A 136,200-nucleotide genomic window follows, 5' to 3' on the forward strand; every position below is an offset into this window, starting at 1 on the left:
CACATTCTAGTGAGAGATCCAGAGAGTCCCTTTTCCTGAGACCATCATTAAAGCACCACATTCTAGTGAGAGATCCAGAGAGTCCCTTTTCCTGAGACCATCATTAAAGCACCACATTCTAGTGAGAGATCCAGAGAGTCCCTTTTCCTGAGACCATCATTAAACCACCACATTCTAGTAAGAGATCCAGAGAGTCCCTTTTCCTGAGACCATCCTTAAACCACCACATTCTAGTGAGAGATCCAGAGAGTCCCTTTTCCTGAGACCATCCTTAAAGCACCATATTCTAGTGAGAGATCCAGAGAGTCCCTTTTCCTGAGACCATCCTTAAAGCACCACATTCTAGTGAGAGATCCAGAGAGTCCCTTTTCCTGAGACCATCCTTAAAGCACCACATTCTAGTGAGAGATCCAGAGAGTCCCTTTTCCTGAGACCATCCTTAAAGCACCATATTCTAGTAAGAGATCCAGAGAGTCCCTTTTACTGAGACCATCCTTAAAGCACCACATTCTAGTGAGAGATCCAGAGAGTCCCTTTTCCTGAGACCATCATTAAAGCACCACATTCTAGTGAGAGATCCAGAGAGTCCCTTTTCCTGAGACCATCATTAAAGCACCACATTCTAGTGAGAGATCCAGAGAGTCCCTTTTCCTGAGACCATCCTTAAAGCACCATATTCTAGTAAGAGATCCAGAGAGTCCCTTTTCCTGAGACCATCCTTAAAGCACCACATTCTAGTGAGAGATCCAGAGAGTCCCTTTTACTGAGACCATCCTTAAATCACCACATTCTAGTGAGAGATCCAGAGAGTCCCTTTTACTGAGACCGTCCTTAAAGCACCACATTCTAGTGAGAGATCCAGAGAGTCCCTTTTCCTGAGACCATCATTAAACCACCACATTCTAGTGAGAGATCCAGAGAGTCCCTTTTCCTGAGACCATCCTTAAAGCACCACATTCTAGTGAGAGATCTAGAGAGTCCCTTTTCCTGAGACCATCATTAAACCACCATATTCTAGTAAGAGATCCAGAGAGTCCCTTTTCCTGAGACCATCCTTAAAGCACCACATTCTTGTGAGAGATCCAGAGAGTCCCTTTTACTGAGACCATCCTTAAATCACCACATTCTAGTGAGAGATCCAGAGAGTCCCTTTTACTGAGACCGTCCTTAAAGCACCACATTCTAGTGAGAGATCCAGAGAGTCCCTTTTCCTGAGACCATCATTAAACCACCACATTCTAGTGAGAGATCCAGAGAGTCCCTTTTCCTGAGACCATCCTTAAACCACCACATTCTAGTGAGAGATCCAGAGAGTCCCTTTTCCTGAGACCATCATTAAACCACCACATTCTAGTGAGAGATCCAGAGAGTCCCTTTTCCTGAGACCATCCTTAAACCACCACATTCTAGTGAGAGATCCAGAGAGTCCCTTTTCCTGAGACCATCCTTAAAGCACCATATTCTAGTGAGAGATCCAGAGAGTCCCTTTTCCTGAGACCATCCTTAAACCACCACATTCTAGTGAGAGATCCAGAGAGTCCCTTTTCCTGAGACCATCATTAAACCACCACATTCTAGTGAGAGATCCAGAGAGTCCCTTTTCCTGAGACCATCATTAAAGCACCATATTCTAGTGAGAGATCCAGAGAGTCCCTTTTCCTGAGACCATCATTAAACCACCACATTCTAGTGAGAGATCCAGAGAGTCCCTTTTACTGAGACCATCCTTAAAGCATCACATTCTAGTGAGAGATCCAGAGAGTCCCTTTTACTGAGACCATCCTTAAAGCATCACATTCTAGTGAGAGATCCAGAGAGTCCCTTTTCCTGAGACCATCATTAAAGCATCACATTCTAGTGAGAGATCCAGAGAGTCCCTTTTCCTGAGAACATCATTAAAGCACCACATTCTAGTGAGAGATCCAGAGAGTCCCTTTTCCTGAGACCATCATTAAACCACCACATTCTAGTGAGAGATCCAGAGAGTCCCTTTTCCTGAGACCATCATTAAAGCACCATATTCTAGTGAGAGATCCAGAGAGTCCCTTTTACTGAGACCATCCTTAAAGCATCACATTCTAGTGAGAGATCCAGAGAGTCCCTTTTCCTGAGAACATCATTAAAGCACCACATTCTAGTGAGAGATCCAGAGAGTCCCTCTTCCTGAGACCATCATTAAACCACCACATTCTAGTGAGAGATCCAGAGAGTCCCTTTTCCTGAGACCATCATTAAAGCACCACATTCTAGTGAGAGATCCAGAGAGTCCCTTTTCCTGAGACCATCCTTAAAGCACCATATTCTAGTAAGAGATCCAGAGAGTCCCTTTTACTGAGACCATCCTTAAAGCACCACATTCTAGTGAGAGATCCAGAGAGTCCCTTTTCCTGAGACCATCATTAAACCACCACATTCTAGTGAGAGATCCAAAGAGTCCCTTTTACTGAGACCATCCTTAAAGCACCACATTCTAGTGAGAGATCCAAAGAGTCCCTTTTGCTGAGACTGTCATTAAACCACCACATTCTTGTGAGAGATCCAGAGAGTCCCTTTTACTGAGACCATCCTTAAAGCACCACATTCAAGTGAGAGATCCAGAGAGTCCCTTTTACTGAGACCATCCTTAAAGCATCACATTCTTGTGAGAGATCCAGAGAGTCCCTTTTCCTGAGACCGTCATTAAACCACCACATTCTAGTGAGAGATCCAGAGAGTCCCTTTTCCTGAGACCATCATTAAAGCACCACATTCTAGTGAGAGATCCAGAGAGTCCCTTTTCCTGAGACCATCATTAAACCACCACATTCTAGTGAGAGATCCAGAGAGTCCCTTTTACTGAGACCATCCTTAAACCACCACATTCTAGTGAGAGATCCAGAGAGTCCCTTTTCCTGAGACCATCATTAAAGCACCACATTCTAGTGAGAGATCCAGAGAGTCCCTTTTCCTGAGACCATCATTAAAGCACCACATTCTAGTGAGAGATCCAGAGAGTCCCTTTTACTGAGACCATCCTTAAAGCACCACATTCTTGTGAGAGATCCAGAGAGTCCCTTTTACTGAGACCATCCTTAAAGCACCACATTCTTGTGAGAGATCCAGAGAGTCCCTTTTACTGAGACCATCCTTAAAGCACCACATTCTTGTGAGAGATCCAGAGAGTCCCTTTTACTGAGACCATCCTTAAACCACCACATTCTAGTGAGAGATCCAGAGAGTCCCTTTTACTGAGACCATCCTTAAAGCACCACATTCTTGTGAGAGATCCAGAGAGTCCCTTTTCCTGAGACCATCCTTAAAGCATCACATTCTTGTGAGAGATCCAGAGAGTCCCTTTTACTGAGACCATCCTTAAAGCATCACATTCTTGTGAGAGATCCAGAGAGTCCCTTTTACTGAGACCATCCTTAAAGCACCACATTCTAGTGAGAGATCCAGAGAGTCCCTTTTACTGAGACCATCCTTAAAGCACCACATTCTTGTGAGAGATCCAGAGTTTCCTGAGACCATCCTTAAAGCACCACATTATAGCGAGAGATCCAGAGAGTCCCTTTTACTGAGACCATCCTTAAAGCACCACATTCTAGTGAGAGATCCAGAGAGTCCCTTTTCCTGAGACCATCCTTAAAGCACCACATTCTAGTGAGAGATCCAGAGAGTCCCTTTTCCTGAGACCATCCTTAAAGCACCACATTATAGCGAGAGATCCAGAGAGTCCCTTTTCCTGAGACCATCCTTAAAGCACCACATTCTCGTGAGAGATCCAGAGAGTCCCTTTTACTGAGACCATCCTTAAAGCACCACATTCTAGTGAGAGATCCAGAGAGTCCCTTTTCCTGAGACCATCCTTAAAGCACCACATTATAGCGAGAGATCCAGAGAGTCCCTTTTCCTGAGACCATCCTTAAAGCACCACATTCTCGTGAGAGATCCAGAGAGTCCCTTTTCCTGAGACCATCCTTAAAGCACCACATTCTAGTGAGAGATCCAGAGAGTCCCTTTTACTGAGACCATCCTTAAAGCACCACATTCTAGTGAGAGATCCAGAGAGTCCCTTTTGCTGAGACCATCCTTAAAGCACCACATTCTAGTGAGAGATCCAAAGAGTCCCTTTTACTGGGAATGTCATTAAAGCTCCACATTTTAAATTGTAGTTGGTGTGAGTATGCAGGTTTAAGTACGTATGTGTAATCCTACACAAGGACATTATACTTTTTTTTCCTCAGGCTGGTTGGTGAGCAATGAGCAGCAGCTCTCCTGGGAGACGCAAAGCTGTGCTACGATCTCTGCAGATGGGGTGAGGGATGCTCACCTTGTCAACACAAACCTACTTTTATGGTGTTTCCACTTGAATTTTAACCACCTTGTGGTTCTTTACTGGAATAGAACATATTAATTTTTCAAACATTCATTTGCAAGCATAGCACAATCCGTGCGAAATACAAATAGACAATCGTTGCCATGGAAACAGTAATTTTGTACCTATCTAGTGTTGTACATGATGGAATGTTGTGCATGACGAGTTTGGTTGATGAATTTTCTAATTGCTGTCTAACAGGTGTTTTGCATGTTTTGGATGGCATTGACCTTGACCTTTGACTAATTTTGAACAGATTTTGTCCACATATACTACACATGCGTACAAAATAAAAATTCTTGAGGTTTGGCAATCATAAAATCACAAAAATATCCCATTTGATTATAATGGGGGTGAAATTGTTGTCACGAACACCGTTTTCTCTCTGCCACGTGAGATTTCCCCCACCCTCCACCCCCCAATCCCCGACCTAATTAGGGTTAAGCTCTGAATGGTCAAGGGTCCAAGCTGTCTAATCTAAATGATTTAAATGGTGTTGAGGTCTAAGCGGTCTAAAGGGACTTAAGGGGTGTGAAGATCTCGTGCTTCTCGGGGTCTAAACGGTGAAGGTATCTAAAGGTGTTGAAAATATGTTAATGGAAAAAGGAGTCGTAAAGATCTTGGGGTCGTAAGAGTCTAACGGGCCTTTAGGGTATTTAGGGGTCTTGAGGGTCTTAAAAGTCTTCAACGGTCTTTCAGGTTTTGGGGGTCTTACTGGGTCCGAGTGGGTCTTCAGGTCTTTCAGGGTTTTTAGGGTCTTAGAGGTCTTGGGTGTCGAAAAGGGTCTTCAAAGGTCTAGGGATTCTAAAGGGCCAAAAGGTACATTCCAATAGTACGTAATTAATAGACATAATTGTAGTCAGGACGCAACTGACATTCAAACACAATGTAATTAATAGACATATAGTCAAACGGCTTCACCGACAGATGGACAGACAACCTCCCTTTTTAGTTGGAGTACGGTAGTACTCCATATAGAGGGATGATATGGAGGACAAATGTGCGCGGCCTAAAATGTGTACAAAGTGATATTGAAGGAGTCCGGACTCCAGCAGAATACGGATAAAAGGATGGCAAGGCACAAACTCGTCCGAGAAGATGTTTATTCGTAAAACCAACTCGGGAACACTAAAAAGCCCGTTTATCGGGCTGCCTTATAAAGCAAAACCGAAACCGAAACCGAAAGCCACGCCTCTCAAGCGAGGCGTGCTTCGGTGGTCACGTGATCCACAGGTGTAGCTCATTATACCCGCACGCGCGGCACGCTTTGGCGGTCACGTGACCAGCCACTCTGGCGCCGTGGATCCCCGACGGTGACGTCACCGGCTGGAGCAAGGAGATTCTGATGCCGGTCTTGCTTGGGGGACCCATGGGTCGCTACAATATGCTGAGAAGATAATCTAGTGAGGATGTAAGCATTTTAAAAGCCATAACTTTTATTCTTGAGCGTTTTCTGAAGTACCAAGACTTAAAAACATGCCAGAATACATCGTTAAAGCACCACATTTAGACGATAGGGCATGTGGTCCTAAGAGCTTGTCTTGTGGTCTCCATCTCCCGACTAAATAAAACTTATTTTATAATTAAGTTAAATATTTTTTATGAATTATCGTTCATATTCCCGCGTCATCGGTTGGAGCATTTTGTCGAATTTTAGGTTAGAATAACTAATATTTCGTCGGTAAAATAATTATCACGATCTCGATATTTATCCAATCAAATTGTACGTTTCATTTATCAACGTTGCTGCGATTTTTCATTTATGCGATTGGTCCGGAAAATATCAACATGGGCCTCATATAGCAAAAGGAGCCAATCAGCAACATCGTACGAGAGTGCTGCGGTACGGCGAATAGCGGGTCACGTGTGTAAACAGATGCTGTTTGGTGAAAAGTATCGGTGAAAATGGCATCAGTCGGTGTCAAATTTGGTGTAAAAAATAGGTGTTATGCACATGTTCCAGGTGCCGGTGGTGATATTGTGCCATTTACCGAAAAAAGGTGGAGAACATTCTTGAGTGCTGTAGATATTTGGAGCGATTTGGTGGGAAACCAGGCCGATTTAGCGAGGTCTTTCGTCCGCGATCATGGTCTACACTGCAGCGCATGTGAAAGTGCATTGCCGGTCCCTGAAACTGGGGGTTGCCACGCAGTGTGTTACCGGTATTTCACTGATTCTACCAAGCAAAAACGTGCCCAAACTGCTAAACAGAAGCATCAGAATGTCACCCAATCATCCGGTAAGTTTAAAAGTAGCCTACAAATACATCACGAATGAGAAAATTGCATGTACAATCACGTAGGGAGGCCTATGAAATTGGGTCAGGTCAGTCCCAAATGTTGTGATTTGTGTAGTCTACATGAATCGTAAAATGTGGGACTTTTGTTTTTACATGTAGTAGATCGATTCCATATATCTTCGGACTTTTTCAATATTCTGCCATAACCCTGCCCTACAAAAGGTCGATGCCTACCATAGATATCCATGTTGGAGGATTTATAACACGGGAGTCTAGGGAGCCAACCTGCACCCTGCAAGACCCCGCAAAATGTTTGCTACATGACTTGATAGAAGACCTTTCCAAATATATTCTACCAACTTAATCATTAATCATAATCATTTTTTCCTCCCTTGTGAATGATTGTTTAAAATTCATCAGTTTTGATGTAATTTAGAATGTGCAATTTCTAACAGAAAAAAAAAAATGTGTGCAGTTTCGAATGTTGAAATTTAGGTTGGTATTCCTTTACATACAAATAAGAGTCAGTTGGGGGAGGGCAAGCAAATGTTTTGAATTTTTTTGTTTTTTTGTTTTTGCCTAACATGTGCACTGTATTTATCTGGTAGTCCATGTTAGTGCAGTAATTATAACTGCAGCAAAACTTGACAATTAAACAAAAATCTCAACAGTAGAGATACTAATACCAAAGAGAAAGTTCGATTTAGAGAAGAAATATATTTCAGTAGGTTGCCACATACACTTTTTGATTAGTTTTTAAAGGAAAGTACAGCATTTTGGGGTTTGAAAATCTAGTTATTTCATTTAAAAAATACAGAGGAAAAATCTTCCAAGTAGCCATTTGCTTTAGAAAATTAGTTTCTTTTTAAATCCTTTATAGTGCTGCACAAACTTATATTTTCCCCAATTTAACCTATTTTATAATTGAATTGACCATTAATGATTTGATCGTAATTTGTTTTAGGTTGTGAGTGGGCTACATCCTTGAAAATTGGCACAATTGTTGATTGTTTTATGTACTGTGATCTAATGAGAGCATTTGTGGAAAATATATTTAGTTCAGAATTTATGGTAGTCCGAATAGTTCATCAGCAAGAAAAAATCACAAAATTTGGCAAACCGTTGCCATGGCAACATGCAAAATATTTTTTCAAAAAACTCTCCATTAGATCACAGCTTGCTAACCTATAAACAACTTGGTGATGTTACAGCATGATCTGATATTTGTAAATGTGTACAAAATTATGAACAAATTTTTAATTTTACCTTAGCCCAAATTTAAGGTCATTGACATTTGACCTCGGGTCACTAACAAGATTGACCTTGACTTGCGCTAATTAATGTATTTCTTAAAACTAGACACTTATATGATTATGTTGATACCAAACATGGCATCATTTGTCAAAACATTGGCAAGATAATACCTCTTGAATGTAGTCAGGTCTTTTTGACCCATAGTACCCCCTTAAAAAACATTACTTGTTTGACGCATTATTTTTAGGCGGGAATTACTAATTAATGCTCCACTTTTGAGCGTGGGAACAAAGGGGATATTGATAAGACATGCAATACCTATATTTTAAGACATAATATATGTAGTTCCAATGTGGAGACCACAAAAAGCACTTTCTGAAGGGATTTTGACTACATGCCCTATAGTCTAATTGGGAGAACGCTAAATCGCCAATTTGTACATCTTCATCTTCTTCATGTTCTTCATTTTCTTCTTCATCTTCTTCCCCTTAAAAAACAAGGTTTTTTTTTTTGGTTTTTTAAATACTTGGGATACACAACAACACAACATGCATTTTAAAGGCCATTTTCCCTGCTAGAGCGGGGGTTAGCCTTGCGGGCCCCATAACAATCTTCTCCATTTTGCCCTATTTTCTGCATCTCTCCTTGTTAACCCCCTTGCCCGCATTTCTTCTTCCATCATCTTTAGCCAAGTCTTTCTCGGTCTTCCCCGTCTTCTACTTCCTTCTACATTCATTTCCATCACTCTTCTCAACCAGTCACTTTCATCCTTCCTCAACACATGACCAAACCATCTCAACCTGTTCCTCTTCACAGCATCAATCACAGGCTCTATTCCCATCATCTTTCGCAATTCATCATTTGTCTTCCTCTCTCTCAACGATACTCCGCACATCCGTCGAACCATTCGCATTTCCACCCTTTCCAACCTTCGTTGCTGCTCTACGTTCATTACCCATGTCTCGCTCCCATAAATCATAACACTTCTCACACATGCAGCATACACCTTTCCCTTCAGCTTCAACGACACTCCCCTCATCATCAGCACGCCACTCAATTCCCGAAACTTCTTCCATGCACATCTCACTCGAGCAACCGTTGCCGAGTCTGATCCACCTTCTCCATTCAGCATGTCTCCGAGGTAGCAAAATGTTTTCACACCTTCCAGCTTCACGCCGTCTCCAAGATCCAACTCAACATTTCCTCCATCTGCAGCTCCCTCTGTGCACACCTTACATTTGAATGTAGCTGCCACACTGGTTAATGACCCTCTCAGACCACTACATTTTTGATGAACCCACTCAGCGCACATTGTACACTGAATGGAGTTCACTCCGACACCCTTCCTACACACAGCACAGGGCCACTTCCCAGTTCTTTCCACCTCACCACATGCTTTACCACTTGCCATCACCTTCGTCTTTCCGATATTCACCTTCAGACCTTTTGTCTCCATACATTCCTTCCACGTGTTCATCTTTTCCTTCAGTCCATCCATACTTTCTGCAATCAACACCAGATCATCTGCATACAACAACTCCCATGGTAAACCCTCCTTTACGTTCTGAGCCAGCACCTCCATCACAGCTACAAATAGTAGCTTGGGATAAGGCTTGGGCTCGTACTTGGGATAAGGCTCGTAATAGAGCAGACACACACACACACACACACACACACACACACATGTACACACGTACACACGCACACAGTCACACACACACACATGTGCACACAGACATACTGATGAGACAAACACTTAACACAACCACTGAGTTTGGGGGAAGTGACGTCACTAACCTCACTTCCCGGGATACTCTGGGTACCAGCGACGTCATAACAATGGCGCCGCTTTTCTCACCACGCTCCTCAGCGGGGCATTTCCTCAAGAGGAATTTACTCCTCCCAATGGATGCCAACCAATGGGGGTTATCCATGCTCTTTCCTTTTCAAGCAAGGAAGCAGCACGTACCATTTTAAAAGTCTTTTGTATGACTTGAACCGGTTCAAACCGGATGGGTGGTTTTTACGAGACACCATCTCATTACTGGATGGCCGTTGGCTCCCTATGGGAGCTCATCCGCACTTTGCCTGGTGTTGTTTTTGGTCCTGGCAGGGTGTCAGTTACCCTCCCCAATAGCAAAGCCAGTGAGGGGTGTCAGTTTAGTCGCCGACAACCCAACCATGCGACAGGTAGCACTGGGTTACATGTTACCAGTAGCAGTCCCAAAAGACTGACCTGACCCTAAATGTTAAATTGTTGCCCAACCTAACACAGTAACTGCTGAATTGATCAAGGTGGTTGCAACTCGAGGAAGTTACTTTGCTTCTGGCATATTGCATGCAACCCTAAATTTAAATATTGTTGCGGATTCGGGGGTCGGCTCTCCCCTTATCAAGGGGGGATTAATCCCCTTGTCCGTGACTGACCGACCCGAGTCCGTAGAAATTATAACGCTCCTTCCGGTCGGTATTAGCTAGGGTCATTGGTCAATGAAGTCCCAAGTACCTACTTACTAACCCGACCATAAAGCAGGGAAATAACTCCTGCTCGAACCACGGACGTGATGGTAAATTTTTTTTTTTGTATACTGAATCGAGGCTCGTGAAAGAGCTAACATTTATTTCACAAACAAATCAACCAGACAAACAAAATATATAAAAAGAGGGAGCGGAAAGACAAGATGGGGAGAGAAGGGGAAGCACACAAACACAACATTTGAGAGCAGGGAGATGTGTGGGAGGGAGAGGGCTTGGGGGGAGGAGGCGTGGGAAGGGGGGGGGGGGGTTGGTGGGAGAACTATAAAACACAAGGACACCAAGGACTTCCAGGACAGAAGTTGGTATTTCAAAAAAGTGGATTTGGGGTGAAATTGTCGGGGGGTAGAAAAGATCAAGGTTTTGGATGGGGGAAGATAAGAGATGGTGGTGAACAGCTGTTTTAAAGACCTGGAGGGTGGAGTAGGATTGAAGAGAGTGAGGGAGTTTGTTCCAGAGGCGGGAGAAAAGAGGATTGAAGGAGTGAAGGTGAGCAGAGAGTCTTGATTTTGGCAGTTTAACCATAAGAGGGTTGCAAGCAGATCTTGTGCGACCTGTGGGAATATTTGGGGGACAGAGCCCAGAGAGAGCTGGGGGGGCATGGCCAGAGAGGAGTCGGTAGAAGACGGAAAGACCACCAACCTGCCTGCGGTGAATGAGTGAAAGGCCCTTGGAGTTAGCTTCATCGCGGGAGATTCCAATGATTCTGAACGCTTTGGTTTCAACAGCGTGAAGACGAGCTAGGTGTTTGGCAGGAGCACCAGCCCAGAGGGGAGAGCAGTATTCCATTGAGCTGCGGATGAAAGCCTTGTAAGTGTTGAGGAGCTCAGGTGTGCCAAGGAAGGACTTCGCACGACGGAGTATGCCCAGTCGGCGACTGGCTTTGGAGGCCAGATTTGAAATGTGGTTTTCCCAGGAAAGATCATGGCAGATAGTGAGACCCAAAAGCTTAAGTGACAGAACTTCGTGGAGAGGATTATTCAGAAAGTGAATGGGAGGGTTGTCCAGTCGGTCTTTTCGGAGAGACATCGTAAGAGTGTGAGATTTGTCAGGATTGAAAGACATGTTCCACTTGTTTGCCCAGTCTGTGATTTTGTCCAGGTCTGCAGAGAGTGAGGAGGCTGCAGACTGCCGATCTGAGGGATGAGGAATGGAGCGACAGAGAGTAGAGTCATCAGCAGAGAGATAGAGAGGATTTTCAAGAGAGTCAGAGAGATCATTGATGAAGACCAGAAAAAGCACAGGGCCCAGAACACTGCCTTGGGGAACTCCAGCCTGAGCAGGAAGAGGAGATGAGAGAAACCCATTCAGGGCCACACGTTGACTACGACTAGAGAGGAAGTCCGCCAGCCATGCGTGGAGATTTCCATGGATACCAAAGGAGGAGAGTTTGGTGAGCAGAGCGGGGTGCCTGACCGTATCGAAGGCACGTGATATGTCAAGGGAGACAGCTCTAATATCCTGTTTGGCATTGAGGACCTCCATCCATTGTTGAGAAAGCAGAAGCAGCATGTCCAGAGTAGAATGACCAGGTCTGAAACCAAATTGATGATCAGAGATCAAGCCATTGGAGAAGAGGAAAGATTTCATATCTGAAGCAATGATGGATTCCATGACTTTGCTGATAATTGGGAAAAGGCTGATTGGTCTGTCGTTGCTAGGATCTGTTTTTGCAACTTTTTTGTGCAAAGCGGTGATGTTGGCTGATTTATGCCGAGCGGTTAGCAATCCGCAGTCCGAGCCGTTAACAAATGACTAAACCCGATTCTGAGCGGTTTCCAAATCGTGCCACAGGTACTCAATTGAGAAAAGACGAAAGCGATCGAATAATAGGAAACCCAGAAAATAGGAAGAACAAAGAGTGGGTTTATTAATTATTTACAAGAAAAAGAAAAGGAAACGAAAGGAATATACAGGAGGAAGAAGAAGAAGCAGGACACAGGGCAGGCTTACCTATACAGCCTTAACTTAACGACCCCAGGACAAACATACACACTCACACGGGATGGTAGCTGGTAGGGGAGGAAGGTCCAAGCAGATGTCCAAGTTCCTCGTCCGGTCCCGACTCGTGCCGTGGTGGTGAGGGAAGCGGACCGGCAGTGCGTCGTTGTCATTGACCGCGAGCGGACCTTACAGATATCGGGGGAACTGGGATGCGGCGTACGTAATACGTATTTTGTGCCAAAGCTCTCTCTCTCCCGATCAATGTTCTTATCAAAGGCAGTTCGTATCAAAGGCAGTTCGTTTCAAACGAGCTCCCTCACGCAGTTCCTCAAGTCCCCAAGTCTGTGATAATCGAGCTCTCTCCGCGCAGTCCTTCAAAGGGCTTGGCGCGTGCACTTATATAATGCGCTCACAGATCAATGCGCGCTTCATCAAACCACGCCGGCCAGTGAGCTCACCTCAGCCCTGGTTGGTTGGCGAGGGCTCACCGGCTCTGCCCTTGATGGTGAGTTGACGTGGCCACACCTCGTTCTTGTGTCCCGCCCCATTTTTCCTCGGCCTAAGACCGCATGTTCAATGGCGTTTGGAGCGAGCGCTAAGGCGACGAAGGCTCAATGCAGCGAACGCTGCTAATCAAACCACGTGACAATTTGGGGAGAGACAAGCCCCGACTGTAGGGGCGCATAATGGCGTAGCTTGGAGAGAGCGGCTGCAAAATGAAGGGAAGGGCCTATTCTTATTTAATTGATGCAACGTAGATTCAACTATTGGGAACACGGCCTAATCTGACACATAATAAGGAAATAACTAAAGTTCCTATGGTGGCCTACGTGTTGCATATGGACTAACTAAGGGTGCCACCTTTAACCTTTTAAATGATGGGATATTTACAAGAACTATTTACAAAGTGAGGGTTCTAAAAACCGCAACAATATATATGAAACATTTACCGTTTTATTCTGAAAATAAATAGAACGTAAATGTTGACTCAATGAATACTAGCCAATATTATGGGGGGCAGGGGGAGGGTAATAGAACCATTAGCCACCACAATATGACACCACAATACCATACCTCACTACAACACCACACCATACCACACTATGACACCACAATGCGACACCACAATACGACACTACAATACCACACCACACTACGACACCACAATGCAACACCACAATACAACACTACAATACCATACCACACTATGACACCACAATGCGACACTACAATACCATACCACACTATGACACCACAATGCGACACTACAATACCACTCCACACTATGACACCACAATGCGACACCACAATGCGACACCACAATGCGACACCACAATGCAACACCACAATGCGACACCACAATGCAACACCACAATGCGACACCACAATGCAACACCACAATGCGACACCACAATGCAACACCACAATATGACACGACAATACCATACCACACTATGACACCACAATGCGACACTACAATACCATACCACACTATGACACCACAATGCGACACTACAATACCATACCACACTATGGCACCACAATGCGACACTACGACACCACAATGCAACAGCACAATACGACACTACAATACCATACCACACTATGACACCACAATGCGACACTACAATACCATACCGCACTGTGACTTCACAATGCGACACTACAATACCATACCACACTATGACACCACAATGCGACACTACAATACCACACCACACTATGACACCACAATGCAACACCACAATATGACACCACAATGCAACACCACAATACGACACTACAATACCATACCACTATGACACCACAATGCGACACTACAACACCATACCGCACTGTGACACCACAATGCGACACTACAATACCATACCACACTATGACACCACAATGCGACACTACAATACCATACCACACTATGACACCACAATGCGACACTACAATACCATACCACACTATGGCACCATAATGCGACACTACGACACCACAATGCAACACCACAATACGACACTACAATACCATACCACACTATGACACCACAATGCGACACTATAATACCATAACGCACTGTGACACCACAATGCGACACTACAATACCATACCACACTATGACACCACAATGCAACACTACAATACCACACCACACTATGACACCACAATGCAACACCACAATACGACACTACAATACCATACCACGCTATGGCACCATAATACGACATTACAATACCATACCACACTATGTCACCACAATACAACACTACAATACCATACAATACCATACAACACTACGACAACACAATGCAACACCACAATATGACACTACAATACCACACCATACTATGACACCACAATGCAACACCACACTATGATACCACAATGCAACACCACAATACAACACCACAATGCTCTTATAGATTTAATATTTCCATCACGACATCTTTTGACATTGTTCCCTCACAATCCCACAACAAAAGTCAAAATATGTCGTAATGGTAATCCATAAAAGCATTGTAGTGTCACATTGTCGTGTTGCATTGTGGTGTCATTCGTACCTTGTTTGGTTGTTTTCTTGAGATTTCATCCCTCTGTGTTTTTACTTTTTTAATGTTTTTTTTTGTATAGATAGACAGACGGTAAATGTCAAGTGAATCGGATAAAAATTGACGATTGATGTGACCGTGACCTTTTGACCTCAAAAACAACAGGCTTCCAGCTTTGCATGCTTGTAAATGCGGTGTTTGAAATTGCTGTGGTGGTAAATGCCATGTATGAAATTGCCGTAATGGTAAATGCGGTGTATGAAATTGCTGTGGTGGTAAATGCGGTGTATGAAATTGCTGTGGTGGTAAATGTGGTGTATGAAATTGCTGTGGTGGCAAATGTGGTGTGTGTGTATGATGCTGATTATATTTAATAAATTGACGCCATGTGAGCCTGACAAATCTGGACATGGAGAAAGTGAAAAGGAAATTGATTCATTTACATTGATAAGAAAGGAACTGTTGAACGTCTTGCAGACAATGCAATTGTATAGAAATACAGAAATGTACATAAATCATAAAAAGATGTAAGAGGGGATTTTAAATGCTTCACGTGATACAGTAAATGTATCAATGGTGATAATGGTAAAAAGGTCATTTAGCATGAGTGACAGGCTAAGTGACCCACCACATCTGATACCTGCTGAAATGAGTACAAAACCCCAAACCATCTTCAATATCTGAACTCTTCCTTCCACAGGAAAACACCGCATTGTTCTCATTTCTGTTTACCATTGAAGCGTGCTTCACAGAGAGTGAAGGTGAGTTTTTGGCTGCGCATCATAAGTTGTGGTGCGTGTTGTATCCAGGGATAAATCTTTGTGACTCGTGCTTGCAATATGATACAAAACAAATAAGAAAGAGCAATCACAGATTGCAGACCCTCACCAGGACGTGTTATTTGTGGTTTTTAAGGCTTTTGTGTTAAAACAAATATGGCGGCCAAACCACGTGACCGATGACCTCATCCTTACTTTTTTTTTCTCCACCAATTTTCCCTTAGATTATGCTCAAGAAATTTAATCTTGATCGGATTAAGTTTTGTACTCGTCGAATTATAACGTCATAATGGAGGAACCTATGACATTATCATTAACATATGCCATTCCCCATGGAGAGTTCTTTACAATGAGCCTTGTCTCAATTTATTCTGTGCAGCGCTTTTGGAGATATACAGGTGCAAAGTTTTTCGGTTTTTCCAAGATGGCGCCCATACCACGTGACGCACGACGTCATTATTATCACTAAAAAAAATTATACATGAGTTGCACCTGTGGTGAAAATTTCCTGTCAATCGGACCAACCGTTGCAGAGAAAATCATATTTATTCTGTGTGGACAAACAGACAAACAGACAGATGAAAAATCGGTCAGAGACGGAGGACTTGCCGGAATGGACTTTTTTATCAGCCATTTTGGACAAATATGGCGGTCTTGTTGTATGCAGATGATCTGGTGTTGATTGCAGAAAGTATGGATGGACTGAAAGAAAAGATGAACAAGTGGAAGGAATGGATGGAGACAAAAGGTCTGAAGGTGAATATAGGAAAGACGAAGGTGATGGCAAGTGGTAAAGCATGTGTTGAGGTGGAAAGAACTGGGAAGTGGCCCTGTGCTGTGTGCAAGAAGGGTGTCGGAGTGAATTCCATTCAATGTGCAATGTGCGCTGAGTGGGTTCATCAAAAATGTAGTGGTCTGAGAGGGTCATTAACCAGTGTGGCAGCTACATTCAAATGTAAGGTGTGCACAGAGGGAGCTGCAGATGGAGGAAATGTTGAGTTGGATTTTGGAGACGGCGTGAAGTTGGAAGGTGTGAAAACATTTTGCTACCTAGGAGACATGCTGAATGGAGAAGGTGGATTAGACTCGGCAACGGTTGCTCGAGTGAGATGTGCATGGAAGAAGTTTCGGGAACTGAGTGGCATGCTGATGAGGAGGGGAGTGTCGTTGAAGTTGAAGGGAAAGGTGTATGCTGCATGTGTGAGAAGTGTTATGATTTATGGGAGAGAGACATGGGTAATGAACGTAGAGCAGCAACGAAGGCTGGAAAGGGTGGAAATGCGAATGGTTCAGTGGATGTGTGGAGTATCGCTGAGAGAATATAATGAATGAATGAATGATTGTTTTAAGGCCATTTTCCCCACTAGAGTGGGGGTTAGCCTTGCGGGCCCCGTGACAATCATGGTTCCATGTTTGAGGCAATGTTTTATGGCCGGATGCCCTTCCTGACGCCAACCCTTGGTCACGCTCTTACGATGCGCAGGGATACGGTGTACCTATTCTAAATCGGGGTACACACCGTGATCATTCATCCCAGCAAGCTGGTACTCACTTTGCCGACCTCGGAAGGATGACAGGCTGAGTCAACCCCCCTGGCGTTAAATTCAGCGATCGACCGGGATTCGAACCCAGGATCCTAGGATCCCAAACCGGCACCCTAACCGCTAAGCCAACACCAGGCTGAGAGAGAGGAAGACAAATGATGAATTGTGAAAGATGAATGGGAATTGGCCTGTGATTGATGCTGTGAAGAGAAACAGGTTGAGATGGTTTGGTCATGTGTTGAGGAAGGATGAAAGTGACTGGTTGAGAAGAGTGATGGAAATGAATGTAGAAGGAAGTAGAGGACGGGGAAGACCGAGAAAGACTTGGCTGAAGATGGTGGAAGAAGAAATGCGGGCAAGGGGGTTAACAAGGAGAGATGCAGAAAATAGGGCAAAATGGAGAAGATTGTCATGGGGACCGGACCGCAATGCCAACCCCCGCTCTAGCAGGGAAAATGGCCTTAAAATGCATGTTGTTGTTGTTGTTGTTGTTGTTGTATGGCGGCCGAACCACGTGACCGATGACGTCATCATTATTTGTTTTCTAAACTAATTTATTCCATGATGATGCTCAAGAAATTTCATCTTGATCGGATGAAGTTTTGTACTTGTCGAATTATGACGTCATAATGGAGGCACCTATGACATCATCATTAACATATTTTATTCCCCATGGAGAGTTCTTTACAATGAGCCACGTGTCGATTTTTTCCATTCAGCACTTTCAGAGATCGAGGTGCAAAGTTTTTCTGTTTTTCTAAGATGGCAGCCGAACCACGTGACTGATGACATCATCATTAACATATTTTATTCCCCCTGGAGAGTTCTTTACAATGAGCCATGTCTCAATTTTTTCTATTCTGCACTTTCGGAGATATGGAGGTGCAAAGTTTTTCCCTTTTTCGATGATGGCGGCCGAACCACGTGACCGATGACATCATCATTAACATATTTTATTCCCCATGGCGAGTTCTTTACAATGAGCCATGTCTCAATTTTTGTCTATTCTGCACTTTCGGAGATATAGAGGTGCAAAGTTTTTCGGTTTTTCCAAGATGGCGGCCGAACCACGTGACCAATGACGTCATCAATTGGGCACAGTCTATTCCAGGGCAAGACAAATATGTTTGTAAAGTTTAGTGATTCTACGTGCAACGGTGTAGACGTAGTGCTGCGCACAGACAAACAGACAGACAGACGGACAAACCAACCGATCAACATACTTGCCGGAATCTTTTCCGGCAAGTAACAAACGGACTCAAATGCAATAACCTCTCCTCTGGCAAGGGAAACAAACATGCACAAGTGTGACATTTGTACAGCGTATGGACCTTCACGGACTCAGTCCCACTATGGACCCCCGCAAATCCGGACCCACCACAGACCCCTGTGGACTCGGTCTCACCGCGCACTCGGTCCTACCGCAGACCCGGTCCCACTATGGACCTAAACGGACTCGGTCCCACTATGGACCTTCACGGACTCGGGCCCACTATGGACCTCCGCAGACTCGGTCCCACCGCAGACCCGGTCCCACTATGGACTTCCATGGACTTGGACCCACCACATACCCCCGCGGACTCAGTCTCAGTGCAGACTCAATCCCACCACGGACTCGGTCTCACTGCAGACTCGGTCCCACCACGGACTCAGTCTCATGGCAGACTCGGTCCCACCACAGACCCAGTCCCACTATGGACGTCCGCGGACTTGGTTCCACTATGGACATCCGTGGACTCAGACCCATCACAGACCCACCCCTCGGACTCGGTCCTACTGCAGACCCTGTCCCAGTATAAGCCTCCATGGACCCGGTCCCACTATGGATTGGCTCATTAATAACCTTTAACTTCAGAGCCAAATGCATTATCATTTTGCATCAGTCATCCTGGTGATGAGAACAATCCACCATAATACAATTGTGCTGGGACAATTGAGAATGCTTCAAATTTCCTCAAGGTATTCTGCCCATCTCCCCAATCATTTCCACCCTTGGTGACTGACTGTTCCACACCTGAGACTTATTGAAGGTGGCTCTGCATTGGTACCCTTATCAGGTTTGTCAAAACATTCCAAGTGCAATTTGTTCTAACTGATTCTGCTTCCTTCAGGTTTTATCACCGACACTGCTTTGAATTTATTTTCTCATTTCTTCATGCCTCCCTCTTCATTCCTTTTCTCATTTCTTCATGCCTCCCTCTTCAATCCTTTTCTCATTTCGTCATGCCTCCCTCTTCATTCCTTTTCTCATTTATTCATGCCTCTGTCTTCATCCATTTTCTCATTTCTTCATGCCTCCCTCTTCAATCCTTTTCTCATTTCGTCATGCCTCCCTCTTCATTCCTTTTCTCATTTATTCATGCCTCTGTCTTCATCCATTTTCTCATTTATTTATGCCTCCCTCTTCATTCCTTTTCTCATTTATTCATGCCTCCCTCTTCATTCCTTTTCTCATTTATTCATGCCTCCGTCTTCATCCATTTTCTCATTTATTTATGCCATCTCTTCATTCCTTTTCTCATTTCTTCATTCCTCCGTCTTCATTCCTTTTCTCATTTCTTCATGCCTCTCTCTTCATTCCTTTTCTCATTTCTTCATTCCTCCCTCTTCATTTCTTTTCGCATTTATTCATGCCTCCCTCTTCATTCCTTTTCTCATTTCTTCATGCCTCCCTCTTCATTCCTTTTCTCATTTTTTCATGCCTCCCTCTTCATTCCTTTTCTCATTTCTTCATGCCTCCCTCTTCATTCCTTTTCTCATTTTTTCATTCCTCCCTCTTCATTCCTTTTCTCATTTATTCATGCCTCCCTCGTCATCCATTTTCTCATTTCTTCATGCCTCCCTCTTCATTCCTTTTCTCATTTTTTCATGCCTCCCTCTTCATTCCTTTTCTCATTTCTTCATGCCTCCCTCTTCATTCCTTTTCTCATTTCTTCATGCCTCCCTCTTCAATCCTTTTCTCATTTCTTCATGCCTCCCTCTTCATTCCTTTTCTTATTTCTTGATGCGTCTCTCTTCATTCCTTTTCTCATTTTTTCATTCCTCCCTCTTCATTCCTTTTCTCATTTATTCATGCCTCCCTCTTCATTCCTTTTCTCATTTATTCATGCCTCCGTCTTCATCCATTTTCTCATTTATTTATGCCTCCCTCTTCATCCATTTTCTCATTTATTTATGCCTCTCTCTTCATTCCTTTCCTCATTTCTTCATTCCTCCCTCTTCATTCCTTTTCTCATTTCTTCATGCCTCTCTTCATTCCTTTTCTCATTTCTTCATTCCTCCCTCTTCATTCCTTTTCTCATTTCTTCATTCCTCCCTCTTCATTCCTTTTCTCATTTCTTCATGCCTCTCTTCATTCCTTTTCTCATTTCTTCATTCCTCCCTCTTCATTCCTTTTCTCATTTCTTCATGCCTCCCTCTTCATTCCTTTTCTCATTTCTTTATTCCTCCCTCTTCATTTCTTTTCTCATTTCTTCATGCCTCCCTCTTCATTCCTTTTCTCATTTATTCATGCCTCCCTCTTCATTCCTTTTCTCATTTCTTCATGCCTCCCTCTTCATTCCTTTTCTCATTTCTTCATTCCTCCCTCTTCAATCCTTTTCTCATTTATTCATGCCTCCCTCTTCATCCATTTTCTCATTTCTTCATGCCTCCCTCTTCATTTCTTTTCTCATTTATTCATGCCTCCCTCTTCATTCCTTTTCTCATTTATTTATGCCTCCCTCTTCATTCCTTTTCTCATTTATTCATGCCTCCGTCTTCATCCATTTTCTCATTTATTTATGCCTCTCTCTTCATTCCTTTTCTCATTTCTTCATTCCTCCCTCTTCATTCCTTTTCTCATTTCTTCATGCCTCCCTCTTCATGCATTTTCTCATTTCTTCATCCCTCCCTCTTCATTCCTTTTCTCATTTCTTCATGCCTCCCTCTTCATTCCTTTTCTCATTTATTTATGCCTCCGTCTTCATCCATTTTCTCATTTATTTATGCCTCTCTCTTCATTCCTTTTCTCATTTCTTCATTCCTCCCTCTTCATTCCTTTTCTCATTTCTTCATGCCTGCCTCTTCAATCCTTTTCTCATTTCTTCATTCCTCCCTCTTCATTCCTTTTCTCATTTCTTCATGCCTTTTCTCATTTCTTCATGCCTCCCTCTTCATTCCTTTTCTCATTTCTTCATGCCTCCCTCTTCATTCCTTTTCTCATTTATTCATGCCTCCCTCTTCATCCATTTTCTCATTTCTTCATGCCTCCCTCTTCATTCCTTTTCTCATTTCTTCATGCCTCCCTCTTCATTCCTTTTCTCATTTCTTCATGCCTCCCTCTTCATTCCTTTTCTCATTTCTTCATGCCTCCCTCTTCATTCCTTTTCTCTTTCTTCATGCCTCCCTCTTCATTCCTTTTCTCATTTCTTCATGCCTCCCTCTTCATTCCTTTTCTCATTTCTTCATGCATCCCTCTTCATTCCTTTTCTCATTTCTTCATGCCTCCCTCTTCATTCCTTTTCTCATTTCTTCATGCCTCCCTCTTCATTCCTTTTCTCATTTCTTCATGCCTCTCTCTTCATTCCTTTTCTCATTTCTTCATGCCTCTCTCTTCATTCCTTTTCTCATTTCTTCATGCCTCCCTCTTCATTCCTTTTCTCATTTCTTCATTCCTCCCTCTTCATGCCTTTTCTCATTTCTTCATTCCTCCCTCTTCATCTATTTTCTCATTTATTTATGCCTCCGTCTTCATCCATTTTCTCATTTATTTATGCCTCTCTCTTCATTCCTTTTCTCATTTCTTCATTCCTCCCTCTTCATCCATTTTCTCATTTATTTATGCCTCCGTCTTCATCCATTTTCTCATTTATTTATGCCTCGCTCTTCATTCCTTTTCTCATTTCTTCATTCCTCCCTCTTCATTCCTTTTCTCATTTCTTCATGCCTCTCTCTTCATTCCTTTTCTCATTTTTTCATGCCTCCCTCTTCATTCCTTTTCTCATTTTTTCATGCCTCCCTCTTCATTCCTTTTCTCATATTTTCATTCCTCCCTCTTCATTCCTTTTCTCATTTATTCATGCCTCCCTCGTCATCCATTTTCTCATTTCTTCATGCCTCCCTCTTCATTCCTTTTCTCATATTTTCATTCCTCCCTCTTCATTCCTTTTCTCATTTATTCATGCCTCCCTCGTCATCCATTTTCTCATTTCTTCATGCCTCCCTCTTCATTCCTTTTCTCATTTCTTCATGCCTCTCTCTTCATTCCTTTTCTCATTTCTTCATGCCTCTCTCTTCATTTCTTTTCTCATTTCTTCATGCCTCCCTCTTCATTCCTTTGCTCATTTCTTCATGCCTCCCTCTTCATTCCTTTTCTCATTTCTTCATGCCTCCCTCTTCATTCCTTTTCTCATATTTTCATTCCTCCCTCTTCATTCCTTTTCTCATTTATTCATGCCTCCCTCGTCATCCATTTTCTCATTTCTTCATGCCTCCCTCTTCATTCCTTTTTCTCATTTTTTCATGCCTCGCTCTTCATTCCTTTTCTCATTTCTTCATGCCTCCCTCTTCATTCCTTTTCTCATTTATTCATGCCTCCGTCTTCATCCATTTTCTCATTTATTTATGCCTCCCTCTTCATTCCTTTTCTCATTTCTTCATTCCTCCCTCTTCATTCCTTTTCTCATTTCTTCATGCCTGCCTCTTCAATCCTTTTCTCATTTCTTCATTCCTCCCTCTTCATTCCTTTTCTCATTTCTTCATTCCTTTTCTCATTTCTTCATGCCTCCCTCTTCATTCCTTTTCTCATTTCTTCATGCCTCCGTCTTCATTCCTTTTCTCATTTCTTCATGCTTCCCTCTTCATTCCTTTTCTCATTTCTTCATGCCTCCCTCTTCATTCCTTTTCTCATTTCTTCATGCTTCCCTCTTCATTCCTTTTCTCATTTCTTCATGCCTCTCTCTTCATTCCTTTTCTCATTTCTTCATGCCTCCCTCTTCATTCCTTTTCTCATTTCTTCATGCCTCCCTCTTCATTCCTTTTCTCATTTATTCATGCCTCCATCTTCATTCCTTTTCTCATTTCTTCATGCCTCCCTCTTCATTCCTTTTCTCATTTATTCATGCCTCCGTCTTCATCCATTTTCTCATTTCTTCATGCCTCCCTCTTCATTCCTTTTCTCATTTCTTCATGCTTCCCTCTTCATTCCTTTTCTCATTTCTTCATGCCTCCCTCTTAATTTCTTTTCTCATTTCTTCATGCCTCCCTCTTCATTCCTTTTCTCATTTATTCATGCCTCTGTCTTCATCCATTTTCTCATTTATTTATGCCTCCCTCTTCATTCCTTTTCTCATTTATTCATGCCTCCGTCTTCATCCATTTTCTCATTTATTTATGCCGCCGTCTTCATCCATTTTCTCATTTATTTATGCCTCGATCTTCATTCCTTTTCTCATTTCTTCATTCCTCCCTCTTCATTCCTTTTCTCATTTCTTCATTCCTCCCTCTTCATTCCTTTTCTCATTTCTTCATGCCTCTCTCTTCATTCCTTTTCTCATTTCTTCATGCCTCTCTCTTCATTTCTTTTCTCATTTCTTCATGCCTCCCTCTTCATTCCTTTTCTCATTTCTTCATGCCTCCCTCTTCATTCCTTTTCTCATTTTTTCATGCCTCCCTCGTCATCCATTTTCTCATTTCTTCATGCCTCCCTCGTCATCCATTTTCTCATTTCTTCATGCCTCCCTCTTCATTCCTTTTCTCATTTTTTCATGCCTCCCTCTTCATTCCTTTTCTCATTTCTTCATGCCTCCCTCTTCATTCCTTTTCTCATTTCTTCATGCCTCCCTCTTCATTCCTTTTCTTATTTCTTGATGCGTCTCTCTTCATTCCTTTTCTCATTTCTTCATGCCTCCCTCTTCATTCCTTTTCTCATTTTTTCATGCCTCCCTCTTCATTCCTTTTCTCATTTATTCATGCCTCCATCTTCATCCATTTTCTCATTTCTTCATGCCTCCCTCTTCATTCCTTTTCTCATTTATTCATGCCTCTGTCTTCATCCATTTTCGCATTTATTTATGCCTCCCTCTTCATTCCTTTTCTCATTTATTCATGCCTCCGTCTTCATCCATTTTCTCATTTATTTATGCCTCCCTCTTCATTCCTTTTCTCATTTATTCATGCCTCCGTCTTCATCCATTTTCTCATTTATTTATGCCTCGATCTTCATTCCTTTTCTCATTTCTTCATTCCTCCCTCTTCATTCCTTTTCTCATTTCTTCATTCCTCCCTCTTCATTTCTTTTCTCATTTCTTCATGCCTCCCTCTTCATGCCTTTTCTCATTTCTTCATTCCTCCCTCTTCATCCATTTTCTCATTTATTTATGCCTCCGTCTTCATCCATTTTCTCATTTATTTATGCCTCTCTCTTCATTCCTTTTCTCATTTCTTCATTCCTCCCTCTTCATCCATTTTCTCATTTATTTATGCCTCCGTCTTCATCCATTTTCTCATTTATTTATGCCTCCGTCTTCATCCATTTTCTCATTTATTTATGCCTCCCTCTTCATTCCTTTTCTCATTTCTTCATGCCTCCCTCTTCATTCCTTTTCTTATTTCTTGATGCGTCTCTCTTCATTCTTTTCTCATTTCTTCATGCCTCTCTCTTCATTTCTTTTCTCATTTCTTCATTCCTCCCTCTTCATTCCTTTTCTCATTTATTCATGCCTCCCTCGTCATCCATTTTCTCATTTCTTCATGCCTCCCTCTTCATTCCTTTTCTCATTTTTTCATGCCTCGCTCTTCATTCCTTTTCTCATTTCTTCATTCCTCCCTCTTCATTCCTTTTCTCATTTCTTCATGCCTCCCTCTTCATTCCTTTTCTTATTTCTTGATGCGTCTCTCTTCATTCCTTTTCTCATTTCTTCATGCCTCCCTCTTCATTCCTTTTCTCATTTTTTCATGCCTCCCTCTTCATTCCTTTTCTCATTTATTCATGCCTCCGTCTTCATCCATTTTCTCATTTCTTCATGCCTCCCTCTTAATTTATTTTCACATTTCTTCATGCCTCCCTCTTCATTCCTTTTCTCATTTATTCATGCCTCTGTCTTCATCCATTTTCGCATTTATTTATGCCTCCCTCTTCATTCCTTTTCTCATTTATTCATGCCTCCGTCTTCATCCATTTTCTCATTTATTTATGCCTCCCTCTTCATTCCTTTTCTCATTTATTCATGCCTCCGTCTTCATCCATTTTCTCATTTATTTATGCCTCCGTCTTCATCCATTTTCTCATTTATTTATGCCTCGATCTTCATTCCTTTTCTCATTTCTTCATTCCTCCCTCTTCATTCCTTTTCTCATTTCTTCATTCCTCCCTCTTCATTTCTTTTCTCATTTCTTCATGCCTCCCTCTTCATGCCTTTTCTCATTTCTTCATTCCTCCCTCTTTATCCATTTTCTCATTTATTTATGCCTCCGTCTTCATCCATTTTCTCATTTATTTATGCCTTGCTCTTCATTCCTTTTCTCATTTCTTCATTCCTCCCTCTTCATCCATTTTCTCATTTATTTATGCCTCCGTTTTCATCCATTTTCTCATTTATTTATGCCTCGCTCTTCATTCCTTTTCTCATTTCTTCATTCCTCTTCTCATTTCTTCATCCCTCCCTCTTCATTCCTTTTCTCATTTCTTCATGCCTCCCTCTTCATTCCTTTTCTCATTTATTTATGCCTCCCTCTTCATTCCTTTTCTCATTTATTCATGCCTCCGTCTTCATCCATTTTCTCATTTATTTATGCCTCTCTCTTCATTCCTTTTCTCATTTCTTCATTCCTCCCTCTTCATTCCTTTTCTCATTTCTTCATGCCTGCCTCTTCAATCCTTTTCTCATTTCTTCATTCCTCCCTCTTCATTCCTTTTCTCATTTCTTCATGCCTTTTCTCATTTCTTCATGCCTCCCTCTTCATTCATTTTCTCATTTATTCATGCCTCCCTCTTCATCCATTTTCTCATTTCTTCATGCCTCCCTCCTCATTCCTTTTCTCATTTCTTCATTCCTCCCTCTTCATTCCTTTTCTCATTTATTCATGCCTCCCTCTTCATCCATTTTCTCATTTCTTCATGCCTCCCTCTTCATTCCTTTTCTCATTTCTTCATGCCTCCCTCTTCATTCCTTTTCTCATTTCTTCATGCGTCCCTCTTCATTCCTTTTCTCATTTCTTCATGCGTCCCTCTTCATTCCTTTTCTCATTTCTTCATGCGTCCCTCCTCATTCCTTTTCTCATTTCTTCATGCCTCCCTCTTCATTCCTTTTCTCATTTCTTCATGCGTCCCTCTTCATTCCTTTTCTCATTTCTTCATGCCTCTCTCTTCATTCCTTTTCTCATTTCTTCATGCGTCCCTCTTCATTCCTTTTCTCATTTCTTCATGCCTCTCTCTTCATTCCTTTTCTCATTTCTTCATGCCTCCCTCTTCATTCCTTTTCTCATTTCTTCATGCCTCCCTCTTCATTCCTTTTCTCATTTCTTCATGCCTCCCTCTTCATTTCTTTTCTCATTTATTCATGCCTCTCTCTTCATTCCTTTTCTCATTTCTTCATGCCTCCCTCTTCATTCCTTTTCTTATTTCTTGATGCGTCTCTCTTCATTCCTTTTTTCATTTCTTCATGCCGCTCTCTTCATTCCTTTTCTCATTTCTTCATGCCTCTCTCTTCATTCCTTTTCTCATTTCTTCATGCCTCTCTCTTCATTCCTTTTCTCATTTCTTCATGCCTCCCTCTTCATTCCTTTTCTCATTTATTCATGCCTCCGTCTTCATACCTTTTCTCATTTCTTCATGCCTCCCTCTTCATTCCTTTTGTCATTTATTCATGCCTCCGTCTTCATCCATTTTCTCATTTCTTCATGCGTCTCTCTTCATTCCTTTTCTTATTTCTTCATACCTCCCTCTTCATTCCTTTTCTTATTTCTTGATGTGTCTCTCTTCATTCCTTTTTTCATTTCTTCATACCTCCCTCTTCATTCCTTTTCTCATTTCTTCATGCCTCTCTCTTCATTCCTTTTCTCATTTCTTCATGCCTCCCTCTTCATTCCTTTTCTCATTTCTTCATGCCTCCCTCTTCATTCCTTTTCTCATTTCTTCATGCCTCCCTCTTCATTTCTTTTCTCATTTATTCATGCCTCTCTCTTCATTCCTTTTCTCATTTCTTCATGCCTCCCTCTTCATTCCTTTTCTTATTTCTTGATGCGTCTCTCTTCATTCCTTTTTTCATTTCTTCATGCCTCTCTCTTCATTCCTTTTCTCATTTCTTCATGCCTCTCTCTTCATTCCTTTTCTCATTTCTTCATGCCCCTCTCTTCATTCCTTTTCTCATTTCTTCATGCCTCCCTCTTCATTCCTTTTCTCATTTATTCATGCCTCCGTCTTCATACCTTTTCTCATTTCTTCATGCCTCCCTCTTCATTCCTTTTGTCATTTATTCATGCCTCCGTCTTCATCCATTTTCTCATTTCTTCATGCGTCTCTCTTCATTCCTTTTCTTATTTCTTCATACCTCCCTCTTCATTCCTTTTCTTATTTCTTGATGTGTCTCTCTTCATTCCTTTTTTCATTTCTTCATACCTCCCTCTTCATTCCTTTTCTCATTTCTTCATACCTCCCTCTTCATTCCTTTTCTCATTTCTTCATACCTCCCTCTTCATTCGTTTTCTTATTTCTTGATGCGTCTCTCTTCATTCCTTTTTTCATTTCTTCATGCGTCCCTCTTCATTCCTTTTCTCATTTCTTCATACCTCCCCCTTCATTCCTTTTCTCATTTCTTCATACCTCCCTCTTCATTCGTTTTCTTATTTCTTCATGCCTCTCTCTTCATTCCTTTTTTCATTTCTTCATGCCTCCCTCTTCATCCTTTTCTCATTTCTTCATGCCTCCCTCTTCATTCCTTTTCTCATTTCTTCATGCGTCCCTCTTCATTCCTTTTCTCATTTCTTCATGCCTCCCTCTTCATTCCTTTTCTCATTTCTTCATGCCTCCCTCTTCATTCCTTTTCTCATTTCTTCATGCCTCCCTCTTCATTCCTTTTTTCATTTCTTCATGCCTCCCTCTTCATTCCTTTTCTCATTTCTTCATGACTCCCTCTTCATTCCTTTTCTCATTTCTTCATGCCTCCCTCTTCATTCCTTTTCTTATTTCTTCATACCTCCCTCTTCATTCCTTTTCTTATTTCTTGATGCGTCTCTCTTCATTCCTTTTTTCATTTATTCATGCCTCCCTCTTCATTCCTTTTCTCATTTCTTCATACCTCCCTCTTCATTCCTTTTCTCATTTCTTCATACCTCTCTCTTCATTCCTTTTCTTATTTCTTGATGCATCTCTCTTCATTCCTTTTCTCATTTCTTCATGCCTCCCTCTTCATTCCTTTTCTCATTTCTTCATACCTCCCTCTTCATTCCTTTTCTTATTTCTTGATGCGTCTCTCTTCATTCCTTTTCTCATTTCTTCATGCCTCCCTCTTCATTCCTTTTCTCATTTCTTCATGCCTCTCTCTTCATTCCTTTTCTCATTTATTCATGCCTCCCTCTTCATTCCTTTTCTCATTTCTTCATACCTCCCTCTTCATTCCTTTTCTCATTTCTTCATACCTCCCTCTTCATTCCTTTTCTCATTTCTTCATACCTCCCTCTTCATTCCTTTTCTCATTTCTTGATGCGTCTCTCTTCATTCCTTTTCTCATTTCTTCATGCCTCCCTCTTTGTTCCTTTTAACAGGCTCCCTCTCTGACTGGCCTACTCTCTACATTGAAGTCCTTTCACTAGACTTTTGGCAAAGACATCGCACTGAGGGTTACACATACCTTTGCCTTCCTACCTTGCCAGGTACATCTAGATCGTCACGAATACCATGTATTTTTATGATCAGTGCGTTGGTAAAGGGTTCATGAAGGATCTCGTGCATTATTGCATGCATGACGAGGACATTGGTAGACATCAATGCACATGTATGAATTAAAAGGATATTTATCGGCAATGTGAAATTATAATATATGTGATTTAAATCTCTGGATCTCCACAGCAGAAGCCAAATGTTTAGATGGGAACAAACAGGTGTTAGGTTGTTGAGATCGTGCTTCATTCGTGTCGTGGTAACTTACGTTGCATGTCGTGACATCCGGGCGGCTTCATTACAACCAAAAACATCCATTTGAATCACCGGGAGGTAAAATCTCCAACATTAGATCAATGAACACACCTGGGCTCTGAACCAGCGACACATAGTCAAACATCAAAATCTGAGGTGTTACCCCTGACCAGGCCTCCATGAGATGTCGTGTCAAGCATGGCGTCCTCTGCAGGCGGAAAAGCTCGTGTCCTCACTCCGACGGTTCTTCATCGGTGGCTCTCCAGTGCTGGAAGACGTGTCGTACGTGGGGATTCCTTCCACGTTCCAGGTTCTCATTTTCCTAGAACATGCTGCTGTCCTGGAGGGGTTCTTCCTCACCTTTGAAGTAATTTCTATTTCCTCCCAGGGTGAACGACTGAGTCGCTATGGGTTTCGGACAGAGGCGGTCGGGTCGGTGAATCTGAAGCTTCACTGCGTCCATCAGTCCCGGTCGGTGTGCAACTCCACCATCCATTTTGTATTTTCATTCGACTCCTCATTATAACACGTGACTGCAAACTGCGGTGTGCCTGCGGATGAGGTCACATTCGACGTTGGTGTAATAGCTTCCTAATCGTCCTCCACACATCGTGCTTAAGAGAGACGAGACGAAGCACGAGAGTCCGACGTTGAACCCTTGCTCTGTACCGCTCTTCGTAGATCCCTCCTTGAGGCGAGGCGTCGGAGACGCAGCGCGCGCGCGGCCCTCGCCGGGCTGCCCGGAGCGTCCCGTCAAAGGTCCGTGCAAAGTGTGCTCGGTGAGACCTTCGAACACCACTTGCACTTATCCGTTTGACATCGGTTTGTTTTGGTTTCCCATTTGATTTTTAGCATCACATTCCCAATCACACTCTTACCACCATTTTTCTGTTGTACTATCAAAAAGATTAACGTGACGTGCTTTGCTTATCGTCCTACCGATGGCCAAAAGGTCGACACGAGCAGCTCGAAGTATGGAAACGTTGGCTTTATAAAGATGAAAAACGTCCTCTTGTATTTAAAAAAGAATGACGTCAAGCTCGCTTTGAGTGACGTTCTATGACCGAGTGCATCGTGTGTTCGACAGAAGCGTTCCAGCGAGCCCAGCGTAAGATGCAGCAGGTACGTGAGGCCGTGCCACGTGGGCTCCACGTCTCCGTGGAACCAGCAGCATAGGAGATGGAGGTGACCGAGTGCTAAGTCGCCCCGGTTAGGCTGGTTAACAATTTTTTCCTGTTTATCATCACTTTTTTTCAAAAAAGCGGGTAGGGAGGGAGGGGTTTTTTTGGTTTTCAGAGAAATTCTAATGGATTATTCAACGCACAATATGTTTTTTTGTTAAATATACTTGATCAGACATGCATGATGAATCATGTTATGATTTCTAAACTAGTAAACCTTCGTATGTACGCACTGATACGATTCAAATAAAGAAACCTATGTCACATTGAGTTCTGTTTTTTTTTTTTTTTTTTTGTATACTGAATCGAGGCTTGTGAAAGAGCTAACATTTACTTCACAAACAAATCGACCAGACAAACAAAATACACAAAAAGAGGGAGCGGAAGACAACATAGGGAGAAAAGGGGAAGCACACAAACACAACATCCGAGAGCAGGGAGATGTGTGGAAGGGAGAGGGCCCGGGGGGAGGAGGCATGGGAAGGGGGGGGGGGGGAGGGAGAAGTATAAAGCACAAGGACACCAAGGACTTCCAGGACAAAAGTTGGTATTTCAAAAAGTGGAATTGCGGTGAAATTAGCGGGGGTAGAAAATATCAAGTTTATGGATGGGGGAAGATAAGAGATGGTGGTGAACAGCTGTTTTAAAGACTTAGAGGGTGGAGTGGGATTGAAGAGAGTGAGGGAGTTTGTTCCAGAGGCGGGAGAAAAGAGGAATGAAGGAGTGAAGGTGAGCAGAGAGTCTTGATTTTGGCAGTTTAACCAAAAGAGGGTTGCAGGCACATCTTGTGCGACCTGTAGGAATATTTGCAGGACAGAGCCCAGAGAGAGCTGGGGGAGCAAGGCCAGAGAGGAGTCGGTAGAAGACGGAAAGACCACCAACCTGCCTGTGGTGAGTAAGTGAAAGGCCCTCAGAGGTAGCTTCATCACAGGAGATTCCAATGATTCTGAATGCTTTGGTTTCAACAGCGTGAAGGTGAGCTAGGTGTGAAGCAGGAGCACCAGCTCAGAGGGGAGAGCAGTATTCCATTGAGCTGTGGATGAAAGCCTTGTATGTGGTGAAGAGCTCAGGTGTCCCAAGGAAGGACTTCGCACGACGGAGGATGCCCAGTCGGCGACTGGCTTTGGAGGCCAGATTTGAAATGTGGTTTTTCCAGGCAAGATCATGGCAGATAGTAAGACCCAAAAGCTTGAGTGACAGAACTTCTTGGAGAGGATTATTCAGAAAGTGGATGGGAGGATTGTCCAGTCGGTCTTTTCGGAGAGACATCGTAAGAGTGTGAGATTTGTCAGGATTGAAAGACATGTTCCACTTGTTTGCCCAGTCTGTGATTTTGTCAAGGTCTGCAGAGAGTGAGGAGGCTGCAGACTGCCGATCTGAGGGATGAAGAATGGAGCGACAGAGAGTAGAGTCGTCAGCAAAGAGATAGAGAGAATTTTCAAGAGAGTCAGAGAGATCATTGATGAAGACCAGAAAAAGCACAGGGCCCAGAACACTACCTTGGGGAACTCCAGCCTGAACAGGAAGAGGAGATGAGAGAAACCCATTCAGGGCCACACGTTGACCGACTAGAGAGGAAGTCCGCCAGCCATGCGTGGAGATTTCCATGGATACCAAAAGAGGAGAGTTTGGTGAGCAGAGCGGGGTGCCAGACCGTATCGAAGGCACATGATATTTCAAGGGAGACTGCTCTAATTTCCTGTTTGGCATTGAGGACCTCCATCCATTGTTGAGAAAGCAGAAGCAGCATGTCCAGAGTGGAGTGTCCAGGTCTGAAACCAAATTGATGATCAGAGATCAAGCCATTGGAGAAGAGGAAAGATTTCATATCTGAAGCAATGATGGATTCCATGACTTTGCTGATAATTGGGAGAAGGCTGATTGGTCTGTAGTTGCTGGGATCTGTTTTTGCACCTTTTTTGTGCAAAGCGGTGATGTTGGCAGATTTCCAAGCAGATGGAAGATGACCTTGAGCAAAAGAGAGGGTGAAGAGAACAGAGAGAGGGAGTGAAAGAGCGGAAGAACATGATTTTAGGACCCGTGGGCTGATGCCGTCAGGTCCAGTTGCAGAATCAGAGTCGAGGGTTGACAGAAACTTTTCCACCTTGTCAGGAGGAAAGGACACAGAGTCCAGGAGCAGCTGGGTACGACTGGGTATGGTGGGTACAGAGAGGGATGGGTTTGGGACACAAGATTTAGAGGCAAACACAGAGTTGAGGCATTCAGCTTTTTCACGTGCGGAGTCAGCCGTGTGGCCATTTGAGGTGAGGGAGGGGATGGAGGGGGAACAAACACCAGAAACAGATTTGACCAGACGCCACCAGGATTTGGAAGAGGGAGACAGATAAGAGAGTTCAGTCCTGAGGACGGAGAGATATTGTTTCCTGGCTCTCCTGAGGGTGGACACACACTTGTTTCGGGCTTTGTGAAAGGAAATGAGATTTCCTTCCGTTGGATTTGCTTTCCAGGAGACGAAAGCAAGTTGTTTCTGGGCAACAGCCTCACCACAAGATTCCGTGTACCATGGACGGGAGAAAGGGTATGACAACTGAAGACGAGAAGGGATAAATCTGTGCATGAGAGAGAACAATTTACTTTGGAAGAATTCCCAGGATGAGTTGATGTCAGAGGCAGTAGAGATGGGAGACCAGTCCAGATGATTGATGGCTGCTTGAAGACCGTGCCAGTTGGCCTGAGTGAAATGCCAGACTCGTCGACGCTGAGGAGGCTCTCTGAAAATGGTCAGAGAGATGTCCACTTTAACAAGCACATGATCAGAAGAGGCGATTGGAGCAGAAGAAGAGCAGCAGACATTTTCAGGGAAGTTAGTCATAACCAAGCCCAGAAGAGAAGATTCTCCGTTGACTGAGATCCAGGTAGGGAAATTGGCAGATTGTGTCGGTCCCAGTGAGTCACAGAAGTCCTTTGCTGAAGAGCCATGGCTGGTGAGAGAGGTACCCACCCCCAGCCAACTGGCATGGTGACAGTTGAAATCACCACATATGAGGAAGAGAGAGTTGGGATGGGTAGATAGAAGTTGGTCCATATTATCAGACAGCGAGATGTAAATGGAGTCATCACTGTTTGGTGGACGGTACAATACGCATATGAACAAAAGGTGGGAGCAAAGGGGAAGCCGTAGCCAAAGGTATTCCTGGGGGTGAGGTGGAGAGAGGGCAGTGCAGGGCGAGTGAGGAAGAGAGTTTTTTATAAAGATAGCAACCCCACCTCCAGGACGAGGCTCAGGTCTATCATACCGGAGGAGGGAGTAACCTGGGAGAGATACCAAGGAATCAGAGACATCATGAAGGAGGAAGGTTTCTGTTAAGCAGATCATGTCTGGTTTGTCAGAAGCAACCTGTATGGAGAGATCAGTTAAGTTGAGCGAAGGCCCCGGATGTTTGAGGTCCATACTGTTAAGGAAGAGGAAGGGGGAGCATCGGATACAGAACAGGGGGGGGGGGGGGGGGAGCGGTAGGGCAGGATGTGGAAGAGGAGGAAGAGGTAGGGAGAGCTGTTGCAGGTGTGTCAGAGATTACAGAATAGCTTGGAGAAAGGGAAGAATGGGGCGGACAAAAGGTTTGATGGTGTTTGGGTGAGGCGCAGTGAGGTGTTATTTGAGGAGGGGGAAGAGTGAGGCAGAAGGTTGAGGAAGATGAAGGTGAAAGTTGGAAGGGAGAAGAAGTGGGGAGGACGCTTTGAGGAGGAGGGGTGAGAGGGGAGTCTAGGAGGGGAGGAGTGAGGGAGAGTCTCGGAGGGGAGGGGTGTGGGGGGAGTTTAGGAGGGAAGGGGCAGGGGGGGGGAGATTTGAAAGGGATGGTTGTTTGGGAAGATTTGGGGGGGAGGGGCAAGGGGGAAGATTTGACAGAGATGGGTGATGGGGAAGATTTGGAGGGGAGGGGTGTGATTGGATTTTGAAAAGTGTACGATTTATGGGAAACGAACATTTATTGCAAAATCAGTTTCTTGAGACATTCGAGTCAAAAATACGTTTGAGGACGCTGAAGGGTGGGTGGAGTTTTGGAGAGTTTAGGGAATGAATGAAAGATGCACTGTAAGAGATGGAATTTTTTTTTGAATGAATAGAATTGGTGAGCAAGTCGAAAGCATCCTTTTATAGAAGAAGTAGAAAAAAGTGTTATAGAATAAAAAACCACCTTTAGAGGCCATTTTTCCCGCAAGCGGGGGTTGGCCTTTTTCGGGGACCGTGGTTGTTGTTGTTTTTTGGTCCCCTTTTTGAAGCAATGTTTTACGGCCGGATGCCCTTCCTGACGCCAACCCTTTTTGCCGCCTTTAACGACAAGCAGGGAATTACCAGTGAACTGGTACTCAATTTGCCGACCTCGGAAGGATGACAGGCTGAGTCAACCCCCCTGGCGTTATTTCAGCGATTGACCGGGATTCGAACCCAGGATCCTAGGATCCTAAGCCGGCACCCTAGCCGCTAGCCCAACACCAGGGTTCAAAAAAAAAATAAAAATAAAAAAAATAATAATAATATGTGTTATACAATATGACATAATAATGAAGTTCTTCAGGGGACAGATGAAACATGTATTAACAATTGTTAATACAACATGTATTTACAATCTCGAACAACGTGGTCGAAGAACGAAAGAGCAAAAGAACGAAGAACGAAAGAACAAATAAGAACGCACAAGCGGATAAGAACAGGGAAGGGAAAAAATTTTTTGGTTTTTTTTGAGATTTTAAAACAAGGGAGTATGGGTGAAAAGCGTGAAAAACAGAGACCGACAGTAGTTGCAGCGCGATCGAAGAACCGCTGAGACAAAAAACAATATTTGCTGATATTTTAATATTTGAAACAATATGTTTACTTTTAATATTTACTTATAATATTTAATATGTTTACTCCAGCTCCCCGAACGTCAGGTCATACTCCAGCTCCCCGAACGTCAGGTCATACTCCAGCTCCCCTCAGGATAGGATATGCTCCAGCTCCCCTCAGGATAGGTCATACTCCAGCTCCCCTCAGGATAGCATACCCTCCAGCTCCCCGCAGGATACGTCATACTCCAGCTCCCCGAACGTTAGGTCATACTACAGCTCCCCTCAGGACAGGTCATACTCCAGCTCCCCTCAGGATACGTCGTACTCCAGCTCCCCTCAAGATAGGTCGTACCCCAGCTCCCCGCAGGATAGGTCGTACTCCACCTCCCCGCAGGATAGGTCGTACTCCAGGTCCCCTACAGGATAGGTAGTACTCCAGCTCGCCACAGGATAGGTAGTACTCCAGCTCCCTGCAGGATAGGTCGTACTCCAGCTCCCTGCAGGATAGGTAGTACTCCAGCTCCCCACAGGATAGGTTGTACTCCAGGTCCCCACATGATAGGTCGTACTCCAGGTCCCCGACAGGATAGGTAGTACTCCAGGTCCCCACAGGATAGGTCGTACTCCAGGTCCCCTACAGGATAGGTCGTACTCCAGGTCCCCACAGGATAGGTCGTACTCCAGGTCCCCGACAGGATAGGTAGTACTCCAGGTCCCCACAGGATAGGTCGTACTCCAGGTCCCCGACAGGATAGGTAGTACTCCAGGTCCCCACAGGATAGGTCGTACTCCAGGTCCCCTACAGGATAGGTCGTACTCCAGGTCCCCACAGGATAGGTCGTACTCCAGGTCCCCGACAGGATAGGTAGTACTCCAGGTCCCCACAGGATAGGTCGTACTCCAGGTCCCCGACAGGATAGGTAGTACTCCAAGTCCCCACAGGATAGGTCGTACTCCAGGTCCCCGACAGGATAGGTAGTACTCCAGGTCCCCACAGGATAGGTCGTACTCCAGGTCCCCGACAGGATAGGTAGTACTCCAGGTCCCCACAGGATAGGTCGTACTCCAGGTCCCCTACAGGATAGGTCGTACTCCAGGTCCCCACAGGATAGGTCGTATTCCAGGTCCCCGACAGGATAGGTAGTACTCCAGGTCCCCACAGGATAGGTCGTACTCCAGGTCCCCGACAGGATAGGTAGTACTCCAGGTCCCCGACAGGATAGGTAGTACTCCAGGTCCCCACAGGATAGGTCGTACTTCAGCTCCTTTCCCTCCCCCATGTGAGAGCAACATGCCTTGTGTCTCGTATTCTATAATTCACTGATCTTCTTGCTTTTTATCAGCATTTAAGGACGACATTTGTCATTGTGGATCATCAAGCACATCCTGGCATTGAGTGTCATGTGCACATTGCATACACAAAAACAAATAAAATCATTGTTTTAACCTCTGTGGTCTCCATGTCCTTCACATCTCCTGTCTTCACATCTCCTCTCTTCACATCTCCTCTTCTCATCTCTTCTCATCTCCTCTCTTCACATCTCCTCTCTTCACATCTCCTCTCTTCACATCTCCTCTTCTCATCTCCTCTCTTCACATCTCCTCTCTTCTCATCTCCTCTCTTCACATCTGCTCTCTTCACATCTCCTCTCTTCACATCTTCACATCTCTTCACATCACTCTTCACATCTGCTCTCTTCACATCTCCTCTCTTCACATCCCCTCTCTTCACATCTCCTCTCTTCACATCCCCTCTCTTCACATTTCCTCTCTTTACATCCCCTCTCTTCACATCTCCTCTCTTCACATCTCCTCTCTTTACATCTCCTCTCTTTACATCTCCTCTCTTCACATCTCCTCTCTTCACATCTCTTCTCTTTACATCTCCTCTCTTCACATCTCTTCTCTTCACATCTCCTCTCTTCACATCTCCTCTCTTCTCATCTCCTCTTCTCATCTCCTCTCTTTACATCTCCTCTCTTCACATATCTTCTCTTCACATCTCCTCTCTTCACATCTCTTCTCTTTACATCTCCTCTCTTCACATCTCTTCTCTTTACATCTCCTCTCTTCACATCTCCTCTCTTCACATCTCCTCTCTTCTCATCTCCTCTTCTCATCTCCTCTTCACATCTCCTCTCTTCTCATCTCCTCTTCTCATCTCCTCTCTTCACATCTGCTCTCTTTACATCTCCTCTCTTCACATCTCCTCTCTTCACATCTCTTCTCTTCACATCTCCTCTCTTCACATCTCCTCTTCTCATCTCCTCTTCTCATCTCCTCTCTTCACATCTCCTCTCTTCTCATCTCCTCTTCTCATCTCCTCTTCTCATCTCCTCTCTTCACAGCTCCTCTCTTCTCATCTCCTCTCTTCACATCTCCTCTCTTCTCATCTCCTCTTCTCATCTCCTCTCTTCACATCTCCTCTCTTCTCATCTCCTCTCTTTACATCTCCTCTCTTCACATCTCCTCTCTTCTCATCTCCTCTCTTCTCATCTCCTCTCTTCACATCTCCTCTCTTCTCATCTCCTCTTCTCATCTCATCTTCTCATCTCCTCTCTTTACATCTCCTCTCTTCACATCTCCTCTCTTCACATCTCCTCTCTTTACATCTGCTCTCTTTACATCTGCTCTCTTCACATCTCCTCTCTTCACATCTCCACTCTTCACATCTCCTCTCTTCACATCTCCTCTCTTCACATCTCCTCTCTTCACATCTCCTCTCTTCACATCTCCTCTCTTCTCATCCCCTCTCTTCACATCTCCTCTCTTCACATCTCCTGTCTTCACATCTCGTCTCTTTACATCTCCTCTCTTCACATCTCCTCTCTTCACATCTCCTCTCTTTACATCTGCTCTCTTTACATCTGCTCTCTTCACATCTCCTCTCTTCACATCTCCGCTCTTCACATCTCCTCTCTTCACATCTCATCTCTTCTCATCTCCTCTCTTCACATCTCCTCTCTTCTCATCTCCTCTCTTCACATCTCCTCTCTTCTCATCCCTTCTCTTCACATCCCCTCTCTTCACATCTCCTCTCTTCACATCTCCTGTCTTCACATCTCGTCTCTTTACATCTCCTCTCTTCACATCTCCCCTCTTTACATCTCCTCTCTTCACATCTCCTCTTCACATCTCCTCTTTACATCTCCTCTCTTCACATCTCCTCTCCTCACATCTCCTCTCTTTAAATCTCCTCTCTTTACATCTCGTCTCTTTACATCTCCTCTCTTCACATCTCCTCTCTTCACATCTCCTCTCTTTACATCTCATCTTCTCATCTGCTCTCTTTACATCTGCTCTCTTCACATCTCCGCTCTTCACATCTCCTCTTCACATCTCCTCTCTTCACATCTCCGCTCTTCACATCTCCTCTCTTCACATCTCCTCTCTTCACATCTCCTCTCTTCACATCTCCTCTTTTTACATCTCCTCTCTTTACATTTCCTCTCTTTACATCTACTCTTTTTACATCTACTCTTTTTACATCTACTCTTTTTACATCTCCTCTCTTTACATCTACTCTTTTTACATCTCATCTCTTCACATTTCCTCTTTTTACATCTACTCTTTTTACATCTACTCTTTTTACATCTACTCTTTTTACATCTCCTCTCTTTACATCTCCTCTCTTTACATCTCCTCTCTTTACATCTACTCTTTTTACATCTCCTCTCTTTACATCTCCTCTCTTTACATCTCCTCTCTTTACATCTCCTCTCTTTACATCTCCTCTCTTTACATCTCCTCTCTTCACATCTCCTCTTCACATCTCCTCTTCACATGTCCTCTCTTCACATCTCCTCTTCACATCTCCGCTCTTCACATCTCCTCTCTTCACATCTCCTCTCTTCACATCTCCTTTCTTCACATCTCCTCTTTTTACATCTCCTCTCTTTACATTTCCTCTCTTTACATCTACTCTTTTTACATCTACTCTTTTTACATCTACTCTTTTTACATCTCCTCTCTTTACATTTCCTCTTTTTACATCTACTCTTTTTACATCTCCTCTCTTCACATCTCCTCTCTTTACATCTCCTCTCTTTACATCTACTCTTTTTACATCTACTCTTTTTACATCTCATCTCTTCACATTTCCTCTTTTTACATCTACTCTTTTTACATCTACTCTTTTTACATCTACTCTTTTTACATCTCCTCTCTTCACATCTCCTCTCTTTACATCTCCTCTCTTTACATCTACTCTTTTTACATCTCCACTTCACATCTCCTCTTCACATCTCCTCTTCACATCTCCTCTTCACATCTCCTCTTCACATCTCCTCTTCACATCTCCTCTTCACATCTCCTCTTCACATCTCCTCTTCACATCTCCTCTTCACATCTCCTCTTCACATCTCCTCTTCACATCTCCTCTTCACATCTCCTCTTCACATCTCCCCACATGTACATTTCCTTATACTCTTCCCTTTTCTCAAATAATTCTCATTGAAATGCCCCCTTTGCCCCTTTGCCCCTTTGCCCTTTTGCCCCTTCGCATAAGTAATATGTAGACGCCCTTTGGTTTTTCACTCATACAACTCCAATGTTAAGTTTTAAGTGACACAGCATTCTTTACGGAGACACGTCACACATGGTGTTGTTTGTTGTAACCCTCAGGTGACTTGCACCTGCGAGCGCTAATGTTGAAGTTGCAGAAAAGTTTGTCCGTACCCACGGCTTCTCGTGAATGTAAATGGTTCTTGTTCACTTTATCATACATTTCAAACTCTTCAATAAAGATTTCACAAAATCTTCTTCAGGATCTGTTAAAGACCACTTTGGAAAAAAGATGTTCAAAAGCAGAAAATGATGAGAAGTTCAAAAACACCTGAGAGCATTGAGCGTTTTAAACAAGCGCAGCGTGTCACATGTTGTACGTCACGATTGCTATAACAATGTTGGTATAAATGCAATAACATCAGGCGTTTGTGCCAATAACATCAGGCGTTTGTGCCAATAACATCAGGCGTTTGTGCCAATAACATCAGGCGTTTGTGCCAATAACATCAGGCGTTTGTGCCAATAACATCATGCGTTTGTGCCAATAACATCAGGCGTTTGTGCCAATAACATCAGGCGTTTGTGCCAATAACATCAGGCGTTTGTGCCGTGGTTATATTTGATATTCACGAGACGCTCCGATATTACAAACAACAAGAGCGAGAATTGCTTCACCATGAATGTTCCCGACAGGTGTACCCAAACCCAACAACATGTTCCCGACAGGTGTGATATTTTATAATTCAAAAAGGGCATAAATCTGTGAAGAATTGACGAGACGCCCTGAAACTGGAACGTGCACCACGTGGCACAAGGCCGTGCACCACGTGTCACCTGAACGTGTTGAAGGGTATGGGCGGAAGGTCTGCAAACGCACAGGTGTGATGGATGGACGAAAGGGGAGCAAAGCTGTCGTCCTCTTCGCTAAAACCGGTCGGGGAATAATAAGCACTGCTCTTCATTACCTCCGCGACCTGCGATAGACCGACGTTATGTTTTTACACCTGTGTATTTGTTTGTGCGTGTGCAGGATATCTCAAAAGGTTGTTGAAGGATTAAGGCCAAACGTGGTGAATGAGTTGGATATTTGGCAAGAACAAGCAGATTAAAGTTTCGTTCAGATCCGGCCTATCACTGGGATGCAAAAGGTAAACTGTTCAGCCTGGCGGAGGTGACCGCTCCACCGAGTGCCTTTTGGTTTGCTCCATACTTGGCCTCCTGATTGGTCCTTCATTTAACACGTGACAGCTCGAACATGAAGAAGAAAAAGTAAAAAATAAAAACCTGTGAAAAGGAATGTGATGAGACCAGCAGTGAGGGCCAGGTCACGTCCATAAAAACTTCGTCTCTTTTCGCCGCACACCTGCTCCCCTCCACCACTTCGGCTCTTTCCACTGCACACCTGCTCCCCTCCACCACTTCGGCTCTTTTCGCCGCACACCTGCTCCCCTCCACCACTTCGGCTCTTTCCACTGCACACCTGCTCCCCTCCACCACTTTGTCTGTTTCCACTGCACACCTGCTCCCCTCCACCACTTCGTCTGTTTCCACCGCACACCTGCTCCCCTCCACCACTTTGTCTGTTTCCACTGCACACCTGCTCCCCTCCACCACTTCGTCTGTTTCCACTGCACACCTGCTCCCCCCCCCCCCCACCACTTCATCTGTTTCCACTGCACACCTGCACCACTCCACCACTTCGTCTGTTTCCACTGCACACCTGCTCCCCTCCACCACTTTCTCTGTTTCCACTGCACACCTGCTCCCCTCCACCACTTCGTCTGTTTCCACTGCACACCTGCTCCCCTCCACCACTTCGTCTGTTTCCACCGCACACCTGCTCCCCTCCACCACTTCGTCTGTTTCCACTGCACACCTACTCCCCCCCACCACTTCATCTGTTTCCACTGCACACCTGCACCACTCCACCACTTCGTCTGTTTCCACTGCACACCTGCTCCCCTCCACCACTTTGTCTGTTTCCACTGCACACCTGCTCCCCTCCACCACTACGTCTGTTTCCACTGCACACCTGCTCCCCTCCACCACTACGTCTGTTTCCACTGCACACCTGCTCCCCTCCACCACTTCGTCTGTTTCCACTGCACACCTGCTCCCCTCCACCACTTTCTCTGTTTCCACTGCACACCTGCTCCCCTCCACCACTTCGTCTGTTTCCACCGCACACCTGCTCCCCTGCACCACTTCGTCTGTTTCCACCGCACACCTGCTCCCTTGCACCACTTCGTCTGTTTCCACTGCACACCTGCTCCCCTCCACCACTTTGTCTGTTTCCACTGCACACCTGCTCCCCTCCACCACTTCGTCTGTTTCCACCGCACACCTGCTCCCCTCCACCAGTATTCTCTCTCAGGTGCTTCGCCCTCTCGAACCTGCTGCTCCACCAATATCAGGTAAGGCCTGTGCTCAACTTCACAGATCTATCCATCCAGGAATATAGGTAGTGTGTGCATCACAGGTGCCTGTATCAAATAGGACCTCACAAACACTTGTGTTGGTCTCCTTGGTTATTGCCTCCTCCGCTCTAAAAGTCTCGATTCCTGCACTAACGGGGGGTGTCGTCACCGTGCGTGTCCTCGCTCCTCCATTCCAAACAACCTGTGCCCCTCACTGGTCGACCCCGCCGGCGACATTTGGCTTCATACGACTCTCCAGAAGAAGGTACTGTTTCTCTGCGTGCTCCACGTCTACCCCACCTAACCTGTACCTGACCTCCATGACCCGCACTTTGATGAGCGCATATGAAAGGCTTTGTAAACATGGACGCCCTGCTCTCGCTCACTTCCTAACGTGTGGAGACTTGAATTGTCATGAAGTCAGACATGTGTGTTTATTCACAGACATCAGTATATGGCCGAGCCAAATGTTTCAACCACCTGGCATGGTTTGACCCTAACGAAGGAGGTCAGAGCAGGAATTTGGAATTTGTCTCAGGTACCGGTGATAGCCAGGCCACTCGTGAAGGGATCCTTTCCAAATGGGAACATCTCCTCAAATGGAAACCACTCACGACTGGACCTTATGTCAATCGTGCTCCTCGTCTCCTCTGGACTCTTCTCATCATGTTGGTAAAAGTTGGCATCTCTTTGGAAGTTATTAGAGCTATTAGAGAACCCCAAGGTGCAAACATGTATGATAACTTGGTAAAACCGACTGGTCTGAATTTGTTGACCCTAAACATAACATCCTCTGTCTCCATTCAACATTGGTCCACCATCATAGCAGCTCGCAGCACTGTGACTGCTCCTGGAATTTCTTCCACAACAAACGAAGTTTTTTTTACACGACTCACAATAAGTTGGGGATATCGGCAGGTTCTTCGGTGTGGTTGATTCTGTGTTAATTATGTTGAAAAAAGTTGTTGGTCCTAATTCTATGGTTATTAATGTGTGAAAAAACACAGCATTCTTGATTTCAATACCCCAACCCTAACCCCTATAAAAAAAAAACCCACTCCCACAATATCCCTAACTTATTGTGAGTAGTGTATGTTGAAGGTTCCAGTCACGGGTAGAAACTGTTTGTACGGGGTACACACCGGCCGGTCCCGGTGTGTACCCCGGTTTAGAATAGGTACACCGTATCCCTGCGTGTCATAAGAGCGACTAAAAGGGTTGGCGTCAGGAAGGGCGTCTGGCCATAAAAACATTGCCTCAAAAAGGGAACCATGACAATTACAACTACATATGGGCAGGGTACAGCCCGAAGTACCCCGTGGGGGATCTCACTCTCTCTCGTCAAAACTCAAGGTGGGGAACCCGATCGAAGCAAGGGTGGAAATCACTCCATTTATGACGACGAAATGTCTGATGCCCGACGTGGAGATCGGTTTCTGAGGTTTGGGACATGGAATGTAGGGACAATCACAGGGAGATCAGGAGAAGTGGTGGAAGTATTGGTCAGAAGAAGAGTGGACATATGTTGTGTGCAAGAGACGAGATGGAAGGGAAGTGGTGTGAGAATGGTGAAGGGTAGGCAGGGACAGAAATACAAGTTTGTGTGGCAAGGGTGCCCGGAGGGCGTGAATGGTGTTGGTGTCCTGTTTTCTGAGGAGTTTGTAGACAGTGTGGTGAGTGTGACTAGAGTGAGTGATAGGTTGATGATGGTGAAAATGATGATTGGAAAGGTCTTGGTGAACGTCATCTCGGTATATGCTCCGCAGGTTGGTCGAAGCGATGAAGAGAAGGACAAGTTCTGGTGTGCGATAGAGAAGCTGATGGAAAACGTGAAAGATGAGGAAGTTGTTGTGGTAGGAGGAGACCTAAATCGACATGTGGGAAGGAGTATGGATGGTTTTGAGGGAGTTCATGGGGGTTACGGATATGGTGTGAGAAATGGAGAAGGTGAAAGGATTTTGGAGTTTGCTGATGGAGCTGATTTGTTGATTTGCAATACTCAGTTCCAGAAAGAGGATAATAAGCTTGTTACATACACGTCAGGTGGGTCGACGACAACCGTTGACTACCTGATGGTGCGTAGGCGAGATAGGGGGCACCTCCGGGACACAAAGGTGATCCCGGGGGAGGAGGCTGTTTCACAGCACCACTTGGTTGTCTGCGACATAAGGGTGAAAGGTGTGAGGAGAGCTCGGCGGGTGAAGTACCAACTGAGAATGAAGGTGTGGAGGTTGAAAGAGGTGACAGTAAGGGAGGCATTAAAAGAGAGGCTGAGTCGGGTAGAGGATGATGTGGTTGAGCTTGAAAGTGGTTGGATGTCAATGAAAGATAGTCTGTTGGGAGCCGTTGGTGAGGTATGTGGATGGACAAAAGGACCACCGAGGCACTCGGAAACATGGTGGTGGGATGACGAAGTTGGAAAGAGGATTGAGGAGAAGAGGAAGAAGTTCAAGGAGTGGCAGAAGGCGAAGGATATGGGAGCAGAAAAGGCAGAGCATGAAAGTTATAACGCAGCCAAGAAGGGAGGAAAGGCGCAGGAGCCATGTCGGAAAATGTTCGGAGAACGCTTGGATTCGGAAGAGGGTCAGAAACCGGTATTCAGCATTGCAAAGCAGATAGCGAAAGAGAGGTGTGATGTGATGGGGGTGAGTTGCTTGAAGGATGAAGTGGGACAAATCGTTGTGGACCCAGATGGAATTAAAGGAAGATGGAAGAGATATATGGAAATGCTGTTGAATGCAGAGAATGAATGGGATGGCAACATAGAGAGTAACCCAGTTTTAGGATAGGCAGAGAAGAAAACTGAGAAGGAAGTTGAGGAAGCGATAAAAGCGATGAAGAGTAGAAAAGCAGGAGGGCCGACGGGAGTTGTGGGAGATATGTTGAAGGCAGCGGGAAATTGGGGTGTGAAGAGAATGACAGATCTGCAATCTGGTGGTGAAAGAAGGCCACATTCCAGTGGATTGGGAACTGAGTATCCTCTTCCCTCTATACAAGGGGAAAGGTGACCCTCTGGAGTGTGGCTCGTACCGAGCGATAAAGTTATTGGAGCATGGAATGAAGGTATTGCAAAGGGTGTTGGAGAGGAGGATAAGGAAGAAAGTGAAGATTGACGAAATGCAGTTTGGATTTATGCCAGGAAGAGGAACGACAGACGTGCTTTTTATTGTAAGGCAGTTGCAGGAGAAGTACATGGAGAAGAGGAAGAAGTTGTTTCTTGGGTTTGTTGATCTGGAGAAAGCATTCGATAGGGTTCCACGCAAAGTATTGACATGGGCAATGAGGAAGTTAGGAGTGGAGGAATGGTTGATCAGAGTAGTGATGGCAATGTACGAAAGAGCGTGCACAGCTGTAAGGACGAAGGACGGGAACAGTGGTGAGTTTGAGGTGAAGGTGGGAGTGCATCAGGGGTCGGTACTAAGTCCACAACTATTTGTAGCTGTGATGGAGGTGCTGGCTCGGAACGTAAAGGACGGTTTACCGTGGGAGTTGTTGTATGCAGATGATCTGGTGTTGATTGCGGAAAGTATGGATGGACTGAAGGAGAAGATGAACAAGTGGAAGGAATGTATGGAGACAAAAGGTCTGAAGGTGAATATCAGAAAAACTAAGGTGATGGCGAGTGGTAAAGCATGTGGTGAGGTGGAAAGAACTGGGAAGTGGCCGTGTGCTGTGTGCAGGAAGGATGTCGGAGTGAACTCCATTCAATGTACAATGTGCGCTGAGTGGGTTGATCAAAAATGTAGTGGTCTGAGAGGGTCATTAACCAGTGTGGCAGCTACATTCAAGTGTAAGGTGTGCACAGAGGGAGCTGCAGATGGAGGAAATATTGAGTTGGATCTTGGAGACGGCGTGAAGCCGGAAGGTGTGAAAACATTTTGCTACCTAGGAGACATGCTGAATGGAGAAGGTGGATCAGACTCGGCAATGGTTGCTCGAGGTGAGATGTGCATGGAAGAAGTTTCGGGAACTGAGTGGCGTGCTGACGAGGAGGGGAGTGTCGTTGAAGCTGAAGGGAAAGGTGTATGCTGCATATGTGAGAAGTGTTATGATTTATGGGAGCGAGACATGGGTAATGAACGTAGAGCAGCAACGAAGGCTGGAAAGGGTAGAAATGCGAATGGTTCGGTGGATGTGCGGAGTATCATTGAGAGAGAGGAAGACAAATGATGAATTGCAAAAGATGATGGGAATAGAGCCTGTGATTGATGCTGTGAAGAGGAACACGTTGAGATGGTTTGGTCATGTGTTGAGGAAGGATGAAAGTGACTGGTTGAGAAGAGTGATGGAAATGAATGTAGAAGGAAGTAGAGGACAGGGAAGACCGAGAAAGACTTGGCTAAAGGTGGTGGAAGAAGAAATGTGGGCAAGTAAAAGGGGAGATGGAGAAAATAAGGCAAAATGGAGAAGATTGTCATGGGCACTGCAAGGCTAACCCCCGTTCTCACAGGGAAAATGGCCTTAAAATGCCTGTTGTTGTTGTTGAAGGTTCCAGTCACGGACTATATAGTCCTGATCGAGGTGAGGCCTTGAGTAAAAGAGCTGCATTGATAGAAAGTGAAGAAAGAGAGAACAAGTCAGGAGACGACGATGGTTCAAAAGCGAGCCATATTCAATGACAAAGGACGGACTATAACTGAAACAGGCCCGGACTGGGGGGTCGGAGGCCCCACGTGGCAGGTGTCGGCCCCCGACATGCGGTGTACATGCCTATTTACAAAGGGCCCCAATGCGCTGCGTGCGCAGGCCTCTAAGAGCCAGCTGTATGTAATTGTGTGTCACGCTGGCCTGGAAAAGTCAAAACGAAGGTTACTGACCTTGAAATGAGATAGAAAATAATGTATAATCAGTTATGAGGTTAGTTAGCTACACAATACCGAAAATTCGGTTCGATTCTGACAACTTTGAAACTTTGACCTTTGTGACCTTCAAAGGTCGAAGATTCTGAAATTTGTTGGAAAACTTGTATTTCATGATGTATGTGATAATATAAGGTCATGTACGACATTTCACCCTATCAGGAAGCGAACAATGTCATAAAACCATCAAAAATCGACTTTTCTAAATTTCGTGACCTTGTGACCTTGTCCTTGGGGCGAAAATGAAAAATCGAGCTCCGTGGGGCTAGACACATGACATTGGCCTAACCAAATACCGAAATCTCTGTCAGATTCCACCAAACCCCTCGGAGAAGATGTAGCTTGAACTCGATTACCGCCGAAAAAGATCTTTTTCGGGCGTGGCTCTGCCCACAATGGGCGCAATACGCCCACTCTAGGCAGGACACAACTAGATCATGATATCAACCTCCCACCCAAGTTTCATCAAGACCGGATGATATCATCGGGTAGTTATGCTGCGGACAGACAGACACAGACACACACCCATGACGAATATCGTGGTCACTGTTTGATAACTCGTGAACCAATTATTAAGAGTTTTTAAGGAAGTAAGAAATCTGCTTTTTGAAAAGGGGGAGATCATAAGTGTTTGGAAAAACATGGGAAGGTAAATAATTCCGTAGTTTGGCAGTGGAGGGGAAGAAACAAACATCATAATGGCCCCCACCCTTGAGTTGCCAATGGCCACACAATAATCATGAGATGCGGAGGCATGCCGAGTATTCCGTGGTCTTGCTAACGGTGGAGGTACACAAGCAGCAAGTTCTTGGGAGCAGAAACCGAAGTAATATCTGTAGAAAAGAGTAAAGAGCCAACTTTGTGGCGTAATTGGAGCGGGTCAAGTGTTGAGGTCAGATTGGGAGAGGTGATAAGTCAAATTACTTTGGATTCAATTCTGTGCAGTAAGTATGTGGAGCGAGAACCTCCCCAGATGTGAGAGAAGTACTCTATACAAGGACGAATCAATCCTTTATATAGTTGAAGCAACTGTTGAGAGAAGAAGAATCTTCGACATCTGAACAGGACTCCGAGTTTGTCCTGAAGGTTAATTCTAATGGGGTTCAAGCGTAATTGTAATGGATTATAAAGGGTAATTCTAATGGGTTATAAAGCGTAATTCTAATCTATCTATAATTCCAGTAATCTCTGTATGTCTGTATGTCTGTGTGTCTGTGACCGCTGTTTCTCGACAACCACGGGTCCGATATACTTGAAACTTGCCAGGTATATTGCTGGGGACCCGAGGATGTGCCTTTTCAAGGTTTCATATTAATCGGACAAGTAGTTACCGAGCTATGTCCAAAAAACGATTCAACCAATCAGAGAGCAGCGAGTTATCACGTGTGCCGAACGTGGCGAACAGACTCTGCCTCGGACGGCACATTTGAGAGCGTATTCATTTATTTCACGTTGGCAAACTATGTTGCCGCTATGTTGGCGTTAAACTATGTTTTAAAACTAATTAAAACTAATTTGCGATTCTTTCGCTTTCCTGCGCGTTTGTGCACGCTATGGCGATTTCTTTACCAAACTCCGCAAGCCGTTCGCTTTGGACCAAACCATTTCATGTAAATAGAGGGGGGGGATTGTCACCGTACTCGCAAGCCGTTCGCTTTGGACCAAACCATTTCATGTAAATAGAGGGGGGGGGGGGGGGGGGATTGTCACCGTACTCGCAAGCCGTTCGCTTTGGCTTTGCGAATGGACCAAACCATTTCATGTAAATAGAGGGGGGGGGGATATAATTTTAGATATATATATAGTACGGGCACGCCCTAGTCTCTCTATAATGCAAGCAATCTGTGTGTCGGTGTGTCTGTCTGTGTGTATGTCTGTGACCGCTGTTTCTCGACAACCACTGGTCCGATCTAAGCGAAACTTGCCAGGTATATTGCTGGGGACCTGAGGATGTGTCTTTTCAAGGTTTGCTATTAATCGGACAAGTGGTTACCAAGTTATGGCCATTTATTTAGCAAACACATACGTTTTGTACGTGAACGAAGGAACGGCGAAGGACGAGAGCGAAGACCGAAGGAACGATGAAAGTTTTAATTTTTTTTTTGCACATACGGTCAAGCTACAGCGAAGGAACCGCGTGTGTGTTTGTTGTTCTCTTCTCTTTGTGCTTTTCCTTGCGATGAAATTGCGAAATGGCAAAATATGTTGGCGCTAATTGAAGAATTGGCCATTAAAACTAATTTGCGATTAATCGTAACTGCGATATGCGAACTTCCGGACAGTGAGGCCTTATTTTTGGTACGTACGTGAACGTACGTATGTCCATGTACTTACCTCCCCGCACGTAGGGGCACGCACTAGTGGGTTATAAAGCGTAATTCCAATGGGTTATAAAGCGTAATTCTAATGGGTTATAAAGTGTAATTCTAATGGATTATAAAGGGTAATTCCAATGGGTTATAAAGCGTAATTCTAATGGGTTATAAAGCGTAATTCTAATGGGTTATAAAGTGTAATTCTAATGGATTATAAAGGGTAATTCTAATGGGTTATAAAGTGTAATTCTAATGGATTATAAAGGGTAATTCCAATGGGTTATAAAGTGTAATTCTAATGGATTATAAAGGGTAATTCCAATGGGTTATAAAGCGTAATTCTAATGGGTTATAAAGCGTAATTCTAATGGGTTATAAAGTGTAATTCTAATGGATTATAAAGGGTAATTCCAATGGGTTATAAAGTGTAATTCTAATGGATTATAAAGGGTAATTCCAATGGGTTATAAAGTGTAATTCTAATGGATTATAAAGGGTAATTCCAATGGGTTATAAAGCGTAATTCTAATGGGTTATAAAGCGTAATTCTAATGGTTTACAAAAAGGTAATTCTAATGGGTTATAAAGCGTAATTTTAATGGGTTATAAAGCGAAAGTTCTAATGGGTTATAAAGCGTAATTCTAATGGGTTATAAAGCATAATTCTAATGGATTATAAAGGGTAATTCTAATGGGTTATAAAGCGTAATTGTAATGGGTTATAAAGCGTAATTCCAATGGGTTATAAAGCCTAATTCTAATGGGTTATAAAGCGTAATTCTAATGGATTATAAAGGGTAATTCTAATGGGTTATAAAGCGTAATTCTAATGGATTACAAAAAGGTAATTCTAATGGGTTATAAAGCGTAATTGTAATGGGTTATAAAGCGAAAGTTCTAATGGGTTATAAAGCGTAATTCTAATGGGTTATAAAGGTTAATTTTAATGGGTTATAAAGGGTAATTCTAATGGATTATAAAGGGTAATTCTAATGGGTTATAAAGGGTAATTCTAATGGATTATAAAGGGTAATTCTAATGGGTTATAAAGGGTAATTCTAATGGATTATAAAGGGTAATTCTCATGGATTATAAAGGGTAATTCTAATGGGTTATAAAGGGTCATTCTAATGGATTATAAAGGGTAATTCTAATGGGTTATAAAGGGTAATTCTAATGGGTTATAAAGCGTAATTCTAATGGGTTACAAAGCGTAATTCTAATGGAATATAAAGGGTAATTCTAATGAGGGTACAAAGCGTAATTCTAATGGAATATAAAGGGTAATTCTAATGGATTATAAAGGGTAATTCGAATGGGTTATAAAGCGTAATTCTAATGGGTTACAAAGCATAATTCTAATGGATTATAAAGCGTAATTCTAATGGGTTATAAAGCGTAATTCTAATGGAATATAAAGGGTAATTCTAATGGGTTATAAAGAGTAATTCTAATGGGTTGTAAAGCGTAATTCTAATGGGTTATAAAGGGTAATTCTAATGGGTTATAAAGCGTAATTCTAATGGGTTATAAAGTGTAATTCTAATGGGTTATAAAGCGTAATTCTAATGGGTTACAAAGCGTAATTCTAATGGATTATAAAGGGTAATTCTAATGGGTTATAAAGGGTAATTCTAATGGGTTATAAAGCGTAATTCTAATGCATTATAAAGGGTAATTCTAATGGGTTATAAAGCGTAATTCTAATGGATTATAAAGGGTAATTCTAATGGGTTATAAAGCGTAATTCTAATGGGTTATAAAGCGTAATTCTAATGGGTTATAAAGCGTAATTCTAATGGGTTATAAAGCGTAATTCTAATGGGTTATAAAGGGTAATTCTAATGGGTTATAAAGCGTAATTCTAATGGGTTATAAAGGGTAATGCTAATGGGTTATAAAGGGTAATTCTAATGGGTTATAAAGGGTAATTCTAATGGGTTATAAACGGTCATTCTAATAGGTTATAAAGCGTAATTCCAATGGGTTATAAAGCGTAATTCTAATGGATTATAAAGGGTAATTCTAATGGGTTATAAAGCGTAATTCTAATCTCTCTATAATGCAAGCAATCTGTGTGTCTGTGTGTCTGTCTGTGTGTATGTCTGTGACCGCTGTTTCTCGACAACCACTGGTCCGATCTAAGTGAAACTTGCCAGGTATATTGCTGGGGACCTGAGGATGTGCCTTTTCAAGGTTTGCTATTAATCGGACAAGTGGTTACCAAGTTATGGCCATTTATTTAGCAAACACATACGTTTTGTACATGAACGAAGGAAGAGCGAAGGAACGGCGAAGGACGAGAGCGAAGACCGAAGGAACGATGAAAGTTTTAATTTTTTTTTTGCATGGACGGTCAAGCTACAGCAAAGGAACCGCGTGTGTGTTTGTTGTTCTCTTCTCTTTGTGCTTTTCCTTGCGATCAAATTGCAAAATGGCAAAATATGTTGGCGCTAATTGAAGAATTGGCCATTAAAGCTAATTTGCGATTAATCGTAACTGCGATATGCGAACTTCCGGACAGTGAGGCCTTATTTTTGGTACGTACGTCAACGTACGAATGTCCACGTGCTTACCTCCCAGCACGTACGGGCACGCACCAGTGGGTTATAAAGCGTAATTCCAATGGGTTATAAAGCGTAATTCTAATGGATTATAAAGGGTAATTCTAATGGGTTATAAAGCATAATTCTAATGGATTACAAAAAGGTAATTCTAATGGGTTATAAAGCGTAATTTTAATGGGTTATAAAGCGAAAGTTCTAATGGGTTATAAAGCGTAATTCTAATGGATTATAAAGGGTAATTCTAATGGGTTATAAAGCGTAATTCTAATGGATTACAAAAAGGTAATTCTAATGGGTTATAAAGCGTAATTCTAATGGGTTATAAAGCGAAAGTTCTAATGGGTTATAAAGCGTAATTCTAATGGGTTATAAAGGTTAAATTTAATGGGTTACAAAGCGTAATTCTAATGGATTATAAAGGGTAATTCTAATGGGTTATAAAGGGTAATTCTAATGGATTATAAAGGGTAATTCTAATGGGTTATAAAGGGTAATTCTAATGGGTTATAAAGGGTAATTCTAATGGATTATAAAGGGTCATTCTCATGGATTATAAAGGGTAATTCTAATGGGTTATAAAGGGTAATTCTAACGGATTATAAAGGGTAATTCTAATGGGTTATAAAGGGTAATTCTAATGGGTTATAAAGCGTAATTCTAATGGGTTGCAAAGCGTAATTCTAATGGAATATAAAGGGTAATTCTAATGGGTTACAAAGCGTAATTCTAATGGAATATAAAGGGTAATTCTAATGGATTATAAAGGGTAATTCTAATGGGTTATAAAGGGTAATTCTAATGGGTTATAAAGCGTAATTCTAATGGGTTATAAAGCGTAATTCTAATGGATTATAAAGGGTAATTCTAATGGGTTATAAAGCGTAATTGTAATGGGTTATAAAGCGTAATTCCAATGGGTTATAAAGCGTAATTCTAATGGGTTATAAAGCGTAATTCTAATGGGTTATAAAGCGTAATTCTAATGGATTATAAAGGGTAATTCTAATGGATTACAAAAAGGTAATTCTAATGGATTATAAAGCGTAATTTTAATGGGTTATAAAGCGAAAGTTCTAATGGGTTATAAAGCGTAATTCTAATGGGTTATAAAGGTTAATTTTAATGGGTTATAAAGCGAAAGTTCTAATGGGTTATAAAGCGTAATTCTAATGGGTTATAAAGCGTAATTCTAATGGGTTATAAAGGTTAATTTTAATGGGTTATAAAGTGAAAGTTCTAATGGGTTATAAAGCGTAATTCTAATGGGTTATAAAGCGTAATTCTAATGGATTATAAAGCGTAATTTTAATGGGTTATAAAGCGAAAGTTCTAATGGGTTATAAAGCGTAATTCTAATGGGTTATAAAGCGTAATTCTAATGGATTATAAAGCGTAATTCTAATGGGTTATAAAGGTTAATTCTAATGGGTTATAAAGCGTAATTATAATGGGTTATAAAGGGTAATCCTAATGGATTATAAAGGGTAATTCTAATGGGTTCCAGTCTCTGGAACGACTTGGCCTCACCCGATATGAACAGTGATGTGGCTTTTATTGAAGTTCTACAAATACTGTTTAGATTTTGATGAAAATTATGAACCTGCCGCGAATGCGGAAGTGGACAGATGACGCAATGCGCGGGTTTGATAATATCCCAAAACAACCGTCATTCAATCGTAATGTTTAATCGTTAAACTCCTCAATGCCAAACAGGAAATTAGAGCTGTCTCCCTCGACATATCACGTGCCTTCGATACGGTCTGGCACCCCGCTCTGCTCACCAAACTCTCCTCCTTTGGTATCCATGGAAATCTCCACGCATGGCTGGCAGACTTCCTCTCTAGTCGTAGTCAACGTGTGGCCCTGAATGGGTTTCTCTCATCTCCTCTTCCTGTTCAGGCTGGAGTTCCCCAAGGCAGTGTTCTGGGCCCTGTGCTTTTTCTGGTCTTCATCAATGATCTCTCTGACTCTCTTGAAAATCCTCTCTATCTCTTTGCTGATGACTCCACTCTCTGCCGCTCCATTCCTCATCCCTCAGATCGGCAGTCTGCAGCCTCCTCACTCTCTGCAGACCTGGACAAAATCACAGACTGGTCAAACAAGTGGAACATGTCTTTCAATCCTGACAAATCTCACACTCTTACGATGTCTCAAGTTCTTACGTTCTTACGTTGTCTCAAGTTCTTACGATTGTCACTCAAGCTTTTGGGTCTCACTATCTGCCATGATCTTTCCTGGAAAAACCACATTTCCAAGCTGGCCTCCAAAGCCAGTCGCCGACTGGGCATCCTCCGTCGTGCGGTCGTTCCTTGGCACACCTGAGCTCCTCACCACATACAAGGCTTTCATCCGCAGCTCAATGGAGTACTGCTCTCCCCTCTGGGCTGGTGCTCCTGCCTCACACCCAGCTCGTCTTCACGCTGTTGAAACCAAAGCGTTCAGAATCATTGGAATCTCCCGCGATGACGCTATCTCCGAGGGCCTTTCACTTAATCACCGCAGGCAGGTTGGTGGTCTTTCCGTCTTCTACCGACTCCTCTCTGGCCTTGCCCCCCCAGCTCTCTCTGGGCTCTGTCCCGCAAATATTCCTACAGGTCGCACAAGATCTGCCTGCAACCCTCTGATGGTTAAACTGCCAAAATCAAGACTCTCTGCTCATGTTCACTCCTTCATTCCTCTTTTCTCCCGCCTCTGGAACAAACTCCCTCACTCTCTTCAATCCCACTCCTCCCTCCAGGTCTTTTAAACGGCTGTTCACCACCATCTCTTATCTTCCCCAATCCAAAACCTTGATCTTTTCTACCCCCGCTAATTTCACCCCAAATCCACTTTTTTGAGGTGACTTTTGACTTCTTTCCTGGAAGTCCTTGGTGTCCTTGCGTTTTATACCTCTCCTGCCTCCCCCCAGGCCCTCTCCCTCCAAAAACATCTCCTGATGTCTCTGCTCTTAAATGTTGTGTTTGTGTGCTTCCTCCCCTTCTCTCCCCATCTTGTCGACCGCTCCCCTTTTTATATACTTTGTTTGCTTGTTTGTTTGATTGATAAATGTTAGCTCTTTCACGAGCCTCGACTCTGTATGCATAAAAATTAAAAAAACAAAAAAACGTTCATCGTTTTGTTAAAGTATCAATTGATGATTGGAATTGAGTGAATACAAGTACGATTTTGAATTCGTAATTGTATTCACCCAACCGTACGGAACTTCACCTCAGGATTTAAATATTTGTTTATGTCACGAATGTTGTTAAAAGTTTATTTTTTATATTAATGTTATTTCATTTGTGATTAGAGTTATGCTGTTTGGAATGAAAAAAGAGATATCGTGTTCAAGGGAATGACGAAATGCCATGACGGTTTCTAATTTCTAAACGTGAATTCACGGATCGCCATATGCAGATTCACTATTGACTGGGAATGGAACAAACGTAACTGTTTGTTTGCGAACGGGTACGTTTTTCATGGAAGTCCTTCACGAACTTGCTGTCCATGTCTGACGTGCGACTCAAGGTGCTATAGGAATGTGGAATTTATTGGTTTCGTGCTTTAGCATTCGCTATTTCTGCATTGTGTGTTTGGTTCTGGCCTCCCACCCTTGCGTAGCACGGGTACCTCACTAGTTATCTTTAATGGGAGGATCGTATCACCTAGCCTAACATCGAAGGCCAGTCGCCATGTTGGTATTCTCCATACCCATTGCTCAGGCATTCCTTACCTTCACCAAGCTCATCTTGGTGTACAAAGCTTTCATACGGAGCACCCACCATCCAGTATGGGTCCCCACTCTAGGTGGTGCTCCTGCTTCCGTTGTTGCTCCTCTTGATGGAGTCAAAAACAAGGCCACCTTGAGACAGGAGGCAGATTCCCAAGGATTGTCAATGTACCAAGGGCAGCAATTGGATGGCCTCTGTTTATACAAGTTTCCATATATCTAACCATGATGCTCCTGCTCCTCCCAAATGCATGTCCCTCTAGAAACCCTCAACTGCTTCCTCAAGTCCTGGCTGGTTTCACCTTTGCATTCATTCACTCCCTTATTTACCCAATTGTGGAATCGTATCTCTTTGTAATCTCATCCTCCTCACTTCAAGCTTTCAAATGTGCTGCCCATCACTACCTCCTGCACTCAGCCATGCACATCCAAGTTCTCTTGGACACATTTATTCTTTCCTCAATCAGTTCTTCTCCAGGCCATTGTTACTCATTTTGTGTATGTCCATATCCCCCATGCGCTCGTTTGAACATCCTGTCCCTTCCATGAGCCTCGACCGTTGTATAAAGAAAGGAACGATGATCAACTGAAGAGGAAGGATACATCAGAGGATCAGAGCTGTGACGTTTAGCCCATCTTGGGAGAGCTTTGTTTCACCTTACACATGGAACTGTGATTCAGACAAGTCCAAGTCCAAGTTATATTCGTCCAAGGGGAGAATGCGAGGCAGACAAATGGCAATGCACTTGGATAACGGAAAGGTGCAACGTTTTTTGTATTTTCCACAATAGCGCCAGTACCACCTGACCTATGACGTCATACTTATCATTATAATATTATATAGTTCGTCGTTGGGTTGTTATTTGTTTCGATGGTGAAAATTATGTCAATCGGACCAACAGATGCAGAGAAAACAAATTCATGCTGGTCGGATCAAGCATTGTACTTGTCGAATTATGACGTCATAATTAAGGTACCAATGACATTATTAACATATCTTATTCCCCATGGGGAGTACTTGACAAAGCACCATGTTTCAATTTTTGCCATTGAGCGGTTTGAGATATGGAGGTGTAACGTTTTTCCAAGATGGCGTCTGTACCACGTGACCTATGACATCATAATTATACAGGCGGATATGCTACTATAGTAAAATTTAGTGTCAATCGGTGCGACAGTTGCCGAGAAAATGAATTTTAAAAATGCAGACAGGTACGTACGCAACCGATCGCCTAACTTTGCTTTTCGCTTCGCGAGCGCAAGGTAACAAATGCACAACGTGCACACGGTCGACCAAATGCTGCAGGTGTGCACGCAAATTCCAAGTCCACTTTGTGTCTGTTTGAACACTCAACAAAGCACATTTGTGATGGAGCTCATGGAATGGGTCATGTATGACCAAGTTGCACACGTCACGAGATCAACTGAGATTTCCATATCATATTGAACTCAAAGGCAATAAAAGGTGTGTTTAATGGTGTGCTTGCATTTTAGGACATCGATCCCAGCCGTCCAATATTAGACTCCACAAATGACGAAATAAATTTTTACAATTCGACTTTATTCCCATAAAGTTATACAGACAAACTTTCTCTCGAAAACAGTTGCAAAGCAAAGCATTCCCGAAGAGTTCCTCAAAAACACCAAACATCTCACAAAACGGAGAACATCCTGAAACGGTTTCCCAAAATGCTGCTCTCTGATGCACAGGTGTCTTCCATCCTTCCTGTAGATCTTCAGTACATGGAGACTTAGGGGATGAGAGTCATTCAACTGGGAAACGGGAAACCGAACAGGACCCGGGAGTGGAATGACGTCATTTAAGGAGAAACGTGCTCTGGGATATTTAATGGGGGCAATTTCGTTCCCATCGGACAAACATTGGTTGAGTTGTGGTGAAACGCAGTAAAAATGTCCATAATTAGGTCATGAGCTTAAAATTAGGTCAAGGTCAAAAACATTCCACCAACTCCACGTACTTTATATTCACATCATTGATGCAAAATATCATTCCGAAAGTCCCAGCAGGCTCCGGGATGCAGCTCTGAAATTGATACATATAGTTGAGTATCCAGGTGGGCCTCCCCTGGAACCCTCTGGAATCATTAACGGCACCTTGTTTTTTAAATGCATAAAGGTGTCCGATAAAATATTTAAGATGTTCCCATCGCGAAATATTGTCCCATTGGCTTTTTATGGCGGCCATCTTGGCGGCCCACTTTTCTATACGATTTTCACATGAAAACACGTTTAGAAGCATCAAATTAAGGATTACATGATGTTTCATGGACAAAAACACACATTTCGTGGAAACGTATTTAAAACGGCAAAATTAGAGGAAAGACACGAAGGAACTGACCCCATTGAGGCTCGGGTTAAAATTGGCCTTTACTATCCCGACTTGTCGTGAAGGGCGACGAAAAGGGGCGTCAGGTGGATTGAGAGGCAACTAAAACATAAATTATTCAGTTGTAGGCACGAGATCATCATCTCTGATCAGCTGCCTTCAGTGACTGGTCGCCTCTGCACTTTCAGGAGCTACTGGGTCCAATGGGTGTGGTTGGGTAAACTCTACAAATCAGCACACCTGGCTCTTGGGTCTTTCTTCTTTTTCTGTGCTACTTCATGTTCATCTGTTTGGGTGGAGGTTAGGGTTAGGGTTAGATTCGATGTGCTTTGCTTTACTAAAACTAATCTCTGCGATTCTGCATTCAGGTTATGGCTGAAGAAAACCCATAAATGTGGTGAAGGAGTGAAGGTAATAGACACCGTGTATGAACTTGTGCATGCTTTATATCAACATTCGGTGGTGGGAGGCATGATAGGCAAACACTAACAATCATGAGCAAGCAACAGAAACCTAACGAAACCCCCGGGCCATCAAAGAAAGCGAAGCTTCCGGTCTGTATATTGCACGTTAGTGGAATTGATCATGGCAAGTTTACCTCTTTTAGAGACATCAAAATAGAACCTACTGAAAAACTATCTTTCTTACAACAGCTTCGTGATAAGAGACTAACTCAACCTCATGATTCACCTCATCGTATGGAACAAGTGTGTGGCTTGATCCCTGAGACACTCGCAGGTGCAGACCTTGACGCAGTTGGCTATCACAGACAATGCTATCAGCATTTCACTAAAAAACAAGACAGGCTGATTCAACTGAACAGTCCAGAGCCAAGCTCGACATCTCGTCATTCTCCTCGCAAAGCGGCAGGGTCCAACGTCGCTAGAACGCTATTCCGCCCGAGTGCATTTAATGTGAAAAGATCGAGATAAAAACTGCTGGGAAAACTGAAAGACCTACTAGGTTCACACTGGCTAGTGCTTGGCAACCCATTGAATTGCAAGCTGAGAAGCTGGGGAAAACAAGCCTGGTGCGTAAAGTGAGGGGTTTTGACCTGTGCTCTGTGGAGGCGAAGTACCATGCAGCATGCCATCGGACCTTTAAAAATGAACACCACAACTTCATCCGTGCACAAGAGAGCAAACGCCAGTAAAGCTGACATGGAGCAGGCCCAAATCATTGCAGCGCACAATGAAGCATTCAAGGCAGCTCTTCAGTTTATTGAGGAGCAAATCATCCATAAGAACAAAGTTATACAACTGTCCTCGCTGAGACTGATCTACCTTGATAAGTTGGATGAGTGTGGCCATCCGAATGATGGTTATCGAAGTGAGAGTCTGATGAAACGGCTACAAAATCATCCAGCTGTCAGTTCACAAATTGTCTTCAGCAAGATTGAACCTGGTGACAGAGGCTGCTTGTCGTTCTATCTAGTGTACAGCGTGCGCATAACTGTTGCTGATGCCGTTGCATGTGCTTACAATTTAGCAAGTGTTGATAAGATCAAGGATATCGCACTCTTACTTCGTGGAGTAATAAGAAGAGCCTTTGGCAAAACTAAAGCTCCACCTAGGCCCCCAACCCCGGATAAACTGGACATCTCCTCTGCTGACCTCCCTGAAGATGTTGTCATGTTCTTGACCTTTGTCATTGCAGGGAAACCAGAAGTTTCAAGTGACAAAACTCATCGCCTTGTTCTATCAATTGGACAGAACCTTTGTCGTTCAGTAACTGAGGGTGAGAGGAAGCTCCCTAAACACATTGTACTGTGTATGACCATCCGCCACCTTTACAAAAGTAAGCAGCTAGCATCCATGTTGAACAGACTCGGCCACTGTGAGTCATATGACTACGGCCTAGAGTTGGAAACCGCCATGGCGAAAGCGCTTGATGAGACGTCTACTTTGCTCACTCCCCAGATAGTAAAAGGCGATGGAAATGTTCTCTTCCATTCCGAGTGGGGCAATCTTAACAAGGTCCTCACTAACGTACACGGATCTAACGTGGTCAACTCTGCCGGAGGAATTATGATCCAGGAGACAGCTGCCGGGTATGAGCCACCTAAAACACGCTCACTGCCCATATATGATCGGCTAAAGTCGACGAAGATAGGGAGCAAGGTCGTCACACCTACTTCTCAACCACCGCTTCACATCTTCAACAGAGCTGGACCGCCAATGCCTGAGGGTTCTTCCTTCACACCTCCAGCTGATAATGCTGTACAATGGAAGAATTCCATGCAAGAATACCGTGTTTGGGCGTTCTGCTGAAGGGTTGATTGTATAACGTAACATGTATGATTGTAACAGCGCATTCAGAGGAAAAGGCAAGGTAGGGCCTTTGAAGAAGCTCCACAAGTACCCCAGATTCCAGAAGGCATTCATTGACCTGGGGTCTGATTGGAAAGCAAAAGATGAGGTCTATGATGCGCTGGAAGAGTTCACCTGCCTGATGTATGGGAACACACGTATCAAGAGCATCAATGAGATGCGTGCTCTGATGCTGAGGAAGATGGTGGGTGAAGAGGACAAGCTCACGTCAAAGTCCAAGGTAGACTTTTCCCGACTTCCGCACTGCAAGGATTCCCTCTATCCGCATATTGACAGAGTCAACTACCGTGTCTGTCAATGGAAGAGATCCCATGTTGCAATCTACGACTGCCCGGTCCCTCAGGATGGCCACGGCTGGACCAAGGAGGACGGCCCCCTCGAGCCTCTATGGTCACACGGACCGGTCCTTCCACCTTCCATGGTGGATATCCTGGAGAAAGGGGACACCGTTGACGAAAAGGACGACGAGGAAGATGGAGTGGATGACTATGACGAGGTTCTGGCATTCCTTGCTGAAGATGACGAGTGATACTGAACCGACAATGAAGAACTTTTCTGAAAAAAAAAAACAGACTGATTACCTCAGATTTCTTGTAATTTTCTGTGTTTTGGCAATAAAACATTGATACATCCATGATTTGATGCTTCTAAATGTGTTTTCATGTGAAAATTGTATAGAAAAGTGGGCCGCCAAGATGGCCGCCATAAAAAGCCCATGGGACAATATTTCGCGATGGGAACATCTTAAATATTTTATAGGACACCTTTATGCATTTAAAAAACAAGGTGCCGTTAATTATTCCAGAGGGTGCAGGGGAGGCCAATCTGGCTACTCAACTAATATTGTAGATTTGGAGGGTTGAGAGAGCATGAACAATCTTCTTCTTCTTCTAAGTGATGGTTTAGTGATTCTTGGGTCAATGAAACTCTCTGGTACTTAAATTAAAATGGGGGCAATAATTTCAGAAACAAACCCGACAACAGCAATAAGCGTTCGCATTGCTCTAGGAGGGCCACTGTGTTATGGTGGTGGAATTTCAGTAACAAACCCGACAACAACAATAAGCGTCCCATTCCTCTCGGAAGGCCACTGTGTTATGGTGGTGGCATTTAGGTAACAAACCCGACAACAACAATAAGCGTCCCATTCCTCTCGGAAGGCCACTGTGTTATGGTGGTGGCATTTAGGTAACAAACCCGACAACAACAATAAGCATTCACATTGCTCTAGGGTGGGGGGGGGGGGGGGGGGGGGGGGGGGACTGTGTTATGGTGGTAGCATTTAGGTAACAAACCCGACAACAGCAACAAGTGTCCCATTGCTCTAGGGGGGGGGGGGGGGGGGCACTGTGTTATGGTGGTGGCATTTAGGTAACAAACCCTACAACAGCAACAAGTGTCCCATTGCTCTAGGAAGGCCACTGTGTTATGGTGGTGGCATTTAGGTAACAAACCCTACAACAACAATAAGCGTCCCATTGCTCTCGGAAGGCCACTGTGTTATGGTGGTGGCATTTAGGGATGCTGGAGTGCCGGATCTAAAATCAGATTATGCTCTAGGAAGGCCACTGTGTTATGGTGGTGGCATTTAGGGATGCTGGAGTGTCGGATCTAAAATCGGATTATGCTCTAGGAAGGCCACTGTGTTATGGTGGTGGCATTTAGGGATGCTGGAGTGTCGGATCTAAAATCAGATTATGCTCTAGGAAGGCCACTGTGTTATGGTTGGTGGCATTTAGGGATGCTGGAGTGTCGGATCTAAAATCAGATTATGCTCTAGAAGGCCACTGTGTTATGGTGGTGGCATTTAGGGATGCTGGAGTGTCGGATCTAAAATCGGATTATGCTCTAGGAAGGCCACTGTGTTATGGTGGTGCATTTAGGGATGCTGGAGTGTCGGATCTAAAATCAGATTACGAGACGTGATGATGACGAAACGACAGCGCTTTCTGCAGGAGAGCATTTCCCTCGTTCTCATGAACACCGCCCGCACAGAAGGCCGGCGACAGCTCTCGGAAGGTGACACACACCCGCCGCGCACACACGTCCTCGCGTCGCACACCATGGAGCCATTGGTGTCTCGCAGGGCCCGACAGCACCATCAACGAGCGTGGTGGGACAGGTAACCGCACACAGACGTCTCGTGCTGCCAACCACTTTGTGCTACCAGAACACTCGGAAAAGGATTCCGGAGTGCGTACCAAGGGAACATTCAGTGGTTCCTCACCATCTGATGCTGCGGAAAGGTCTTCAAAGCCAGTGTTGCTCGAAATAGGTCTTGATTTTGCTGTGGAGATAAATCCATCACTTTACAGAATCTGAAGCCTTTTTGTTATACGTCATCGTGACGTCATCAAGGTGTCGTCGCGGTCCGCTCTCTTCGACGCACTCTTCCAACGACCTCACCTCAACAGGTTCGCCATCTCCCCGGGTAAACGTCAGAGTGACCGTAGAGAGCAGGTTCAGGGTGACGAGTCGCTCACCCCAAAGCCAAGCGTCATCGGTGTGCGGGTCGATGGCGGAGCCCCGACACGGGTCATACTCAAGGTGACACTGTTCCACCGGCTTGAAATCATGAAGGATGGGGATCTGGTTCATGCGGTGCAAGAGTGGTCGCGATAAAGATGGAAGGCCAGAAAACCCTGCAGCCCGCACTCGCTGCTTCTTGAAGTTCACCTTTGGGCCGTAATCCTGGCAGGGATGGAAATGGTGGAAAAGGTTATTTGAGGAAAAAAAAAGAATTGCACTTCGATCAAGGGAGCACACCCTGCTGGATCTATTTAACCAAAGACTTATGGTGCACACCCTGCTGGATCTATTTAACCAATGATTTGTGGAGCACACCCTGCTGGATCTATTTTAACCAATGATTTGTGGTGCACACCCTGCTGGATCTATTTAACCAATGATTTGTGGAGCACACCCTGCTGGATCTATTTAACCAAAGACTTATGGTGCACACCCTGCTGGATCTATTTAACCAACGATTTGTGGAGCACACCCTGCTGGATCTATTTAACCAAAGACTTATGGTGCACACCCTGCTGGATCTATTTAACCAATGATTTGTGGAGCACACCCTGCTGGATCTATTTAACCAATGATTTGTGGAGCACACCCTGCTGGATCTATTTAACCAAAGACTTATGGTGCACACCCTGCTGGATCTATTTAACCAACGATTTGTGGAGCACACCCTGCTGGATCTATTTAACCAATGATTTGTGGTGCACACCCTGCTGGATCTATTTAACCAATGATTTGTGGAGCACACCCTGCTGGATCTATTTAACCAAAGACTTATGGTGCACACCCTGCTGGATCTATTTAACCAATGATTTGTGGAGCACACCCTGCTGGATCTATTTAACCAAAGACTTATGGTGCACACCCTGCTGGATCTATTTAACCAATGATTTGTGGAGCACACCCTGCTGGATCTATTTAACCAATGATTTGTGGAGCACACCCTGCTGGATCTATTTAACCAAAGACTTATGGTGCACACCCTGCTGGATCTATTTAACCAACGATTTGTGGAGCACACCCTGCTGGATCTATTTAACCAATGATTTGTGGAGCACACCCTGCTGGATCTATTTAACCAAAGACTTATGGTGCACACCCTGCTGGATCTATTTAACCAACGATTTGTGGAGCACACCCTGCTGGATCTATTTAACCAATGATTTGTGGTGCACACCCTGCTGGATCTATTTAACCAATGATTTGTGGAGCACACCCTGCTGGATCTATTTAACCAAAGACTTATGGTGCACACCCTGCTGGATCTATTTAACCAATGATTTGTGGAGCACACCCTGCTGGATCTATTTAATCAATGATTTGTGGAGCACACCCTGCTGGATCTATTTAACCAAAGACTTATGGTGCACACCCTGCTGGATCTATTTAACCAATGATTTGTGGAGCACACCCTGCTGGATCTATTTAACCAATGATTTGTGGAGCACACCCTGCTGGATCTATTTAACCAAAGACTTATGGTGCACACCCTGCTGGATCTATTTAACCAATGATTTGTGGTGCACACCCTGCTGTATCTATTTAACCAATGATTTGTGGAGCACACCCTGCTGGATCTATTTAACCAATGATTTGTGGAGCACACCCTGCTGGATCTATTTAACCAATGATTTGTGGAGCACACCCTGCTGGATCTACTTAATCAATGATTTGTGGAGCACACCCTGCTGGATCTACTTAATCAATGATTTGTGGAGCACACCCTGCTGGATCTATTTAACCAATGATTTGTGGAGCACACCCTGCTGGATCTATTTAACCAATGATTTGTGGAGCACACCCTGCTGGATCTATTTAATCAATGATTTGTGGAGCACACCCTGCTGGATCTATTTAACCAATGATTTGCAGAGCACACCCTGCTGGATCTATTTAATCAATGATTTGTGGAGCACACCCTGCTGGATCTATTTAACCAATGATTTGTGGAGCACACCCTGCTGGATCTATTTAACCAATGATTTGCGGAGCACACCCTGCTGGATCTATTTAACCAATGATTTGCGGAGCACACCCTGCTGGATCTATTTAACCAATGATTTGTGGAGCACACCCTGCTGGATCTATTTAATCAATGATTTGCGGAGCACACCCTGTGGATCTATTTAACCAATGATTTGCGGGGCACACCCTGTGGATCTATTTAACCAATGATTTGCGGGGCACACCCTGCTGGATCTATTTAACCAATGATTTGTGGAGCACACCCTGCTGGATCTATTTAATCAATGATTTGCGGAGCACACCCTGTGGATCTATTTAACCAATGATTTGCGGGGCACACCCTGTGGATCTATTTAACCAATGATTTGCGGGGCACACCCTGCTGGATCTATTTAACCAAAGACTTATGGTGCACACCCTGCTGGATCTATTTAACCAATGATTTGTGGAGCACACCCTGCTGGATCTATTTTAACCAATGATTTGTGGTGCACACCCTGCTGGATCTATTTAACCAATGATTTGTGGAGCACACCCTGCTGGATCTATTTAACCAAAGACTTATGGTGCACACCCTGCTGGATCTATTTAACCAACGATTTGTGGAGCACACCCTGCTGGATCTATTTAACCAAAGACTTATGGTGCACACCCTGCTGGATCTATTTAACCAATGATTTGTGGAGCACACCCTGCTGGATCTATTTAACCAATGATTTGTGGAGCACACCCTGCTGGATCTATTTAACCAAAGACTTATGGTGCACACCCTGCTGGATCTATTTAACCAACGATTTGTGGAGCACACCCTGCTGGATCTATTTAACCAATGATTTGTGGTGCACACCCTGCTGGATCTATTTAACCAATGATTTGTGGAGCACACCCTGCTGGATCTATTTAACCAAAGACTTATGGTGCACACCCTGCTGGATCTATTTAACCAATGATTTGTGGAGCACACCCTGCTGGATCTATTTAACCAAAGACTTATGGTGCACACCCTGCTGGATCTATTTAACCAATGATTTGTGGAGCACACCCTGCTGGATCTATTTAACCAATGATTTGTGGAGCACACCCTGCTGGATCTATTTAACCAAAGACTTATGGTGCACACCCTGCTGGATCTATTTAACCAACGATTTGTGGAGCACACCCTGCTGGATCTATTTAACCAATGATTTGTGGAGCACACCCTGCTGGATCTATTTAACCAAAGACTTATGGTGCACACCCTGCTGGATCTATTTAACCAACGATTTGTGGAGCACACCCTGCTGGATCTATTTAACCAATGATTTGTGGTGCACACCCTGCTGGATCTATTTAACCAATGATTTGTGGAGCACACCCTGCTGGATCTATTTAACCAAAGACTTATGGTGCACACCCTGCTGGATCTATTTAACCAATGATTTGTGGAGCACACCCTGCTGGATCTATTTAATCAATGATTTGTGGAGCACACCCTGCTGGATCTATTTAACCAAAGACTTATGGTGCACACCCTGCTGGATCTATTTAACCAATGATTTGTGGAGCACACCCTGCTGGATCTATTTAACCAATGATTTGTGGAGCACACCCTGCTGGATCTATTTAACCAAAGACTTATGGTGCACACCCTGCTGGATCTATTTAACCAATGATTTGTGGTGCACACCCTGCTGGATCTATTTAACCAATGATTTGTGGAGCACACCCTGCTGGATCTATTTAACCAATGATTTGTGGAGCACACCCTGCTGGATCTATTTAACCAATGATTTGTGGAGCACATCCTGCTGGATCTATTTAACCAATGATTTGTGGAGCACACCCTGCTGGATCTATTTAACCAATGATTTGTGGAGCACACCCTGCTGGATCTATTTAACCAATGATTTGTGGAGCACACCCTGCTGGATCTATTTAACCAATGATTTGTGGAGCACACCCTGCTGTATCTATTTAACCAATGATTTGTGGAGCACACCCTGCTGGATCTATTTAACCAATGATTTGTGGAGCACACCCTGCTGGATCTATTTAACCAATGATTTGTGGAGCACACCCTGCTGGATCTACTTAATCAATGATTTGTGGAGCACACCCTGCTGGATCTACTTAATCAATGATTTGTGGAGCACACCCTGCTGGATCTATTTAACCAATGATTTGTGGAGCACACCCTGCTGGATCTATTTAACCAATGATTTGTGGAGCACACCCTGCTGGATCTATTTAATCAATGATTTGTGGAGCACACCCTGCTGGATCTATTTAACCAATGATTTGCAGAGCACACCCTGCTGGATCTATTTAATCAATGATTTGTGGAGCACACCCTGCTGGATCTATTTAACCAATGATTTGTGGAGCACACCCTGCTGGATCTATTTAACCAATGATTTGCGGAGCACACCCTGCTGGATCTATTTAACCAATGATTTGCGGAGCACACCCTGCTGGATCTATTTAACCAATGATTTGTGGAGCACACCCTGCTGGATCTATTTAATCAATGATTTGCGGAGCACACCCTGTGGATCTATTTAACCAATGATTTGCGGGGCACACCCTGTGGATCTATTTAACCAATGATTTGCGGGGCACACCCTGCTGGATCTATTTAACCAATGATTTGTGGAGCACACCCTGCTGGATCTATTTAATCAATGATTTGCGGAGCACACCCTGTGGATCTATTTAACCAATGATTTGCGGGGCACACCCTGCTGGATCTATTTAATCAATGATTTGCGGAGCACACCCTGTGGATCTATTTAACCAATGATTTGCGGGGCACACCCTGTGGATCTATTTAACCAATGATTTGCGGGGCACACCCTGCTGGATCTATTTAACCAAAGACAGCGCTCCCTTTTTGTTTTTATGTACACAGTTTTTTATTTCATGAGACCACATTGATTCACATTTTTGTGCAATCTACTTTCATTATTTTAATACAAGTTATATTAATATACCTATAAAAATAAACTTCTTGTTAAAAAAACGTCGAATCAAATGTGGCGGACTAAGCTCCGCCATTTTGAACTGCAGCTTTGCAAGTGAAAGTCTGACATTTTGTTTGCTCGCTCTGGTTTGCACATTTCACTGATTTCCTGCTCGATTTTCACTTTTTGTATAAGACTATTTAAAGGAAAATTTTCTGGTTGCCATTTTTGTGCCGCACAGAAATTTGTGAACAATTTGACTGTCCTCTTTGGGGACTGCTTATTCATGGAGTCGACTCAACTTGTATTCCCCCCTTCCTTCTCTCTCTCCCCCACCCTCTTCCTCCTCTCCCTCTCTCCCCCCCCTCTTCCTTCTCTCTCTCCCCCCCTCCTCCTCCTCTCCCCCCCCTTCCTTCTCTCTCCCCACCCCCTTCCTCCTCTCCCTTCCCCCCCTTCCTCCTCTCCCTTCCCCCCCTTCCTCCTCTCCCTTCCTTTCTCTCTCTCTCCCCCCCCCTCCTTCTCTCCCCACCCCCCCTTCCTTCTCTCCCCCCCGCCTTCCCTCTCGCTCCACCCTTCCCTCCCCCTCCCCACTTCGCTCTCCCCCCCTCTTCCCTCTCGCTCCACCCCTTCCCTCCCCCTCCCCACTTCGCTCTCCCCCCCCCTCTTCCCTTCCCTCCCCCTCCCCACTTCGCTCTCCCCCCCCTCTTCCCTCTCGCTCCACCCCTTCCCTCCCCCTCCCCACTTCGCTCTCCCCCCCCCCTCTTCCCTCTCTCTCCCCCCTTCCCTCCCAACCCTTTCCCCTCTCTCACCTGCTTCCTGCGACCAGACTGTGATGGTTTCCATTCGTCCTTATCCATCATCAATACTAAGCTCTTCTCTTCTTGTGGCGTAAGGAAATCAGTCCACAAGAACACACCAGGGAAGAGGAGCGCCAGGCTGCCTTTTCCAGAAACCTCAGTGTCTATTTGAGCCACTGCCAGCTCCATGTGATGATTGTAATCAAACTGCACCTGGAAAAGAACAGGTAGGGCCGCCATAGACAACAAAGGATATCAAGGAGCCTGCTTATGATTCTGAGGGTGCAAACACCATACGTTTTAATCCCATGTATTGTATGTTACTTTTTAAATAGAACTTGAGGAAGAGAGAAACCAAAGAGGGTGCCAGGTCAATAGATGGGCAGAGGGGAACAGACAGACAAAAAATGCACACACAATAAATACAGCTTGGGAAGAGGAAGGCAGAAATGAAAAGACATCAGCATTGGACATCATAGACAAAACCGGGACAGAGAGGACGGAGAAGTGCATGAGACCAAAACAGGGAGGAGACGGAGTGGGTGGAGAGGTGGATGAGACTGGGATGGACAAGACTGATGGGACGAACCAGATCCCACTGTCGTGTAACAACCCCGACTTGCCTGCAATCTGGGTACAATCCCCCCCTGAAGACCGCATACGAGTAGACAAGACCATGTGTGGACATAACAGACGAGACCAAGACCAGGATAGGCATAGCAGACAGCAAGAACAGAAGTAGAGACGATTGAAACCAGCAGTGGGCAAGGAAATAGACAAGACTGCATGTGTACGTAGAAGTAGACGAGAGAGAGAGACAAAAAGAGTGAACTTAGAAGTACAGGAGACCGAGAGAAAGAGTGGGCAGAGCAGAGGAGACTGTAAGCAGGCATAAGCGTTGACGAGACAAAAACCATGAGTGGGTATGAAGTGGACAACACCGAGAGTGGGAACAGAAGTAGAAAATGCCGGAAGTATAGAAGTAGATGAGACCAGGAATGGGCAAAGGAGACGAGACCGTGATGGGTATATGAGAAACCATGAGGTGATGAGCAGTTCTAATGCCATTAGTCTGGGATCCAGTCACCAAAATTTGAGAGAACCTGACATGGCATGCTATACTTTTTGTTTGTGTTTTTTTCCTATTAATTTGGACATTAAGGTCCGCTGAATGAGGTCTGCTCTGCCGGAAACCTTGCGAAAAAATTTGTGGCCATTTTTGTATATGCACCCTTTATTTTTTGACCCGAAAAATGTGATTTTTTTTTCTTTTTCTGCTGCAGGACCTGAAGACCCTGCAGGCCCTGCAGCCTGAATCATGGAGCCTGAGTTCTCAACCAAGCAGCTGAAGAGAAAGCGGCCCGATACCAACTATACTGCTTGCCTAATATGTCAGAAGACAGACAGTAACGCTGGTCCTCTTCAGAAACTGACAGATCAAGGCTATCCTGCACTCCTATATGCTGTAACCAACAGAAAGGACGATGTCTCATTCAGACTGGAAAGTGGTATGTGACTCAGGACTGGAAAGTGGTATGAAAGTCACACCTCAATGTGACTTTCTGGAAAGGAATCTTGTGTGGCACGCACAGTGTCACGCCAAGTACACAAATCGCAAAACTGTTGACCAGAGAAAAAAAAAAATTGCAAAGCAAGAAGGCACTTCATCTGAAGCAGGACTCTCCACTGAGCCAGACAGCAGTGCTCCAAAAACATGGTTTCAATGCCACAGACCATCAAATACAAGGAAGAATGCTTCATTTGTGGAAGAGCTCGCACTACCAAGGGGGATAGATCTCTCCTTTTGATCGCCACTTATGATAGACAGAATTCAGTCTGGAAAAAAGCAAACAAACTTGAAGATGAGGATATGCTACGCAGGATTCGTGGTCCTGATGGAAACAAGTGCACCAATATGATTGCTGACGACTTCCGGTACCACAGGGCTTGCATGAACTTCTACCTGACAAGACGTGTTCATAAACAGGAAAAGACAAGTACTGACACAATTCAATATGATGCTGCACTGACCCAACTGGTATCTCGCATAGATGAGCCCCTTTTCAGAGATGGTGTCATATTCTTCGTTACAGCTTTGAGGGATGAATTCCGTAAATACCTGGAAAACCATGGCGTTGACAATGTTAACTCATAAAGATCTCAGTCCTTGGTAACCCGCCTTAAAAGGCACCATGAAGGAGATGGCAACTGTAAGATAATGGTTGTGCCACAGAAAGGATGCTCTAGCCTGGTTTGCTCTGCAGAATTGAACATTGGCTGCATTGTTACCAAGTTGAAGGAACTAAAGGAGACAGCTGAAGAGGCAGAGTATGAAGAAGAAAGTGACAATGAGGTGACACCTGATGATACCATAGTCTCCTCCTACAACACTGCAAAGAGAATACGGATGGAACTCCAGGACCAGCGTAAGGCAGAGAAGCAGGCACCGAAGGCTGCAAGAGAAGCCAGATCATCTTCAGCCAGTGGAAGTCAGCAGATGCCTGGAAGTGAGACTGAAGACCCGTCACTGCAGCTGGAGATATCATACTTGGAGGCATCGCGGAGAGTGAGTTGCAACCTGTACAACCACCTGGCATGGTTGATAACAGATGCATCTCCAGAGGTGGGTGAGGACGGCTGGGTGAAAGTCAGTCCCAAGCAGCACAAACAAGTTCTCAACCTTGCCCAGGATGTCTGCCAAACAGTTGCAGGGATCCCAACACCAAAACACATTGGAACAGCATTGCACATCCTCAAGAAAACCAGAAGCAAGGCGACTGTGACACTCCGAAACAGATTTGGGAACAGCATCAGCTACCAGGATGCACAGAGATATATTACAACAATGGCAAAGTCAGTTGATGAGCAGACAGCTCAGGATGGTGCCTTCATACCAACGAACCTCAAGGTTGGACGATTCACACAGTTTGCATTTGATAACCTTGACTTCCAAGAGTACACAAAGGATGGACGAACACTGCATGGCACAACACACATCATATTCCAGTACAAGGATCCTGATGAAGACCCCACACCAATGGCTATTTTACCTCTGATGAAAACCCTCCAATCATCCCTGGAGTCTTCTCAGCCATTTCAAACCAAGGAAAGTCACCTGAGTCTCAAAGATCGCCAAAGGAGTCGCTCCCTGGTTGGAGTTGAAACAGAGCCTAAGCTACCTGTGTGTCTGGCAGAACCTCTTGACCACCTGAGCATCCTGTGGCATTTGGTGCATATCTGCCTTACTGTTCTCTTGGAGGACCTGAAACTAAGCTGCACTGCTCCAACATGGAGTTCATTCCAGGCATTTCTCATCCCAGATGCTACCCCTGCAACTGTGATCAGCTATGGTCCTTTCTTTCCCAAGTCACCAACGGACCCAGATGTGGTTGAACAGTCAGTTCAGTACTGCATGGATGTGTCAAGAAAACAGGGCCAAGAGTTCACCATCATCACATGCGACCAAGCAATCTATGAAGTGGTTCTGGGTCTGCAAAAGAAGAACCCCCAGAAGTATGCCAAACTTATCTTGCGCATGGGTGGCTTCCATATTGCTCAAAATTTCCTGGGAGCAATTGGGCATTTGATGCAGGCCACTGGAATCGAAGACATCATGGTAGAAGCTGATGTCTGTCTCCGTGGAACAGCAAACAAGATCATCAGTGGGAAAGACCACTACGCAATGCTGCGTGCCCACACTATGGTGCATGCAGCCATGTTCGCCCTACACTGGGAAGCATTTGCCAGATGGTTGATCATTGAAGAGAAGGACTTGGAGTGCATGTCTGTGCTTGCCATCAATGTCCAGCTACTCCTAGATGCCCTGTCAGAAAAGGATGTCGAGAAGGCATCTTCCACATGTGCTGATGCAACCGACCAACTGAAAAAGCTGTGACGTTTGATGGCTGAGTTTGATGAAGTATGTACGACTGTACGTCACCTACCACAAAGCTATGGCTAATGTACATGGACATGGTGATGATTCTGAAACGGTTCATCCACGCTGAGCGTGCAGGCCTGTGGGAGGAACACCTGGCTGAAGTAGAAAAGATGTTACCATACCTTGTAGGTGCTGGCCACTACAAGGATGTATCCTGCCTGCCCCACGACCTAGAAGCAATGAGAAGTCCACCTACACTGGCTCCGAACATCCATAGGGAATTCAAGGATGGGCAGTTCACTGTACGTCAAACAGAAGGTCGTTTCAATGGTGTCTGGACAGACATGGCACTCAAGAAAACCTACAACCGTGATACCAAGACAAAACTCTTCACTGGCATCAGTCAGCAGCCAGCGGCCATGGAGAAATTCTTGCGAGCTCTTCCAGTTCTGACAGCAGTGTCAGAGCAGACAAAGGCTATGGCACACCTGGATATGGATACCACCAAACACCATGAGGACTCCAACAGCCAAGGTACAATGGAGGCTGAAAGTTTCAGGAAAATAACAGATATCAACAACCAGATGATCAATCCATTCACATGTGAAGAACAGGAGCTGATGAACCTCTCAACAGGCCACAAAGCTGCATCTGCAGACTTGGTGAGCGCCCGTGAAAAAGGACTGGAGGCACTGGCTGCAGCAATAAAAACAGACATTGAGAAAAAAGCCCCAATAAAACTTGCCACATTTGCAGCAAAGCCAAAAAAGTCACTGTCCATGGCACTCAAAGCCAAGAAGGTCTACGAGGAAGAGTGTGCAGTTGTCCGAAACCTGTACTTTGTGCAGGACTTGGATGAAGACAAGAAGGTGGAGGTCTTCAGTCATGAGTGGACAAGTTGCCCAGCCTCCCTGTTTGAGCCAGATCCATCCTTTGACCAAGGTTATGCCATGCATAAAGGGACCAAGGTCGACTACTTGGCTGCAATCAAGACATCCCTTGGCAGCTCAGGGAGGGAAGTGGACAGACTGCCACCGTCTGACAAGCCTGTTGTAATGGTAGTAGATGCCATGGCATTCATCCAGCGTCACCAACATCTTGGGAGCAGCACCTTCCATGAACTGCAAGTAAAGTACCTGAAGCAGCTCCTCAGTAGTATCCCAGACAACTGTGACTGCATCCACTTTGTTGGTGATCGATATGATGTTTCCCCAACTGAAAGTCTGAAAGGTGTGGAACGAGAGAAGAGAATGAAGACCTGCCCCCAGCAAGATGAAGGAGTACAAGCCACACGATACTCTCACCATACCCGAATGGAAAGGCTTCGTTCACAATCCACTGAATAAAGCAAACCTGTTGAACTACATGGGAGAGGCATGGGCAGCTCAGAACAAGTCACTTCCTGCAGGATGCACACTTATTCTTGGTGGAATCTTCCGTGATCCTTGTCGCACTGTCCTGTTGTCAGCAGATTGTCAGGTTGAGCTTCCAGAACTGTCCTGTGAGAACTATGAGGAGGCAGATACCAGGATGTTTGCCCACATTGCATACTCAGTACAACATCTGCACCACAAATGAGCTGTAGTGGTGGCTACTGACACAGACGTGATCATGATGTGCATATACTACATCACACACCTGGATGGCCTGCAGGAGCTGTGGGTGAAGAAGATGGATATCTACCTACCTGCTCATGCAATCGCCGAAGCCCTGGCAGTGAAGTATGATGTTGAAGCTGCAGATCTTGAATCCATGCTCCTCAGCACCTACATACTGACTGGATGTGACACAGTGAGCTATCTCTACAGAAGAGCAAAAAGGCGTACCTACAAAACTGCCGTTGATCACCTGTCAGACCTTCTGCCCTTGTGCAGATACGGTGACCCTGAAGAAAGCCTGGATGTTCAGGAAGATGTTGTGACAGCAGCGAGGCGATACGTGGTGTCACTGTATGAGAGGAGTGACTTCGGTGGTAATTTGGATGCACTGCGAGCCCATCTCTTTGGTAACATCAAAGGAGACATGCGTTGCCTTCCACCTACCGAAGATGCCTTCCAGTTACACCTTCACCGAGTCCTGCATCAGTTGGCTCTATGCAAGCGAGCACACATGTTTCAGCCAACCTACCCTGCTGCCACTGACTTTGGCAGAGAGCTTGTCAATGGTAAGTTGGTGGCAACCATGATGCTGAAGGAGGCAAAACCTGCAGAATTCAAACGCACCAAATACTGTCACTGCAAGAAAAGCACGTGTGCCCGAGGATGCTCCTGTGCGAGAGCCAATGTGAAGTGTGTCATCGCATGTCTCTGCACCGGGGACCCCAACAAATGTTCAAGGATTGAACTCACACTCGAAGACAGTGACATGCATTACACATTATAAGTTATTATGTTCAGTGCAATGTTCATTTCATGTGATATTACAGACGTTGTTGCCAGTAATTTTTTATTTTGTTATGTTCAATTATTTTGTTCAGTTAAAGTTTAATTTCATTTTTTCTACATACTGGTCACTAATCTATCCAAATTCAGCTGCGTAACGATCATTGTTTTGTTGGCTTGTCATCCTGTGTACATTTTGTTTAAAAAAACATTTTGCTGTTTTGTATTTCTTGTGTTACAAGTATTTTCTTTGGGGGCACAGGGTTCTGTTAAAATTAAAAAGACTAGGGCATTGCCCGTACGTGGGTGCCCGTTCCTTGCCAATGCCCGTACTATATATATATCTAAAATTATATCCCCCCCCCCCCCCCTCTATTTACATGAAATGGTTTGGTCCATTCGCAACGACCACAGAACCCCCCCCTCTATTTACATGCAATGGTTTGGTCCAAAGCGAACGGTTTGGTCCATTCGATGTGATTCGATGATTCGATGTGAATGGTTTGGTCCATTCGCAACGACCACAGAACCCCCCCCTCTATTTACATGAATGGTTTGGTCCATTCGCAAAGCCAAAGCGAACGACCACAGAACCCCCCCCTCTATTTACATGAATGGTTTGGTCCATTCGCAAAGCCAAAGCGAACGACCACAGAACCCCCCCCCCCCCCTCTATTTACATGAATGGTTTGGTCCATTCGCAACGGCAAAGCGAACGGCGAACGGCTAAATCGCCATAGCTCGGTAAGTACTTGTCCGATTAATTTCAAACCTTGAAAAGGCACATCCTCGGGTCCCCAGCAATATACCTGGCAAGTTTCAAGTATATCGGACCGGTAGTTGTCGAGAAACAGCGGTCACAGACAAACGTACAGACGTACAGACGTACAAACGTACAGAGATTACTGGAATTATAGATAGATGCCTTGGCCAGGATGTTTAATAAAATGGACATAAACTACCATGATGCTAAATATACGGAATGTCTCTAGGATGTTTTTGCGTAAGGGTAATAAAATCACCACAGATCCATTGATTTTGGTTTGATTTTCAGAATGTTTACTGTGGAATGACTATAATGTTTGGTGAAAAGAATGACACATTGTCTGATGTCATAACTCAGGGCATACTTGATTACTAATGAAGTAAAGATGAAAATAATGAAAAAATAAAAAAAACAAAATAAAATAAATCGGGGGCGCTTTTGCATGAAACCCCCCCCCCCAAAAAACCCACCTTTAGAGGCCATTTTTCCCCGCAAAGCGGGGGTTGGCCCTTTCGGGGACCGTGGTTGTTGTTGTTTTTCGGTCCCCTTTCTGAAGCAATGTTTTACGGCCGGATGCCCTTCCTGCCGCCAACCCTGTTTGTCGCCTTTTACGACAAACAGGGAATTACCAGTGAACTGGTCTCAATTTGCTGACCTCGGAAGGATGACAGGCTGAGTCAACCCCCCTGGCGTTAATTCAGCGATCGACCGGGATTCGAACCCAGGATCCTAGGATCCTAAGCTGGCACCCGAGCCGCTAGCCCAACACCAGGTATGCTTTTGCAAGAAAATTATTCTAAATCATTTGGAAAGGTTTTGTAAGTGTATTTCTCAACTTGATGTTGTCAACACACGTGTTCTGTGTATTTGGGATGCATTTATTGACAGCCTACACAACCCACTGAGGATTTTAAGAAAAAAAACATCTTTCACATTTTTCGATCAAAAAATAAAGGCTGCACATGCAAAAATGGACACAAATTTTTTCCGCAAGGTTTCCGGCAGAGCAGACCTCTCATTCAGCGGACCTTAATGTCCAGATGAATAGAAAAAACACAAACAAAAAGTACAGCATGCCATGTCAGGTCCATCCCATTTTATTGAGCTTTTGAACCTGTGAATCCCAGACGACACGTACTTTGTCTACAATGATTGTTAACAATTCTGTTATTGTCTTTAAAAATCTAACATTAACAATTCTGTTAATGTCTACAATTCTGATCGTTTACAATTAACAATTTAATTCTGAAAACTTTGTTCATTTCCCCTTAATATATATTTTTTAATGTATACAAATTTGAGGCTCATGGAGGAGCTCGAACATAGAACAGATCAGGATGCAACAGGAGAAAGAGAGGGGGTGAGACACACCAACAGCAGGGATGAGGGACAAAAGAGGGAGACTACCTTCCTATGATAGGTTGGTTTTCACTTTCACATTTAAAATCAACAAGACTTGTCCACAATTGCATCGGTTTAAAAATAGGACCGCGGGTCCTGAAGCACACATGGCTCAGGAGCATAAGTCGCTCAAATCCCCCCCCTCCCCACCCCCGAGACTTCCCCAGACCCTGATTTATTTCATGCCGTGAACAAACTTTGGTGCATCACAGGTGACAAAGGTTTGGTCAGGTTTCAATGAAATAGGGTGTGCAGTTTCGGAGAAAAATCCCCCCTCGTAAACCACCCTTAGACCCCGACTTTTTTTTTCATGTCGCGAACAACCTTGGTACATCACAGGCTGTGGTCAAGTTTCATCGCCATTGTGAGTGCAGTTTCAAAGAGAGAAAATACAGGGTGTCCCTGCTTAACGTTGTCCCAGTTGAGGTTGTTTTGTTACGTCGAAACGAGTTCGATACCAAGGCTTCACAGAACGTCGTGATTGTTTACCGAAACTCATGTTACGTGAGGTGGAACGATTACCCCTCGCGACTACATGCACACGAACGTTGTGCGTGTGTGTACACACACAAACACACACACGTGCATACACACAAACACACACACGCGCACGCACACGCACACACACACACACACGCACACACACACAAACACACACACGTGCATACACACAAACACACACACGCGCACGCACACACACACACACACACACACACACACACACCAAAAAGTTCGGTGAACGGTGCCACTACTAATGAATACGTGAACATTGTTGAGGTCAGTGGGCGTGGCTTATTTTGTTAATCCTCTCACCTGCCAGCACCAACAACCACCATTGGTATTACGCACCAGTGCACCATGGCATTGCTTTTTGTTGGCACATGTTTGTGGCATCTAGCAGGTTCGTAAAAAATGTCGAAGTTTGGTTCCGTTTAGGAAATACTGACAGACAATTTGAACATGAGAAACGTCAGCGCAAAGTTCGTTGCACGCATCCTCAATGCAAAAGAAAAGCATGTCTTCATATCATCCAACTTGTTTGATCAATCTAACATTCCAACATTCTTACCCCAGGGGATAACGGGTGATAAGTCATGGGTTTACGGGTATGACCCAGAAATTAAGGTACAGTGGAAGACACCCACGTCACCAAGACCGAAAAAGGCGTGCCAGTCAAGATCGCAGGCCATGCCGATTGCGTTCTTCGACATGGAAGGAATGGTTCACACAGAGTTCCTTCCTAAGCGTGCTACCGTTGATGTAGCTTTCTACGTGGAAGTTGAGCAACGTTTGTGACCGGCAGTCAGATGGAAAAGATCAGAAAACTGGAAGAATGGGTGGCTCCTCCATTATGATAATACGACATATCGACAATACGACACGACATCAATGCGGCACGACATCAATGCGGCACGACATCAATGCGGCACGACATCAATGCGGCACGACATCAATGCGGCACGACATCAATGCGGCACGACATCAATGCGGCACGACATCAATGCGGCACGACATCAATGCGGCACGACATCAATGCGGCACGACATCAATGCGGCACGACATCAATGCGGCACGACATCAATGCGGCACGACATCAATGCGGCACGACATCAATGCGGCACGACATCATTGCGGCACGACATCATTGCGGCACGACATCAATGCGACACGACATCAATGCGACACGACATCAATGCGACACGACATCAATGCGACACGACATCAATGCGACACGACATCAATGCGACACGACATCAATGCGACACGACATCAATGCGACACGACATCAATGCGACACGACATCAATGCGACACGACATCAATGCGACACGACATCAATGCGACACGACATCAATGCGACACGACATCAATGCGACACGACATCAATGCGACACGACATCAATGCGACACGACATCAATGCGACACGACATCAATGCGACACGACATCAATGCGACACGACATCAATGCGACACGACATCAATGCGACACGACATCAATGCGACACGACATCAATGCGACACGACATCAATGCGACACGACATCAATGCGACACGACATCAATGCGACACGACATCAATGCGACACGACATCAATGCGACACGACATCAATGCGACACGACATCAATGCGACCCGACATCAATGCGACCCGACATCAATGCGACACGACATCAATGCGACCCGACATCAATGCGACACGACATCAATGCGACACGACATCAATGCGACACGACATCAATGCGACACGACATCAATGCGACACGACATCAATGCGACACGACATCAATGCGACACGACATCAATGCGACACGACATCAATGCGACACGACATCAATGCGACACGACATCAATGCGACACGACATCAATGCGACACGACATCAATGCGACACGACATCAATGCGACACGACATCAATGCGACACGACATCAATGCGACACGACATCAATGCGACACGACATCAATGCGACACGACATCAATGCGACACGACATCAATGCGACACGACATCAATGCGACACGACATCAATGCGACACGACATCAATGCGACACGACATCAATGCGACACGACATCAATGCGACACGACATCAATGCGACACGACATCAATGCGACACGACATCAATGCGACACGACATCAATGCGACACGACATCAATGCGACACGACATCAATGCGACACGACATCAATGCGGCACGACATCAATGCGGCACGACATCAATGCGGCACGACATCAATGCGGCACGACATCAATGCGGCACGACATCAATGCGGCACGACATCAATGCGGCACGACATCAATGCGGCACGACATCAATGCGGCACGACATCAATGCGGCACGACATCAATGCGGCACGACATCAATGCGGCACGACATCAATGCGGCACGACATCAATGCGGCACGACATCAATGCGGCACGACATCAATGCGGCACGACATCAATGCGGCACGACATCAATGCGGCACGACATCAATGCGGCACGACATCAATGCGGCACGACATCAATGCGGCACGACATCAATGCGGCACGACAACAATGCGGCACGACAACAATGCGGCACGACATCAATGCGGCACGACATCAATGCGGCACGACATCAATGCGGCACGACATCAATGCGGCACGACATCAATGCGGCACGACATCAATGCGGCACGACATCAATGCGGCACGACATCAATGCGGCACGACATCAATGCGGCACGACATCAATGCGGCACGACATCAATGCGGCACGACATCAATGCGGCACGACATCAATGCGGCACGACATCAATGCGGCACGACATCAATGCGGCACGACATCAATGCGGCACGACATCAATGCGGCACGACATCAATGCGGCACGACATCAATGCGACACGACATCAATGCGACACGACATCAATGCGACACGACATCAATGCGACACGACATCAATGCGACACGACATCAATGCGACACGACATCAATGCGACACGACATCAATGCGACACGACATCAATGCGACACGACATCAATGCGACACGACATCAATGCGACACGACATCAATGCGACACGACATCAATGCGACACGACATCAATGCGACACGACATCAATGCGACACGGCATCAATGCGACACGGCATCAATGCGACACGGCATCAATGCGACACGGCATCAATGCGACACGGCATCAATGCGACACGGCATCAATGCGACACGGCATCAATGCGACACGGCATCAATGCGACACGGCATCAATGCGACACGGCATCAATGCGACACGGCATCAATGCGACACGGCATCAATGCGACACGGCATCAATGCGGCACGGCATCAATGCGGCACGGCATCAATGCGGCACGGCATCAATGCGGCACGGCATCAATGCGGCACGGCATCAATGCGGCACGGCATCAATGCGGCACGGCATCAATGCGGCACGGCATCAATGCGGCACGGCATCAATGCGGCACGGCATCAATGCGGCACGGCATCAATGCGGCACGGCATCAATGCGGCACGGCATCAATGCGGCACGGCATCAATGCGGCACGGCATCAATGCGGCACGGCATCAATAGGGCACGGCATCAATAGGGCACGGCATCAATAGGGCACGGCATCAATAGGGCACGGCATCAATAGGGCACGGCATCAATAGGGCACGGCATCAATAGGGCACGGCATCAATAGGGCACGGCATCAATAGGGCACGGCATCAATAGGGCACGGCATCAATAGGGCACGGCATCAATAGGGCACGGCATCAATAGGGCACGGCATCAATAGGGCACGGCATCAATAGGGCACGGCATCAATAGGGCACGGCATCAATAGGGCACGGCATCAATAGGGCACGGCATCAATAGGGCACGGCATCAATAGGGCACGGCATCAATAGGGCACGGCATCAATAGGGCACGGCATCAATAGGGCACGGCATCAATAGGGCACGGCATCAACAGGGCACGACATCAACAGGGCACGGCATCAACACGGCACGGCATCAACACGGCACGGCAACAACACGGCACGGCATCAACACGGCACGGCAACAACACGGCACGGCATCAACACGGCACGGCATCAACACGACACGGCATCAACACGACACGACATCAACACGACACGACATCAACACGACACGACATCAACACGACACGACATCAACACGACACGACACGACATCAACACGACACGACACGACATCAACACGACACGACATCAACACGACACGACACGACACGACACGACACAACACATCGACATGACACGACATGACACGACACGACACGACATCAACACGACACGACATCAACACGACACGACACGACATCAACACGACACGACACGACATCAACACGACACGACACGACATCAACACGACACGACACGACACGACACGACACGACACAACACATCGACATGACACGACACGACACGACACGACATCAACACAACACGACATTAACACAACACGACATCAACACAACACGACATCAACACAACACAACACAACACAACACGACACGACACATCAACACAACACGACACGACATCAACACAACACAACACGACATCAACACAACACGACATCAACACAACACGACATCAACACAACACGACATCAACACAACACGACACGACATCAACACAACACGACATCAACACAACACGTATCCACATCACGACATCAACACAACACATATCCACATCACGACATCACAACATCAATACAACACATATCCACATCACGACAGCCACACGGCGCTCTCTATCCAACAATTTTTGGTGGCAAACACCATTCCTGTGTGTGTGAGAGAGAGTGTGTGAGTGCGTGTGAGAGAGTGTGTGTGTGTGAGAGTGTGTGCGTGTGAGTGTGTGTGTGTGTGTGAGAGTGTGTGTGTGTGAGAGTGTGTGTGTGTGTGAGAGTGTGTGTGTGTGTGTGTGAGAGTGTGTGTGTGTGAGAGTGTGTGTGTGTGTGAGAGTGTGTGTGTGTGAGAGTGTGTGTGTGTGAGAGTGTGTGTGTGTGAGTTTGTGTGAGTGTGTGAGAGAGTGTGAGAGAGTGTGAGAGAGTGTGAGAGTGTGTGTGAGTGTGTGAGAGTGTGCGTGCATGTGCGAGAGTGCACGTGCATGTGCGAGCGTGCACGCGTGTGTGCGAGAGTGCGCACGAGGGTGCGCGCGTGCATGCAAGAGTGCGTGCGCGCATGCGAGAGTGCGTGCACGCGTGCGAGAGTGTGTGCATGCGTGCGAGAGTGAGAGAGTGTGCGCACACGTGCGAGAGTGTGTGCACGTGTGATTGTGCGCGAGAGAGTGTGTGCGTTTGAGAGTGTGTGCACGTGAGAGTGCGTGCGCCTGATGCGTGTGCGTGAGAGTGCGTGCGCGTGAGAGCGCGTGAGAGTGCGTCCGCCTGAGAGTGCGTCCACGTGAGTGCGTCCGCGTGAGTGTGTGTGTGTGTGTGTTTGTGTCCCATATGTGAGTTTCAGAAGGTGTGACGGAGTTCTTCCAGGTGTTACATATTTATGTGAATGTATGTGAATTACCATTCAGGTCTTTGCTTATCCGTGTGTAGTATATTAAGTTGTTGTGTAGTTGTTGTGGTTGGAGGGTCAGGAGCCCTTCTGAGGGAGTGGCCGGAAACGGAAGTGACCGGAAACGGAAGAGGAAAAAGACACGAGGAAAAAAGGACGAGTATTATTCTTTCTCGCCCCGCTCCGACAAAAAGGTGGGATCGACCTTGCGCTGCGTGGAAAAGCGGCGTTCCGATCCGAAGCCTGTCTGGCGAGAGGAATTACCGGGACGTGTATCTGCCCGGTGGAGACGGCAAGTGGACGTGGGGCCGTGCATCGACCCCGCGCTGGGCCTCGTTCGCGGCACCGCCCAAACAGACGCGTGCGGGTCGCACGTTGGGGCCTAACGCGCCTTGCAAGCGGCGTGGGGTTTGGCTTGCTTTACCGTATCCGCATCGCGTGGCCACGAGGGGTTGCAGCCACGGTGCCTGGTACGATACCTGCCCGGTGGAAACACGTCCACCCGGGGTTCGTGCTACCGCCCGAGTGCGGTGACGGCGACCATCATCTTGGTCAGGAGGGGCCCAGAGACATTGTGCGGGACCGAGACCAAAAGGGTGTCGTGAGTACTCACCGGGACACACGTATATAAGATGGCCATCTTACTCATAGGAAAGTGCTTGTGAATTGGGAATTGTTGATGGTTGTATATGGTTGATTGCTCGGGGAAAATCTCCGTGGTTGTGTCATTGCAATTGTATGGTCTTTCCCATTGAAATATATCCTTGAACGTCAGTTGTCTCTGGGGTGAAATTCATATGGATTGCGTGGCGAAAGCGCATATTTAATACAGCTTTCTGGCGAAGTTCCTCTCACGGTCCGGGGGTCACCGAGACCAGGTATTCACCGAGGGGACCACGTAACAGAATTGGGGGCTCGTCCAAATTACGATTTGCGGTTTCGCAATTGGGTCTACGTCCGGGATTTAAAATTGTATAAAATAATAAAATAATAATTTTTTATTAATTAAAAATTATTAATTAATTATTAATTGGTAATTTTTTTTTTGAGAAATTGGGGTAAAGTCTTGGGTGAAGGTTAACAGGTGTTAACGATAGGCACCATGGCGTTTGTGGCACAGAACTTTGGGGTAACCCCGAGTGAGGCACAGTTCCGAGCGTTGCTAAAGTCGGACCTCTTGAAATTGGCCAAACATTTTAACTTGGAGGTCCGAACTAATTTGAGGAAGGCAGAATTGCAGGCCACGGTGATACAATCTATGGTGGGATTAGGAACATGGGACGAGTTAGCCTGGGAGTGGCTACCCGAAGAACCAGAAGACGTTGAGCTCCGGAAACTGGAGTTGCAATTACGGAGCCAGGAACGGATTAAAGAAGAAGAAAGGAAAGCAGAAAAGGAAAGAGCAGAAGAAGAAAGGAAAGCAGAAAAGGAAAGAGCAGAAGAAGAAAGGAAAGCAGAAAAGGAAAGAGCAGAAGAAGAAAGGAAAGCAGAAAAGGAAAGAGCAGAAGAAGAAAGGAAAGCAGAAAAGGAAAGAGCAGAAGAAGAAAGGAAAGCAGAAGAGAGGAGGGAAGAGAAACAAGCAGAGGAAAGGAGAGTGGAACGAGAACTCCAGGAAAGGTTAGAAGACAAAAAAGCAGAGGAAAGGAGAGCTGCAAGGGACCTCGAAGCAGAGGAGAGAAAAGCGGAAAGGGAATTAAAGGAACGTGACATGGAGCTTCAGCAAGAAATCAAATTCAAGGAGCTGGAGTTAATGAGAGAACGGGGAGAGGCACCACCCTTGCTGACGGGGTCGACACCTAACCAGAAAACCTGGGATGTGGGCAGACATGTGAGGCTGGTTCCACCGTTCAGTGAAAAAGAAGTCGCGAAATTTTTTCCACACTTTGAGAAAGTGGCTCGACAATTAAACTGGCCGGAGGAGGCCTGGACCATACTCGTGCAAAGTGTGCTGGTGGGGAAAGCTCAGGAAATTTATTCGGCGCTACCAATGGACCAATGTGCAGATTATGAGGTACTGAAGAAGCACATCCTCAAAGCCTATGAGTTGGTTCCGGAAGCTTACAGGCAAAAATTCAGGAATGCCAGGAAGAGGGAGAGTGAGACCCATGTGGAGTTTGCCAGAGTGAAAGAAAACATGTTTGATCGGTGGTGTGAGTCAAAAGGAGTCGGGAAAGACTTCGAAACATTGCGGGACTTGATCCTGGTGGAGGAATTCCAGCAGTGTGTCCACGAGGACATCAAAGTGTACCTGCAGGAAAAGAAAGTACCGAAGTTGTGGGACGCAGCCACCATGGCAGATGATTATGCCTTAACCCACCGAATAGGGGTCCACAAACCTAACTCCTCGCCTAGACTTCAGCAGGGGAGTTATGGAACACCCGGTGCGGAGAACGACCTTACATGGCGGCGGCCTCGAGATGATTATGGGGACAACTATGATACCCCAACGGTTAGAAATCCGAGGGCTACGGGCCCAAGACAAACTTATTTTTCGGGGGGCTCAAGGCCGACCCCGAGGTTCTCCCCCGGGCCTACTTGTGCTTTTTGCCATAAAACTGGACACTTGATGTCCCAATGTTACCTCCGAAAAAGGGAGAACCCGGAACGGAATCAGTCTAGTGCGACTCCGAATGCACTGGCAAGTGTGAGAAATCATTCTTGGAGAGCAGAGTTGGGGGAAGATTCCCCTGTCAAAGGTACGGCGTCCCGGGAGAACCTTGTTCAGGAGGGCTACAAACATTTCATTTCAGAGGGGTTCGTGTCGCTGGATGGCGACCCGAGTAACCAGAAGCCAGTTAGGGTATTGAGGGACACAGGAGCACACCAATCGTTGATGCTGGAGGGCATTTTGCCATTGTCGGAGAAGACGGCAACTGGGGTTAGTGTGCTTTTACAGGGGGTCGGGGGCTATGTTAAAGCTCCGCTTCATGTCATCCAGTTGAGTTCTGAGTTGGTATCCGGGCCGGTCACCGTAGGCTTACAAGCCACCCTTCCTGTGGAGGGAATCTCTTTTATTATCGGGAATGATTTGGCCGGGGGGCGAGTTTCGGGTAATCCAATAATGGTGGACAAGCCCAGTAAGGAAAATAACACCACTCGGTTAGAGATGGAGATTCCGGGTATCTTTCCATCCTGTGCAGTGACTCGGGCTATGGGTAGAAAGCACGCGGAAGAGAAGGAGGAAGAAAGAGAGGGGGAGTTGGAACCCTTAGAGGTACGGGAAGACAACTCGAAAAAGGGAAATAACCAGGGGAGGGATTCCCAGGAATTTCGAGAAAGGATAGCGTCTGGAACGCAAGGGGACGTGGAGTGTCCGTCGGAGACCGCGGAGAACGAAGTGGAGCAAACCGCGCTGGTCCGAAGGAGACTAGTGGAAGAACAACACGAAGACTCGGAGATCCAGAGGTTAATTGAGAAAGCCGTTACGGAAGAAGAGGCTACGAAGATACCTGTGGGGTATTTCATGAAGGGGGAAACCCTAATGAGGAAATGGAGGCCCCCGGAGGTACCCGCAGACGATGAGTGGAAAGTTCACTATCAGATTGTGGTGCCACCGCTGTACCGGAAGGAGATCTTGAGTTTGGCACATGAGACCCCTTGGGCCGGGCACCTGGGAGTGAACAAGACCTGTGACAGGATATTGGTACATTTTTTCTGGCCGGGACTGCGACGGGATGTGGCGGAGTTCTGCAAGTCCTGCCATTCTTGTCAGCTGGTGGGAAAGCCGAATCAAAAAATCCCCCCCGCCCCGTTAAAGCCAATTCCAGCTTTTGAAGAGCCATTCAGCCGAGTCATTGTGGACTGTGTGGGCCCTTTACCCAAAACCAAAGCTGGACATCAATACTTACTGACCATCATGTGTGCGTCCACCAGGTTCCCCGAGGCAGTGCCTCTGAGGAAAATAACGGCGGCAGTTATTGCAAAGGCCTTGATTAAATTTTTCACTTGGGTTGGCCTACCTAGGATCATTCAATCGGATCAGGGGACCAATTTCATGTCCACACTGTTCCAGCAAGTGGTACACCTGTTGGGGGTGGAACAAGTAAGATCCAGCGCCTACCATCCCGAGAGCCAAGGGGCCCTGGAAAGGTTTCACCAGACTTTAAAGAATATGATCCGAACGTATTGTTTTGAATGTGCCAAGGATTGGGATGAAGGGATACCCCTATTGTTGTTTGCGGCGAGGGAGTCCGTGCAGGATTCCTTGGGATTCAGCCCGTTTGAACTGGTGTTTGGACACGCAGTGCGGGGACCGTTGAAATTGGTGAAAGAACAGTGGTTACTACAGGAGTCCCGGACACCGATGAGGGAGTATGTGGCCACAGTAAAAAACCGATTGGCAAAGGCGTGTGAGGTGGCACGACGGAACTTGAGAAGGGCCCAGGGGAAAATGAAGGAGAGACATGACAAGACCTCGCAGATAAGGAATTTCAGTCCTCAGGACCGGGTGTTAGTATTGCTGCCCGTTCCAGGTCAGCCCCTCCAGGCTAGATATTTCGGTCCTTATGCAGTGGAGGAGAGGGTGAATGAGACAGACTACGTGGTGACCACTCCCGACCGACGAAAAAAGCGACAGTTGTGTCATGTCAACCGACTGAAGAAATATCATGAGAGGGAACCGGTGGAAGACGTAGTTCCTGTCTCACCGGTCGTACCGGTGACAATGGACGGAAACGCCGGTGTGAAGTTTGATAACTTGGATGACCAGGCCTGCCCCAAATTGACGAACACCGAAGTGTTGAATCATTTGGATGAGAAGTTAGGTCATTTAACAAGGGAACAGCAAGGACAACTGTCCAGCCTAATGTTCGAATTTAAACATTTGTTCACAGATGTACCTGGTCGTACGGACTTAGTATATCATGATATCGAGGTGGGGGAGGCCACTCCAGTGAAACAACACCCCTATCGGATGAACCCGGTGAAGATGGAGTACCTTCGGAAGGAGATGCAATATATGTTGGACAATGACATCATCGAACCAAGCAACAGTGAATGGAGCTCCCCATGTGTGTTGGTTCCGAAACCCGATGGCAGCTTCCGGTGTTGTACGGATTTAAAACGGGTGAATGCAGTGACCAAGACCGACTCCTATCCGCTCCCGAGGATTGACGACTGTATTGATCGAATAGGCCCAGCTAAATTTGTTACCAAATTTGACTTGCTGAAAGGGTATTGGCAGATCCCTCTTACCGATAGAGCCAAAGAAATCTCAGCTTTGGTCACTCCGAATGGGTTATATCAGTACAAGGTCCTCCCTTTTGGGTTGAAGAACGGGCCGGCGACATTTCAACGACTGATTAATAGGCTCATTGCAGACCTGGAGGGGGTGGAGGCATATCTGGATGATGTAATCATCCACACCATGACCATGGAAGACCATATTAAGCAAATCCATGCATTTTTTCAGACGATGTCCGAGGCAGGTCTGACCATCAACTTAGCCAAGAGTGAATTTGTAAGAGCACAGGTAGTGTTCCTCGGCCATGTAGTAGGGCAGGGTCAAGTACAGCCCGTGACCGCCAAGGTAGAAGCTATCGATCGCTTCCAAGTCCCAAAGGGGAAGAAAGAGCTGATGAGATTCTTAGGTATGGCGGGGTGGTACCGGCGGTTCTGTAAGAATTTTTCGGATGTGGTAGCCCCTTTAACGAGTTTGTTGAGAAAGGAGACCCCATTCGTTTGGGATGGCAAATGTCAGGCGGCCTTTGCCCATGTCAAAGCGATACTAATGAGCTCTCCGGTCCTAACCGCTCCGGACTTTCAGGCACCTTTCAAGTTGGCCGTAGATGCAAGCGATGTGGGGGCTGGAGCGGTCTTGTTACAGGAAGATGAGGATGGGGTGGACCACCCCGTGTGCTACTACTCCAAAAAGTTCAATAAACATCAGGCAAATTATGCCACCGTGGAGAAAGAGACCCTGGCTCTCCTGCTCGGGCTTCAACATTATGAGGTGTATTTAGGAATCACGTCCTTTCCCATAAAGGTCTTTACGGACCACAACCCCTTAACCTTCATTCAAAGAATGAAAAATAAAAATCAGAGGTTGATGAGATGGAGTTTGGCTTTGCAGGGGTTCAACTTGGAAATTGAACATGTACGGGGCCGGGACAATGTCGTGGCGGACGCTTTGTCCAGATTGAGTTAATCTGGGGGGGGGGGGGGGGGGGGGGTTGAGTTATCTGGTTTGTTTCCCCAAATTGGCCGGCAAAGAAAGTTTTCGTTGGGTTCAAACTTTCTTTCTTGAAGGGGGGGAGTGTTACATATTTATGTGAATGTATGTGAATTACCATTCAGGTCTTTGCTTATCCGTGTGTAGTATATTAAGTTGTTGTGTAGTTGTTGTGGTTGGAGGGTCAGGAGCCCTTCTGAGGGAGTGGCCGGAAACGGAAGTGACCGGAAACGGAAGAGGAAAAAGACACGAGGAAAAAAGGACGAGTATTATTCTTTCTCGCCCCGCTCCGACAAAAAGGTGGGATCGACCTTGCGCTGCGTGGAAAAGCGGCGTTCCGATCCGAAGCCTGTCTGGCGAGAGGAATTACCGGGACGTGTATCTGCCCGGTGGAGACGGCAAGTGGACGTGGGGCCGTGCATCGACCCCGCGCCGGGCCTCGTTCGCGGCACCGCCCAAACAGACGCGTGCGGGTCGCACGTTGGGGCCTAACGCGCCTTGCAAGCGGCGTGGGGTTTGGCTTGCTTTACCGTATCCGCATCGCGTGGCCACGAGGGGTTGCAGCCACGGTGCCTGGTACGATACCTGCCCGGTGGAAACACGTCCACCCGGGGTTCGTGCTACCGCCCGAGTGCGGTGACGGCGACCATCATCTTGGTCAGGAGGGGCCCAGAGACATTGTGCGGGACCGAGACCAAAAGGGTGTCGTGAGTACTCACCGGGACACACGTATATAAGATGGCCATCTTACTCATAGGAAAGTGCTTGTGAATTGGGAATTGTTGATGGTTGTATATGGTTGATTGCTCAGGGAAAATCTCCGTGGTTGTGTCATTGCAATTGTATGGTCTTTCCCATTGAAATATATCCTTGAACGTCAGTTGTCTCTGGGGTGAAATTCATATGGATTGCGTGGCGAAAGCGCATATTTAATACAGCTTTCTGGCGAAGTTCCTCTCACGGTCCGGGGGTCACCGAGACCAGGTATTCACCGAGGGGACCACGTAACACAGGTCTTGAAGTATCCACATGCATTTCAGTAAGGGATCACGATTCATGGACCAGTTTGCGAAGTTTTATTATTCTCAAGGTTTTGTTCCGAGGGCTCTTTTCAGGATCATCACCGAGCCCCATACAGTTTCCAACTCAGTTTGTTTGTCATAATATTCCCAGGGGTGGTTGTTAAGGTCTTCGTGAGGTTCTTTATCATTCCTGTTGTTCCAATAATCACTGGTACAATTTGGCACTCTTCAGCTTCCAGGATCTTTTCATTTCAGTCTTGAGGTCCTCATAGTTGGTCATTTTCTTGATGTCTGCATTGTTTAGGCCAAAATCACTGGGGGCTGGCACCTCAATTATCCTTTCCTTCTTTTCTTTTTTGTACCTCAATGCTATATTCGGTCGCAATGCTTTGTTTTCTATGTTCACGCTTGATGGGATAATTAGGTCATACGTGAGCATTACTTAATAGTTTTCAGTAATTTTTTTTGGTTCATGTTTCCACGAGTTTTCTGCAACTGGGATAGAGACTTTTTCAGATGTGCTAATGGATTACTCAACATATTTTGTTGTGCTTTTGGGTGTGCAGCTGCTCTGACATGAGTGGTTTGTTTATATCCTGATAAGAGGTGGCTCATACTTCGTTTCTAACTTATAGAACCTACCGATTGACTCAATCCCACCATTTTCTTAAAGCCATTGGCGTAGTGTCCTTGGTCTTGGATATTTTAATGATTCGTTCTCCAAAACAGTTGAGCTGATCTCTTCTTGACCATTCCAAAGAGCCTTCTTTGTCTACTCCCAATATGTCCAGTTCTTTTTATACCTTCCTGCTCTTAATCGTTTTTCCAGTTGTCAGTGTATATCTATTGACATTTCGTCTTGTATTTTTCTTCCTCCTTTTTTGCAATTGTTGGGGCTGTACTCGTTTTGGTTTCTTGTGTGACATCTTCCATTTGCACCAGTATTTGGAATTTTTTTGCTCGGTGGGTTAGGGATACCTTCTCTGGTTTGTTGTCTTCATGTTTGCTTACAAATTGGCTTCTTCTGAAACCCATAACTGGGGATAACAACCAATGACACAGACAAACAACACATTAGTCCAAGCTCCTGTGGAAGTACAGATAAATATAAACTCATATTTGTTAGGGTCGGCGAATTATGCAGGTAGTTAAATTGTACTGCAATATAAAGGATTCTCAAATCATGCAAGGAGGGGGTGTGGGGAACTCGGAGCAAGCAGTCGACCATCTGTAGAATGACCCAGTGACCTTCAGCGATGGTGGACGCGGAGTTGGAATGTATCCCACCATTAGGGAGATTTTTTATCAGTTCTTTGTGTCCTCCGTAATGGAAAACAGATGGACTATCTTGCCCGAAAGGCTGGCGTTAAGTGACTTCGGAATTCCACTGGAGCGAGATGAAAGCAGCTAAGGTCTACTTAAGGAGAGAAGTCTCCGAGGCTGTCAGAGCAGAAGGAAGACGACGCGACGCGCGACGACGCGTCATGTTTTTATTTATAAAGTATAACTGTATTTTCGTGTAAATATTCTTTGCAAGATTTAAATAAATCTATATTTAAATTGAGTGAGTCTCATTGAGTTTTTGGCTGAGAAGTGTCCAAAAAAATGTCACAACAATTTGGAGGCACCGCTGAGATTGCAACGCTGGAGGAGGTTGGCCCATCGTATTCGCTTCGAATACGTCCAAGTGATTTTTCAAGGTATGGAGAGTTTTCCTGTGTATTATCTTGCCAACCTCAGAAAGTGTCTGCAAAACTGAACCTGATGTGACTGAATTTGGACGCAAGGAACACATATCTAGAGCGATTATTTGCGATTTCTTTTTTTGTTTTCGCGATTTCGTTTAGCGAAATGTCATCCCGCAGCGCTTTGCGTACATAATTTGTGAACGAAAGTTTGGTGAGAGGCTTCCCTTTAAAATCAGAACGATTGTTTTGGGAGCCAACAGCGTGGTAACGCGGAGTGCGGACGTGCAGGCAGATTATGACGAGGCACGAGCCGCTGGAATACCGAGGCGAAAGAATGATTCTGTCCAGCCGGTGTACAGTGCGCACGGCCGATCGCGTGACACAGGGCTCATAGATTCTGATGTTCGCTCACCCGAGAGCGTGCAACGCACACCCAATTGCACCTGATACATGATTGACACACTTATACGTACATAGTGTGTTTGTATGCGAACATGATTCTGCATTTCAGCGATCGAGAATGGAGTTACATCGCACTGTAAATGTGCGCTTTGGCGTGTAAATTGTGGTGAGAGAGACACCTGCATTTCATTGGTGGAGCCGTGAGCTCCACGGTCCATTTAACGAGTGAGCGAGCGAACGCCGACTGATTACATACACGCTGTGATAGACAACCAATGAACACGAGTGCTCAACATCGACTAATCCGTGCTGTCTATCACATATCTGTTTATTTCGTGCCTTGTATTGCGTAATATTTTGCGTTTTGAGATTATTACAGACACGTACAAATTCTAGACGAATGAGATATGATCCAGGCCTAAATAACGAAACCACTCGCAACTCTTTCGACCTTGTGGTTGTTTTAGAAAAAACCCGGTAAAGGACGTGTTCGTTACAATATCGAAGCGTAGGATCACTTGACTGACACGTTCGTCTTGATGCAAAGCACGTTCACACGTACGTGCAGGGTACTTACCACGAGATGGGATATTTGTGCACGCACCTACTCGAGTTTTGTTTGCCATGTTTGGCTAGAGTGATAAATAACAGTGAGAATCGTTGTTGGTCGCGAAGGCGTCGATATACGAATGTAGTCGGTGTTTGGCAGCCATGATGGAGTATTGAACGATCTGTTTTTTTGCGGAAAAAAAAAAAAAAAAAAATGTTTCGTATCTTTTCACCGATTGATAAACAATGATAGGGGGATAAAATACAACTTTGACACAACGTAGTAATCTTCCAGAAGACGTGTCAGTCTTCGAAAAAAAAAGAAGAAAAAAAAAAGTGTACAAAGAGACGTTGTCTCGTTGTTCATGTTTTCTTGTGGACATATTATGTACGGATTTTAGCAGCGCAAATGTTTCTTCCCATGCAAATGTCCTGCGCATTCCTTTAATCCTCTCTCCCCATCCTTTTCTACCCCCAATCCATCCATTCCATCCCGTCCCCAGTTTTTTACCTTCCTGCTTCCCTTCATACCCCTCAATCCCCACCATTCTACCTCCCATCCTCCTCTTACACCTCCTTTGGTGAAGAGTGTTGGTTGTGGGTCTGCTCCCTCTGGATGTACTTGTATGGATTGGTGTACTCGTTTTTGTGGCATATTTGTTGATGCGGCACCCTGTCACCTGCGGCACCCTCTCTAAATGATATTTTATGGAGGTTGATGGTTCGTGTAAGGTATATCGACAGAATACGATCGATTGCAGTACACGTTTATTGACTTTCCCAATACAGATAAAAGGGCGGTGTATAAGTAAAGAAAAAGTAGAGAAAAAAATCCGGAAGTGAAAATTGCATGCTTGCGTGGTGACGTCATAACGTTCCTCGTCATAGAAGTCGATTTTCGTGGATTTTGCCATAAAACGCATTGCAACATTCAGCATTGTCACAAGCAGATGACCTTGTGATATAGAATCTAATGTCCTCTTTCAAACGTATGTAGATTTGAGCAATAATGAAATATGACCCGCTAAAGTGAGGTGGTCTTATGCAGATAAAAGGTGGTGTTTTTATACTCGTATTAAAACCCATGGCGGCTTCATCTCTGAGATAAGCCGAGTTGCCGTTGGTTACCTGACAGGAGTAATTTCCCTGTCAGTGGATTAAGGGGTCTTACTACTATTGAGAGGAGTGGTCCCAATTGTATGACCATGCATTGTGGCCCTTCGGGGGCATGATGCATGCGTTTGAATGACCATGTGCTTCCCCCTCAGGGTTGAGGCGCATGTGTATTGTTATGGGGACAGCCTTGTTGACGCTGTGCCTTGACCATGGGGTCAAGGTGCACGTCCGAGGCTGTTCAAATGTTTGGACTTTTTACCTTTTTTCATTGTAAAAAAGGCAGGCGTTTGAATGACCATGTGCTTCCCCCTCGGGGTTGAGGCGCATGTGTATTGTTATGGGGACAGCCTTGTTGACGCTGTGCCTTGACCATGGGGTCAAGGTGCACGTCCGAGGCTGTTCAAATGTTTGGACTTTTTACCTTTTTTCATTGTAAAAAAGGAAGGCCTTCGGACGGGCCCTAAACGCCCGAGTTGCCGTTGGTTACCTGACAGGAGTAATTTCCCTGTCAGTGGATTAAGGGGTCTTACTCCTATTGAGAGGAGTGGTCCCAACTGTATGACCATGCATTGTGGCCCTTCGGGGGCATGATGCATGTGTTTGAATGACCATGTGCTTCAGTCTTGGGGTTGAGGTGCATGTGTAATGTTATTAGGACAGCCTTGTTGACGTTGTGCATTGGCCATGGGGTCAAGGTGCACGTCCAAGGCTGTTCAAATGTTTGACATTTTACCTTTTTTCACAAGCAAAAAAGGCAGGCCTTGACTGGGGCCCTAAAACAGTTGCCGTTGGTTACCTGACAGGAGTAAATTCCCTGTCAGAGGATCAAGGGATCTTACTCCTATTGAGAGGAGTGGTCCCAATTGAATGACCATGCATTGTGGCCCCTCGGGGGCATGATGCATGCGTTTGAATGACCATGCGCTTCCCCTTTGGGGTTGAGGCACATGTGTATTGTTATTGGGACAGCCTTGTTGACGTTGTGCCTTGACCATGGGGTCAAGGTGCACGTCCGAGGCTGTTCAAATGTTTGGACTTTTTACCTTTTTTCACAAGCAAAAAAGGCAGGCCTTGACTGGGGCCCTAAAACAGTTGCCGTTGGTTACCTGACAGGAGTAATTCCCCTGTCAGTGGATCAAGGGGTCTTACTCCTATTGAGAGGAGTGGTCCCAATTGTATGACCATGCATTGTGGCCCTTCGGGGGCATGATGCATGTGTTTGAATGACCATGTGCTTCAGCCTTGGGATTGAGGTGCATGTGTAATGTTATTGGGTCAGCCTTGTTGACGTTGTGCCTTGGCCATGGGGTCAAGGTGCACATCCAAGGCTGTTCAAATGTTTGACTTTTTACCTTTTTTCATTGTAAAAAAGGCAGGCCTTAGCTGTGGCCTCATAACAGTTGCTTGTGGCCCCTCGGGGTCAGGATGCATGTGTTTGAATAACCATGTGCTTCAGCCTTGGGGTTGAGGTGCATGTGTAATGTTAATGGGACAGCCTTGATAGACGTTGTGGCTTGGCCATGGGGTCAAGGTGCACGTCCAAGGCTGTTCAAATGTTTGATTTTACCTTTTTTCATCGTAAAAAAAAAAGGCAGGCTTTAGTGCTGGCCTCATAAGTGTTGCTTGTAATTTGCTTGCATTAACCAGCAAGATGTGGTACGTGGTGCTGACCGGGCAAACGTGGTGTGGTGCTGACCAGGCTGCCATGGTGCTGACCGGGCAAACGTGGTGTGGTGCTGACCGGGCAAACGTGGTGTGGTGCTGACCGGGCAAACGTGGTGCTGACCAGGCAAACGTAGTGTGGTGCTGACCGGGCCACCATGGTGCTGACCAGGCAAACGCAGCGTGGTGCTGACGGGGCCCCCGCAGCCGTGATGCCAACCCCCCCCCCCCCCCCAGAATTTCCATGTTTTAAACGTTTCCCAGTGTGTACCCTGGATTTAGAATAGGTACACCGTATCCCTGTGTGTCGTAAGAGATGACTAAGAGGGTTGGCGTCAGGAAGGGCATCCGGCCATAAAAAAAAGAAAAAGAAAAAAAAAAGACTGCCTCAAAAAGTGAACCATGACAATTACAACTACATATGGGCAGGGTACAGCCCAAAGTGGAGATCGGTTTCTGAGGTTTGGGGCATGGAATGTAGGGACAATGACAGGGAGATCAGAAGTGGTGGAAGTATTGGTCAGAAGAAAAGTGGACATATGTTGTGTGCAAGAGACGAGATGGAAGGGAAGTGGTGTGAGAATGGTGAAGGGTAGGCAGGGACAGAAATACAAGTTTGTGTGGCAAGGGTGCCTGGAGGGCATGAATGGTGTTGGTGTCCTGTTTTCTGAAGAGTTTGTAGACAGTGTGGTGAGTGTGACTAGAGTGAGTGATAGGTTGATGATGGTGAAAATGAGGATTGGAAAGCTCTTGGTGAACGTCATCTCGGCATATGCTCCGCAGGTTGGTCGGAGCGATGAAGAGAAGGACAAGTTCTGGTGTGCGATAGAGAAGCTGATGGAAAACGTGAAAGATGAGGAAGTTGTTGTGGTAGGAGGAGACCTAAATGGACGTGTGGGAAGGAGTATGGATGGTTTTGAGGGAGTTCATGGGGGTTATGGATATGGTGTGAGAAATGGAGAAGGTGAAAGGATTTTGGAGTTTGCTGATGGAGCTGATTTGTTGATTTGTAATACTCAGTTCCAGAAAGAGGATATCAGCTGATTTGTTGATTTGTAATACTCAGTTCATACACGTCAGGTGGGTCGACGACAACCGTTGACTACCTGATGGTGCGTAGGCGAGATAGGGGGCACCTCCGGGACACAAAGGTGATCCCGGGGGAGGAGTCTGTTTCACAGCACCACTTGGTTGTCTGCGACATAAGGGTGAAAGGTGCGAGCAGAGCTCGGTGGGTGAAGTACCAACCGAGAATGAAGGTGTGGAGGTTGAAAGAGGTGACAGTAAGGGAGGCATTCAAAGAGAGGCTGAGTCGGGTAGAGAATGATGTGGGTGAGCTTGAAAGTGGTTGGATGTCAATGAAAGCTAGTCTGTTGGGAGCCGTTGGTGAGGTATGTGGATGGACAAACGGACCACCGAGGCACGAGGAAACATGGTGGTGGGATGATGAAGTTGGAAAGAGGATTGACGAGAAGAGGAAGAAGTTCAAGGAGTGGCAGAAGGCGAAGGGTACGGGAGCAGAAAGAGCAGAGCATGAAAGTTATAAGGCAGCCAAGAAGGCTGCAAAGAAAGAGGTGGCAAAGGCGCAGGAGGCATGTAGGAAAATGTTCGGGGAACGCTTGGATTCGGAAGAGGGTCAGAGAGCAGAATTCAGGATTGCAAAGCAGATAACGAAAGAGAGGTGTGATGTGATGGGGGTGAGTTACTTGAAGGATGAAGTGGGACAAATCGTTGTGGACCCAGATGGAATTAAAGGGAGATGGAAAAGATATATGGAAATGCTGTTGAATACAGAGAATGAATGGGATGGCAACATAGAGAGTAACCCAGTTTTAGGATCGGCAGAGAAGATAACTGAGAAGGAAGTTGAGGAAGCGATAAAAGCAATGAAGAGTAGAAAAGCGGGAGGGCCGACGGGAGTTGTGGGAGATATGTTGAAGGCAGCAGGAAGATGGGGTGTGAAGAGAATGACAGAGATCTGTAATCTGGTGGTGAAAGAAGGCCGCATTCCAGTGGATTGGGAACTGAGTACCCTCGTCCCTCTATACAAGGGGAAAGGTGACCCTCTGGAGTGTGGCTTGTACCGAGCGATAAAGTTATTGGAGCATGGAATGAAGGTATTGGAAGGGGTGTTGGAGAGGAGGATAAGGAAGAAAGTGAAGATCAACGAAATGCAGTTTGGATTTATGCCAGGAAGAGGAACGACAGACGCGCTTTTTATTGTGAGGCAGTTGCAGGAGAAGTACATGGAGAAGAGAAAGAAGTTGTTTCTTGGGTTTGTTGATCTGGAGAAAGCATTCAATGGGGTTCCACGCAAAGTATTGACATGGGCAATGAGGAAGTTAGGAGTGGAGGAATGGTTGATCAGAGTAGTGATGGCAATGTACAAAAGAGCGCGCACAGCTGTAAGGACGAAGGACGGGAACAGTGGTGAGTTTGAGGTGAAGGTGGGAGTGCATCAGGGGTCGGTACTAAGTCCACTACTATTTGTAGCTGTGATGGAGGTGCTGGCTCAGAACGTAAAGGAGGGTTTACCGTGGGAGTTGTTGTATGCAGATGATCTGGTGTTGATTGCGGAAAGTATGGATGGACTGAAGGAAAAGATGAACAAGTGGAAGGAATATATGGAGACAAAAGGTCTGAAGGTGAATATCGGAAAGACGAAGGTGATGGCAAGTGGTAAAGCATGTGATGAGGTGGAAAGAACTGGGAAGTGGCCCTGTGCTGTGTGCAGGAAGGGTGTCGGAGTGAACTCCATTCAATGTACAATGTGCGCTGAGTGGGTTCATCAAAAATGTAGTGGTCTGAGAGGGTCATTAACCAGTGTGGCAGCTACATTCAAATGTAAGGTGTGCACAGAGGGAGCTGCAGATGGAGGAAATGTTGAGTTGGATCTTGGAGACGGCGTGAAGCCGGAAGGTGTGAAAACATTTTGCTACCTCGGAGACATGCTGAATGGAGAAGGTGGATCAGACTCGGCAACGGTTGCTCGAGTGAGATGTGCATGGAAGAAGTTTTGGGAACTGAGTGGCATGCTGATGAGGAGGGGAGTGTCGTTGAAGCTGAAGGGAAAGGGGTTTGCTGCATGTGTGAGAAGTGTTATGATTTATGGGAGCGAGACATGGGTAATGAACGTAGAGCAGCAACGAAGGTTGGAAAGGGTGGAAATGCGAATGGTTCGATGGATGTGCGGAGTATCGTTGAGAGAGAGGAAGACAAATGATGAATTGCGAAAGATGATGGGAATAGAGCCTGTGATTGATGCTGTGAAGAGGAACAGGTTGAGATGGTTTGGTCATGTGTTGAGGAAGGATGAAAGTGACTGGTTGAGAAGAGTGATGGAAATGAATGTAGAAGGAAGTAGAGGACGGGGAAGACCGAGAAAGACTTGGCTAAAGATGGTGGAAGAAGAAATGCGGGCAAGGGGGTTAACAAGGAGAGATGCAGAAAATAGGGCAAGATGGAGAAGATTGTCATGGGGACCGCAAGGCTAACCCCGGCTCTAGCAGGGAAAATGGCCTTAAAATGCATGTTGTTGTTGTTGTTGTTGTTGTTGTGTAACCAGCAAGATGCATTCTGAATAAAAATGTTTCCGAGATCCAAAATGCTTTTCAGATGCAAATAATTTCTAGAACCTGGGTATGTTTCTTTTGTTCTCATGTTGTTTCTTCTTCTTCTTCACTAACAAAAGGAGGGAGAAGAAGAAGAAGATGTCTGACAGGCCCTGTATTTTTGGTTTGGTTAATTGCAACTGGTCGATCTAACTGGTCGATGGGTTCCAAGTTTACATCCAGTATGGCGGAGGTTTGGCCATAAAAACATTGCCTCAAACAGGGAACCATGATTGTCATGGGGCCCGCAAGGCTAACCCCCGCTCCAGTGGGGAAAAATGGCCTTAAAACGATCATTCATTCATTCATTCATTCATTCATGGCGGAGGACAAATTCATTGATGCGGCACCCTCTCAAAAGGTTATTTAATGGCATTCGCGTACACCCAAGTTATTCTTTACCAATTTACAAGGCAGGAGTGTGTGCGTGCTTGCGACGTCATTGTGTAAATGTGGAACATTCCATGCTGTGTGAGTACGGTGACGTCATTACGTTTGACCATCATGTTAGAAAGAAGTTGTCTGATTATCTTGCATCAATTACTGTGATATGTGGGAAAAACAATATCATGCGTGGAATTTTTAAACAAATAAGTCTGAATTGTCAACAAAATATCGTGAGTTAAAAGGATACAATTATATTTGTATAATATTCATTATTTAGAGAAAAAAAATACAAGTGCTCTTAACAGTAAGGTAGGCTCTCACAGATAAAGTCCCAGGATAGAATAGAACATGCTTTAAAGGTAAATCAGACGGGATTTTTAAAGAGACGCCTCTAATGGATCTCTCCGGATTCTTTCTATCTCTTTGTATCTCCTTGTTTGTTTTTCTATTCTTTTTACTGGGTTGAGTAAAACTCACTTGAATTGTAACTTTAGTATTTGGGTTGAGGCTCATACAAGAGCTGACAAATTGAGGCGCTGGCTAAAAAAAAATGTTTTGAATCCATGCTTTGAAAATTTATTCAGATTCTGAACATGAAAATTTGAAATTTGAATGCTTTGTGAAATTTGAATGCTTTGTCTGAATGATTTGGTTTTGAATGCTTTGTCTGAATGATTTGGTTTTGAATGCTTTGTCTGAATGATTTGGTTTGTTGATGTATGAATCTATGTGATGCATATAAATCATGACTTCCTCCCCCATTCAACATGGATTGGTGTTAGATGCAATTGAAGACCATATAATTATAACCAGGCTAAGTCACATTTTAGTCATTTCGAGAAAAACGTGAAAAATATTTTGAAAAACGTGAAAAACGTGAAAAACGGGGAAAAAAAATAAAATGCGACTTAGCCTGGTTATAATTATATGGTCTTCAATTTATCCCTTTCATCATCCATCTTTATCCATCCCCCATGCCCCCACCCCACCAAAAAGGCTGGTGGGTGGTTTGTGAACAATGTAGATGGTAGGGTGTGGTCCAGATTAGTGTTATACAGGGTTTTTTTTGGGGGGGGGGGGGGGGGGGTTTGTTGAATGATTGAGGTAGGTCTTGCCTGGGTGGAAATATGTCCTGCAGGTAAACGTTATTGTTTCCCTGAACCATCGGGCATAGCTTCATTCATTCATTCATTCATTCATCGGGCATGGCATGAGGTGGCATTGCCCCTTGCCATGAGATGTTATGGAGGTAATATTACCATTGACACAGCAATCAGGATTGTGGATTTTTGCCAGGATTTTTTTCTCAGTGATTTTAAGATTGTTGTGTTCAAACAATTATGATGTTTCACCATGTTTACACCATGTCACCTACACCATGTCATCAATGACATTATTATGATTTTACAAACTTGCACAGGTGATGTTGCACCTGTGATGGAAGTTTTCTGTCATTCGTATTAACGAATGTAGAAAAAAATCAAAATTGTTCTGTGCAGACAGGCAACCATACGGGTTTAAATGTAATATCCTCTTTTTGATGGAGGTAATAGGATGAGTGGGAAGCATATTCTCGCTCCATGGAGGGCCCCCAAGAAGCGGCATTGTGTTTCCTACTTGTGAAATGAGGAATCGGAGCCTCGATTCAGCTCTTTCACGAGCCTCGATTCAGTATACAAAAAAAAAATATATATATCGGGCTGTATTGAGCTAAATGGTGTTCTATTGAATTTTATTAGGATTTTTTTGGCTGATGTTTTTTTTGTTGTTGTTGTGGGTTTGGAACAACATATTGTTGTTCCTTTGATAGAGCTTGTGATTTTCCATTCTCTTCCAGGCTCCTTTGTAAGATTTGATAGGGAAATGGATTAGAGTGGACATCAGAAGTTGAAATGGAAAATAACTATATTTCAATAATAATCTGAGTATAATTGAATTGAATTGTCAATATAATTTTCATCGGTTAGACCTTTTGGCCGAACATTTTGAGTTAGTTTTCAAAATTGAATTTGGACCAAATCGGAAAAGGGATTAGGCATGTTGTCTTTTAATTGGTTTAAAAGTGAATTCTTAAAAAGGGAGCATTGACATACTTAAGTCGAAATCAGAAGATTGTGATAATAAACTTGATTTTTTGGGGGAATTTTTTTTTGATAGAGGAAGATGATTTGAGTTGATTTTGCTTTGATTTTTGATTTCATTTTTTGATTTGATTTTCATTTTTTGATTTCATTTTTGTTTTGATTTTTTATTTCATTTTTTGATTTGATTTTCATTTTTGATTTTGATTTCATTTTTGTTTTGATTTTTGATTTCATAGATTTGATTTTGATTTCATTTTTTGATTTGATTTTGATTTCATTTTGATTTTTATTTTTGAGTGAATGTGATAAAAATGTGAATTAAAAAAATGTGATAAAATCCACATTGTGAAATCAATGTGGAATCAGAATATTTATGTTAATGTGAAGATATCTTGAAAAATGGGCAAGGTGGTAAGTTGAAAAAGGAAGGGTCCAAATATATGTATAATACATATGTGCTTAACATCTGGTGATTCTTCAACAGGGAATGCAATTACCTGGCCTCTGCAAAGGTGTTTTGGCTTTGGTGACAAGGGACCGATACGTGGTTCCCCACCTATCGGTGGTCATTTACCTGTCCGATCAGTTTGGGGATCGGTTGGTGAAACGGTGGTACAAAAAGGAGGTGTTTCTGGACTCAGCTGCCATCATCAATTGACAGCTGGAGAGATTCTTTCTGGAGTCACCAATGAAGAACGACTGTCATACCAACTTTAGGAGATGCAACATACAGGTTACGGTGTTTTAAGTGTGGCAATATGGGACACTGGAGACGATGTTGTCCATATTCATATAGGAGACTATTTCATAGGGAAAAACCAAGATCAAAGGTACCAGTGTTTACCCATACCTTAGAAATATTTATTAGCTCAATTATTGTTAATATTTATTAGAAATGTGGTCGGTGGGCGAATCCACAAGGCACACCTGGTGGGCGGCTCCACTCAAGGTGTGCAGAAAGCCCTGGGCAATACAGATGTATACACATTTCAGAAAGGGTGCCATGAAATGTTTTTGTCACAAAGAACCACTATTGGACCTTTTTTGTCTTTAGAAAGGGTGCTGTGCTCTCGTTTTTCATGAAGAACCACTGATATGGTGTACTAATGTATAATTGTGTAAATTATGGTCGACCTTACTTGTATATTTGTATATGTTTCACGATTGTACGTTGTTGGACGTGACATTTTTGATGTCCTGTTTATAACTTTCCGCACTTGGAACAGATGAAATTGAGGTTCCCATAATAAATAATGGTAGAAATCTTTTATCTTGCACCAATAGTAGCGAAGGAATGAACAGAACGAAGAATGCTACATCCATTAACGATTATTAGCGACTATGCGATTTTTTTGCGATAACAAGCGATTATTTCGAGTATACGTGACGATTTTTACGAGAATTTTGCGAACATTGAATTAAAAGATCCAGGATTAGAGTTAATTCTGGAAGTCTCATACTTGCCAATTAAAAAATGTGGTATTGGGGAGCATTTTTGGCAAAACAATTTTTCAATTTACAAAGTTTGGAACAATTGCTTTGCAAAATTAATTTTTTTGGGGGAACCAAGTGACAAGAGTCACATGATGATCAGGTGGGAATTTCGAACTATTGTTTTGCACGATTGATAGGTCAGTGGTCGACTGACATGTAAATGGGTGTGTTGTCAAATTTGGATAAGTTAATGTGGGAAACAAAAGGGTGATTTCACTGTGGATATTATAGGGGTTTTCTAAGAATTAAAAAAATTTTTTTTTTTGTGTTTGTGTATCTGCGTTTCTAAAATTGAGGGACACATTTTATGAAATTGGCACCCATCTTGATCTGCACATAATGGTTCCAATGCAAACAAATATACATCATGCATGAGTTTAATTTTTTTGTGTGACAATGTTTGTGTTTTTTTTTTTGTGTGTGTCAATCTCAAAAGATTGTTGAAACCGACAGTGTGCCTGTCTGACAATAGATAGTTTCATGTGGGTGGGATTGAATATCCAGAGAATCCATAAAATAAAATAACATCATCATTTGATTATGAAGATTATCTCTTTTGTCAAGGCAGATGGAATATAACGATTTGATGTGCTGAGTTATAAGCAGCCATTAATTAATAGTAAAGGAATTGTGAGTAATCTTGGGATGCCATTTTTGATAGAATTTATATGAGAATAAAAGCTATTTATGGATATGAGCTTCATTAAAAAAAAAAAAAAAAAAAAAAAATGTGGGAGTACAAAATTAGCTAAATTTGTAAGAGATCTTACCTGGATTTATCAGAATACTCTGCTCACGGCTTTTTGATATATATATATAAATTTGAATTTTATCCGCATATAAATCGTGCTGTATGTATGGATGTGTATTAGGCGTAGATGATATGGAAAAATAGTAAAGAAAATCTTGCTGAATTGAACTATTGTGTGTTTTTAAAAAAACGGAATGCATTGTGAATCTAAAACCAATAGTATAGGCTCTGGGGGGTTGCTTGTGTACATCTCTCTTCTACGGCAAAACTTTTGATTTTCCTGTTCTATATGTTGAGACCCTTGGAAAAAATCTGGGTAACACTCCCAGATCAAGTACGTTTTTTCTGCACACCCCAATACGTGATTATGACTTGAGGCCAATTAGCCGAAATAGCAAAATTCAGTTTTCATGGAATAATTCAAGAGTAGGCAGCTTTAGATTCAAATGTAACATTTATTTATCATGTTTAGACATAACTAACACATTTTTAGCATGGTTCAATACTATAAACTGTCTTTTTTAGGAAAAAAAACACGTCATTTAGCTTCTTTTTCTCCAAAAATCACTTTCAGTTTGAAAGGCGCTCAAAATCCGATCACCTCTCATACACCCAATTATGTAGATAAAGCAACCAAAATTTGTCAGAAGCTTCTTTATGAAGCCCTTTAATAATTCCATGCATCATATTTATGATTCATTATATTGTATAGTGACAGTGGGGTCAAATGTTAACAAAGGTTACCCCTACCCCAAAAAGCGGTATAAACCAAAATTGGTTAAATTGGTCTAACTTTAGAAGTAAGTGTGATATTCGGCTGATTTTGGTGTCTATGTATGGGTTTTTGATAGCAAGCTATTCATTGGAACCATAATCAACCCCTTTTGAATATACCTAATTTGCATAATTTCAAAATGGCCGCCAAACACCTCCTGGCAATGATGTTGACTAAATTTCGTTCAAAATTCAGCTTAAGCAAAACTATTACACTTACATAGCTTAAGGATTCATGAATTAAAATCATAACATGTCCACAAACCCAATATAACTGTCATAACAAGGAAGCGCGCGCTGTCAATTACCACCATTTACCACCCGTGCAACTTCAATACATGTACTCTTTATCAAGCGACAGGATTCTTGCAGGCATCAGGGGAAGCCTTTTTGCAATGACAAAAATTTACACATTTGACTATGGCAGTCCTACAGGGGCATGTTGACCTGGCACACTTAGTGCATGAACAGACAACTGTCCAATGTGATTCTAGAGTTTTCCACGTTGTCTCAGGTATCAGCTGTTCCTTGTCATGCGTATAACCACAATCCTCTGGCTTAAGTGTGATCACATTTTCAGAATCTTGATGAAGCTCCAAAGCATGCATGGTATTGTAGGCATTGAAAAAGCTACGCTTCATATGTGGCAGGAGACCTTGGCTGGTTGGTGGCAGGTTGTGATGAGAACTCCCTTTGACATGATGGAAGATCTCCGCATGCAAGTTCGAAAATTTCTTCGCATCGCTTTTTGGTTTCAGTACTTTGACCAAGTAGGATTCTGCATTCTTGATCAAAGGCTGAGAAAGGGTCGGCAACCCTCCAAAGTGCTTCAATAACTTTTCTGGCTCGGCATTCAAGGCGGCTTTCTTGGTCCCAACTTTGCTAGTGATATCACATCCTGTAAGACTGTGTACGGCAGGAAGAACAGCACAGAGTTGACATCCGATGCGCTCGAACAAGGTATGAAGGGGCACATACCGAGTGCTATCTCCAACTCCAGCTCGTACCCACAGCTCCTCTAGGTCATGTTGGAGAAAGACAGGCATGACTGTGGACCATGTGTGACCTGCGTGTCAGAAATCTTTGGTTTACTGGTCGACGACAGGGGTTTGTCTTGGTAGAGAACAGTCACAGTGTCATGTTCAGATACATTTGCCCCCTCATGGTCCCAGTTGTCAATTGCACCAGAGGTGAATTGCCCAGGATCAAAGTGTGACGGCAGTGAAACGCGATCATTGTTGTGCTGTGCTGTAAACGTGGCAAGGTCATGTTGGTACCTACGCAGCTCCGGGTAGCTGATTGCTAGTCCTCCGTGGTTTAGAACTGTAGTTACAATTTTGCCACCACGCCCAAGACCATGAACTGATTCCGCATTCATAATACTAGGGCATGCCCGTACTATATCTATATCTAAAATTATATCCCCCCCCCTCTATTTACATGAAATGGTTTGGTCCAAAGCGAACGGCTTGCGAGTACGGTGACAATCCCCCCCCTCTATTTACATGAAATGGTTTGGTCCAAAGCGAACGTCTTGCGAGTACGGTGTTTTTTATCGGACCCGTGGAATTATAGATAGTAGTTTTAATTAGTTTTAAAACATAGTTTAACGGCAACATAGTTTGCCAACGTGAAATAAATGAATACGCTCTCAAATGTGCCGTCCGAGGCAGAGTGTGTTCGCCACGTTCGGCACACGCGATAGCTCGCTGCTCTCTGATTGGTTGAATCGTTTTTTGGACATAGCTCGGTAAGTAATTGTCCGATTAATATGAAACCTTGAAAAGGCACATCCTCGGGTCCCCAGCAATATACCTGGCAAGTTTAAAGTATATCGGACCCGTGGTTGTCGAGAAACAGCGGTCACAGACAAACAAACAAACAAACAAACAAACACACATACAGAGATTACTGGAATTATAGATAGATGCATTGGAGTTCTCTTTCTACCGCAGTGATGGATATAGTACATGACTTGGAAGACAGATTGTATCTTTCTGCAACGCTGTGTGGAGAGGCTGTTACCTGATGGCTTGCTACTGGTATCGTAGTCATCATCATCTTCTTCATCCTCATCAACTGGTTCATCACTTTCTGTCATGACAGCTTCGGCTGCTTTTGCATATGTGTCAGGATTGAAATTGTACAAATGACTGAAAAAACGTAGTACAGGTTCAGGGATATTCATCTCGCTCAAGGAATGCTTTAGATCATGCGCATCACAAAAGCTATCGTCAAGGCCAAAATCATACTCATCTAGAGCCTTCCTAATCACACCAGCGCATACCTGAACAGGATCAAGGGAACGAATGCGCCCAGCTAACACTTTCTTTGGAACACTGAATACCATCATTGATTTTTTGAACGAACTGGGATATGTAAAATCAATCTCATTACCAAAAGTGTTCAACAAGAAAACTTTTACATCTCTATTACGAAAGTTACATTTGTCATCAATATTGTTCAAAGAGTCTCTGATAGCACTAAGTTCATAACCCCTCCCTTCTTTTAGGCCTTGCTCTAACTCTTTAACAACCTGATTCCAAGCAAGCTGTTTCTCAGACACTTTTGGTATGGAAGCTTTATCACGAGAGTCATACTTGTACAAGTATTTAGTCATGCAGTCCCTGTGGTAGTACAGATCTGCTCCAAACACAGAATGCGCATCTTGAAGGTCGCACGTTCGGGTGAACACATCATCTTGAAATAAGTTTGTCGCAGCCAGAAAGGCTGAAGCACGGCCTGATTCACTAATGCGATATTTCGTGTACTGTTGTTTGTGTGATTTACTGTCACAGATAATACACTTCACTTGACGTAAGGCTGTTGTGGACGTCTCTGTATTCGGTGGATGTCGGACGGCCTTAGAACGAGTACTTCTATCTTCTTCCTGCTCAGAACGGGACAGGTCTTGGCATACAGCGAGACTCTTCCTTTTCCTATTGAGAACTGAAGTCATGGTGTATTTTTTGTAACAGTCATTGGTCACATGATAAACAAACCCATCTCCTTTAACCAGCTTAAGCCGTTTGGAAACTTGATCATTGTGGATGTAACTTGCTTCTCGTATCCTTTTGCAACCATTAGTTGTGCTCACAGTTTTATCCCCCGCGCTTTTCTGGCAGATGATGCAGTTAGTCGCATCAAACGAACTGTCTTCGGGTGGTCCTGAGAGAGTAACAGACTCCATCGTCAGCGGCCACGCCTGAAAAACAAAAAATGGATATTAGTTACGTTTGTACGGCTGTAAAAATCGGCAAGGTCGGACCATATGCTGAAAATATAAAATGTGAAAGACTGATAAGCCACAAAGAAACCCATGTTTATCCCTATTAAAGGGCTTCATAAGGAAGCTTCTGACAAATTTTGGTTGCTTTATCTACATAATTGGGTGTATGAGAGGTGATCGGATTTTGAGCGCCTTTCAAACTGAAAGTGATTTTGGAGAAAAAAAAGCTAAATGACGGGTTTTTTTTCTAAAAAAGACAGTTTATAGTATTGAACCATGCTAAAAATGTGTTAGTTATGTCTAAACATGATAAATAAATGTTACATTTGAATCTAAAGCTGCCTACTCTTGAATTATTCCATGAAAACTGAATTTTGCTATTTCGGCTAATTGGCCTCAAGTCATAATCACGTATTGGGGTGTGCAGAAAAAACGTACTTGATCTGGGAGTGTTACCCAGATTTTTTCCAAGGGTCTCAACATATAGAACAGGAAAATCAAAAGTTTGGCCGTAGAAGAGAGATGTACACAAGCAACCCCCCAGAGCCAGGAGTACAAGGGGCAGACATGAACGCGCTGTTACGTGTACCTGCAACATATTTTGATAATCTGCAACACCTATATTGGCATACTGGTGTCATTAGTACTCACTAGTTGCATAGAAATAGATGAGCAACAGTTAAGGGGGTGCAACACTTACTTGGATATTTTCTACAAGTAGGGGTTTGAATAAGTGGTGGTCGTACACACGGGATTCATCAAATTAAGCTTTGGAGTTCAAACAAAGTCACTGGTTAACAGAAGGAGAATTGATAGTAAATAATTCTTAGATGCTGGGTAAATTAAGTGAGATATTACAAAGACTTATAAGAGCTATTGTTCTTCCTTACAGCGGTTCTTCCTTACAGCGGTTGAAAAATAGATCCAAAACAATGAATCTATAAATGAATGTGATAGGGATAACATCCTCAATTTGAATACGTAATTTAATTGTGGGTAAAGGAATTAAATTATCGTAGTGGATTGTTAACAGCAGCCTGAAATGTCCTGAGAGTGTGCATCAATATAATCAGAAATCCCAGATTTTGAAAGTTAGGTAGAGGTCTTAGGTGGAGGAATACTTGTTTGGTAGATAAAAAAAAGGTACTGCATGTTGGCAGCCACTTTTGCAGCCGTTTAGGCCAAACAAATTGGGAGAACCTATAATTGAATATGTAATTTACAGATGAGTATTTGGGAAGTAAAAAGGGAATTTATTGATATGGGAGACATTTTTCGAAGGTTTATTAAAGTGTTGCAATATGACAGTTGGTAAGGAAAATTATTGGATGAAAATTAGATCTGTTTATAAAATGAATTTGTTGACCTTTTGAAGTTAATTCTTTGAATTGTTGTTTAATTAGCATTTTGAGTTCAAATTGGAAATAGTTTGGTAGAGCTTTGGTTAAAACCTTTGGTTACAGTGTTTTGGAACAAATTGGTAAACCATAGGAGGTTGATGAGAACAGAAACAAATATGGACCCAAAATAGAACGACTTTTATGTTGACATGAATGTGGAGATAAAAAGATTGAATTAAGTAATGTTGTAAATGAGTACAGTAGAGGTAAGATAATGGCATAACAAAAATGTTATGAATTGTGTCAGTTTTACAAGATCAGTGAACTCATATCACCACAAGTCACACACCATGAAAATTAAAGTAATGTAGGGTATTATTTGAAGATCACTTACTTGTAGTTAACACTATAGAATCAATTACTCATGTAAAAAAAAAAAAAAAAAAAAAAAAGTGCGGAGAAATATGATAATAATATATTATGCATAGTTTGCTTGTTTGCAAAATTTGTTGGGAATTAGATATTCCTGTTTGTGATTGTAATCATATATACTCATTATTAATGCATTTATTTTCTTTGAGTAGTGTTAAAATAACTGCATGAGTTTAATTTTTCAAACTATATTAACCTGAAAGCAACTTTAAATGCTATTCTTAGATTAGTAGTAAAAATACATACCTGATTTGGATATTATTCGTGTGAAGCATATAAATGAATATAACTTTTTGAATATTTTAAGGAAAACAACAAATTGTTAAATGTGAAGCTGTTATAATATATACATGATTATGGTGATTTCATGGTAAGATGTACCCTATCTGATTCAGTGTGTGTGGAAAGCAGATTCAGATGTGATTGAGTAAAGGATAAGACCAGATCACATCTCAAATTGAGTGATAACGGCATTGGGAAGAAGTTCGAGAAAGAAAATTTGTGGCTAAAAATAAAATTAATCCTGGCATACACCCTCCTTCTCAAAGAATGATGAAGACATTCTCCTTTGTAAAATTGGAGACGGATGCTTACCTTCACCAAAGAAAATTTATGTGACCATTTGCCTGGATCACACTGCAACATATGGAAGAAAGGCGATCACTTACTTTTGTTCGAATGCCTCGAACATTCATTACGTCAGCAATTGCGGGACGACGATATCTTGCCTGTGACTTCTACTGGATGCGGTGACGTGTGTCATTACTGCACATCGGATTTTTATGTGAAAAAATAAAAAATATTTTTTCACATAAAACGGCTTTTTGCGCGCAAAAAAATTATTTTGCTATTTTCGGAGGGAAAAAATATTTCGCCCTTTTTCGGGAAAAATAAAATAAAATGCCCTTTTTGGTCGAAAATGTCTGGCAACGCTAAAAAAAATTAGGGAATTTTTCGAAATTTTTAACTGCGATCGAAATTTTTAACTGCGATCGATCTCAAAAACAAAACGTTGCGTCCACTTGCGTGCATTGCGGCCCCAGCGTGTACAGCAGTGAGGCGGTGTACTACAGTGAGAGAGTGTACACAAAGTGTGAACAAGTCTCCTATCAAGATGAGTGCTGCTCTTCGTGACAAGTGGCTGAAGGAATTCAACGCTGGCGGCGATGGGGCCACCTTCAAGTACGTGTCGAGTGACACGGCTTTCTGTCGAGCTTGTGAAAAGACTTTCCGGGCGAAGCAGAAGTCTGAGCTGGCCCAACATGTCCGAGGAGACCGCCACAAGAGCAACTTGGCCTTGAAGAAGAAGAGGATGGTCACGCAAGCCACCATGGAGGACTTTGGTGGCGGAAAGAGGCACAAGTGCGACGTTGTGGCTCAGGAGCTGTGCCAGGCCATGCTGGCCGCTGGCATCCCATGGTCGAAATTGGAAAACCCTGCCCTCTGGTCGTTCCTGGAGAAGCACATCACTCTCCAGATCCCCGATGAAAGCTGGATTCGAAAGCACTACCTCGACAAGTGCTACGATGAGGCCGCCTTGGCGGGGATCCGTGCCGACCTCGGACAGCAGCCCATCTGGCTGTCCGTCGACGAGACGACCGATTCGGCAGGTCGATATGTGGCCAACATCATCGCGGGACGCTTGTCCAAGGAGGGGTACTTTCGTCCCCACCTCGTCCAGTGCATGTTTCTGGAGAAGACCAACTCCGGGGAGATCGTGCGCGCAATCAATGACACGCTGCGCTATCTTTGGCCTGATTTCAAGCCGGAGTGCCTCAAGGTCCTCGTCAGCGACGCCGCGGCCTATATGATCAAGGCCGGCCATGCCCTGACGGAACTCTTCCCGGACTTGCTGCATGTGACTTGCTCTACCCACGCGCTCTACCGTGTCTGCGAGACAGTCCAAGAAATGTTCAAGGACGTCAACGACCTGATTGCCACGACGAAGAAGGTGTTCGTCAAAGCACCGTCGCGTGTTGTCCTTTGGAGGGAGCAGCAGCCCAATCTTTCTCTCCCCCCGGAGCCCATTCTGACTCGGTGGGGGACGTGGATCGACGCCGCGGTGTTTTACGCCGAGCACTTCGAGGCCGTGAAGGACATTGTGGACCAGCTGAACGATGACGCGATGGCAATCCGGAGTGCCAAGGACCTGTTCGGAAAGGCGGACATCAAGCTCAGTTTGGTCTTCTTAAATGCCCACGTGTTGTTCATCCCGAAGATCCTTAAGCAGCTGGAGGAGGCCGGCATGGAGCTGGCCAAGGCCTTCCAGCTCCTTGATCAGGCCAAGGAGGAGCTCGAAAAGATCCGAGGCTGCCGTAAGGAGATCCTGCTCACCAAGTTCAAGGCGGTGCTGCAGCGCAATCCCGACATTGGTGTGCTGAGGACAGTGGCTTTGATCCTGGATGGAGATCAGCACGGATCTGAGGTTGGTGTGCCGGTTGGAGTCAAGCTTGCCGACATCCCTCTCTTGAGGTACTGCCCCATCGTCAGCGTCGACGTGGAAAGGTCCTTCTCCGTCTACAGAAACGTCCTCACCGACCGCCGACACCGCCTCACCAAGGAGAACATTACCAAGATAATGATTTCAAACACCTACTTTAACCGTTCCTAAAAGGGTCTTGTCAATTTCTTCTAGTCCTCTACTTATCAAACAATGCGGTTGCAATAAAGGTACCTGAACGTCATTTTTTACCTGTTTGCTAGCCTAGAGTGCTTAATGTTGTGCAGGAAAAAGCTTACCATTTTTTGTTCTTTTTTTGACTGATTTCTGAAAAACTTGGTAATAATAAAAAATGAATAAAACGGGGAAAAAAATATTTCGGGATTTTTTCACATAAAAAAAAAAAAATTCCGCTTTTCAAAACATAAAAGGCCTATTTTCTTAACATAAAAATCCGTAGTCTCGTCATTACTCCACAAACATCCGGGGAGCCAGCGTGGAGCTGTAAGTGGACGGCTGTGCTTTTCCTCCATAACAGCTGTGCACGATTCTGCTGGAGGCTCCTGGTATGGACCATGGACAACTTGAATACCATGGTCCTAACATCGTTGTGGATGCATCTGGCATCTCTGTTCCACATCTTGCTGGTCAACCAACATCACATCAATACTTGCTACCCACTCATGATGAGTGAGGAGGCAAGTCGACTACAACTGGACAAAGGCCTTGTTCAAATCTACTATGGCTCACAGCAAGAGTGGCAAGGATGCTACATGCAGAGCAGGGTCAGTTTGTGACTCCGCTCAGCTATCACAACAGCAGAAAATCCTACGCGAAATAGTGTAGGTGCTATGAAGACACCAGAAGAAAATGTTTCATACTTGAATGTCAAACAAGTGATCAGCCTCTTCTTTTCTTTTCAAATAGAAAGTCAACGTTTGTTTTGAAGCAAAACGTATTGCCAAATGTTGCAGATGCTTTATTATCTTTAAAATGGTGAATTGAAATTGTTGTGTCTTGGTAAAGGTGAAGTTTTGTTTGCAAAGATATTTGTGATGCAAATGAAATGAACTGAATTATCAATATGGAAAGAGTCAACGAACAAAGAAATGTTTTGTAATCAGATTCTTCCAGGATGACGGTGTATGCCTTAGGAAATTGAATTACTAAATTTGTAATTTGAGTATTTTGCAATCGATGTTTAGATTAATGGTTAAAATAAACCAAAAAAAAAATGAGGGATTGAGGAAGTACAGACAAATATAAATTCATATTTGTTAGGGTCGGCGAATTATGCAGGTAGTTAAATTGTACTGCAATATAAAGGATTCTCAAATCGTGCAAGGAGGGGGTGTGGGGAACTCAGAGCAAGCAGTCGACCATCTGTAGAATGACCCAGTGACCTTCAGCGATGGTGGACACGGAGTTGGAATGTATCACACCATTAGGGGGATTTTTATCAGTTCTTTGTGTCCTCCGTAATGGAAACCAGATGGACTATCTTGCCCGAAAGGCTGGCGTTAAATGACTTCGGAATTCCACTGGAGCGAGATGAAAGCAGCTAAGGTCTACTTAAGGAGAGAAGGCTCCGAGGCTGTCAGAGCAGAAGGAAGAAGGGAGACGACGCGACGCTCGACGACGCGTCATGTTTTTATTTATAAAGTATAACTGTATTTTCGTGTAAATATTCTTTGCAAGACTTAAACAAATCTATATTTAAATTGAGTGAGTCCCATTGAGTTTTTGGCTGAGAAGTGTCCACAAAAAATGTCACAACACTCCGCAGCGAGCATCCCGCTGACCCATTCAGCAAGCCGAGGGTATATGATGGATGCAATCCATAATCCTTTTGTGACTGACATTTATAAATGGTTTCTCATACATGTGAAATTATTTTAATCAACAAAACAACATCACCAACCAACACTGGACCTTTTTAACAACTTACTGTTTCCTTGGGCAGAGCAGGTCTTGGTTCTTTATTGTGCTCACACACCAAGCAGCTCCGTACACCTTTGCATCCACATGTCGTCATAGCCAATTAGCTGTATGCATAAAGTGATTGTTCAGTAACAATAAGAGCATTGTCGATCCAATAACAATAATCTCTATCATATTCTGCTTTGGTGAGTCCAGCCATTCATGGGTGGGGCTTCCCCAGTTGAGGGAGTGGCTACACCCGTTCTGAGAGGGGTTTCAAAAAACAAATCTCCACCATTTTGTTTGCGCCGCATACGTCTGAGGCTCCGTTGGCTTCTGGTGTCCATTTTGAGACTGTATCAACGCGTCTATCATAACAAGTTACCTTTTGAAGAAAAAAAGTACATCATTTTGATTACTACTCATACAAATGAAACAAGGTAATGCACGTTTCATTTGGAGCGATCATGGAAGCGGTCTATTATACACCGCCCAAAGAAGATGCGTTTTCATAATGCAGACGAAAGAAAATTATGAAGCCTTTAATATAAAAATTTTTTCCAGGAGGCATGTAGGAAAATGTTCGGAGAACGCTTGGATTCGGAAGAGGGTCAGAGAGCAGTATTCAGGATTGCAAAGCAGTTAGCGAAAGAGAGGTGTGATGTGATGGGGGTGAGTTGCTTGAAGGATGAAGTGGGACAAACCGTTGTGGACCCAGATGGAATTAAAGGAAGATGGAAAAGATATATGGAAATGCTGTTCAATACAGAGAATGAATGGGATGGCAACATAGAGAATACCCCAGTTTTAGGACCGGCAGAGAAGATAACTGAGAAGGAAGTTGAGGAAGCGATAAAATCAATGAAGAGTAGAAAAGCGGGAGGGCCGACGGGAGTTGTGGGAGATATGTTGAAGGCAGCAGGAAGTTGGGGTGTGAAGAGAATGACAGAGATCTGTAATCTGGCGGTGAAAGAAGGCCGCATTCCAGTGGATTGGGGACTGAGTACCCTCGTCCCTCTATACAAGGGGAAAGGTGACCCTCTAGAGTGTGGCTCGTACCGAGCGATAAAGTTATTGGAGCATGGAATGAAGGCATTGGAAAGGGTGTTGGAGAGGATAAGGAAGAAAGTGAAGATCGACAAAATGCAGTTTGGATTTATGCCAGGAAGAGTAACGACAGACGTGCTTTTTATTGTGAGGCAGTTGCAGGAGAAGTACATGGAGAAGAGGAAGAAGTTGTTTCTTGGGTTTGTTGATCTGGAGAAAGCATTAGATAGGGTTCCACGCAAAGTATTGACATGGGCATGAGGAAGTTAGGAGTGGAGGAATGGTTGATCAGAGTAGTGATGGCAATGTACAAAAGAGCGCGCACAGCTGTAAGGACGAAGGACGGGGACAGTGGTGAGTTTGAGGTGAAGGTGGGAGTGCATCAGGGGTCGGTACTAAGTCCACTACTATTTGGAGCTGTGATTGACGTGCTGGCACAGAACGTAAAGGAGGATTTACCATGGGAGTTGTTGTATGCAGATGATCTGGTGTTGATTGCAGAAAGTATGGATGGACTGAAGAAAAAGATGAACAAGTGGAAGGAATGTATGGAGACAAAAGGTCTGAAGGTGAATATCGGAAAGACTAAGGTGATGGCAAGTGGTAAAGCATGTGGTGAGGTGGAAAGAACTGGGAAGTGGCCCTGTGCTGTGTGCAGGAAGGGTGTCGGAGTGAACTCCATTCAATGTACAATGTGCGCTGAGTGGGTTCATCACAAATGTAGTGGTCTGAGAGGGTCATTAACCAGTGTGGCAGCTACATTCAAATGTAAGGTGTGCACAGAGGGAGCTGCAGATGAAGGAAATGTTGAGTTGGATCTTGGAGACGGTGTGAAGCTGGAAGGTGTGAAAACATTTTGCTACCTCGGAGACATGCTGAATGGAGAAGGTGGATCAGACTCGGCAACGGTTGCTAGAGTGAGATGTGCATGGAAGAAGTTTCGGGAACTGAGTGGCGTGCTGATAAGGAGGGGAGTGTCATTGAAGCTGAAGGGAAAGGTGTATGCTGCATGTGTGAGAAGTGTTATGATTTATGGGAGCGAGACATGGGTAATGAACGTAGAGCAGCAACGAAGGTTGGAAAGGGTGGAAATGCGAATGGTTCGATGGATGTGCGGAGTATCGTTGAGAGAGAGGAAGACAAATGATGAATTGCGAAAAATGATGGGAATGGAGCCTGTGATTGATGTTGTGAAGAGGAACAGGTTGAGATGGTTTGGTCATGTGTTGAGGAAGGATGAAAGTGACTGGTTGAGAAAGAGTGATGGAAATGAATGTAGAAGGAAGTAGAGGACGGGGAAGACCGAGAAAGACTTGGCTAAAGATGGTGGAAGAAGAAATGCGGGCAAGGGGGTTAACAAGGAGAGATGCAGAAAATAGGGCAAGATGGAGAAGATTGTCATGGGGACCGCAAGGCTAACCCCCACTCAAGCAGGGAAAATGGCCTTAAAATGCATGTTGTGTTGTTTGTGTTTAATAAAAAAAAACTTTTGGTTTTCACATGGGTTTTTAAGGCTGAATCGTGTGTAAAAACAGGATAAATAAACAAACTGTATTTCCCGTGTGCATGGACATGCAATTCACATGTGAAATAAATAAATAAACAGGAGAAATTGCCAAGAGATATTTTGGGGTTCACAAGTCATCAAGTGACCACTATATTCGTCGTGTGTGTGTGTCTGTCTGTCTGCAGCATAACTACCCTATGATATCATCAGATCTTGATGAAACTTGGGTGGGAGGTTGATATCATGATCTAGTTGTGTCCTGCCTAGAGTGGGCGTATTGCGCCCATTGCCACGCCTGAAAAAGATGCCTTTTTAGGGGGTAATTGAGTTCAAGCTACGTCTTCTGCAAGGGGTTTGGTAGAATCTGACAGGGGTTTCGATATTTGGTTCGGCCAATGTCATGTGTCTAGCCTCACGGAGCTCGATTTTTCATTTTTCTTTTTCCAATTAATTTATTTATTTCTTATTATTTTTTTTCATTTTATTTTTCACCGAATTTTCGGTATTGTGTTGCTAACTAACCTCATAACTGATTATACATTATTTTATATCTCATTTCAAGGTCAGTAACCTTCGTTTTGACATTTCCAGGCCTGGCCTGTCCGGGCCTGTTTCGGTTGTAATCCGTCCTTTGTCATTGAATACCACTCGCTCGTGAACCATCGTCGTCTCCTGACTTTTTTAGTTCTTATTTTAGAAGTTATGTACATGTACACTTCAAAGACAATTCCTGTTATGTACATGTACACTTACTGCTCTCCCCTCTGGGCTGGTGCTCCTGCCTCACACCTAGCTCGTCTTCATGCTGTTGAAACCAAAGCGTTCAGAATCATTGGAATCTCCCGTGATGAAGCTACCTCCGAGGGCCTTTCACTTACTCACCGCAGGCAGGTTGGTGGTCTTTCTGTCTTCTACCGACTCCTCTCCGGCCTTGCTCCTCCAGCTCTCTCTGGGCTCTGTCCCCCAAATATTCCTGAAGGTCGCACAAGATCTGCCTGCAACCCTCTTATGGTTAAAAAAAACCCACCGTTTAGAGGCCATTTTTCCCCGCAAAGCGGGGGTTGGCTTTTTCGGGGACCGTGGTAGTTGTTTTTTTGGTCCCCTTTTTTGAAGCAATGTTTTACGGCCGGATGCCCTTCCTGACGCCAACCCTTTTTGCCGCCTTCAACGACAAACAGGGAATTACCAGTGAACTGGTACTCAATTAGCCGACCTCGGAAGGATGACAGGCTGAGTCAACCCCCCTGGCATTAATTCGGCGATCGACCGAGATTCGAACCCAGGATCCTAGGATCCTAAGCCGGCACCCTAGCCGCTAGCCCAACACCAGGGATCTTATGGTTAAACTGCCAAAATCAAGACTCTCTGCTCACCTTCACTCTTTCATTCCTCTTTTCTCCCGCCTCTGGAACAAACTCCCCCACTCCTTTCAATCCCACTCCTCCCTCCAGGTCTTTAAAACAGCTGTTCACCACCATCTCTTATCTTCCCCCATCCAAAACCTTGATCTTTTCTACCCCCCCTAATTTCACCCCAAATCCTCTTTTTTGAAATACCAACTTCTTTCCTGGAAGTCCTTGGTGTCCTTGTGTTTATACTTCTCCCACACCTCCCCCCCCTCTTCCCACGCCACCTCCCCCCACAAGCCCTCTCCCCCCCACACATTCCCGATGTCCCTCACAAATGTTGTGTTTATGTGGTTCCCCTTCTCTCCCCATCGTCTACCGCTCCCATTTTTATATACTTTAGTTGTTTGTCTGTTTGATTTGTTTGTGTGATAAATGTTAGCTCTTGCACGAGCCTCGATTATGTATACAAAAAAAAAAAAAAAATTTTTTTTTGAAATAACTTTAAAAACGTCATTTTGTATGCTGTAATGAAAAGTCATTTTGGTTTTCGCCGGATAAAAGGGTGTAATGTAGCCCCCCTTATATCCTACCCATAAGACTATTTTTTCAAGGGACTTTTACATTTGAGCTATATTCTTTATACAGGGATCACAATAAAATGGCTTATTCTTTAGATGTAGTCACAATAAAAAGTTGCAATTCAATGGTACTCTGCACGTGGGGAGAGGGGCGGAGCTTCGTTTACATGTCGCCACTTACTCATGGTAACTTACATGTCGCATTTCTGAAAAAAAAAGAAGTAAAAAAAAAACATTTTGACAAATTTGTTAAATTGTCTTCTCCATGTGATCATAATAAAGCTTTGTTAAAAGTTTGATGATAAAAGGCAAATGACAAATTGAAATTTCAGGTCAATTGTAAGAAAATTGATGATTTTATGTGACGCTGACACTTTACCTTTTGACAAAATTATTAATTTGCCTTCTCCGAATTATCAAGGGAGGCGCAAGGCACCCGTCGCTTTATATGGGATCGTTTTTGTGTTTGCATGGGGACTGAAAATTCGTTTCTACAGGACGAAATTGGCTGTAAATTTCATAAGTAAATGATTTGTACATCGAGGTAATATGTTCCAAATTCCAGAAACGTCTGTGTCCGCATTCTTGAGTTTTATGAAGAAAACCCTCAAATTTATGTTTGTATCTGTCCAACCGTCCATCCGCCCAAAATGTGTTGGTGCTCATATCTCAAGGGATATACATTGAAACTAGCTGGAACTCGTTGGAATATACATCAACCAATACATCTAGTTAATTGCTTTCTAAACAAATTCCACCGAAGTGCCATAGTTTTTGCTTTAAAATTATATATATATATATATATATATATATATATATATATATATATATATATATAACACTATGACCAAAGGTATGCGGACACCCGACCATCAAACGTCTCATTCCAAAATCATGGGCATTAATATGGAGTTGGTCCCCCCCTTTGCTGCTATAACAGCCTCCACTCTTCTGGGAAGGCTTTCCACTAGATGTTGCAACATTGCTGCGGGGATTTGCTTCCATTCAGCCACAAGTGCATTAGTGAGGTCGGGCACTGATGTTGGGCGATTCGGCATGGCTTGCAGTCGGTGTTCCAATTCATCCCAAAGGTATTTGATGGGGTTGCAGTCAGGGCTCTGTGCAGGCCAGTCAAGTTCTTCCACACCAATCTCGACAAACCATTTCTGTATGTACCTCGCTTTGTGCACAGGGCATTGTCATGCTGAAACAGGAAAGGACCTTCCCCAAACTGTTGCCACAAAGTTGGAAGCACACAATCGTTTAGAATGTCATTGTATGCTGTAGCGTTAAAATTTCCCTTCACTGGAACCAAGGGGCTGAGCCGAACCATGAAAAACATTCCCAGACCATTATTCCTCCTCGACCAAGCTTTACAGCTGGCACTATGAATTCTGGCAAGTAGCGTTCTCCTGGCATCCGCCAAACCCAGATTCGTGCGTCGGACTGCCAGTTGGTGAAGCGTGATTCATCACTCCAGAAAACGTGTTTCCACTGCTCTCGAGTCCAATGGCGGCGAGCTTCACACCACTCCAGCCGACGCTTGACATTGCACATGGTGATCTTCGGCTTGTGTGCGGCTGTTCGGACATGGAAACCCATTTCATGAAGCTCCCAACGAACAGTTGTTGTGCCGACGATGCTTCCAGAGGCAGTTTGGAACTCGGTAGTGAATGTTGCAGCCGAGGACAGACGATTTTTATGCACCAAGCGCTTCAGCTCTCAGCGGTCCCATTCTGTGAGCTTGTGTGGTCTACCACTTCGCGGCTGAGCTGTTGTTGCTCCTAGACATTTCCACTTCACAATAACAGCACTTACAGTTGAACGGGGCAGCTCTAGTAGGGCAGAAATTTGACGAACTGACTTGTTGGAAAGGTAGCATCCTATGACGTTGCCACCTTGAGTCACTGAGCTCTTCAGTACGGCCCATTCTACTGCCAATGTTTGTCTATAGAGACTGCATGACTGTGTGCTTGATTATATATACCTGTCAGCAATGGGTGCGGCTGAAACAGCCGAATCCAGAAATTAGAAGGGATGTCCGCATACTTTTGGTCATGCAGTGTATATATATATATATTTATATATATGTACACACTTTATACCTCTTTAATATATGATTACAAAAATCTAACGTGCTGGCCTAATGGCGAAAGCATCAGACTCCGGAGCTGGGGATTGTGGGTTCAAGTCCCATCTGGGTTGAACAATTTTTTTACCCCCTACTTTTTCCAAGTCTTTTAGATCGTCTTCAATAAAGTCTTGTACGATGAACAAATGCATTTTGTTTGTACATAAACGTATTGATCCTTAAATCTGATTTTCATTCTCATTATTAATATATAAAATAAACTACAAGTTATCATATTAAAATAAACTACAAGTTATCATATTAAAATAAACTACAAGTTATCAGATTAAAATAAACTACAAGTTATCAGATTAAAACAATACAATATAAACGACAAACTACATAAACTACATGCGGGCCGTACATTACACGGCCCGCACTGTGCATTGGCATTGCAGTGATACGGCCTGCACTGGACATTAGTTACACGGCCCGCACTGTGCATTACACGGACCGCACTGTATATTACACAAACCGCACTGTATATTACACGACCCGCATTGTACAGCACACGACCCGCACTGTACGTTCCACCACACGCACTGTACGGTACGCAACGCAACGGACACCCACCGCCGGTGCTGTACCGGATGAGAGCGATCAGGGGTGTTCCGTTCGCAAGCAGCCCGCTTAAGTCGCTTCCTCCGCTTGGCAAACGGAATACAGCCCTAGGCCCACTTTATTAACCTTTACCGATTTGACTGCACAGCGAAGACAACGATCGGGCAAGTTTATCGTCTGAGGGATGTTTAAATGTATTAACGAAATGTGACGGTACAGTAGACTACAGTGTAAGTGATGGCACGAGGTGACAAACGTAAGCCGGCCGATTACTTACTCACTTACTTGGTTGGTTGAGTTGTTAACACTAACAGGTATTGATGAGCCCATCCTTGTTTAATGTTTACGATCTTCCCAAGAGCAAAACCAAAATTCCGCGTTCACCATGTTTGCCCGAACATCCGCTTTATTTATACATCCTCGGCCTATTAGTATTAATAAAGTTCGCAATTGTTAATCGTCTTAAAAATAAAAACTGAAATTCGGATGTACGAATCCTTGAATTTGTGTGATTATCTTTAAACAACAAATATTCGTGTTAAACACCATTATGTAAGATAATACTTGCAAAATAAAATGCGAATAAAAGGGAACCTCACCCTCTTATACACCGCACATGAAGCTAGCCTTTTCTACACCGCACATGAAGCTAACCTTTTCTACACCGCACATGAAGCTAACCTTTTCTACACCGCACATGAAGCTAACCTTTTCTACACCGCAAATGAAGCTAACCTTTTATACGCCGCACATGAAGCTAACCATTTTATACGCCGCACATGAAGCAAACCTTTTATATGCCGCACATGAAGCTAACCATTTTATACGCCGCACATGAAGCAAACCTTTAATACGCCGCACATGAAGCTAACCATTTTATACACCGCAAATGAAGCTATCCATTTTATACGCCGCACATGAAGCTATCCATTTTATACACCGCACATGAAGCTAACCTTTTATACACCGCACATGAAGCTCACCTTTTATACACCGCACATGAAGCTAACCTTTTATACGCCGCACATGAAGCTAACCAATTTATACACCGCAAATGAAGCTATCCATTTTATACACCGCAAATGAAGCTAACCTTTTATACGCCGCACATGAAGCTAACCATTTTATACACCGCACATGAAGCTAACCTTTTATACGCCGCAAATGAAGCTATCCATTTTATACACCGCACATGAAGCTAACCTTTTATACGCCGCAAATGAAGCTAACCTTTTATACGCCGCACATGAAGCTATCCATTTTATACACCGCACATGAAGCTAACTTTTTATACACCGCACATGAAGCTCACCTTTTATACACCGCACATGAAGCTAACCTTTTATACGCCGCACATGAAGCTAACCTTTTATACACCGCAAATGAAGCTATCCATTTTATACACCGCAAATGAAGCTAACCTTTTATACGCCGCACATGAAGCTAACCATTTTATACACCGCACATGAAGCTAACCTTTTATACGCCGCAAATGAAGCTATACATTTTATACACCGCACATGAAGCTAACCTTTTATACGCCGCAAATGAAGCTAACCTTTTATACGCCGCACATGAAGCTAACCATTTTATACACCGCACATGAAGCTAACCTTTTATACGCCGCAAATGAAGCTAACCTTTTATACGCCGCACATGAAGCTAACCATTTTATACGCCGCACATGACACTAACCTTTTCTACACCGCACATCACATGAAGCTAACCTTTTATACACTGCAAATGAAGCTAACCCTTTATGCACCACATGTGAAGCTAACCTTTTATACAGCGTGCATGAAGCTATCCTTTCATACACCGCACATTAAGCTAACCTTTTATACACCGCACATTAAGCTAACCATTTCATACACCGCACATGAAGCTCACCATTTTATACACCGCAAATGAAGCTAACCATTTTATACACCGCACATGAAGCTAACCTTTTATACGCCGCACATGAAGCTAACCATTTTATACGCCACACATGAAGCTAACCTTTTATATGCCGCAAATGAAGCTAACCATTTTTTACACCGCACATGAAGCTAAACTTTTCTACACTGCACATGAAGCTAACCTTTTCTACACCGCACATGAAGCTTACCTTTTATACACCGCACATGAAGCTAGCCTTTTTTTACACCGCACATTAAGCTAACCATTTCATACACCACACATTAAGCTAACTGTTTTATACACCGCAAATGAAGCTAACCTTTTCTACACCGCACATGAAGCTAGCCTTTTTTTACACCGCACATTAAGATAACCATTTTAAACACCGCATATTAAGCTAACCATTTTATACACCACACATTAAGCTAACTGTTTTATACACTGCAAATGAAGCGAACCTTTTCTACACTGAACATGAAGCTAACCATTTTATGTGGGTGGGGTAGAGAGAGTGGTAGAGGGGCAGGGATCGTGGGTGGGGTAGAGAGTGGGAGAGAGTTAGGGATGGTGGGTGGGGTAGATAGAGTGGGAGAGAGGTAGGGATGGTGGATGGGGTAGATAGAGTGGGAGAGAGGTAGGGATGGTGGATGGGGTAGAGAGAGTGGGAGAGAGGTAGGGATGGTGGGTGGGGTAGAGAGAGTGGGAGAGAGGTAGGGATGGTGGGTGGGGTAGAGAGACTGGGAGAGAGGTAGGGATGGTGGGTGGGGTAGAGAGTGGGAGAGAGGTAGGGATGGTGGGTGGGGTAGAGAGAGTGGGAGAGAGGTAGGGATGGTGGGTGGGGTAGAGAGTGGGAGAGAGGTAGGGATGGTTGGTGGGATAGAGAGAGTGGTAGAGGGGCAGAGATGGTGGGTGGTTAGAGAGAGGAGGAGGGGGAGAAATGGGAAGAGCCATATAATACTAGAGTTTGGCGAACTTAACAATAGACGCCATGTTGTTACCCAACTGTTCACGTGTGGGTAGCGTTATGGGAATGTCACTTTGAGACCTTCAATATCCTTTCAACCTTTTTACAGACCTTTGACTTTAGACCCTCAGACCCTACACATTTTAGACCCCTTAGAACCTCAGAGCTTTAACTTTAGACCTTTATTGTAAGACCCCTTTAGATGCATTAACCCCTCAATACCCTCAAAACTGTTAGACATTTAACACCATTTATGTCTCATATCACGACCCTTAAGACACTTTAACCCCTCAAGACCATTACACCCCATTAGACCCTCAATACACTTCATACCCTTTGACCCCTCTCCCAAAGTAATATTGCTTTCATGCACATAATGTATGATCCACTCGTGATTCTGTGTGTTCCCATATATGTAGTAATATTGTTACGGTTTTTAGAACCTTCACTTGTAAATAATAACTCTTGTAAATATTCCCTTTGTAAAGGTAATTGGAGCACCCATAGTTAGTCCACAAGCAACACGTAGGACACCATAGGACCTTCTTCAGTTATCTCATCAGTATGTGTTTCAGGTAAGGATCTGTTCCCAATAGTTGAATCTACATTGCTTAATGAAATAAGAGTAGGCCCCAAAGTTCCCTTCAAAAGCGGTGCGAGTGGTTTTCTATCTCCCCACAAGACGCCATTGCCCATGTGCGGAGGGCAATTTACACCTGGCACTGAAGAAAGGGGAATTCATCTCGGAGAAGAAGGGGGAGGAGTTCTCAGAGCGCCAGGAGTAAGGCGTGGCCCCGTCAACGCACCATCAAGGGGCGGAGCCGATAACCCCCCTTCCCCCGCGACCAATCAGGGCCGAGGCGAGCTCACCGGTGGGTGTATCCTAAAAGCTGTGGCTTGATACACAAAAACCCCATATAAGCACCGCGCGCAGACTACTTGAGGATGAGTGGTGAGGAGAGAGTCGTGCGTGGGTCGTGAGCCAGGAGACAAGAGAGGCGTGAGCCAGAGAGAAGGGCCGGGTCAGAGACGAGTGAGGAAGCCCGAAGTACAAGTGGAGAGAAAAGCAATATACCCTCCCCGATTTGATAACCCCGCCGAATAATGTCCGCCCGCGTGCAACCAATATCATCAGCGCTGCCTGCCGGGTTCGCCGCAAAGCTGGAGCGTGGATCGGGGCCAGAGCCTGGACGGATCCCATCACCCGAACCCTCTGCTTGGACCCTTCTCCTCCTACCATCCCTACCATTACCAACTCCCGTGTAAGTCTGTTTGTACTGTCCTGGGTGTTATATAAGACTGTATAAGGCTGCCCTGTGTTACTGCTTCTTCCTCTTCAACTGTACATTACCTTTCATTTCCTCTTCTAGTACTGTATAATAAATTCTGTGTTCTTCCTTTCACTTTGGTTTCTTCTCCATTCGATCGCCTTAGTCTGTTTCCTTCAATTGAATATACGTGGCACGATTTGGCCAACACTCAGGATCAGGTTAGTGTTTGCTAACGGCTCGGATTTCAGACTGCTAACCACTCGGCAAACTCCATCTTGTCCGGGTCCGAGCAGGGAATTATATCCCTGCTTTGCGGAGGGATTGGCAAAGGTATTTGGGAACCCATTGACCAATCACCCTGGCCAATCTCGCCCGCAAAGGAGCGTTATAGTTTCCAGGAATGGAGACGGCCAGCTTAAAGGACAAGGGGACTAACCCCCCCCCCCCACCCCCTTGGTGACGGGAGTGCCGTACCCCGAATCCGTAACAATTGGTGTCCGGGAGTGGGATTTGAGGCCCGAACCAAATTTTTATATAATCTAAAAAATTTGGTCAAAATTACGAGCGGCCAAAATCTAGTATTAACATCCAAATTGAGTCGTGCCATTGATTCTCAAGGCGATCGGATGCCGGTGGGGAAGATAGAAGAGGGGTTAGAGGTAACCCAGGACCCCAGGGAAGAAGTGGGAGAGATGGAAGAGGAGGTTGAAGAAGGTGCAGCAGAGGGGGTTGCAGGTGCGCAAAATGGCGGCACCGCGCACGTGGTCACGGCAGCACAAAATGGCGGCGCCTCACACATGGCGGCGAGGGCCGCGCCTGCCGCGCAAATGGGGGTTATGGATGTGCAATCCTATCTGGACACCTTCATGGCACAAATGAGGGCCTATATGGTAGAATCGGGGAGTAAGATGGATGCAATGAGAGACGAAGCAAGGGGTACCAGTGACCAAATTGGGAAGTTAGGCAGTAAATTTGAAGGATTAGACAGTAAATTTGGGGAGTTGAGAAAGGACATGGGAAGCCAAATTGGGGGATTAGAAAATAAATTGGTAGGATTGGAAGGTAAATTAGGGGCCCAATTGGAGGACGTGAGTGGCGAAATGAACGAGGGGTTAGCGAGGGTGAAAAGCAAGATGGACACCTGGGAGAATCAAATGAAAAGAATGAAGGACGGGTTAACGGGGTTTGAAAACAGAATGGGTGGCCACATCGAAAAATATGGGAGAGACATTGACCGCAGATCGGGGGCGGAAAGGTTGCGGGGGTACGCGACGAGGTAACGCGGCTAGAGGAGCGTGGGTTGAGTGAGTTGGAGCAAAGCACAGCCGGGTGGACCGGGATAAAAATCGCGACCCGGGGTATAGAGAAGCCGGCGACCGCCGAGGTAGAAAATAAAATTTTATTAGAGCCAGCGGTCGTCGAGGGAAAGGAAAAAGAAATTATAACCGAACCAATAGTGGAAATGGAAATTGGAGAGACAGCGGACGTAGAAGAGCAACAGTGGGAGGAAGGAATGGAAATTTGTCAAAGTCTATATTCGCATCCTGATGCCGTGTTTGCTAATCCTTATAAAGATTTGCAGGTGCGTGTGGAGAGGAGGATCCCAAAGGTGAGTCGGGCTGTATATGGGGCTAAGAGATTTGGCGGGAAAGTGTTTGGCGCGAAAAGAATTTTCGCGCACTTGGGATCCCAGCATACCGCGGGCATTTGTGGGAGGTCCGTGGTCCGCTGTGTGAGTAGGAATGGCGCGCGCGTGTGAGGAGGAAGATGGCGCCGGAGCGAGAGTGTGATACCAAGTGCGAGAGCGAACGCACGTCGGAGTGTGATAGTGGGAGTGATTGTGACACGGAGAGTGAGTTGGTTGTGGCGAGTGAGAAAGAATGCACACTTGGAATGGTTGAGCGTGTGCGAAGAGGCACACCTGAGTTGGTGGTGGAGTGCGTGATGGGGAGTGTTACAGGGGATGTAACGGAAGAGTGCACGCCCGTGGTGGTTACGGAGTACATAACAGGGGGAGAGTGCAAGTGAGAAGTGTGCGAACGACGAGTGTGTGCCAAGGTGTGCGAGGAGGTGTGCGGTGGTCAGGTGTGTAATGAAGTCTGTGAGCGGAATGAGTGTGCCTGGGTGGTGTGCACGGAGAGAGAGTGCGGTGACGAAATGTGCGGAGTGTATGGAGACACCTGGATGTGTGAGTAGGAAACGGAACGCGTGGTGTGTGCATGCGGTAGGGCATCGACGTTGACCGGGACAGCGTTTAGGCCGACAGGTAGCCGACGCGAGCTCTCGGTCCGTGACGGGCTTTGTGTGCTGCGGGGGCCGGCCAGGATCGGTGCCGTTTTGCCCCTGCATGGGGCGTCATGCACGATTCGGGCCGGGCCCCGCCCTGCACGGTCGAATTTGCGCTTTGCCAGGCAAAGCGGGCTGCCTGGTTCGAGGGGAGGTAGGAGGGGTCGGAACGGCGCCCCCTTGCGGTGGCGACGTTTCGGCCGGGCAAGGCCGGGCCATCGCTCATGGGAGTGCAAGGCGTTGCGCCGGGATGGTGCCTGGTGCCTTGGCCCAACCAAACCTCCTCCCCTGAACCGAATGCCGGACGGACTCAACCTACAGTAGACCCAAACCACCCGTATGCATTGCTCAGCTTTGCGAAGCCGAGCTGTAAAGAATGCATGGACGCACCGAGAGGCTCAAGTTAGCGGACTAATGGATGATGATAGTGTTTTGGTGTGGATTGATACCCGACGTAGAGGTATTGGAATTGATACCCGGTGATTCGAAATTGGAATTGGTAATAGTATTGGGAAATGGTGATTTGAAATTGGTAATAGTGGTAATTGGAAGTTGATACCCAGTGTCAGGGGGAGGGGGGGGGGGTGGTATCTTTACCATCCCTCACACGATTTGGGGGCACATGAGCAGTAGTTTTATGGGGTTATGGCTGTACAAACTAGCCCGGGAGGGTTAGGTTATTGATATAATTTAGAAATGACCATAGGTAATGTTAGATTTAAGTAGTGACTTTTATACCTGTAGAGGGGACGTAGAGAGATTAGTTTGGTTGATAACGACGTGGGGTGTGCTTAGTATAAGGGAAGACGGGCAGCACGAGTTTCAGAAGGGAGTAGTGAGTTAGATGATGCTGTGTGTGTGTAGAAAGTGCATGAGCAGATTATTGAGGATGGATGTGATTGTGCATTGGGTGATTGGCTTGCAAGGTGTGCAAGTGCAATACAGGTGTATGGAGAATGGTTGTATGGAATAGATGGTATGGAGTAAATGGAGTATGGAATGGATGGTGTGGAGTGAGTATTGTGGAATATGTGGAGTGGAGCGTATGGTGCCAAAGAGTGGAGGGGAAAGGATGGACCCCCTTCACGAGTACCCGGGGAGGGTAGTTTAAAAGTAGGTAGAGGGAGTAGGTAAATTGTGGTTGGATATTGACATCTGTGGTGCGAGAGTAGCAGAGTACTGCTTTGAGGGGTGCATTAGTGGAGTGAAATTGGCTGGGCGTGTGGCCTGTTAGTACGTATGGTTAAATGGGCACTCCGCCACTGTTAGTCTGTCGGCCAGGTGAGGCCGCAGGTAACCTCTGGGAGCCAGTAGTGTTCAATGGGGCCCGAGGATCCAGAGGAGGACCCGGGTAGCCCGACGCCAGAGAGGGCGGTAGGGGGTGAGAGCGCCAGAGGGCCTTCCCCAGGTAGGTTAGGGTGAGGAGCAGGTAAGCTCGGGAGGCAACTGCAGTGGCGGAGGTGTGCAGGTGAGCGGACCTGCTGGGAGGGCCACACGGCCCAGCCCTGAAATGGTGCGAGGCCACAGGGAGTAGAATCGGGAGAGTGAGACCCCAAATTGGTGAGCGCCACAGTATGTTCAATGGGAGTTCGGTTTTTAGAACCGCATAGAGTAAAGATGGCCAATGGTTTGGCAGGGAAAGACCCCGGGTAGAGGTAAGTGTTAATGTCATTTAGAAGGTAGTTAGGATTGAAAGTCTCTTCGCACCATCCGCATCCACTCACCGAGGTGACAGGACTCCACACCACCGTTTTTTGCAAATGTCTGGGATGTAAGCTGCATCATGACGTGGGGGTGAGATTGTGCTTTGTGATTCCATCTCTTCCTCCTTAGGAGGGATTGATGAGGAATTGGAATTGATGGCAAATTTGGTTAAGAGGGATTGTTGACGAATTTGGATTAGGGGAGATATGGGGAAGACAGGACGTAGTGACGGATTTGTAAATTGTGTAAATACGGGGTAGGGGCAAGGGTAGATTAGGTGATAGGGGGGGGAACGTACGCTAGGGACGAGCTTTCTCCGCTCGCTCTCCAGCGCACCTCACTCTGTATTGCCTTGTTTTGCTGTGTACTCTTGCGATCTTGCCCCGCTGGTTGCTTGTCCTCCTTCCCCCACTCACGAATTTGTTTATTTTGGGCCCGGGGGGAGTGCGCAGGTGTTCGCAGTTGTGTGCCCGCACCATCGCTGCTTGCCTGCCTGGACCGGTACCCCACTTCATGGACCACATGGTTGTGGCCGAGCACCACTTTATGGACCACACGTTTTTGTGGCCAAGCACCACTTATGGACCCCACGTTTTGGGGCCTGGCACCTCTGCTGGGGACCAGCCATTGTGGTCAGCGAAGTCTTGCTTGCGGACCACGGTTGAGGTGGCACCTAAGCCATGCAGGTGGACCACCCTTAGTTGGCTTCTGCTGGCCATAATTAAAGAAAGAAGTGGATGCGGTTTGTGCCCTTTTATTTTTAAATAGGCAGCAAGCAAAAAGTCATCCAGAAGCATCGGCCCAGCAGAGAAGAGAAGATGCCATTTGCGTTTTATTAGTGCAATGTATGACTGTGCACCGGATGGTGCTTTTTGTGCATCGTGGTGCTTTTTGTGCTTTGGTGCTTTATGGTGCATGTCTTTATGGTGCCTTTATGGTGCAAAAGTTCTGCTTTTGTCTCCCAAAAAGACAGGCCCTGGGTGTAGTTTTGTAAATAATCAAAATAGTGTCTTTGTAAATAATGCTCCCCACCGTCGATGTGTAGTTTGAAAATTAATTCCGCAATTCGGTTATTCTGTGGGCGTGAGTCAGTTAGGTAGAATGCAATGCAGCAGGCGGGACATATCTAATTTTAAACATGTCGCACTCAGGGTGAGGTTAAAAGTAGAGGGTTACCACACCTGAGTGTCACACTAAGTTAAAGTTTTGTCGGCACGGGACGTGCCTGGAGGAGAGACGGGTGCAGTGTTACGGTTTTTAGAACCTTCACTTGTAAATAATAACTCTTGTAAATATTCCCTTTGTAAAGGTAATTGGAGCATCCATAGTTAGTCCACAAGCAACACGTAGGACACCATAGGACCTTCTTCAGTTATCTCATTAGTATGTGTTTCAGGTAAGGATCTGTTCCCAATAGTTGAATCTACGTTGCATCAATGAAATAAGAGTAGGCCCCAAAGTTCCCTTCAAAAGCGGTGCGAGTGGTTTTCTATCTCCCCACAAGACGCCATTGCCCATGTGCTTCATCTCGGAGAAGAAGGGGGAGGAGTCCTCAGAGCGCCAGGAGTAAGGCGTGGCCCCGTCAACGCACCATCAAGGGGCGGAGCCGGTGAGCCCTCTCGACCAATCAGGGCCGAGGCGAGCTCATCGGTGGGTGCATCCTAAAAGCCACGGCTTGATACACAAAAACCCCATATAAGCGCCGCGTGCGGACTACTTGAGGATGAGTGGTGAGGAGAGAGTCGTGCGTGGGTCGTGAGCCAGGAGACAAGAGAGGCGTGAGCCAGAGAGAAGGGCCGGGTCAGAGACGAGTGAGGAAGCCCGAAGTATGAGTGGAGAGAAAAGCAATATACCCTCCCCGATTTGATAACCCCGCCGAATAAGGTCCGCTCGCTTGCAACCAATATCATCAGCGCTGCCTGCCGGGTTCGCCGCAAAGCTGGAGCGTGGATCGGGGCCGGAGCCTGGACGGATCCCATCACCCGAACCCTCTGCTTGGACCCTTCTCCTCCTACCATCCCTACCATTACCAACTCCCGTGTAAGTCTGTTTGTACTGTCCTGGGTGTTATATAAGACTGTATAAGGCTGCCCTGTGTTACTGCTTCTTCCTCTTCAACTGTACATTACCTTTCATTTCCTCTTCTAGTACTGTATAATAAATTCTGTGTTCTTCCTTTCACTTTGGTTTCTTCTCCATTCGATCGCCTTAGTCTGTTTCCTTCAATTGAATATACGTGGCACGATTTGGCCAACGCTCAGGATTGGGTTAGTGTTTGCTAACGGCTCGGATTTCGGACTGCTAACCGCTCGGCAAACTCCATCTTGTCCGGGTCCGAGCAGGGAATTATATCCCTGCTTTGCGGAGGGATTGGCAAAGGTATTTGGGAACCCATTGACCAATCACCCTGGCTAATCTCGCCTGCAAAGGAGCGTTATAGTTTCCAGGAACGGAGACGGCCAGCTTAAAGGACAAGGGGACTAACCCCCCCCCCCCCTTGGTAACGTGAGTGCCGTACCTCAAATCCGTAACAATATGTAATGTTACATGACATATGCATATAATGTATGATCCACTCGTGATTCTGTGTGGTGCCATGTATGTAATAATATGTAATGTTACATGACATGCATGTAATATATAATCCACTCATGATTCTGTGTGTTCCCATATATGTAGTAATATGTAATGTTACATGACATATGCATGTAATGTATGATCCACTTGTGATTCTGTGTGGTCCCATGTTTGTAATAATATGTAATGTTACATGACATGCATGTAATATATAATCCACTCATGATTCTGTGTGTTCCCATATATGTAGTAATATGTAATGTTACATGACATATGCATATAATGTATTGTTGCGGATATGGGATTTGCATCCATCCATATCCGCTTGTAAATATTCCCCTATTTCCTCAATACTTCCCAACTATCCCCAATCCCCCATTCCCTAGTCCCATTTTCTGTAAACAACACTCTGTAGACCCGACCTCCCCCTATTTCCCCCCATTAAATGTCGCATCCAGGTCCACCGCATCTCACGTAGACAACTATAGGACATCTTGCTAGTTATTCTTAGTCTATGTCAGTTAAGGATTCGTTTCCATTAATTCTGACCCTTCGTTGCACCAGAATGTGATTGTATGGCACCGTTAGGAAGTTTAGGACCTCCCAATACCTCCCCGCAGCTCTTCCTCACGGTTCAGCATCAACAACAACAACAACAACAACAGCAGCGGTGGGCGCGGGGAGTGCGCGTCCTCACTCCGGCTTGGTTGGTAGGGGGTTTTGGGAGGGCACCAGGCCTTTCCAACGAGCCGCCATCGAACATGTGCTCGACGGGGTTACCAAATAGGGGCTCCCTGTCAGCTCCTCATCAAGGGCGGGGCCCGGTAACCCCCGCACCCAATAGAAGCGCCGGACCGGTCCCATCTGGGGCGGAGCCAACCAGCCGAGGGCGTGTGACTCCCCGCTGAGCATGCGCAGGAAGAGGGAGGTGACGTCAGATGCGCGCTGAGCTTGGAGAAAGAAAGACGCCACCTCCGAGCGCTGTGAGGCCTCCCTGCATCTCTTGGACCGTGCTTGATCCTGTCCCCGAGCCAAGGTGCACCTAGTGCTATCGAACTACCTGTCCTTCCCTGCCATCAATCCCTGTGTAAGTCAGCCTTGTCCCATTTGTCTGTGGTCTGTCTGGGATAAAATAAGGTTGTATTTACGTGCCTATCCCTTCTGTGTCTTTACCTCACTACCTTGTAATCTACCCCTTTTCTCCCCCACTGTAATTATATCCTCCTCCGGAGGTCTTGAGAACTGTACCCCTTGCGTCGTTTCATCTATCCCAGTCGTTGTGTCCTTTCCATCATTGATTTAGCATAGCGCGATTTGGTCAACGTTTGGGTGGAATCGGGGTCTAGTCGGGGAATAACTGTTAGGTCGCGGTAATACACCACCGCTCGGTCGAAATAACATCTAACTGCGATCCGTAACAATTGGTGTCAGGAGTGGGATTCGAACCTGGGACTAAATTTATTTAGCCCAAATTTTGGACACCAATTGTGTTATTACCGTAACAATTGGTGTCGAGGAGTGAGATTCGAGGCCCGAACCAAATTTTTAAAAAAACATCTAGGAAAAAATTTGGTCAAAATTATAAAGACACCGAAATTTGATTTTGTTTTACAAAAAACCCGAATTTTGAAAGTCGCGCTATGGCAGATCAAGATGGCTGGGTTCCGGTAGAGGAGAGTGAGGCAGGGTCGATCCAGGACCAAATTGAGGGACATGAGGAGAGCGAAGCAGTGAGGGCGGCAGGTTCGCAAAATGGCGTCCTCGCGCACGAGGTTACGGGCGCGCAAAATGGAGCCTCGCACATGGCTACGGCGGCCGCACCCGCTGCACAAGTGGGAGGGATGGCCCAAATGCAGGCCCTCATGGAGCAATTTATGGTACAAATGCAGGCGTCCCTCAACCTGCAGAAGGACGAGATGAGGGCTGATAGTGAGCGATTGGGGGGCAGAATGGGGGGCAAAATGGGTGAAATGGGGGAACGGTTAGAACAAAGGATGGGGTCCAATAGTGAGAAATTGAGGGATGACATGGGAAACCAGATCGGGGGTTTAAGGAATGACATGGGGGCCCAGATCGGAGGGTTAGGGAGTAGAATAGAGGGATTAGACAATAGATTAGGGGAAATACAGGAGGGGTTAACGGGGGTAGAAAACAGAATGGCCGCTCAAGAGAATCAAATGGAAGGGATGAAAAAGGAGTTAGAGGGGTTAGAAAACAGTATGGAAGGCAAATTGAGGGACATGAGGGACCAAGCGGAAAGGGAAGTTAAAAAAATGGGGCAGCAGATAGAGGGGGTCAGAATGGGGGTAGAAACTAAATTGGATGCTCACAGGGAGGAAATGGAGCAGATGAGGGTGGCATCTGGGCAGGAGATGCAAGTGATGGGAGAGGAGATCAGAAGAAGTGTGAGTGAGGAGGTCGGAGGAGTGCGCGAGGAGGTGAGGCACTGTAAGGAGCGCATGGAGAAGGAGGTGAGAAAGGGGACTGTAAAATTGCAAGGTGGTATAGAGGAGTTGACGCTGGGAGTAGAACAACTGACAGTGGGACAAAAGGAGTTGGGGGACCAGGTAAAGAAGAACACAGCGGTAATAGAGGGTTTAAAATCGACACAGAAGGAGATGAAAAAGGACGTAGGGGTAATTAAAAAAGAGTGTCAGACGGTACATGAGGACCTGACGAGGAAAATGAACAAGGTGGTAGAGGTGATGGAGGTTAAAGAGCGGGAGGTGTGGGAGCACATAGAAAAAAATAAGGTGGAGTTAGAGGAAGAACTTAAGGGTGTGCACGAGGAGATGAAGGAGGTGAAGCAGAAATTAGAAGAAGTGGAAGAAGGGGTGAGCGAAATTAAGAAGCGACGGAGAGAGGATAAGAAAGAGATAAAGGAGGAAGTAAAAGAATTGGTCCAAAGTCTGTGTTCGGATCGTGATGATGTGCTCATTAACCGGATGAGGGATTCGCAGGTGATGGAGGAGAAGCGAAGAGAAAGAGGACCCGGTGTAAGTGGTGACCAATATGGTCGTGCGTATGATGTGCCAGGTGATTTAATAAGCGTGGGGGTCGAGATGGACCCGGATGTTCGTGAGAGGCCAAGAGTGAGGTGTATGGCTGGTCCGGAGGGTATGGAACGAGGGTGCGAGCGAGAGGGTCCGGTGATGGGAGAGGTGCGAGGTGTGAGTGAGCAAGGTTGTGGTGGTATGGAATGGGTAGCGGGTTGCGGAAGTGTGACCCATGCATCGACACCAACAGGGGTAGTTTTTAGAGGGACAGGGGAGGCACGAGAGCCCCTTGGGGGTAATGTACTGTGGGGGCCCGGCCGGTTCGGCGGCGCGCTGACCCCGCAAGGGGCGACGCACGGGGTCCGGCAGGCGGGCAGCGACTCACATACGAGGTGGTCCCACAAGGTCCCACTCGCGCCGTATGACGGTGGGTAAGGGTGGCATCCCTGCCACCCTTCCCATGAGATGGGGGCAAATGCGCTATAGATTATGGGGTGTATGGCAGTGAAAACTAGCCCAGGTGGGTTAGGATATTGTGTGTAGGGATCTAGCGAAGATGACATTAGGTAACGTTAAGGTTAGTTAGTGACAAGGATACCTGTAGAGGGGACGCAGGTAGATTAGAGTGGATGATAATGACGAGGGAGCGCAATAGTTTAAAGGGACGACTGGGAAGCGCAAGTTTCAGAGGGGAGTAGTTAGATGAGATGATGCTGTGTGAGAACTGGACAGGTGTGTGGAGCAGTGTATGAGTAGTGAGTGTTGTGGATCAGCGCGAATGCGCTTGGGGGAGAGAAGGGTGCAGGCGGCACCAAGTATGAGAGCACAGGTGTGCAAGTACAGGTGTGTGGAATACATGGAGTATTGGAATGAGTGGTGTGGAGAGAGTTGGAGTAAGTGGTACGGAGTGGTGTGCATGGTGCGAAGGTGTGGATGGGGGAAGAGTGGACCCCTTTTCACGAGTACCCGGGGAGGGTAGATTAAAGAATAGTTAGAAGGTATAGGTAAATTGTGGTTGGATATTGGCATTTGTGGTGCGGATGCAGAATGGTATTGTGGATGGGTGCATTGGTGTGGTGAAATTGGCTGGTCGTGTGGCCTGTTAGTATGAGTGTGAATGGTTGGGCACTCCGCCACTGTTAGATGTCGGCCAGGTGAGGCCGCAGGTGGGCTCTGGGAGCCGTTAGTGTCAGTGGGTGCCTGAGGATCCCGGGTGTGGATCGGGCAGCCCGTGCCAGAGAGGGCACTGAGGGGGTGATAGTGCGAGAGGGCCTTCCCCA

The 136,200-nt window shown here is 45.1% G+C and overlaps 2 protein-coding genes across 12 annotated transcripts in view; one reads left to right on the top strand and one right to left on the bottom strand.

Annotated features, from left to right (window-relative positions):
* Window positions 1-30,748, top strand: part of MKS1 (MKS transition zone complex subunit 1) — a 101,437-nt gene extending 70,689 nt beyond the window's left edge. Inside the window, exons 12-18 of one of the 7 annotated variants that reach the window (XM_068119523.2) lie at window positions 4,227-4,297; window positions 15,567-15,627; window positions 28,932-29,039; window positions 29,475-29,611; window positions 29,690-29,772; window positions 29,983-30,080; window positions 30,389-30,748. In XM_068119523.2, the coding sequence (XP_067975624.2) occupies window positions 4,227-4,297; window positions 15,567-15,627; window positions 28,932-29,039; window positions 29,475-29,611; window positions 29,690-29,772; window positions 29,983-30,080; window positions 30,389-30,477 (647 nt within the window). In that variant the 3' untranslated portion in view covers window positions 30,478-30,748. Of the gene's footprint in view, window positions 1-4,226; window positions 4,298-15,566; window positions 15,628-28,931; window positions 29,040-29,474; window positions 29,773-29,982; window positions 30,081-30,388 lie in introns of those variants that run through there. The other 6 variants (XM_078779533.1, XR_010984899.2, XR_010984900.2 and 3 more) reach the window with 6 other exon arrangements.
* Window positions 30,749-61,664: 30,916 nt separating this feature from the next.
* ALKBH4 (alkB homolog 4, lysine demethylase) lies at window positions 61,665-121,648 on the bottom strand. 5 transcript variants are annotated; one of them, XM_078779539.1, is made up of 6 exons: window positions 121,506-121,648; window positions 114,076-114,172; window positions 107,784-107,891; window positions 68,563-68,763; window positions 62,736-63,014; window positions 61,665-62,479 (listed from the first exon to the last, which is right to left on the bottom strand). In XM_078779539.1, the coding sequence occupies exons 2-6, from the start codon at window positions 114,160-114,162 to the stop codon at window positions 62,237-62,239; spliced, it is 918 nt and encodes a 305-aa protein (XP_078635665.1). In that variant the 5' UTR covers window positions 114,163-114,172; window positions 121,506-121,648; the 3' UTR covers window positions 61,665-62,236. The 5 variants fall into 5 exon arrangements, with proteins under 5 accessions (XP_078635665.1, XP_078635661.1, XP_078635663.1 ...); XM_078779535.1 differs by lacking the exons at window positions 61,665-62,479; window positions 62,736-63,014; window positions 68,563-68,763 and having other exon boundaries at window positions 104,348-107,891; XM_078779537.1 differs by lacking the exons at window positions 61,665-62,479; window positions 62,736-63,014; window positions 68,563-68,763 and having other exon boundaries at window positions 104,348-107,891; window positions 121,502-121,648.
* Window positions 121,649-136,200: the final 14,552 nt, after the last annotated feature.

Source organism: Myxine glutinosa, chromosome 6, assembly GCF_964187855.1.
Source record: "Myxine glutinosa chromosome 6, kmMyxGlut1.1, whole genome shotgun sequence".
NCBI lineage: Eukaryota > Metazoa > Chordata > Myxini > Myxiniformes > Myxinidae > Myxine > Myxine glutinosa.

Coding starts and splice junctions, on each gene's coding strand:
- ALKBH4 (XM_078779535.1), bottom strand. CDS start 114,162: ATGACGACATGTGGATGCAAAGGTGTACGGAGCTGCTTGGTGTGTGAG. Junction 107,892..114,075: donor CTGCTCTGCCCAAGGAAACA/GTAAGTTGTTAA, acceptor TTTGTTTTTCAG/GCGTGGCCGCTGACGATGGA.